The sequence below is a fragment of the Bombyx mori genome, chromosome 24 (assembly GCF_030269925.1).
Source record: "Bombyx mori chromosome 24, ASM3026992v2".
Lineage (NCBI taxonomy): Eukaryota > Metazoa > Arthropoda > Insecta > Lepidoptera > Bombycidae > Bombyx > Bombyx mori.
Genome location: NC_085130.1, coordinates 12357927 through 12502105, shown reverse-complemented (window position 1 = coordinate 12502105; position 144179 = coordinate 12357927). Strand labels below are relative to the sequence as shown.

At 39.0% G+C, this 144179-nt stretch overlaps 7 protein-coding genes and 3 long non-coding RNA genes across 25 annotated transcripts; 5 read left to right on the top strand and 5 right to left on the bottom strand.

Annotated features, from left to right (window-relative positions):
* The first annotated feature begins 2401 nt into the window (after positions 1 to 2401).
* On the top strand, positions 2402 to 26114 carry CLIP11 (clip domain serine protease 11). Its single transcript, NM_001043588.1, is given in 9 exon segments — positions 2402 to 2431; positions 9545 to 9734; positions 12431 to 12545; positions 16597 to 16702; positions 20988 to 21097; positions 22994 to 23223; positions 23364 to 23548; positions 24492 to 24656; positions 25909 to 26114. Coding segments are annotated over 8 exon segments (1263 nt in total). The 5' UTR covers positions 2402 to 2431; the 3' UTR covers positions 26071 to 26114.
* Positions 26115 to 31931: 5817 nt separating this feature from the next.
* LOC134201216 (uncharacterized) lies at positions 31932 to 32234 on the bottom strand. The gene is made up of 2 exons (XR_009976411.1): positions 32203 to 32234; positions 31932 to 32130 (listed from the first exon to the last, which is right to left on the bottom strand). It is a non-coding gene; the product is annotated as an uncharacterized LOC134201216 (long non-coding RNA).
* Positions 32235 to 33656: 1422 nt separating this feature from the next.
* On the top strand, positions 33657 to 44661 carry LOC101741630 (uncharacterized). 11 transcript variants are annotated; one of them, XM_021348898.3, is made up of 9 exons: positions 33657 to 33870; positions 36535 to 36739; positions 37416 to 37595; positions 38336 to 38401; positions 39620 to 39679; positions 40679 to 40720; positions 42331 to 42393; positions 43319 to 43394; positions 44405 to 44661. In XM_021348898.3, exons 1-9 carry the CDS (start codon positions 33863 to 33865, stop codon positions 44656 to 44658), a joined length of 954 nt encoding a protein of 317 aa, XP_021204573.1. In that variant the 5' UTR covers positions 33657 to 33862; the 3' UTR covers positions 44659 to 44661. The 11 variants fall into 11 exon arrangements, with proteins under 11 accessions (XP_021204573.1, XP_062531787.1, XP_021204571.1 ...); XM_062675803.1 differs by having other exon boundaries at positions 39620 to 39694; positions 40682 to 40720; XM_021348896.3 differs by having other exon boundaries at positions 39620 to 39694.
* Positions 44662 to 52081: 7420 nt separating this feature from the next.
* On the top strand, positions 52082 to 75114 carry LOC101741770 (phenoloxidase-activating factor 2). Its single transcript, XM_038020008.2, has 9 exons — positions 52082 to 52435; positions 61033 to 61243; positions 62556 to 62670; positions 63861 to 63942; positions 65674 to 65801; positions 68524 to 68753; positions 69956 to 70140; positions 73991 to 74155; positions 74898 to 75114. Exons 1-9 carry the CDS (start codon positions 52430 to 52432, stop codon positions 75063 to 75065), a joined length of 1290 nt encoding a protein of 429 aa, XP_037875936.1. The 5' UTR covers positions 52082 to 52429; the 3' UTR covers positions 75066 to 75114.
* LOC110385466 (uncharacterized) lies at positions 54562 to 57588 on the bottom strand. The gene is made up of 2 exons (XR_002430723.3): positions 57221 to 57588; positions 54562 to 54901 (listed from the first exon to the last, which is right to left on the bottom strand). It is a non-coding gene; the product is annotated as an uncharacterized LOC110385466 (long non-coding RNA).
* A 2437-nt stretch (positions 75115 to 77551) lies between the features above and the next one.
* Positions 77552 to 84795, bottom strand: LOC101741915 (V-type proton ATPase subunit S1). The gene is made up of 3 exons (XM_038019808.2): positions 82394 to 84795; positions 80230 to 80393; positions 77552 to 79272 (listed from the first exon to the last, which is right to left on the bottom strand). The coding sequence occupies exons 1-3, from the start codon at positions 83217 to 83219 to the stop codon at positions 79054 to 79056; spliced, it is 1209 nt and encodes a 402-aa protein (XP_037875736.2). The 5' UTR covers positions 83220 to 84795; the 3' UTR covers positions 77552 to 79053.
* A 903-nt stretch (positions 84796 to 85698) lies between these two features.
* On the top strand, positions 85699 to 86367 carry LOC105841853 (uncharacterized). The gene has a single exon (XM_012691526.3). It carries the CDS (start codon positions 85699 to 85701, stop codon positions 86365 to 86367), a length of 669 nt encoding a protein of 222 aa, XP_012546980.3.
* Positions 86368 to 97686: 11319 nt separating this feature from the next.
* LOC101742213 (heat shock 70 kDa protein cognate 5-like) lies at positions 97687 to 114407 on the bottom strand. Its single transcript, NM_001309586.1, is given in 14 exon segments — positions 97687 to 97842; positions 100142 to 100282; positions 100695 to 100882; positions 101878 to 102087; positions 103297 to 103537; positions 104486 to 104632; positions 106356 to 106511; positions 108069 to 108231; positions 108357 to 108447; positions 109409 to 109570; positions 111211 to 111448; positions 111894 to 111981; positions 113967 to 114022; positions 114235 to 114407. Coding segments are annotated over 14 exon segments (2073 nt in total). The 5' UTR covers positions 114337 to 114407; the 3' UTR covers positions 97687 to 97752.
* Positions 114408 to 116607: 2200 nt separating this feature from the next.
* LOC101745479 (ATP synthase subunit beta, mitochondrial) lies at positions 116608 to 137331 on the top strand. 6 transcript variants are annotated; one of them, XM_038020018.2, is made up of 14 exons: positions 116608 to 116733; positions 117324 to 117425; positions 117943 to 118126; positions 120038 to 120115; positions 123109 to 123291; positions 123840 to 123977; positions 125120 to 125217; positions 126223 to 126321; positions 127093 to 127251; positions 127926 to 128048; positions 128555 to 128767; positions 129381 to 129500; positions 130001 to 130072; positions 137177 to 137331. In XM_038020018.2, exons 2-14 carry the CDS (start codon positions 117333 to 117335, stop codon positions 137279 to 137281), a joined length of 1665 nt encoding a protein of 554 aa, XP_037875946.1. In that variant the 5' UTR covers positions 116608 to 116733; positions 117324 to 117332; the 3' UTR covers positions 137282 to 137331. The 6 variants fall into 6 exon arrangements, with proteins under 6 accessions (XP_037875946.1, XP_037875947.1, XP_037875944.1 ...); XM_038020019.2 differs by having other exon boundaries at positions 116631 to 116728; XM_038020016.2 differs by having other exon boundaries at positions 116705 to 116846.
* Positions 137332 to 142457: 5126 nt separating this feature from the next.
* LOC134201288 (uncharacterized) lies at positions 142458 to 143251 on the bottom strand. Its single transcript, XR_009976512.1, has 2 exons — positions 143008 to 143251; positions 142458 to 142919 (listed from the first exon to the last, which is right to left on the bottom strand). It is a non-coding gene; the product is annotated as an uncharacterized LOC134201288 (long non-coding RNA).
* Between the last annotated feature and the right edge of the window lie 928 nt (positions 143252 to 144179).

Here is a 144179-nt window from a genome sequence, read left to right as displayed (position 1 = left end):
CCACGTCCGGTCACTAGACAATCACACGTGTAACCAAGTACGCTCATCACTCTTAAGACAGCCCAAAACTCGTGACAAATACTCAGTGCCTATGTGTCTATGTATTGCACGGCAGGGTAAAACTTAGAAATAAAGTAACCATGAGCTCGATCTGAATTTACGAATCTAATGGATTCGGTTAACTTCCGTGCTGATGTGGTAGTTGCCTTTTTATTGTCACAACGCGTGGTGGAACTTTTTTACATCTATTCTCAAACGCGGGTACAATCGACACGGCGATGGAACAACACGACGTCCCGTTTGCATGATCACCGACCTGGACAGTCGGACTGTTGTCTAATTGACGTATTGATGGAGTGTGCCGACTAGTAACATTTTGAACCCTTCGAATGTAATTTCTACCCATCGAAACTGAGCATTCAGTCTCGAGCATGTTCTATCGCGTCAATAAAAATAGACCGTAAGGTCGGTTGTGATAAAGTCGTTGAGCTAGTTACTTGGTGATTTATTACATTTCATAAGAGGGTATCCGACAAAAAAAATCTACTTCGCACCAAGAATCGATATCATTAACGCTGGGGTCAAAATTAGAAATATAAAAATGGTTCGACCTTACTTTGGACAGTGCACTTAATGCCCCGATGATCCTGTCTGTAGCGTCGTACGCGCGGGACTCTGACGGCGGCGGTGATGTGATTCCCAACGCCACCACGGGTCCGGCGCCACCACCGTCCGCGGTCGAGGGACGTGCGTCTTCTATCTGCGACCCTAGCGGGCTCGACTCACGCGCAACGTTCACATTTGAGTTTTAAGCAATTAAACGCGCCAATATTATTCCTAATTGGTCTCGAACATTCGGCGAATGCGAGCGTCCTCCTACCCTGCTTCCAGTTACACGTATATCGGTCATTACGTTGTTAATTTAATGCAAATTTTAAAAATAAACTGTACGCCAGGATAACCCAAAAGCGGATAGGGCACAAGCCCTATCCCACTTCTGATTTTAGCAACGGCTTAATAGTTTAAATAAATAAAAAAAAATACAAAAGTGGGTAGGAACGATCGACACAGAATATTAAATCTAAGACAAGTGAACGCTGCGCGCGCTTCCAGCAAAAGTGATCCGAGGTGGCGTGATGTCCCCGCTGGTCGGTCAGTTGCCCCTCCAGATGACGAGTTGCCCCTCCAGATGACGTCACGAGTCCACGTGAGTGCTCGTCGTCAATGGCTCCGCCCATCGACTTTGACTTAAGAGGGAGTCGCCTCTAATAATAGATATAAAAATTAAGAGAAAAAAAAATTGCAAAAAAAATACTAACAACAGAAATTCAACAATTTACGACCACAGTCTCTAAATATGTAATACAGGATGTCGATCTTCCACATCGTCTAAGTCGTCGTGGCCTAAAGGATAAGACGTCCGGTTCATTCGTGTTGTGCGATGCACCGGTGTTCGAATCCCAGGCGGTTACTAATTTTTCTAATGAAATACGTACTTAACAAATGTTCACGATTGACTTCCACAGTGAAGGAATAACATCGTGTAATAAAAATCAAACCTGCAAAATTTGCGTAATTACTGGTGGTAGGACGTCTTGTGAGTCCGCGCGGGTAGAAAGACTTTTTGGCGGGAACGCGAGGAGTGAAGTTGTGTGATTGGTTTTATTTTGTCTATTTAGTGTTTCTTCAGGTTTAAATGTGTAATAATGGTTGTTTATTAACTGTTTAATATCTGTGAAAGTGCAAAAATGTGGGAAAATGAAACAAAGCCGCTGGACGCAACTTCTCGGGATCCTCCAAAAAGTCCACTGAAAAAATCTTAGTAAATGACCACCATTTTACTGAGATTATATTTCATCTCATATCATCTCATTTAATTTCATCCCAGTTGATTAACGTCTCAAATTAATCATTTTCATTTCATTTCACTCCATATTATCATTTTTCATAAAAATAAGAATATAAATTAAAATCAGACATGACTTAAAGGTCTTAGTTACTCTTTAAAAGTCATAAAATCACTTAAAAAAAAAGAAGGGTGGGGCTGCCGTTGTAACTAACTATACTGAGACCTTGGAACTTATATCTCAAGGTGGGCGGCGAATTTACTTTGTAGATGTCTATGGACTCCAGTAACCACTTAACACCAGGTGGGCTGTGAGCTCGTCGACGCATCTAAGCAATAAAAAAATAAATGTCATATCAAAAAATAATCGATCGACATAAACTCGTGGTGTTCAGAATAAGCGACATGACGCGTCAATATTGTGATAAATAAATACGAGTCGCGGTCAGTCTGTTTGTGATACCGTCTCGGGCCGGACCTGGCTGACCTTGTCGCGTACAAGGAAAATCTTAAAACCTGTTACTTCACGAAGAGCATTGCGAGTTAGATATTGTTAGTGTGATGTTCTGCGAATAATATCCAAAGGTAAGAAGAAGTGTAAATGTTTTCTTTAGATAATTACTTTTATTTAAAACGTATTTTTTTTACAATTTTAAAGCAACGTTATTCGTCTGTTTTAATTGCACGACGATTATTTTTTATATTTATTAATCGATTGTCACGGCAAATGGAGATGATTCGGTTGCGATTTTATGTTACTTAGCTAAATCTTAGCTAAAAACTTTTTGGAGTTTAAAAAAAAACGGACTAGAAACGTCTCGAAAATTTTGTTTACATTTCATTTTTGAAATTTCGAATTATCTTGTAGACAGCGTTGTCAAAACAAAAAGCTGATTAGTAATTATTATTAAATTTAATTGATTCATATGTAAAACTTTATCATTCAACTGACATTTCCGACTTAACTAGGCATAGATTTGCATTTTTCCTTCGTATTGCTCGTCACATCTTTGCCCATATCAAACTGAAATGACGTTTTGTGTCACCGTCAAACATAATTCCCGCGTATTTTGCGACGATGTTGTTAGTTTGGTACGTTGTTAGATAGGATGTATTCTCAACATTCCAGACATGTTTTGCTTTCTTTATCTGTGAAGTCTAGTGGACTATACTTGATTATAGGCGCGAACGAAAATCTAAACTAATTGTAAAATGTTGTACGTCTTTTGTTGCTAAATCAAACTGAAGATAATCAAAGGTCACGTCGGTAGATGAAAATCTGTGTTCTCTTATTGAACGAAAAAATCAAAAATAATTTTGAGAGAACAAATGTGATTTTCTTAATATTCTTCTTCTTAATGTTTTAACTTATAATTATTAATATATTTTAATAATTCGAGATGATCCCCTCATCTCTTTTTTATCATCGCACCTCCCGCCATCGGGGCAGAGTTCATCCATATTATCTGTAACCGCTGCGTTCATCGACAGTGCGTTTTTAAAGATATTTTTTGCCACGTACCATCCGGCTATGGAATGAGCTCCCCTCCACGGTGTTTCCCGAGCGCTATGACATGTCCTTCTTCAAACGAGGCTTGCGGAGAGTACTTAACGGTAGGCGGCGGCTTGGCTCTGCCCCTGGCATTGCTGACGCCCATGAGCGACGGTGACCACTTTCCATCAGGTGGGCCGTATGCTCGTCTGCCTACAAAGGCAATAAATAAAAAACTTCCACATTGTGACTATAGCTATACGATAGCGGCGTCAATGCCTTAGCACAGCCCACTGAGTTTCTCGTCGGATCTTCTCAGTGGGTCGCGTTTCCGATGCGGTGATAGATTCTGCGAAGCACTGCTCCTGCTAGGGCCAGTGTTAGCAACGCACCCGGTTTGAGCCTCGTGAGCTTACCTACACGTCAAGGAGAAGCTGATAAAGCCTCTCAAGGTTATCAGCATTGGTAGGAAAAAAAAAGCTTTGGCACTATTTCAACTGGGTTCATTATATTGAAAGTTAATGACGGCTTTATAATAATAATAGTTTTTTAACAGTTGTCGTGGTGGCCTAAGGGATAATACGTCCGGTGCATTCGTATGTAGCGATGCATCGGTGTTCGAATCCCGCTGGCAAGTGTCACCAATTTTTCTAATGAAATACGTACTTTACAAATGTTCACGAATGACTTCCACGATGAAGGAAGAACATCGTGTAATAAAAATCAAACCCGCGAAATTTTAATTTGCGTAATTACTGGTGGGCAGGACGTCTGGTAGGACGTCTTGTGAGTCCGCACGGGTAGATACCACTACCCCGCCTATTCCTGCCGTGAAGCAGTAAGTAATGCGTTTCGGTTTGAAGGGTGGGGCAGCCGTTGTAACTATACTGAGACCTTAGAACTTATATCTCAAGGTAGGTGGTGGCATTTACGTTGTAGATGTCTATGGGCTCCGGTAACCATTTAACACCAGGTGGGCCGTGAGCCCGTCCATTCATCTAAGCAACCAAAAAAAAAGTTATTTAAGTTAATAATTATAATAATCTTCACAATATAACAGACAAGGAAAACTGCATATTAATTTGATATTTAACAGAATCCTTCAATGTTAATTGATGTGGTTTTGAAGTCGTCGTGGCCTCAAACATAAGACGCTAGTTATATTTAGTATTGATGCGGCTGTGTCGATGTTCGAATCCCGTCGACGTCGCCCAAAGCACGTCATTACGGATCCTCCTGATCCATTAACGGTGCTTTTAGGCACCACAAGCACCGGCCACCGTCCTCGTCGAACCCGTCGCTTGCGAAGAAGGGCTCGACGAGCGAATTAACCCACAGACACAGTCCACTGATTTCCTCACCGGATCTTCTCAGTGGGTCGCGTTTCCGATCCGGCTAGGGTCAGTGTTAGCAACTCTCCTGTTTGAGCCCCGTGAGCTCACCTAGAAACGTTAGGGCGAAGCTGAAATAGCCTCTGAAAGCTATCAAAAAGTAGTTAACTACACATTGTTCTAATGGAATACGTACTAGAAACATGTTCACGGGCGACTTCCACGGTGAAGGAATAACATCGTGTAGTAATAAATAATAGTTTAAAAAAACTAACAAAATACGCTTTTATAGAAGATCCAACTAAAAAATAGAAAATAAATTTTAATAAATTTGAGTTACAAATAGTGTGAGAAAAAATGATTTTATTGTAAAAAAATCGTGGGGTGCGTGGTATCAGTAGTCATAAATATTTTATGAACATTTATGAGTAGAAGGATTATTTTGATAATATTCTGAAAAACACCCCATATTTTCTATTTTTTAGTTGGATTTTCTATAGAAGCGTATTTTGTTAGTTTTTTTAAACTATTATTTGTATTTCATTTTTTAGTTGAATTTAAAAAAAAAAAATTTTTTTTTCACATTTTATTATTGAATTGTCATCAGTCCTTAATAAGTATACCAAATTTCGAGTTAATCCGACGTTTTGAAGGGAGTCAAGATCATGTTCAAAGATTCCGTTACATACTAACATACATACGTCTGAAGCTAATAAAATCGTATTGAAAATCAGGACCCTGAAACTGCGATGCTTTAAGACAAATATTTTTTTGTATGGAAACTATCGACATCTTGTAGCGGATGCCTCTAAACTTATATGTTGTTAAAGTTAAGGCATTCAATTATTGCATAACTAAACACAGAAATTAAAAAAAAACAATCACACCAATCTTTATTGGTTATAGACAAATTGATTAAATTTATCGATTTGTGGTTTCTGAAAATTTACAAAATTCTTTATTAAAAATAAAATATTGGGTAGGTAATATGTTACTGCCATCTACAACAGAAATGAGAAAACAATCGAAGTGAAGACATCTAGTGGCCGACGCCCGTAAACATTTTTGTTGAATGCTTAAATTGCTTATCTATAACTAATTTTTATGTGTATTATCTATGATAAAAATATACACCAACGAAAATATAATTTGCGTAATTACTATATAATTGAGATATAGAATCAGTCTCAGGATGGGTGGCGGTATTGACAGTGTGATACCTATGGATTGCGATAACCACCTAAAAATATGACACTATATTGTTTGATGATGTGCAATTTTTTAATTTCTACTAAACGATTCCTCTGCACTCTTACACCCGACGTCCGTTCTCCGTCCGGGGTCAGAACCCGGTCAGAATAGGGGGGTTCCCGCGGTCAACACTACAACCAGACACGCGGCGCCGCCCCGAGGATGCTCGACCGACGGATCGTCGAGGCGACAGTCGGCGACCAACAACGTCGGTCTCCGCGGTACGGCGGCCCTAACAGGCCGCCCGGGGATGCCGCTGGTGTTCCGGGATACCCCGCTGGGTCAGAACCAGCCTCTACAACAACTTAGCCTAACTTACACTTACCTTAGGCCGCCTTTACACTCGTAAGTTGCTTCCGTAAGATTTGTGTAAGTAACTTACGGCTGTATTTATACATTACTGTACTGTATTGTATTTATATTTAACTTACAGTAAGCTTGGTAGGCAGCGGCTTGGCTCTGCCCCTGGCATTGCTGAAGTCCATGGGCGACGGTAACCACTCACCATCAGGTGGGCCGTATGCTCGTCTGCCTAAAAGGGCAATAAAAAAAAGAAGTAAATAATACTAACGTAATTTTTGTGAGTTTTTAATTACGTAAGTTATTATACGCCATTTATTTACATTATCAGCAATCGCAATTATATAGTTACTATTGTTGATCGAAGGCAATCGCAGTCCTTCATAATTTTTTAGCATTGAGCAGTAAGCCCGAGCGATATTTAATCCGCGACGACATTGAGTAAATACTTACCAATAGAGTTGTAGGGTTTAATAGTGTGTAGAGCGTGGACTGTAATTTGTACTGGTCGCTTCAATCTATCTACATATTATTATATAAAAATGAATTGCTGTTCGGTAGTCTCGCTAAAACTCGAGAACGGTCTCGCTAAAACTCCGAATCCGACGGACGGGGGACACTAAAAGGAAAAACAAAATTTTTATTTTCATTTAATTCCGAGCATTTTCATATTTATCTACCTTTTAAACCTTCTCTGGACTTCCATAAATAATTCAAGACCAAAATTAGCCAAATCGGTCCAACCGTTCTCGAGTTTTAGCGAGACTAACGAACAGCAATTCATTTTTATATTAAAGATTCGTTTTCACACGATTTTTGTAGTCTTTATTTTTATAGTTCTAAAGAATGGGATTTGATTCAAAAGCGTAGTTAAACTTTCTACTTTGGATGGTGACCAATTTTTTGTTTGTTTGGTCATTGCTGCGGCTAATTAATTCGTAAGCTCTCAACTTATCAATTTGATTCGATAAGTTGTGAGACGATTTTGTAAGCAAACGAATCACGTTTAGACATGTACTAATTTTCAAAATTACCCAAGTCGTAAGAAATTACGATGCTACTTAAAAAAGTTACAAAGAGTGCTTACATTTGCAAATTTATCGTAAGTTAATTACCTACGTAAGTTACTTACGTGAGTAAAACTTACAAGTGTAAGGGCGGCTTTAGACTATCTTGCAAGATAAGCGATGGCAGCGCACCGCCACATCTTAACCTAAAAATTTAAGATACTCGGTTTTTTTTACACATAATTTAATACTGTATCACACAAGCAAGATAAATAAAACTCGTCATGGAAATACTCATTAAAATTCAATGTAATCACTATGACAATTAGGTAGACTTTATATAAATCACTTCTTTCACGCTTTCAATAAAATTGTCATCGTGTCGTCTATGTCATGCATATACAGCCGTTTCGACTATGTCTACAATTTTTCAGAACACTCCCGATAGAACTAGAGTATTCAAATCAAAATGTTTTAGACTTGTAACTCGAGAACATTCTTGGGGCTATTCAACTTTGTATTTTTGTTTCGATATCTGTTTATGCTATCTGACGATAGATGGTGTTGCTCGTATCGGCGCACCGTATTAAATAAATAAATACACAATTTTATTATTTGACGTAAATTCTTAAGTTCGTTCATTATCAACAGAGGAGAATTGACCTTAGGCACTCACCATCGAAAACATGTCACAAATTATCTTAACTTTTTCTTGTTTTTTTTTATACTATTGATAATGGCTTAAGGAACTCACAGCCCATCTCGTGTTAAGTGGCTACTGGAGTCCATAGACGTGATTGTAGCCTCCGACATTGATTGATTTGTGTCTTTCATTTGTTATGACACGAGTTCATTTCTTCATCGTGGAACTCAATCATAAAGATTCGTTAAGCTTTTATTATATTTCATTACAAAAAATGGTACCCGCCTGCGGGATTCGAACCGTGACACAGTTGCGTCGCTCAGTTCTAGACACTAGTACAAACGGGCGTCTTATCGTTTTATCCTTTAGGCCACGACGACTTTGACCTACATACAATTTTATTACTTGTTGTCGACGTCGCCCAAAACGTCATTACGGATCCTCCCGATCCATTAACGGTGCTTTTAAGTACCACAAGCACCCTTATCGGACGTAGTGACATAATATAATATATCGTAGTTAGAGACTTGGAGATCGCATAGACCATTTTGTTACAGCATCAAACAACAATTAATTAATAATATATAAATATAAAATAGAAATAAGCACAAGCCCGCTGACTTTGATTTGCCGGGTCCTCTCTGGACTATTGAAGGCCCTTATGTGAACCGATGATGTTTATTTTGGCTTTCAATAATGTCCAACGACTTCCGAATCGATATTGAAGTTCTGGCTTTGAAGCCGGCTTCATAAGATCAATCTTTTAAGTCCGCGATGATGTACAGTTACACTTCAAGACTATTCGAATACTAGCTTGTGTTCAACTCAAGGAGATTAAAAAAAAAGTCCAACTACTGGATCATCATTTGAAATTGAATTTATTGCTTAGTGTGGTTTTCGCAAGTATACCTAACAAAATCAAATACAATATAGGCCCTGTGACCCTAGATCCTCGTGCCTAAGATATGTAAACCTCTTTCAGATAAATTTCGCGCGCAAATTAACGAAGAAAAAAAATTTAAACAAATGGAGGAGGAAGTTCGAAGTTGTTTGAATTGTTTTATTTTGTTAATCAAGTGTTTCTTCAGGTTTAATTTTGTGATAATATTATAGTATGCATATAAATTTTTAAACATCTATGAAAGTGCTAAAATATGTATAAGACCAAGAAACGAAACTGCTGTATGTAATTTTTCGGGTTCTTCCAAAGAGTCCACTGATAAACTCTCAGGAAATAACCACCACTTTACTGAGATTTTATCACGTCCCATCTGATTTCGTCGTGCGTCGCAAGAAGGCAATTAGCCATACTTAAAAAAAGTAATATAAAACATAAAAATTTAATGATGACGAAAAATAAAAATGACGCCATGTATTTTTAATTCGATTTTAATAACTTCAGACGTATGTATGTTTGTAACGGAATCTTTGAACATGATTTTGACTCCCTTCAAAACGTTTTATTTAAAAAACAGATATGAGTAGAAGGGTTATTTTGTTAATATCCTGAAAAGGAAAAGCACCCCACGCTTTTTACAATAAAATCTTTTTTTCTTACACTATTTTTAATTCAAATTTATTAAAAGTTATTTTCTATTTTTAAGTTGGATTTTCTATAAAAGCGTATTTTGTTAGCTTTTTTTTAAATTAATATTTATTCTCAATGGTGTTTAGATGTACAAGCTTCTACTCATCGGCTTTCTCGCGTCGGCGTGCGCGCAGAACATGGACACCGGGGATCTGGAGTCGATCATTAATCAGATCTTCACATCAGCGAAGCCCCCAACGCAACTGCAGCCGGTCACGCAGCCTAGTGTCGCTGACAGGGCTCCATCGACCCTGGTGCCTGGCGTCTCTACGAACGGTGAGAATATCTATGTGATTCAACATCACTATTGGTGGTAGGACCTCTTGTGAGTCCGCGCGGGTAGGTACCACCGCCCTGCCTATTTCTACCGTGAAGCAGTAATGCGTTTCGGTTCGAAAGGCGGGGCAGTCGTTGTAACTATACTGAGACCTTAGAACTTATATCTCAAGGTGGGTGGCGCAGTTACGTTGTGGATGTCTATGGGCTCCAGTAACCACTTAACACCAGGTGGGCTGTGAGCTCGTCCACCCATCTAAGCAATAAAAAATAAAAAACATAGTATAAAACGAAGTCGCTTTCTCTGTCCCTATATCCCTATGTATGCTTAAATCTTTAAAACTACGTAACGGATTTTGATGCGGTTTTTTTAATAGATAGAGTGAGTGGAGTGAGTGAAGAGGAAGGTTTATATGTATAATAACATCCATTGAATAGTGGAGAAATCAATAATAAATTACAGTTTCCGAAGCGAAGCGAGGGCGGGTCGCTTGTAATCAGTAAATACTATTTCCTACGAGTTAAAAAAAATATACAGAAACCCAGGGAAAAAATCATATCGTAAATATCCGTCTCAAGTCAATTATTGTAAATGTTTTTTTATTGATAAAGTACAATATAATCTACATATTAAATACGTGAGCCAAAAACTTTATACCTACCCCTTTTTACGGAAATTGCGCTAACGGAGGAGTATGAAATTTCCCACACTTATAGAGAATATAGAGAAGGAGTGCAGAATGTTAGTATTTTTTTTTAAATTATGCATTAATAATACATTAAATCAATAACAAAACACTACACACACTACCATGTATTTGACACACACACATCTTGGTTTGTTGTTAAATAAATTTTTGTTATTGCTTAGTCGGTGGTCATTCTGAGAATAGATTAATATTGTTGATCTTTAACATTATTTGTTTATAGTTGTAGCCTTGGCGACATCTGTGATTATAGAAGTTTGACAATAGAATCAGAATAATGTTCAAACTTATAATTTCAATTAATTATAGTCGAATTTCGACTACTGAAGGGATCACCAGTAATTAATTATAAAAACACATGTGGCACTCGGGGACTGCCGCGGTAAAGCTATTGCATAGCATTTTTTATTAACTTATGCAATTATAATTAGACAATAATAATTGAATATTAAAACAATATTAAAATAAGACCACGCTATATTTATAAACATTAACAAAAGCAAAATATTAACTGTCCCCTTTCACTCATAAGCTAGACCGCGCGAGAGAGAGGTGGGCAGACTTTTCATGATGCGCATGCAGTGCGACGTCACGCCGCGCGCTTATTCACAAACACTACACAAGCGCAACGTGTAAACGTGTTGAACGCGAGCTAGGTACATGGTAGGCGGAGTGGGGGTGTTACGTTTAATTTTCGTTACGGAATTTCTTGATTCGGTCGACGCGCTCAAAGCCCGCGATATAAGCTATGTAATAATAGCTTAAATGTGTCAAGAAGCACAACACCTCACGATTTTTTACGTGAAAATGTTTTGTTTATCTTCTTTCTTAGTCACTGATTTGTTTTAACTTTATATAAAAAAACCAGACAGACAATTTAAAAGCGTGTTGTTTTTTTGGATTTTCAAAGTACATTTTTTTGTCGCTAACTATTAAAATATCGTAGCCTCATTCTAAGATGAAAGTAATTTATTTAAACTCAAACCTCCTTATTAAAGTCGATCATAATTTCCAGAAAAGCCTTATGTTCAAACCAGCGATACAAACTCATCCGATTTTACATATTATTGCATAATTAAAACAACTGTTACGGCTTAATTCTTTTATTCTCATTAAATAGTTTCTGATTTTTCGAATGCTATACAGTTTTCGTGACGGTCACGGATGTCTGATAAGACGCGATATTAAGCTGTGAAAGTATTTTTAATTATATCTCGCAAAAACCGAATAAAGTATTTAATTATATTATTATAACGTTATTTTTACATAAATACATTAAAATCGCCATCCAGCCAACTTAAAATAAAGAGCTTCAGGACTGCGCGCAATGTAAAACAAATTCTGAAATCGGATGACGCGCGAGTTCAATAACCTCGTGTGACGCAGCAAAATGTGACTTACCCACTTACTATTAGATTTGTGTGCGATTTTGCCTACAATCAACAAGGAGGTTACAGCCCCCAAAACACAGCTCAATCATGAGCGTCATCTGTCTCTGTTTAAAGTCTTTTTTTTTATTGCTTAGATGAGTGGACGAGCTCACAGTCCACCTGGCGTTAAGTGGTTACTGAAGCCCATAGACATCCACAACGTAAATGCGCCACCCACCTTGAGAGATACGTTCTAAGGTCTCAAGTATAGTTACAACGGCTGCCCCACCCTTCAAACCGAAACGCATTACTGCTTCACGGCAGAAATAGGCAGGGTGGTGGTACCCACCCGCGCGGACTCACAAGAGGTCCTACCACCAGTAAAAACGTCGTGGCCTAAAAGGCCTATTTTTTTTATGGCCTTTAACAGGCATACGACCATAGGGCCCAAATTATGGTGATTGGCTACCGTCGCTCATGGACATCAGCGATGCCACAGCCAAGTCGCTGTCCACCGTTGAGTACTCCGCAAGCCTCGTTTGAAGTGGCGACCGTGCGTGCCTTGTTCCCGGTTAAACAGGTAAGACCTTTTTTTGAGTTACCTCCATTCTATTCACAGATGACCTTTCGTGCCAGACCTCCGACGGCCAAGAAGGGGAGTGCGTCAACTATTACTTGTGCAATGCGGCCAATAACACCATAATCACTGACGGAACCAACGTCATCGATATAAGGTACATTCGGTTTTTAATACGCTTTTATTAGCTTCAGACGTATGTACGTTTGTAACGGAATCTTTAAACATGATCTTGACTCCCTTCAAAACGTCGGATTAACTCGAAATTTGGTATACTTATTAAGAACCGATCAGATGGGAAGACGATCTTAGACGAACAGCTGGCCCAAACTGGATAGACGTAGCACAGGATAGAGACGCTTGGGCATCTTTGGAGGAGGCCTTTACCCAATCCGGGGTTCTTGTTAACTAAATTTTACTGTTTCATTACAAAACTCTTTTACATCCTAAATGCTAATACTACTACTACTGAGCTGGCGCTATGACCCCGAAGTGGGTCTTGGCCTCCGACAATAAACTTTGCCATTCATCCCGCGCTGCGCAACACCTTGCCAGTCCGACACTTGGAGCTCCCGTAAATTTCCTTCCACAGCGTCACACCAGCGGTACTTGGGCCTCCCTACGGGGCGGCGTCCCTCCGGTACACCCGTGTACACCCGTTTCACAGCCCGATCCTGCTCCATACGTACTACATGTCCGAGCCATCCGAGCCTCCGTGCCTTCATCTCCCCCAGAATATTTGGCTCACCAAAAAGCCTCTCCACATCTTTATTTTTTCGGACGTGCCAAGAACCGTCTTCTTTCCGAACTGGTCCTAGTATTTTTCTCAATACCTTTCGCTCCGTCACGAGAAGTTTTGCCTCTTCTTTCTGTGTGAGCGTCCATGCTTCGCACCCATACAATAGGATCCTATCCTATCCTATCCTAAATGCTAATACATACATTTATATTTATTATTTTTTTAAACTTTGTAAAAGCAAGAAATAAATGGCTTATTATTATTATTATTAAGAACCGATGACAATACAATAACTATTTTAAAAAAAATATTGAAAAAATCGAAATTCAACTAAAAAATGAAAATTAAAAATAGTGTAAGAAAAAAAATATTTTATTGTAAAAAAAAGCGTGGGGTGCCATGGTATCAGTAATTATATATATTTTATGAACAGATATGAGTAGAAGGGTTATTTTGATAATATCCTGAAAAGCACCTTACGCTTTTTTTACAGTAAAATCAATTTTCTTACAATACTTTTAATTCAAATTTATTAAAATTTATTTTCTATTTTTTTAGTTGGATTTCCTATAAAAGCGTATTTTGTTAGTTTTTTTAAACTATTATTTTTTGTTATCATTGTATTCCGATAAGCGAATTTATTTATCCCGAGCCTCAGCGCGTAACAATTGTCTAAACTATGCATCGGCCCACTGAGTTTCTCGCCGGATCTTCTCAACGGGTCGTGATTCCGATCCGGTGGTAGATCCGTTCGCGAAGCAGCTGCTCTTAAATAAAATAAATGATAAATAAATAAATAAATAAATATTTACTAACAATCACGCCACGTTAACTGGTCCCGTGGTAAGTTCGTAAAGAACTTGTGTTACAGGTACCAGATAACGGAAATAAATGTAAGATTTTTATTATACACATACATATATTTAATATACATCCATAACCCTGGAAAAGACATTTTTATATTTATCATACGAATATCCTCCCTTGGCGGGATTCGAACTCGCGACCCCCTTGTGTAGTGACCATGTCACTTACCACTACACCAGATTTTGAGTTGACCACTACGCCGTTTGAGTTTTAGGTCTTTTTTTTATTGCTTAGATTAGTGGACGAGCTCACAGCCCACCTGGTGCTAAGTGGTTATTGGAGACCATAAACATCTACAACGTAAATGCGCCACTCACCTTGAGATATAAGTTCTAAGGTCTCAAGTAATATACCCTACCCTTCAAACCGAAACGCATTACTGCTTCACGGCAGAAATAGGCAGGGTGGTGGTACCTAACCGCGCGGACCCAGTTGAGACCCTGCTCGCCCAACTATCCTGGTGAAACTGAACAGACTCCAGGTCACAAGTGACCTATAATTGCTACAATCTGCCTGGATCTTCCCAGTGGGTCGCGATTTAGATCCGATGATAGATTTAGCGAAGTGCTGCTCTTGCTAGGGCTAGTGTTAGCAAATTCTCTCATATTGATCCCGTGACCGCACCTACTCATTACTGAGGGTCGTGACTAGGGTTGCCACAATTTTTTAATCAAATAAACTACATTGGTTATTATGGTTACGAAAAAAACATACATAGTAATAAAATAAAGTACAACTTATATTTAATTATTATTACATATGTTGAAGTGCATATTTTTTTATTACAATTAATCAAATTAAACAAGAAATTGTGACAATTAATGACTGACATTATTAATATTTGGGCTTAAGTTGCGTTCAGAAATATTTGTTAAGAAAACGAGTGCTTAGGTTGTTATGTGGCGTTGGCGAATGGCGACATCGATTGACCTTTTTTTTTTCCTACTTTTTATGCTGATAGTCTTGAGAGGCTATTTCAGCTTCGCCCTAACGTTTGTAGGTGAGCTCACGGGGCTCAAACCTGACGACGATGCTAACACGAACCCTAGCAAGAGTCGTGCTTCGCAGAATCTACGCGAGAAACTCAGTGGGCTGTGTCTGAGAGTTAATTTACTCGTCGAGCCCTTCGTCGCAAGCGACGGGTTCGACGAGAACGGTGACCGGTAAGATTGAGCAATCGATCTATTTCGCTTAACGAGCAGAGAGAAACCAAATTATGTCTAATAATATATTTTCGTGTGCTTTATTGTTCACATCAAGTATAGAGTACAATTACCCGAAATAACGTACAATACTTTATTATAAAGTGCGGCTGGCAAACCTAATCGGGACTCCCTCGCTGCAAATTCTAAATGGCGAATTTACATTACGAAATTAGTGGCATGACATTAATTTCGTGACATTAGTTTTACCAACAGTTTCACGTGTAATTTAATACTTTCGTAATGCATGCATTAATTTCATGCATGCAAATTAGTTTCGTGCCCTGCGCGATTTTATGGTGAAATTAGTGTCATGCAACTAATTTCGTAGTGTAGACGCGACGTGAAACTAATGTCGCGAAAGGGCCTGCGCTGTGCGGACGCGTGTATTGTTAGTTCGGACGCGCTTCAAGCGTTGAAAATGGTAAACCAACGATGGAGTACAGAAAAAAATATAGATCTTATTAATGAATATCAGCGACAAGGGTGTCTCTGGGACCCGAAACACCTACAGTAAAAAATCAAAATGATCTTCACTCATTCAAAAATAGTTTTTATAACTCTCAGGATCTTCATCTGGTAACTCAGAGACTAACTTCATTGCACCTAAATGCCTTCTTGTTGACCATCCTCGAATCTAACAACTTTTTTTTTCTTGATAGTCTTTTTTTAAGTTTATAGGTATATAAGCATTTCTTTAGCTACATTGAATAAAGCAAAATATAGCTTTGATGCTGACGGCGCCATGGTTACTGCGATACTGTGGATTTCGCGACACTAATTTTTTAACGAAATTACTTTCGCATATATCGTAACTACTTTCGTGAAACTGAGCTCAACATGCATGACACTAATTTCGTAATGTAAACTCCGCATTAGGCTAGCGACGAGCAAATAAAGAGTTCGAAATGGAGATGATAGAGATAGAAACGATCTCCGTCTCATTTTCACCACCGTTCGGTTTTTCAGTTCATCAGTGATAATGTTTCCAAAGTCACCCACTGGAGTCAATTCCTATCTTGAGCGCTTTGAGATACCCTAAATCGAACGATGTAAACAGCTTGGAGTTGTTTCCACTCGTTGGTGATGACCACGGGCGATCGACCTGACGATGCCAACAATAAAAACGCCCTACCTAGGATTATACAGTTTCCACATCAGCTATTAACGACAGTATCATTTACGTAATCATTTACGTTGTAGATGTCTATGGGCTCCAGTAACTACTTAACACCAGGTGGGCCGTGAGCTCGTCCACCCATCTAAGCAATAAAAAAAAAGTCTCTTAAAACCAAATAGCCTTTTCCCCTCGACATAAACAAGAAATAATAACAGTGCCAAAGTCGGCACTGTTATTATACTGGACCAGACCTAACACCGTCTTTTAATTTCCACGACAGAGTCGGCAGTGGCCCGTGTTCATCGTACATCGACGTCTGCTGTCTGGCTCCCGACCAGAGACCGCCAACAGATCCCATCACGCCCAGGCCGGAGACCCTGCCAATGGTAAGAAGTACCGTATTCATTTCTGTTTCTAGTCTTAGATTTTAGCCTCTGGACGCCCTTTAAATTTTAGAATTAGGACGACCTTAGATTTTAGCCTAGGGACGTCCTTATATCTTAGCCTAGGGACGATCTTAGATTTTAGCCTAAGGACGCCCTTAGATTTTAGCCTAGGGACGACCTTAGATTTTAGCCTCGGAACGACTTTAGATTTTAGCCTATGAACGACCTTAAACTTTAGCTTAGGGACGATCTTAGATTTTAGCCTAGGGACGATCTTAGATTTTAGCCTAGGGACGACCTTAGATTTTAGCCTAGGGACGACCTTAGATTTTAGCCTCTGGATGACCTTAGATTTTAGCCTCTGGACGACCTTAGATTTTAGCTTCAGGACGACCTTAGGTTTTAATCTCTGGATGACCTTAGATTTTAGCCTCAGGATGCACTTAGATTTTAGCCTCTGGATGACCGCTACTTGTCGCTCGTGTCGCTTATGTTATGTCTATGGTCTGTAAGCTAAGTCTCATGACTTATTGACGAGAACGAGAGGATGTTAGTTGTATAAAATGTTTATGAAATTTCGTACAAATTCTGCTATTCAAATATTTCGATATGCCTAAAACAATATTTTGCTTTTAATATATCATCATCATCATCAGCCCACAGTCGTCCACTGCTGGACATATGCTTCTCCCAATCCACACCACTGAGTCCGCTCTTCAGCTCTCGTCATCTATACTAATATATAAATCTAGTGGTTTTTAAGGATGTTCCGTTAAAACTACTGAACCATGCATCCGATTGACTTTAAACTTGGTATCTTGGTTAATTTTAAATGCCCAGCGAAGCGGGCGAGTACGGCTAGTCATTAATAAATGTGTGCATATATAAAAAACAGCTTACGTAATAACGTTGACATTTGTGAAGGTGTCAACAATTATAATAATAATAATAATACGAAAACATATTTTTTTGACGGACACAGCGCTTAGTATAATTAATTGCGCAAAATCATGTTTGAACGATGATCTAATACACACAAAAACAGGTAAACCGCAGAGGCTTTAAGGTCAATATTTGATTGTGTGATGTTTCCTTAAGATTTCTATATTTTAGCTTGAATTAGACTTGACCAGTTATAATTGAAAAGATTTCTTGACGCAAAACAAAGGCGCAAAGTAATGTTGCGAATGTTTTATTGTTTCTGGACCGAGTGTCGCACCCCCTTTTTTGTTGCCCTTGTAGGCAGACGAGCATACGGCCCACCTGATGGTGAGTGGTTACCGTCGCCCATGGACTTCAGCAATGCCAGGGTCAGAGCCAAGCCGCTGTCTACCAAGGCCCTACGAGGCCCCCGCGCTTAGTGGACGCGCGGTCTATGTGGGACTGCACGATTCGCAGATGTTAAGACGGACCGCGGGCCCTAGGCATGGAATTTAGCGTCCTGCCCACTAAAAGACTCCCCTGCATTCTCGCCCAAAATTTCGATCCCCCCAAGGTCAGAACCCAGTTGTGGTAAGACGGCTACCGCGGTCAATACTCCGACCAGACAGCTCACCGCAAGGACGCCGGGCCGATAGAGCCCTCGAGGCCAATCGGAGGCTCTGCAAGGTCTGTCGTCTCGGTACGGTAGCCTGATAGGTCAGGGCGCGATGCGCCGCTAACCGGTTGCTCTTTTTCGCAATGATGACAGTGTGAGTTAGTCCTCGGCAACACGCTAGTGTCTTGGTAGCGCGCCGCGCGGCTTCTACCCTGTCAGGTCGCCCCATAATCTTCACCGAGAGGAAGCCGTCTCTTACAGGGACCGGGACATACGCTCGTACTGTCTTCTGCACCTGCGTCAGCTGGAAGGTGAGGCCACCCAGTCCGTAAGGACCAGGTGGATTGCTTTGACGATCCGTAAACCGTAGGACGGGTTAGCCAAACGGGGGGATGACGCTTCCAGCAGGTAATCCGCGGCGAGCACCTCGGCTCACAGGTCCCAGCCAAGCGCCCCGGCGAGCACGCACGTCGCCTCGAAGGAGACAGTGCGGTACCCACTGATCACTCAGCCCACGATAGCACATTCCGGACGTTGCATCAGACCGGAGCCCCATAAAGGGCCATTGACTGCTCCACCCCGCCGCCACTAGCCGAAGGCTCAACGTTTTGAAATTAGCGCGGAAGCTCCGACGTCTGTTGAGGTCGGAGATTTGGACGCTTCTGATCACGATGTGGGCGCTCGGCGGTGGTACTCGTCAAGACTCGTGATAGCAGGAGCCTGGAGACAGCAAGGCCTGTGTTATCTCGAGCGCCACCTTGAGCCCCAATCTTCGGATCTTCGACGAATGCTACGCCTGCGCAAACTAGACTCTTGGTAGTCCATTCCCAGGACCACGACGACTGTGTCGTTCGCGTAGCAAACGACACGCAGCGCTAGAAGAGGACCCGTAAGGCGCCACGCAGAAACCAGCCGTAGCCGATGTTCCACAGTAGTGGGCCGAGAACAGACCCCTGTGGAATACTAATTAATTATCTTTTTCTATCGTTTGTCACCACCTTATCCCTTTAGGTGAGGTCGGCACAGCTAATTTTTCTATTCCATTCTCTTCTATTAGCCGTCATCTCAACACTCACTCCTCTCTCTCTCATATCGTCATTCATGCACTCCATCCATGTCTTCTTCGGTTGACCTCTTCCCCCTCTAGCTTGCACTACCATTTCCATACAACACCTAGTGACATGCATCTCCTCTCTACGCATCACATGTCCATACCACGCTAACCGCCCGCTCTTTAATTTGTTATTACTATTTAATTATACCGAATTAAAAAAAATGATTTATATACGACATTTTAATTTATTTCTATATCCTGATCGCAATTGAACAGAAGCCACATCACACTAATGCATTTTTATCTATATTACTATTCCAATTAATATTTGTAATGATTTAATACATTTCATTGTTATTGTTATTAAGTATAAATATACATAATTATATAATATATTTGTGCTATTAATGAAGACGATGTGATATTGTTTGTCGCTTACATCGATTTAAACTTTGTTTTTTTCTATAGATAAATGATATGCGATTTTTGGTAATACACACGCTTTTATTAGTTTGGTATATATTTGAGTCGACTATTATCAAAGCCGGCAATGTGACTTTTGGACAATTATTGGTAAATCAGAAAAACGAATTATTGACTTTGTATTCCATTGGCAGTCACAAAACTCTTCTGAACGACATCTTAAATAAATAACAGGTTAAGTATCTTACCTTTATTTAATGCAGGTTTTGAACCGTATTCTTTGAAGGAGACGATTATATTCAAATCAATCTGTATTGACATATCAATAACATTTTTTTGTCCAAATGCACAGATTGCCACCTTTGATAATAGACGACTCATTTATTTTTGTACAAGCGACCCGCCCTCGCTTCGCTTTGGAATCTGTAATTTATTATTGATTTCTCCACTATTTAATGGGTGTTATTATACATATAAACCTTCCTCTTCAATCACTCTATCTATTACAAAAAAACCGAATCAAAATCCGTTGCGTAGTTTTAAAGATTTAAGCATACATAGGGATATAGGGACAGAGAAAGCGACTTTGTTTTATACTATATAGTGATGTAATAAAGGATTCTTTGAAGGTAATTTTGACCGACTTGAAGACGTCCTATTGACTTGACTTGAACTGTTAGCGATACAATAGTTTTGTAACTTCGCTCTAACATCCTCACACCGGTAACGAAAGGACGAAATAAATAAAAAGTTGAATTTAATCGTTACATAATTGTTTTTAAACTTTTTTATTTTATTTATTTTTTACTAGCTAACCCGGCAGACTTCATAGTGCCTCAATCGATAAATAAAAGACCTAAACTTTTGTATAAAAAAACTTAAAACAAACAAAAGGAATCCGTCCGACGCGACAGGGGACACATCAAATGAAAAACAAAATTGTTATTTTTGTTTAATTCCGATCATTTTCATATTTATCTACTTTTTAAACCTTCTCTAGACTTCCACAAATAATTCAAGACCAAAATTAGCCAAATTGGCCCAACCGTTCTCGAGTTTTAGCGAGACTAACGAACAGCAATTATATATAGATTTGTAATACTGAAGTGAATAGTTAGGCATTGCCGAAATGGTAACCTTTTCAAAGTTTCGTTAATATTCCTATTATTTTTTGCCATCCATCTTTGGAATAAATGTCATTAAATACATTCACGGTCCAGTAGTAGCGAGTTGAGGACGAGACGTCTACAGGGTTTCCAATTGTTCGACAGAACCAGGGCTGCGGCTGGCGGAACCCTGACGGCGTTGCCTTCCGGACCACGGGCGACGTGGACGGCGAGACCAAGTTCGGAGAGTTCCCCTGGATGGTCGCCATCCTCAAGTAAGTGACTATCAGTTGAATTTTCTTTAGTCCCCGTGCTGTGATGAATCTAAGTTGAGATTGTACCGGGATGTTTTAGATCCTACCACCAGTACTTTTTAGTTTTAAGATTTTTGAACTGATGTTACTAGTGGTAAGACCTGTTGTGAGTCCGCGCGGGTAGGTACCACCACCCCGCCTATTTCTGCCGTGAAGCAGTAATGCGTTTCGGTTTGAAGGGTGGGGCAGCCGTTGTAACTATACTTGAGACTTATATCTCAAGGTGGGTGGCGTATTTAGGTTGTAGATGTCTATGGGCCACCACTTAACATCAGGTGGGCTGTGAGCTCGTCCACCCATAACTCATGGGTTAAGCCGCTTCGTTACGTAACGCGTTACGGCGTCAGTCAGCCTGGCCTCCCTTTCTCTCTCACGCACACGGCAGCGGTACTGAGAATATAGCTCCTAACTATTAAAATGTCTTTTTCAATTTATGTTACAATTTGCCTTACATTATCATATTAATATACATAAAATTTAAGAAATAACCTAAGCTTTTCTCATGTAAAAAAATTACATACTAATGTAATTTTTAATTAATTTTAGTTGAACTATTTACTAAAATTTACTAATGTAAACTACTATTTACTAATGTAATCTTCTGTCGGGCATTCCGAGATGCACAAATTCTTTTTTTTTTCTTCTAATTAGTTGATCCTAATTTTATAAAGTCTATAGCTGGTACCTAGAGCTAAATCATAAAACACAAGATAAATTTTGAAGATAATCTTCTTCTAGATATTCTAGACTTCACCCGCTCAGGAAAAGATCTTCCCTTTTTCGCATTCCTCCCAAATAAATAATTCAATTAATCAATGAGTCACATAAGGATGTGAACTGAAGGATTTTTCCAGAAATCTGCGATAAATTATTAAGAATGTGTGTATTGACACCACACTGATAGTGTGAACCCCCACATGATCACAATCTAAAGAACTACTTTTACTACGGATTTGATTTTATCGCAAGTCACGTCGGAAGCATCGACCTCATGTCTCAAGGTGACAATTACTTTGAGGTCGGAATAACCCTTACCGTCAAAAGCGGCCGCGTCTGTAAAACAAAGTTCGCTTACTTATGATCACATGGGCTGTCTGCTCGTCTAAATAAAGTGAGACAATGCGTCTAAATTTTTTTCAAAGTACCAGGCTTACATTAACGTAAGGAGCTAGCTCTCTTTCAGAATTCGTTCTCCCTTTCAGGGCTGCCATACTAATGAATCTAATATTAATAATTGTAATATTCTATACTAAATTTAATATTGAAAACGGAGATGAACTAATTGAGGATATAACAACGTTAATGCCTACCTTGAGACATGAGACGGTCTCAAGGTTATTAGAATTCGGATGACTTTTCCTTCAGGCCTCTAGTCTGTCGTTTCAAAGGTTTTCTTATATGTATCACGTGTACACTAACTAGCGAAAAATATTGCACATAGACGTTTAAAAAGAGATAACTGGCTAACGTCGACTTCATATAGTGCCATCTCTTTCGCACGCTGCCCGCGTGACGTTTGTTAGTCGTTATTCAAGTGCGGTAGTGTGCGGACGGACTGTGTTTCGTGCGACAGAGATAACGCTATACAAAGCCGAGAATAGCCGATTGTCTCTTTCCAAAGATCGATCTGCAGCATTTTGTGACACTAACAGAATTTGAATATAATACGAAATGTAATGCCTATAACGGTTTGAAGGGTGGGGCAGCCGTTGTAACTATACTGAGACCTTAGAAGTTATATCTCAAGGTGTGTGGCGGGATTTACGTTGTAGATGTCTATGGGCTCCGGTAACCACTTAACACCAGGTGGGCTGTGAGCTCGTCCACGCATCTAAGCTATAAAAAAAATATTGCTAGGGTTGAACCAGTCGATGACAACGAGCCCGAAGGACAGAAGCTGAACGTTTACGTAGGGGGAGGCTCGCTGATCCATCCGAACGTGGTGCTCACGGCCGCTCACTACGTTGCCGCCGCCAAGGAACTGAAGATCAGAGCCGGCGAATGGGACACGCAGAACACGAAGGAGATATATCCGTATCAAGACAGGACAGTCAAGGAAATCGTGATACACAAGGACTTCAATAAGGGTGAGTTCTTGTGGCTTAGCTGGAACTAGCTGGGAGCGTAATAACTGACTTGGCTCTCCCTTTATCTATAGATCATTGGCTGAGTCCGCAACAACTGAGTGGAGTCATTACAGATTCGCTTATCGAAATGAACATTTCAGGGAACCTGTTCTACGACATAGCTCTGCTGTTCCTCGAGACTCCAGTGGATTCAGCCCCGAACGTGGGAGTGGCGTGTCTCCCACCGGCCAGGGAGCGCGCCCCCGCCGGCGTCAGGTGCTTCGCCACCGGCTGGGGGAAGGACAAGTTCGGGAAGGAAGGTAGATACCAGGTCATCATGAAGAAGGTAAGTTAGAGTTTCGCCTAAGAAGACATTTCGAACGAGGAGATATTCTTCATAGATGCTTGAAAGGGCTCTTTTTCTCCTACCTAAGCTAATGGTCTAAAGAGACCATATCAGCGTCAACGGGCTAGTAGGTGAGCTCACGGGGCTCTAACTTGACGATGTTGCTAACACGAACCCTACGCGACCCACTGAGAATATTCGGCGAGAAACTCAGTGGGCTGTGTCTGTGGGTTAATTTACTCACCGAGCCCTTCGTCGCAAGCGACGGGTTCGACAAGAATAATGACCGGTGAACAGGCTCACGACTCGCACGTTAAATGGTTACCTAGAGTCCATGGACATCGACAGCGTAAATATCTACCTAGAGACGTGAGTTCTAAGTTCTAGGCTCTACAGTACAACAGCTGCCCCACCTTATAAAACTATTATAGAAGGCATTATTACTTAGCGGCAGAAATTGATGGAGTGTCGGTTGGTTGGTTGGGCTCTTAAGATGTCACAAAAAAATTTACGCCCCACTTCATTTACGTAGAAAGTGAAGATATTTTTGAATTATAGAATGTTAAGGAGCTATTTAAACCCCTATTTTGAAACATTATTTATCGGTGCTCCACTTGTATTGGTATTACCGTGATATAGCTTATACCCTTCCTCAATAAATGGCTAATACTGAAAGAATTTTTCAAATCAAACCAGTAGTTGAGATTAGCGCGTTCAAACAAACAAACACTTCAGCTTTTTAATATTAAGTATAGATATCTTCCTTATAAATGATGGTAGTCAAGTACGTATTCCATTAGAACAATGCGCACCGGACGTCTTTATACATCAGGCCACGATTACGCTTCTTAGTAAATTACGAACTCTCTAACATCAGCCCTGATGCAGCTAATGCTCATTCGTGAGCCGTGAGCCCACGTGAGCCACGTCTGGTCGCTTCCAGGTGGACGTGCCGGTCGTGGACCGGAACACCTGCCAGAGCCAGTTGAGGAGGACGCGGCTGGGGCGGTTCTTCCAGTTGCACTCGACGTTCATGTGCGCGGGAGGGGAGCCCGACAAGGACACCTGCCGGGGGGACGGGGGGTCGCCCCTCGTGTGCCCCATAGACGTACGTTTGTTCAGTTCCTTACCGACCTTACCTTATCTTTCAGCATGATGATATTTTTTTATGTATAGGGATTTTATGACCTGGTAACTAGGACCTTTAGGTCAAGTCTTATTTTAATTTATATTCTTATTTTTATGAAAAATGATAATATGAAGTGAAATGAAATGATATGAGATGATATGGTATGCAATATAATCTCAGTATAATGGTGGTCATTTACTGCGATTTTTTCAGTGGACTTTTTGGAGGATCCTGAGAGGCTACGTCCAGCGGCTTTGTTTCATTTTCCCACATTTGTGCGCTTTCACAGATATTAATCAGTTAATAAACCACCGTTATTACACATTTAAACCTGAAGAAACACTAAATAGACAAAATAAAACAAATCACACAACTTCATTTCTCGCGTTCCCGCCAAAAAATCCTCAGCACGATGAACAGATGACATCTACAACATAAATGCCGCCACCCACCTTGAGTTATGAGTTCTAAGCTCTCAGTATAGCTACAACAGCTGCCCCAATTTTCAAACCGAAACGCGTTACTGCTTCACGGCAGAAATAGGCAGGGCGGTGGTACCTACCCGTGTGGACTCACAAGACGTCCTACCACCAGTAAGGAAAAGTCCCGGAAGCGAATTTATTCTAGACAAGCGATCCTCAAGCTTTTTTTTAACTCAGCGATGCACTAACGCACATAAAACTGTTGATAAGGCGTTTGTATAATCATTCCACATGTGCCCCGGATAAAACGAATATCCATCTCTTGACTGACTTATCAATGATCTCTGGACCATTTTGAATCGCTGTTCCTTTATGTGCGCTTTAGTTGAATTGTGATGTGACGTATGTCACATAAAAAAACAAACAACAATATCGCCCATTTGAGGTCCCTTTCACATTTTGACCTCATACCTGAAGGATTTTTATAGTGGTATCAAGAGACTAGGCGAGCTAAGAGCTATATCTGGCTAGAACTAAAGAAATCCCTCGGGATCGATCTGATTAATGGTTCTTAGCTTATTGAGTGTGGTCTCATCTGATTTGTTTTAATCAGGAGACTGTTGATGATATACTAGTTGTAGCCAAAGAGTATTTAGAGCTTAATAAGGTCACCAGCGCAGGTAAAGACGTTTCATTGACGGTCTACCCTGAAAGTTGAGGAGTTAGAGGAGAAAAAGTCCACGCGAGGATTTTTGAAAAGGAAACTGGTCTTATTTGAGGTTTTGTAAACCATATATTATTGTTTTTAGTATGAGAAGAATCGCTATGTCCAATACGGCATCGTAGCCTGGGGCATAGGCTGCGGAGAGGACGGCACTCCAGGAGTTTACGTGGACGTCTCGAACCTGAGGACCTGGATCGACGACAAGGTCGCCGGCAAGGGATACGATACTAGATCCTACGAGCCCTAGATCAAATAAAATTGTTTAATATGAAATAAATATTTTTAATGTAAGATTTCTTTCATTTGTACCCTTATTGCATTTTATGTTAAGAATGATGTTATGAAATTCAGTTGACAAGTGTTTAGGACGTTCATAGGAATCAGCAAGGTCAGGAGACAGTCGACTATCTTTTTTTTTTGTTCCTATCTAAGTTGATGATAGCCTTGAGAGGCTTAATCAGCGGAATCTTAACTAGTAGGTAAGCTCACGGGGCTCAAACCTGACGACGTTGCTAACACGAACCCTAGCAAGAGCCGTGGTTCGCAAAATCTACCACCGGATCGGAAACGCGACCCACTGAGAAGATCCGGCGAGAAACTCAGTGGGCTGTGTCTGAGGGTTAAACTCTACACCACGTTTGAAGTAGGATATGTTATAGCGTTCAGGATACGTCGTGTCTATATATCCCCGAGCTGGATTATGATGAGATGATCCGGGTAAATTTAGTGGGTTTAGATAGGAATAGTCTGGCTTCTTAGGTGGAGCATATCACCAGAGCTCTCGCTACAGAAGATACGGTGCAAAACAGACGGAATCTATGAACCTCTCCGTAAACCCAAAGATTCCAAACGATCTGTATTGTACTATCGCCAACTTTGATAACACTCATACGTATTTAAAGAACGCGCAATGTATTTCACCCCTAAGCGAAATACATTGGCGGTCCAATGAAACACATGAATTACTTCGGACCTTTACTGAAACATCGAAGGGAAATGCTTGAAATTTACAAATCTTTTTGAGTTTTTAACTTGCGGTCTGACGCCACGGAGCGAGTCTCTTGAGATCGTGAAAGATCGTCGTTTGCTGTTGACCGCGTTGCGGACGTACCATGTGTCTATTGAAGGATACGATCTGTCTACAACATCAGGATACGCCACGATATACAACGGCTCTTCGACCTTGGAAGCGTGACCGTCTGTAATCAACGGGTTAGATATACTCGTGTCTATAGTGAGCTCGGTGCCTTCTCTGGTTTCCAATTGACAAGTACTGTACTAATCTGTGGGTTTTGAGTTTTTTTTTACTACGGCAACACTGGACGCGGATTGACGCGGCATTCGTGGCTTAACATTTGTGACTTCTTCCAAAATGGAAAATCTCCCATGAAGCTGATGGCATTGCTTGGTAGACGGGCGGGCCAAATGTTGTTCTTCCAAACTTGCATATAGGCAAAGTTATCTTGAAAATATCTACCACGATCAGTTAAGCTAGCCTAATTTCTCAAGACTACTAGCAATACGTAGGTAGAAGAAAACAAATGTATAGATTTTTTATACCTACTATGATATCTTCTATGAAGTTCACATACATCAATACTAATTTTAAATGGCTAAATAAAACCTAATGATTTGACCATTTAATAATTGTTACATCGCGTGACGTCATACGTGGATGATTGCTAATCTTTGGGCATGTTCAATTATATTCTATTTTGAAACGATCTATCAGAAGTAGGTCGCCATTTGCTAGAATTTTGGCATCGAATGCATCATCATTCTGTTAGAGCTCATCACGTGTTAGCCCCGTATGACATCACAGATGTTGCATTCAGCTGTGTATTGTTACAGATTTCTGGATTATCCAAAATTCCAGAACATTGCTTCCTTATATCGAGTGACACCGGTTAATAATTTTCGTGGCAGTATTGTTTTACAGTACCCGGAGATAAATACTCAACTTCGATCTTTGCAAAAAGAAGATCAGCTGGTTACGGCTTCGTAGAGCGCTATCTCTGTCGCACATTACTTATGTATGACGTATGACGTTGTTCGGCCGTTGCTTAAGTATGTATCGTCAATAAGACGAGCGCTACATACTTATTTGTTTAGTTAAAGACCTTAATTTGTGTGCTGTGATTCGCCATTTAATATTTCACGAAAATCATGTTGAATAATATTTTAATTCAATTAAGGTTTCTAACTTCAGCTTGGGATTGTTTTCTTAAATGCATTGACTAAGAAACTAAACTTTGCTTACATTTACTCGTAAATTGCAACTTTGTTTAAAGTATACTCACCACAAAAGAGAACCAATGCAAACATAACTATGCCCAAAAGGTGCATTGTGTTATTTGAATAGGCAACACTCTAATCTATATAATTTCTTTTTAATACTACTAACCTACTAAGTAAACCTAACCTTCTAAAAACATCAGAAGTGTTTTGAAAGTAATAAAAAATGGCGCAATAAATATCCTATTATTAAATCGAATGGTTTTTAATTAAAATTTTATTAGGTGTGATTTCCTTTTTTACTGTTCCTAAACTTTGAGTGTAATTTGATAGGAACTTTAAGTACCGTAAAATGGGGCGATTAGGGACAAATTCCAACTTTATGAGCAATTTTAAGGTAGTTGTTGATGTATATAATGCTATATCAGGATCAAAATGATTGAGTCTTGGGGGCATCTTTGTTGTCTAATTTAAAATTATGTAACTAGCATTCCAGTTTAAGCAAAAAATGAAAAAATAGGTGTAATCCCTATTTACCCGAAAATTGCGGTTAATTGGGACGAAATGAGAAATTTGCTAGGGTTGGGACTACTTTTATTTTTATATATAGTTTTAATTTATTTATTTATTTAGTTGCACCAACAAAGTGATCATCAATAAAAAAAATTGAAAAACTGACAAAAGTACATGGCAGACATCACCTCAATTATAGGTGCAATCGACAGTGCATTAACAACAAATATATATATTTAAACATGTATAGTGGGCTTTCTTAGAAACGGTTTATGTTTCTCCGTTATTGGTAAGTACTTAGGGGCTGATATTTCTATCTGGGTTAAGAGATTAGGTGTGTCGGTTATTCCATGGATTAATCAGATGAATACCCCCACTCTGAACAAATATTAAATATTTTATTATGTATTACTTAGACATTTTTGTCCACCTTGAGATTTCATTGATCTTGTTACATGTCTCTGCAAAATCTACTTACTTATATTAAATTGCTTTTCTATTTCAACTAAAGACTTATTCCCAATTTCGCTTCGAATAAACCAGGTTTTACCAACAAATTTAAAAAAATTTGTTATAACTACATAGACAACCCTACAAACCTGTACCTATTTATACTTAGGTCGTTTCCATTTCACGTATTCTCATCCCAATTGACCCCTTTTTCGTTGTTATTTGTACCTAAGACATCCCTAATATCCCCAAAAACAACAGATTTGTACATGTATTTTTATTTAATCAAATACATTAAAACCAATAACAACTGAGACTTACCTTTTATATATATGCTGGTTCAAACACTAAATAACGTTTATAAATCATAGTCGTCTTCTATTATTATCAAATAAATAAAAGAGAGCAAAGTTTCTAGCACTAAAATAATTACCACCACAGGAAGTTAATTTGAAACGCGATTTTTTATAAGTTAGCAGCTATTATCATGCATATTCAGAGTTGTTTTATGAACTTTCAACATTCTACTATTAAACTACAAAAAATGGAGGATTTTGCAACGAATATAAAACTTATATTGAGCGTCGAAAGATTTTCCCGGTTTTTTCCCGATTCGCCTCTCAATCCCTAATCGCCCCGTTTTACCGGTATGTAAACGGTGCAATTGTTTTCCTTTGACACACTGTGACATTTCTCATTGACATTAAGTTCTCAGACGACGACCGCACATTCTTTTGCATCTCTGAACTCTTAATACTAACATTAATGTTTTTTTAAAATAATTATTCATGTAATATTTCAGGCTCCGGCCGCGTCATTATTATTATAATATTAATATTATTTCCTATTTCTGCCGCGCAGAAATTGGGCATCTTTGATTCCGGCTTCATAAGTCATGAGACAACACTATCGGGAATCCGTAGGCGCTTAACATTAGTTATTCTATGATTTCCTCTGCATCCAATAATAACTAGCATCCAATAACCAGCACGCTTCGGTATAACACACGTTTATACAGATCTAGTCTGCAGCTCGCTTGGTTTTTATTTATTTATTTATTTATTTGGTTAATGAACAGTTCAAGGATTCCATTATCTTAGAGGATTGACAGATCAACTCGACGCTATCATGTTACTGTATCATCAGCATAGACCTATGTCATCGGTCCTTGACACGTGCGGCGTGCGCAATGTTTCAAGTCAATCAATCGGACGTCTTGGAAATGAGGAAAATAACGTTAAAATATCCTATTACATAGATATTTATTATGTTTATATATAAATACAGGACGGACCGATAGATGTGGGTTTTTAATGAAATATTATTCTTTATCAATTGGACTTTTAAGCACGATCGCGAGGAGTGAAGTTGTGTGATTTATTTTATTTTGTCTGTTTAGTGTTTTTTCAGGTTTAAATGTCTAACGACGGTGGTTTATTGACTGTTTAATATCTGTGAAATGAAAGTGCACAAATTTGGAAAATGAAACAAAGCTGTTGGACGTAGCTCATCTCAGCAAATGATCACCATTTCATTACATTTCATTTCATTTTCATTTGTAGTTTTAAATCCGCTCACGTCATTAATGTTGTGAGCAATTTGTACGCCATTGCTACCGCGTAGGAACTAGTATTCCATTATTAATAATTTATTTATCGCGTCCACGTTAATGAAAAAGATAAAAATGTAGTGAAAACTAATTGTACCGTTCCATGCATCTACGACCCTTCCTATTTCTGCCGTGAAGCAGTAATGCGTTTCGGTTTGAAGGGCGGGGCAGCCGTTGTAAGCCGAGACTTTAGAACTCAGGGTGGGTGGCGGCATTTACGCTATCGATGTCTATCTTAGTAAAAAAAATACTTTTCACCTCAGCAGCTCAAACATGCCGCTTTTGCTTCGATTTTGCGATGCTTTGCCGATTTTGATTCGAGCGTGGGTCAAAGTAGCTTTTTAATTTTTCAATCTTCAGTGCCACGAATTGAAATTGTTCAGCCATAAATTTGAAACATTCGAATTTCACTGTGCTCTGTCCCTTTCACATGCATATAAAAAAGCGAGTGAAAAAAACAAACCCTTTCGAAATTCGATTTTGGAATTCGACCTCAAAGAAAACACGTTCGGAAACGCGTAATACCCTAAAATTTAAAGATATTTGTAATAAAGAAATTACGTTTTTTTTTTCTCATTCTCTCAAAAAATTCAACATTACGCTGCTAGAGATGCATCGATAAGATAGGTACATTGTTATTGATAGAATTTTTTATTTTAAACAAAACTATATTCAAAATTCTAATGCCAGCTTCCTATCGAGACCATGTGATTTCGTTGTTTGGGGAAATGTCGGGCTTTTACGAATAAAGCAGAAAAATATATATCAGTACAACTCCGAGATCCCATCGATGAATTACAGTCGTATCCTTGTGACATAATTGTAAATAGACAATATGATTTAACAAAAACTGACTTCAAATAGAAAAAAAAAGATATTCCAAAACAAATTAATATACCTACACAATAATCATCGAAATCGGTTGGCGTCATATTGAGTTATTGAGTTTTTTATTTATTTGTCGCGCACGTGCTTAATGCAAATGCAAGACTTAGGTAGGTATATGGTTTTCTCATGGATACCATTATCAGAACTGGACTAAATTGTAATGGGACCACACGGGAAGCATCAGCTTTTTAATAAAAAAAGAATCATCAAAATCGATTCACCCAGTCAAAAGTTATGCGGTAACAAACATAAAAAAATGAACACACAGTCGAATTGAGAAACTTCCCCTTTTCTGAAGTCGGTTAAAAATCAAGTTTCACGAAAAGAGCAATGTCCTTTCGATTGAGCCACGGCGGCCATTTGCCGATTTCATTACATACTTCTACAATGCAATAAAGATAACACAACACGCTCAAACAATAGGTTATTTTATTGTTGAATGAATTAATATTGCACTCTTTTCCTTCTTCTTTCTTTCGTTAAGGCGATTGGCTTTTCAAGATGTTTTTGTTGCCAGTGTAGTTTTAAAATGGCTGAGCCTTTGCTTGGCTGAGCCTTTGCTCGCCCACCTGTCCTGGCGAAACTGGAAAAGCCTCCGGGCCACAAGTAATCCTTCAATTAAAAAAAAGGTTTTAAAAATCGTCAATTACAAATGTATGTATTCCGCTGCAACTTAATACATACATTTGTAATTGACGATTTATTTGGAATTGTAATCATCATAGTATTGTTAGGTATTTATAAGTACATAGTGCAGGTTCCGGGGATGTCACATAAATATCACATAAATTATAATAAAGTCTGCTGTCGTGTAGGCTTAGTTGCTACGCATATCCGATGATGTTGATCGTATTCTATTAAATCTCGATAAAGATGTTTAAAACTAATCTAATTACTTCTGGAAATAGATAATAGTATCTCAGATATAATTAACTGAATTTATTTTAACTTAATAATTTTAAATAATTGTTCAATTGACTCGGTTGACTTCACTCGTCTAGTGACGTCGATCGCACCACCATTCCGTTGTGGTGGGGCGATCAGACAATATATATTCAAGCACACCGAGGTAGCATTCTCGACAGAGAGTTGAAAGTGTAAGCACGATCACTGTAAATTACTCTGTAAGTGCAAAGTGGAAATAAATACAAGCTGTTTGTGTAAAGTGACGCATTATTGAATTCCTGCTGACCTAAGCCCTTTAGTATGGTGGGAATTTATTGAAACTTCAGTAAGCTTTTTGAAAGAACCGAAGAAGTCACGTTCACTAAATTTGTTTCATTTTCACACACATGTGCTGTTTCACAAATTTTAAACAGTTAATAAGCCACTAATATTATTCATTTAATCTTAAAAAACTCTTAATTAAAATAAAACAATTCACACAAACTCGCTATTCGCTTTCCCGCCAATGGGCCCGGGGTATTGAAAACACAGTCGGGGGTCTGGCGCTCCGTTTACAACGGGATTTTTGAACGGAACTTGGCGCCAGATTCTACCGAATCTGTGGATTGAAACTTGAGACAGATTATATTTAATTTTAATCTGTGTTAATTCGTGAGTTGTCTATAGATGATAGAGCTTGTTGCCCGATCAGAATTCATCGGTAGGTAAAAAGTAATAAATTTGTAGTCACCGGCACAGGTACTTAGTAGCCCAGTGGTTGGTAGAGGTGATTAACCAGGCTTCTAATTTCATAAATCCGCTAAGTTGATCGACTGTTTGGGCCGAATTCACTCCAGTTCCACTCTTGAAATTGAACGAACTACTATTGTAAGAAACGTAGTTTTTTAGATAACATATGCATAATTTATGTGATAAAATGAAATTGGCAATAAATGTCTTTAAATCATCCAGAATGTTCTACTGATATTCACAATTAAAACTATGTTTACGAAGACAGTCGTCACTCGTCAGTGATCAAGAACTATCAAAGTATTTGAAATATTATAATGATAACAGGAACCTCGAGATTTACCTGTGATGGTAGGTTAATTAAATCTGCGATTCGCGAAACCCGAAAAAAAATCTACGTTGATATGCAGCCGTCTGACCGGTATGATGACATGTCGTCACATCTGTAGACAGCTTTACGCGTGTTCTGTGCGTGACGCGTATCGCCGTGGTTCGATTCTGTAAAATCCGCTTTCGCCTCGTTTGTGTGTTCGCCGCGTGACCGATATTACTCTCACTATTTAATGTGACTTACGCTTTCCCTGTTTTAATCTGTTAAAGAGTGATTCAATTATTGCAAACGTATTCACGCAGAGTTTACGAACGCGACTTCAGCCGTGAGCGTCGAATATTATTAAAATATTAGATTTTATGACTACATTGGGCCTGTATGATGATGTACTGATTTTTTGTTTTCCCATTTTAGTGATCGCCATTTAAATTACCTACAATTGATTTCATTAAAATTAGCAACTCCTTTTTTTAGGATAAATGAACATATTATACTTTTATATACTTATACTTTTACTTTACTTATTTTTATACTTTTTTTTTTATGCATTAAATTGTAATCATTTTAAATGAAAGACTTTTTAGGTATCTTTGTACTTATATCTTTTTTATTTCATTCCAGCCTAACCTCAACTTTGACACTTAAAGAATGTTGCTGTCTTAACGCACTAAAAATAAAAATATGCAATTTAGAAAACGTTTCTATTCAAGAAAATTTCATTGAACAATTTATTCTTATTTTTGATAGAGAAGCGTTCCTAAACTACACAATAAATTGATACATAAATTCAAATGTTTATCTATTAATAATCACTTAGGTTGTTTGATATATTTACCGTGTAATTTGAATTCAGTTTAATAGATATTATTAAAATCCCCAAACCTCCTGCAAATCTTAACATTATATCCAGCAGAATGTTTTTATTTTGTGTAAGTCTTGCAACCCATATTGATTACATCTGAGAATAATAATCACTAGATGATGACCGAGCTTTGCTCGGCTTTTTTTTTTGTAACTCCATCTTGTTGTGTCTTTAAAGCAGTAAAAATAGTATTATTAATCGCCAACAGATGTCGGGAAGAGTCATAAAGTTGATTATCGATAAAGTTGATTATTGAAAACACGAATAAAACAACATTTTCTGAAAATAAATCGTAGATAGATCGATTTATCGCCCCCTAAATCCTCTGTATACTAAATTTTATGAAAATCGTTGTAGCCGTTTCCGAGATTCAGATTATATATATACAAGAATTATTGCTCGTTTAAAGGTATTAGATATCAGAACGAATGGTTTCGTCTAGATTATGTGTGCGAGCATTTGTTTAACACAGATTTCAGATTTTATTTATTTAGATTTTATATTTCTTTGTTAAAAGAAGTACCTTCAACAAAGAAAGATGAATAGATAAAATTCTGTCAATAAAATCCTCGGAAATATTTCTCAGTACTCAGTAACATTCGCTCTGTTTCATTAAAACTTGTTAAGTATGAACTGTCAAATTTTCGGATTTCGATCCTTGAAACAAGATGATGTTTACAAACAATCGATGTTAATAATTAAAATTAATTTACCATTAACGAAAACCAATGCTCCAAAACTCAGAATTCAAGTCATCTCCAAGAGATCGAAGCAACGTTCATATACTCCAGAAATGATTTTAGTTTAATTCAACGTATTTTAAAGAAGCAGCCAGTCTGTCAAATACAATGTTTATTTAGTCTCTAATCAGGAGAAATGTAGTGAGTAAAAATAAATGTATTATTTATCATTTTAACCATTTAAAGTGGAATATGTGAATTCTTGACTTGACTTCTTAACAGTTACACAGGGTCTGACATTTCATATAAACTAGCAGACAGCCAAATGAAGTCATCTTTTTTAAAAACATTCTCACACGGTATTAAATACTTTCGAGATATGATTAAAAATATTTGACATTTCCCCAACAATGAATCTTCCACGAATTAATAAACCAATGATTTCTCTAATTTTTAAGAACTCCATTACTCCTGTGTTTCTGATGTATTATACACTATCTATCATAGGAGCTTACAGACATGCGTAATCCAACGTTCTCACTAAAATAAAATACAGGTGGCTCTTAATATGCTGTATAACTAGTAAAATATTTGCTGAACCTTCGGACACCTCATAAACAAGCTAGCATATTCAGGCAAAAGCTAAAATTAATAAGCTAATAAATAATAAGATAAAAAAATTGATATTGGTGCTAATAAAAATAAATTCCTAATTGATTTGACTAAATATTCCAAAATAGATACAGTATGAAAGCATTTTTATCCTTCGAAGCCTTTGATGCTCAAAAAAGTTTTATTCACATATTTTTCTCCTAATTAACTTTAGTTTTTATAAATTTTGCTACTTAAGTGAAATTATGTTCTTTATCTTATAATTTTTATTGCATTAAAATTCAAGAGTTCTTATGTTTTTTGTATAGAAGACATGAACTGTTGCACTGTTGGTATATATAATTGAGGGGACATTTAGCATGTGCTTTCTTGTGAATCTAGTATAGATATACCCTGAATCAGTTGTTGCTTTCTTGGTGTACCAAGATTACCATATTTAATTAAGTTGTAACTTAATTAAATATGTATAATAAAATAAAATAAAATTCTAGAACAACATATACTTACCTAAGAGTCTGTAATTTTGGTGGCTATGAGTCTAAAAGTATCCTTAAACATTGTTTAGTGTATAGTATTTAAAGATAATTAACAAAATCACCCTAAATTAAAAAAAATTAGAAGCTAGCTAGAAGCGAAGCATTTAACGTTAACATTATTATTTCTCACCCACAGAAAGATTCTCATCATTAATGCCCCTGCAACTGGTGTAGGGAGTCCAACACTCATATAAATATTAGCCTATCCATTAAGTACATGTATTTTCTACATGGATACCAAGTTTCAAGTCAATCGGATGCATGGTTCAGTAGTTATATCAGAACATACGTAAAAATCACTGTAGATTTATATATTAGTATAGAGTACAGATATTACTCAAGTTCGTTTTCTGCTTTCAGTCAAATGGAACGGAGTCGTTCGATGCATCCCTCACCGGATCAAGTGTACACTCTTTTAGAAGTCATGGAGATAAATCCGCTTTTAGCGAAGGGCCACGTTAAGTCGGTAATGGCCAGACAGACGGCCACCAGGCACTGGCATCATTTAGCTATCAAACTAAACAATATGGGTGGAGCCACGAAGACCGGGAAGCAGTGGGCAAAGGTTTCAAATCTATACTAATAATATTATAAAGCTGAAGAGTTTGTTTGTTTGAACGCGCTAATCTCAGGAACTACTGGGCCGATTTGAAAAATTCTTTCAATGTTAGATAGTTCATTTATTGAGGAAGGCTATAATAAATGTTTTAAAATCGGGGTTTTTTCCCCTTTGAGAGCTTCCGCTGCGTGCGTTGCAGAAACGGTTAAATTTCGCTAAAATAATGTATGACAGAATTGTTCCCCTTTAAAAGATCTAAAAAATGTCCACAATAGCATATGTCTATATGTTAAGGTTGGCTCACTATAACGATTTTATGCTAACCAAATTTGTTCTAAAATAAAGCATTATTTGTGAACTATTCCACGCGGACGAAGTCGCGGGAAAAAGCTAGTATATTTATAAATCTAAAAAACATTCGGTTCCAGATTTATTGTTTTAATTTCCGAAGATGGATTGTTCTGTACTAAAGTAAGGTAGGTATATAAGTATTAGAACGGAATTTCTTCTGTAAAGCAATAATGCATTCCGATTTGATATCCACTATTGAAACTCATTAAGAAACACTTCGTAATGGGACGTAAATATATAATAATATTAATGGCTATTCACAAAACAGAGCGAATGAGATCTTGCCAGAATAACTGAAATCAATGCTACAAATACCCTTTGCATTTTCAAGTATTGGTCTGACAAGAAAAGTGCGGTTAAGAAAAAGGCAATCGTACGTTTAACTGCAATAAAACAAGGATCTGACAGCGAACAAATACTGGAACTGTCCGATGTGGAAGAAAGAATCATAACTTTGATGGGCGGTGAGAAGTTTGTAGTACCAGAAACTCCCAAACACGCGGCAATCAACGTAAGAACGATTTCTATGCCCTTTTTTTTTATAATACGCTTTTATTAGCTTCAGACGTATGTATGTATGTTTGTAACGGAATCTTTGAACATGATTTTGACCCCCTTCAAAACGTCGGATTAACTCGAAATTTGGTATACTTATTAAGGACCGATGACAATTCAATACTAAAAATTACAAAATAAAAAAAATGAAAAAATTTAAATTCAACTAAAAAATTATAAAAATAAATAATAGTTTAAAAAAAACTAACAAAATACGCTTCTATAGAAAATCCAACAAAAAAATAGAAAATAATATTTTTTAATAAATTTGAATTAAAAATAGTGTCAGAAACAATGATTTTATGGTGGACTGGTAAGGGACTTATCGTATAATGGACTTATCTATTAGGAATAATTACCATTATATAAGTCGGGCCAATAAAGAAACGAATCGAAAATGGCGTCTATATACCTGCACTGATGGTAGGGTCAACAAATAAAAAGAACTGTGAAGGACTTTTCCTCGGTTGTGAGAAGCAATATTATTTACCGGTCAGAACATATATTTTTTTTGCATGCAGTACGCGCCGTGTAGACAGCAATAGTTTAGAGTGAGAGCGCATGATCGCCGCGGCCATTTTAGATTCGTTTCGTTATTGGCGCGGCTTATACCTATGTACGTACCAATAATTACCGTTAGGATTAACTTTGTTTGTAATGTCGTATTTCTGATCTCTATGTCTCATACGTTACAAGGACAGCTACAAGGACCCTCCTGGACGTGTCCCGGACGAGGACCGCGACACGCAACAAGCCAATGTGGTAATTATCAATTAACTACCTACACACACGTCATTACGGATCCTCCCGATCCACTAACAATGCTTTTAGGTACCTCAAGCACCGGTCATCGTTCTCGTCGAACCCGTCGCTTGCGACGAAGGGCTCGAAGAGTAAATTAACCCACAGACACAGTCCGCTGATTTCCTCGCTGGATCTTCTCAGTGGGTCGCGTTTCCGATCCGGTGGTAGATTCTGTGAAGCACTGCTCTTGCTAGGGTCAGTGTTAGCAACGCCCTGTGAATCTGGTATAATCCCTCGCGGTCACTAGAATCACTTACTGATTGCCGTGTCAATGTCAAAATTGAACATGTCGATTGGTTCTGATAGTACCATGATGCGTTTCTATCAAGCTGCTTGGTGTCGGATGTTAATATCTTTTTTATATAGCACGCTTCTTTTGCTTTTTCGCTACCTGTGTAGGCAGACGAGCATACGGCCCTACTGATGGGAAGTGATTACTGAAGGTCATGGACGTCAGCAATGCCAGGGGCAGAGCCAAGCTGCTGCCTATCGTTAAGTACTCTCCACAAGCCTCGTTTGAAGAAGGACATGTCATAGCGCTCGGGAAACACCATGGAGGGGAGCTCATTCCAAAGCCGGATGGTATGTGGTAGAAAATATCTCTGGAAACTCACTGTGGATGAACGCAGCTGCTCTGGGTTTTCTGAATCCGAAGGCAGACGGTGCGATGGTGAAAACGATACGGTTTATCTCGAATTATTCCTTTACTTTTATAGATAGGCCGATTGTTCACGATTGACTTCCACGGTGAAGGAATAAAATCGTGTAATAAAAATCAAACCCGCAAAATTATAATTTGTGTAATTACTGGTGGTAGGACCTCTTGTGAGTTCGCGCGGGTAGGCACCACCGCCCCGCCTATTTCTGCCGTGAAGCAGTAATGGGTTTCGGTTTGAAGGGCGGGGCAGCCGTTGTAACTATACTGAGACTTTAGAACTTATATCTAAAGGTGGGTGACGCATTTACGTCATAGATTTCTATGGGTCCAGTAACCACTTAGCACCAGGTGGGTTGTGAGCTCGTCTGCCCATATAAGCAATAAAAAAATAGATAGGCCGATAAACGGATCGTCTGATGTTAAGCGCTTATCGGAGCCCATAGTTGCCGCGATGTCCCTGTCTCCTAACCTAGAATCAATATTCAAACTGAAGCAATTGATATTGTTTTGTTTCGCAGGAAATAAATAACCACTCCTCGCGGATATCTGAGGATGGTGATTCAAGACAAACGACTATGGTATATCAACACCCTGTATGTTGGCTTCCGTTTGACTGTATAAACTTTTATTTTTACTTTTACTTTTATGGTGGTAGGACGTCTTGTGAGTGCGCACGGGTAGGTACCACCATCCCGCCTATTTCTGTCGTGAAGCAGTAATGCGTTTCGGTCTCAAGGGCGTGGCAGCCGTTCTGTTGCACAAGTGAGACCTTATAACTCATATCTCAAGGTGGGTGGCGGCATTTACGTTGAAGATGTCTATGGGCTTCGGTAACAACTGAACACCAGATGGGCCGTGAGCTCGTCCACCCATCTAAGCAATAAAAATAAAACTGCTAGCATATGGTTTTGGAACGAGGACTCAAAGGAGCCAAATGTTTGTCGACTTCCTCGACAAGGAGCTATTCATAATGAATTGTTTCTTCGAAAATGAAACCGAAAGGAAGTGGTGCCAAAAATAATAATATTGTTACACCGGTAAGAGCAACGCCATCTGTCGTCGAATAGCACAAAACGAATATCAAAAGAACTAGTAATATCGAGAACGTTTAAGCAGTGCAACGCCATCTATTATCAAATAGCCGAAACACACATCGAAACGACTGGTCTTACCAAGAATGTTCTAGGTAATTCTAGGGATGTCGTATCGACTGTAAAAGCGTTGCAGAGATGACACGAAGGCAGTTAGTAATCGCTTCTACTCGAGGAAGTGAATTGCGAATTGTAAAGTGTTCGTTAAGTGTTTGAAGTTTTTAATAAACTTTTAACTTGTATTTCGGTCTTATTTATCCCGAACTTCAGCGCGTAGCAATATTAACTTCATCATCACGGCTTAAAAGAGCATATTCAGAGATTTCGCGGTGATCAAAAAGCTAAATGCCATGATCATAGACTAGTACGAAGCGTTCACCACAGTCGTCTTATAACGAGCTTATAAAGATCTGATACTTATTTTTGAAACGTTTCAAAAAGACCCAAAGTGCAGCAATGTAATACTAAAATCACGTTTTATTTCAGGAGACAATAGACGACCAATCAAACAGAACTTCAAATGTGTCTGTAAGTGATTTTTTTTGTTAGTCGAATCTTACCCCACTCTTATGATCTTCTTCTTTTTCTCTATTCTATCACACTAGGTGGGGTCGGCACAGCGAATTTTTCTATTCCATTCTCCTCTATCAGTCGTCATCTCAACACTCACTCCTCTTTCTCTCATATCGTCATTCACACACTCCATCCATGTCTTCTTTGGTCGACCTCTTCCCCCTCTACCTTGCACTACCATTTCCATACATCTCCTAGTCACATGCATCTTCTCTCTACACATCACATGTCCTTACCACGCTAACCATCCGCTTTCCCCAATCCAATGCCATTATCGCTAAATAAAAAATAAAAAAAAAACTCTTAAGTCTTTGTAACGCTAGCCATCATAGGAAACAAGATATTCGGTAGATACCTGAACCTCTTAAACAAAGGTCTCGGAAAACCTTTTGTCTCGTGAGGGTAGTTAACAAAAAACAGTCGTGAGCGGTCGATTGCATTGATTATATTCATCATCAGCCTATATCTCTCCACTGCTGGATGTAGAAATCTCCCATAGTCCACCACAATGAGCGATCCTCTGCCTTCCCCATCCAAATTTTCCTAGCATATCGCCGCAAGTCATCGGTCCACCGGACAGGGGGACGCCCAACGATGAGCTTACCGAAACGTGGTCTCCAGTCCAGAACACTTCTGCTCCATCGACCATCGGTTCTGCGACACGTAACGAGGTGTAAGGGGTGACAATGGAATCACAGCTACTCAATAGCCATCCTCACCTGCCCGTGGAGCACATTGCTAGCTAACGGACGAGACCCTGGCGACCGAATGATGGCGGTATAACCATCCATAGTAAGCTGTCTCTAAATGAAAAACATCTGGATATGGGCAGCAGTATGCCAGAAAAGGACAGTACTGGCATAACCCTCCCAATGGACAATTGTTTTCTTTTTTTTTATATTATCAACGCTTAATTTATGAACTTGAGCTTACCGGTGGCGTCTCGTGAGGTCGCCCGGCTAGGAGCCACCGCTCAGGCTAGCTCCACAGTGGTATTTTCGTCGTCCACCGGTCGCGGTGGCGATATCTGTCTTGGGTCATGGGTCATGTTCTCCGTCACTGGTTTATGCAATAAAACTATAAAATTGACCGTTTTTTTGTATGCTAATATTGGGGGACGAGCTGACGGCACACCTGTGGGCCCACCGAGTGGTTATAGAAGCCCATAGACATCGACAATGCAAATTCCGCTCCACCCACCTTGAGATGTGAGTTCTAAAGTTTCAGTCCGCCCCGCCCTTCAAACCGAAACGCATTACTACTTCACGGTAGAAATAGACAGAGAATATATTCAGTTTTTTTCGCCCGCTATGAAAAGTTCGCTTTTAGTCCCTGGCACGAGGGACAAAAGTACCCGATTCTCTCCCGGTGAGTCTGCATACGCACCGAGGGAGGAAAGTAGAACATGCCCATCGGCGATTCGCGGACGTGAATGTCCTACTTTTCTACTCTACTCAGTGCCTAATATACTATTAACATACCAGGAGAGTCTTTGTCGCGACCCAGTGAGAATATCTGTCGTTACATTGTCGCGCAGAACGAAACAGTTAAAATTTCTATTACAGCTTTCGACTACGATTGCGGATCCCCTGGGGGACCCGCTGAGGCCGTCTTCGAATATGTCAGCCGTAAGTGAAAATATGGCAGAACAACCAGCCAGATGGTCAGGTCTGGTAAAGGGAGGGATTGGCGGTAGTCTGTACCATGCGGTCCGTGCCACCCATGACCGAACACTGGAGGATAGTTACATGTGGTCGCGATCCGGACTTTTTGGCGGGAACGCGAGGAGTGAAGTGTGTGATTTGTTTTATTTTGTCTATTTAGTGTTTCTTCAGGTTTAAATGTGTAATAACGGTGGTTTATTAACTGTTTAGTATCTGTGAAAGTGCACAAATGTGGGAAAATGAAACAAAGCCGCTGGACGTAACTTCTCGAGAACTTCCAAAAAGTCCTCTGAAAAAATCTTAGTAAATGACCACCATTTTACTGAGATTATATTTCATCCCATATCATCTCATTTAATTTCATCCCAGTTGATTAATGTCTCAAATTAATCATCTTCATTTCATTTCACTCCATAATATCATTTTTCATAACCATATGAATGTAAATTAAAATAAGACATGACTTAAAGGTCTCAGTTACCAGGTCATAAAATCCCTTAAAAAAAAATTGGTCGCAATCCTCGGCAGTGAAATAGGGCTTTACGACACAAACGAATATTAAATGGAGAGTCGCATTAAAAAAATTAAAAATAAATGATAGTTTAAAAAAACTAACAAAATACGCTTCTATAGAAAATCCAACAAAAAAATTTAAAATAAATTTTATTGTAAAAAAAAGCGTGGGGTGCATGGTATCAGTAGTTATAAATGTTTTATGAACAGATATAGTAGTAGAAGGACTATTTTGATAATATACTGAATTTTTTCTTACACTATTTATAATTCAAATTTATTAAAATTTATTTTCTATTTTTTGATTGTATTTTCTATAAAGGCGTATTTTGTTAGTTTTTTTAAATTATTCGTTTTTTTTCTTCTATATCTGCAGTCACACTTTAGCAGTACATTGCGCACGGACGAGTCGAAACCCGCATTGGATTCCGTTAGATCTGCTAGTCATATCAGTAAGTGTCTTACTTCTTTAATAGTGTTTTCTTCTAAGTAAATTAAGATTATTGTTAAGACTATAGACAAATAATATTAAAGACAAACAATATTCTATTCTCAATTTGACCACAGACTTTAAAAAATAACAAAAGTTTGACAATAAACAAAGAGTATAAATAAATATGTGTTATCTCAAATACATGGTAGTGTGTGTAATGTTTTTTTATTGATTTAATGTATTTTTTATGCATAATTTAAAAAGAAAATTAGTATTCTGCACTCCTTCTCTGTATTCTCTATAAGTGTGAGAAATTTCATACTCCTCCATCAGCGCAATTTTTGTAAAAAGGGGTACAAAGTTTTTGCTTTACGTATGAATTTATAGATAAACTAGCGGCCCGCTCCGGCTCCACTCGGGTCTTTAACAAAAAATTCATCCATACTTGAGGTTGTTTTATTTTTTTAAATAAAAGAACACTTATTGCGGCATAACTATAATAGTTACACATATGCTGTCGCGACACTTTTTGTAAATAATAATGTGTTCTACAAAGTCGTAGTACATTATTTTATTCTATCATCAACAGTTTTCGCGGGGCACGCGATGTAAAGAATATGTTAGGTAATTTTTTTACACCTTGGGTTACATTATTGGAGTTTTAGTAAGGATCCCTAATTTTTTTCAAAAAAGATTATAGCCTATGTCACTCGGGAATAGTGTAGCTTCCAAACAGTAAAAGAATTTTTCAAATCGGTTCAGTAGTTTCGGAGCCTATTCAATACAAACAAACAAAAACAAATCTTTCCTCTTTATAATATTAGTATAGAAGTATAGATGAAATACAGTAAAAGCTCGTTATTCGCGGCGAAAGATTTATTTATTTGCGGATCTAATCCGTACATACATATTGATAAAAAGGATTCCATTATGTACGTAACCTACCGGATATCCTTTGTAAACGCATCGTCAAATGAACTAATCAAAAAGTAAAATACACCTTATTGTAATATTAAAATTTGTATCCAGGAAATAGAAGACCTTTTTATCTCACGTCGGCTCCCACACGAAGTCGGAGAAGCTTCATCAGGAACCTGACCGAGGGTCTGCTCAGGGTGGAGGAGCAGCGTTTAGAGATGGAGAGGGAAAACGCGCAATGGAACCAAAAACGAGACCGCATGCTCATTGAAACGTTTTCGGGGGTGTGCGAGAGTTTAAACGCTAGCCTTAACTGTTTGAACAAACTGACATCGTTATTAACAGAATCAATAAAAAAAGAATGAAAACATGAATGTTTTATTAAATACATGTACTGGGTGTTAGAAGACCGCTTCCGAAAACTAAGACAGACGATAGCACCTTTGATGATGGGACGGAAAAAAATCTATCCTGATTTAAAAAAAAACATATTTTTAAAACGTTTTATTTACGCTTCATCACGTTGGTACAGCTAAATGAAACGAATAGTTTCATAAAAAATACATTACTTTACTAAAAAAACCAGCAATGAAACACAAAATCAAAATCAGCTGATGCTCGGGTCAACGACCGCCCGGGCGCGGCGCTGACTCCCGCGATCTCACAAATATTTATTTACAACACTTGTCTAAATAACTCCATCATCAAAGTTGTCATTAGTACTGTCGTCTGTCTTCGTTTTCGGAAGCGGTCTCCTAACACCTGGTGTGTAGAATGATACGGAATATTCTAAAAAATTGTTGAACAAATAATAAAAGACTTAATTGCGTTTTCTGTACAATATTAAGAAAACAACATTTGAAGATTTTATTTTCCTTTTTAAATTATTATTTTACACAGTATTACTGAATGAAGTAAAACTGAACTCCTCTTTTTTCTCAATGACAGAGGGCTCAGTCAATCAGAGTTTTTTTTTTAATACTAATATGTTTAAAAGTTTTACATAAAAATTACAATTTTTTTTTTCTTTACCTGCATAATAATATTTCCTAAATATTAGTTTATGATAAAATTTTAGGTGCTGTAAAATTCGATCAATTTCGATCCGTAATCTAAAATAGTACTTAGGGTGGATTCGACCAAACTTAAATTTAAACTCGAGTAACTATACGAGGAATAACCTATTCCATGATTTTAATCTCGAGTAAATTCATAGTCGTTTTTCCACGTATACTTGCGCTAGGAATAACAATACGCGAATAGCAGAGTGAATGGTGAACAAAAATAAAATCCGGCAAATAAATGTTGTTGTTCAACGGCATAGTGTAAGAGCATACAAATCGTCAACTCGATTTTGCCGTATTTTAGTGTGAAAAAGTAGCTGTTGTGTAAGATATCCAGCTGTCAAACGTATTATTTTTATTTCTTGTTTGTTTGAGGGAATTGTCAAGTTTTGTCGTGTGGTTTTATCTTTTTTCGTTTAAACGTTGCATTCAGACTATTAATAATCATTTAGTGCATTGCGTTGACTTGAAATTAAAACAGAATAAATATTTATGAAATGACAGAAATCAGATGTTGGACTGACAGACGCCATTACTTTATTCTAGGAATAGCTCCGTTATTCCGTGCGAAACGGCGGTATAGTAACAATTCCCGAATAGGCCCACTATTCTTAGAATTGTAGTTGGTAAAACGTAAAATTGATTTACTCTCGATTAACTGACGAGTTATTCTAAGAATAAGATTTACTCTTGTTTGGTAGAATCGACCCTTAGTAGTTTTATTTTTCTAGTTGGAAAGGCTATCATACCATACAACCTAATCTTTTATAATTTCTTATGTGGAAAATGATATTATGAAATGAAAACATACAGTGACAACAAGGCACCGTGGTTTGCAAGGGAGCTCCCCCTGTCAAGTAGCGGGCAAATCCTACATCAAACTCATCATCGTTATCATTAAATCATGAACCGTATCATATTGAATGTATTATTGTCACCACTGCTATGTCAGGCGGGGAGCTTAAGTTCTGGTAGAGGGGGTAACTCCGAGGTCCAAACCGAAATCCCAATGGTTATGTAGAAACAAACAGCACTAAATAGATAGGTTAAGTTCCTTTATCATCATTTTAAAGAAGTTTAAATGCGGCGCGACTTCTCACCGCGGACCCTGAATCCGCTGTCGTGATGGATGATGAATGAACGGTGCAGTAAAGATGATGAACGCGAAGGCATCTCCATTCTCGTGTTATGTTATCAGACGATCTCAGCGACAGGACGATTATCAATAAGACAAGTGTGTTTACATCAGAACTAATTTGGGTTCTTGTAAATTGAGGAACCGGTGGCCGAACTCAACATCATCGGTGAAACAAAAGTACGTCGACTTCACTGGCTCGTCCACATGCCAATGATGGTACAGGAACGTGCGTTAAAACCGGTGTACTTGAGATACCAAACGGCTGGTCTCGCAACCAAGCAAAGACCAGCTGGAGGAGGGCCTGTCGACACTCCAAGCGTGGGCTGCTCCCACATATACACTTACACACAGCTGGTAGACTGTTATTCCTCCCGATCCACTAGCGGTGCTTTTAGGTACCTCAAGCACCGGTGATCGTTCTCGTCGAACCCGCCGCTTACGACAAAGGGCTCGACGAGTAAATTAACCCACAGACACAGCCCACTGAGTTTCTCAGTGGGTCGCGTTTCCGATTCGGTGGTAGATTCTGCGAAGCACTGCTCTTGCCAGGGCTATTGTTAGCAAAAAAATACACTGTTACATACGCCACTCAATAACATTTAACTAATGGTCGCCCTGTGGTCGAAATTCTACCATAATTAATTTAAATTATAAGTTTGAACATTATTATGGTTCTGTTGCCACATTTCTATAATCATCATTTCTATTATAATCATTGTTCTACGATCACAGCTTTCGCCAAGACTACACTATAGACATATAATAGGGGTTAAATTATAAAATTGCCGTTCTATTGTAATAGGTACTTCAAACTGATATAGGATCTTCATGGTTTGAGATTTTTGAATAAAACTTTTTTTCAAATGGTACCTATGAGGTTCTTATTTTTAAATTATTCGATTATAGACTTTCAGTTGTTTTTTTTTATTCGGCTTAGACAAGAAAGATGTACCTATACCTACTTGTGAAATTCGAGTGATTTTTGAATACGAGTTCCGACGCGGAACTAACGCTGCAGAAACAGCTCGCAATATCAATGTTGCGTTTGGAGAGGGGACTGCTAATGAACGCACCGTGCGATTTGGGTTTAAACGCTTTCATGATGGAATTTTTGATTTGAAGAACAAACTACGTGGAAGACCGCCCGCCCACACATGTGAATAAATTGAAAAAGATGATGGAAGCCGATCCGAGCCAAACTACCCAGGAATTAGCCGCATGGTTTAACGTTATCTTACCAACGTAAGCAAAAAATGTAATGGCTGACCCCAGGTCAAACGCCGCAACAGTGTCCTAAAGGAAAGCTTACCAATAAAAAGGTAATTTAAGGTAAAAAGGTTTGATGGTCTCAGCATGGTGTTATTCACAATAGCTTTCTCCGATTTGGTCAAGCAATAACGGTAGATGTCTACTGTGCCGAACTGCGAACAATGTGAAAGCAAAACTTGCAGTGAAACAGCCCCGACTCATGAATCGATCTTCACCATTATTGCTCCATGATAACGCGAGACCTCATACAGCACGAGAAACCATTTTAACTCTACAGGAACTGTAATTAGAAACCATTCGTCACCCTCCGTATTCGCCAGACCTTGCTCCAACGCACTACCATTTTTTTCGTGATTTGGACAATTTTCTACGTGATAAAAAGTTATCTTCCCAGGCGGCGGTACAAAATGCTTTCACACAGTTTGTCGAATCTAGATCACCAGAGTTCTATCGCAAAGGCATAAATGACCTATTAGATGGCGCAATGTTGTTTAAATAAATATGTTACATGAAAAAAAAAAAAAGAATTTCAATTTTCCAGTACACATCGGCAATTTCATACTTTAACCCCTAATAACAACCGTGTCAAGACACACCTGGATTATAGTTATTAATTATCCTGCACGAATACTTGAGAAGCACAATGCTGCCCCTGCGCGACATGTAGAAGCATTTTATAGCCAGCACAGTTGAAAATTAACCGGACATCTATTTCGAACTTCGAAAATCTGTTGTCAATTTAAATTGTTAAAAGTAAAGACATTGACGGTAGTCAGAAAAAAGAAAAGTCTTCAGTATTACTCACCTGTTCCACAGCAAGCGTCTCCGGCAAGGAAAGAAGGCCAGTGAACAAGATCGAGGTGAGTACATACAAGTGCGCTTCCCTCTCTGACCTAGTGACGTCACGAGAGCGAGACAGTTGACAGGAAAAACGGGACAGGAAACAAAATTAGCCTCTTAATTGCCTATACTTCGAATAATGGTCAAGTGGTTTAATACAATTTAAATAAAATAAAAACCTTGTATTAACATCAAACGCCAAAAAATATTTGCGTAATTACACTGATGATCCGCGCGGGTAGGTACCACCACGCTTCCTATTACTGCCGTGAAGCCGTAATGTGTTTCGGCTTTTAGAGGGTGGGGCAGCCGTTGTAACTGTAAAGATGTAGACCTTGGAACTCATGTCTCGAGGCGGATGGCGGATTAAAGTTGTTGATGTCTATTGGCCCCGGTAACCACTTCACACCAGATGGGACGTGAGCTCGTCCACCCATCTAAGCAATAAAAAGAAACATCTTTTCTCTCACCCGATACCCGCATCGAACCCACAAATAGTGGCTATAAGCGCGTCAATATTGTCTACCGCCCCGACACATGCAAATTGAGGAGTTCCAATCGTCTCGCACTTCGGAACCCATTACTCAGTCGAGGAAGCGACTAATAAACTGTAGATCCGCTTACAAGAATCAAGGAAAACATAACGACATAATTCGCCCTTGCAAGATGATTTTAAACTCGACGCAAACCAAACTCGAAGATTACTCGAGACAGAGCGCTATGACATATCCTTCTTCAAATGAGGCTTGTGGAGAGTACTTAGTAGTAGACAGGGGCTTGGCTCTGCTCCTGGCATTGCTGAAGTCCATGGGCGACGTTAACCACTTACCATCAGGCCGTATGCTCGTCTGCCTACAAGGTCAATAAAAAAAAAGTCAAGCTGAGGAAGCTTTGAGGTGGCATCTTAGAATACCCGTATCATAGAAAATTTATAGTTAGCTTTAGTTCGTAGTATTAAGATTTTGAAGACCTCGCGAGCTTAGAAACTCGACCTCTGTATCGGAAAACGTGACACATCGACGACTCCGTAAACCAGTTATTATCCTTGTACGGTATTTCGTACGCAAAAAATGATATGTGCTCGGTAAGGGCGCGATCTATTGGTAGCTCGTTGGGAACGAAAACATTGGGATTTTGCGAAAGCCGTGGCTACGGCTACGCGACTGTCTGGGAAATACGCGGTATGTAAACTTAGAACTAGAATCCGGGCTTTTAATGATTAAGGATTAAGGAGGCATATGAGAAATTGTAGCCTAGACTATTTTAGAGTTGCAGCAATATAGCTATCGCATCTCTTCCCGTTGGTTTCGTAAAGCCACAAATCCAATGAGAATATACAGCACCATTCTGTGGCATTTGGAATGGCAAACGATGACTAACCTAGAAATAATGTGGAAAAACTGAAGTATTCGCCGCGAGACCAAGATTAGGTTGGTGCGTGCGTTGAAACCTGGTGCAAAAAGTGTCTCGATAACAATAAGATCGATGCCTTCAAAATGTGGTGCTGGAGAAGGACGCTACGCACACCATGAACTGCCATAAGGACCAATGAATCAATTCTCCAAGAACTCCACATCACAAGGCGGCTCTCCACCGTTTTCCAAGATCGAAAACTCAGCATTTTCGAACATATAATGCGGTCCAACGCATAGTCTGGAAAAACTTCTCATTCTTGGCCAAGTGGAAGGGAAACGAGTACAAAAGGGACAAAAAGACAACACCATAAGGAGGTCAGCTGAAGACAGCATCCAACAGGCGGTCCGTCTCGCAGCGGGTAGATCTTAATAGAAATATTTACATACGCGTGGTCGCGATCCTCAGCAATGAGGGAACGACAAAGAAGAAAAACAGCAGTAATGATAGGTAGCCTCATTGGTAACTGTTCACCATCGCCAAATTTGTAGGCAGCGGCTTGGACCTGCCCCCGGCATTGCTGAAGTCCAAGGGCGACGGTAACCACTCACCATCAGGTGGGCCGTATGCTCGTCTGCCTACAAGGGCAATAAAAAATAAAAATAAACGAATTTCGGCCGTGTTTTGTCGCCTAGTGTAGCATCACTCCATATTTTTCCGTGGGTGTCGTAAAAAGCCACCAGGGAATCGCTGAAGATTAGGTAGTAGCGTTCATCGAGTATTTTACTGGAGTAATGGTATTTCCAAATTCCAACAGGCATTTATTGGAAATAGGGCGTACTGTAAGGTGGGCGGGTTTCACTATACAGCCTATTTCGGCTACGAAGTAGTCATGCGCTCTGGTATGAAAAATTAGTACGTCAAATAGGTACTGTGCAGTTTTCGTGGTCACGGGTGACTCGTCAGTTGTTATATTTAAATCTTCAGCTTTAGCCACGAAGGTATTCTTAATTACGAACTACGTACTTTTAAGTAAAACAATACGGAATTAAAATATTTTCTTAGTCTGGGTCTTTCTTTACTCTTTTTCTTGGTATAGGTAGGTAAGGTACCATCACTGTATCACCATCACTATGTCTGCCGTGAAGCAGTTAAGTACGACTGGTACATCGACCCCACGTCTCGATATGGGTGATGGCCTTCGCGTCCTGAAGTCTGAGGCATCCCGTAACAAACTTAACACCAGTTGGGCCGTGATGTTCAGGATTTTCGATTCCAAATACGCCCATCGAGGTGATCAGATTTTCAACCAAACTAAATCTGGTTACTACACGTAAGTTGTCACACGTCATTACGGATCCTCCCGATCCACTAACGGTGCTTTTAGGTACCTCAAGCACCGGTCATCGTTCTCGTCGAACCCGTCACTTGCGACGAAGGGCTCGATAAGTAAATTACCCCACAAATACAGCCCACTGACCTTCTCGCCGGATCTTCTCAGTGGGTCGCGTTTCCGATCCGGTAAAAGATTCTGCGAAGCACGGGTCTTGCTAGGGTCCGTGTTAGCAACGTCGTCAGGTTTGAGCCCCGTGAGCTCGCCTACTAGTTAAGGTTACGCTGAAATAGCCTCTCAAGGCTATCAGCTTAGGTAGGAAAAAAAAGATTTATTCGCTAGACAGAAGGTTGTATTCGCATTCAGTGAGTGAGGTTACTCTGTTTCCGTAGGTACTCTAACCCAAGAACACACACATTTCTTTGTTTTAAATATGTTCAGTATGGGTAAGATACCGCTATCGAAGATTAGCTTAGATCGCTTCTAAATTTTTCTGATTCGCGATAAAGACTACCGTCTTGTGTTCCAAGGTTTGTAACGTTGATGTATATAAGCAAGAATCCAACTAAAGTAAGCCACGGGGTCATCTACCTATCATCTCTTTGTAACAAAAATAGAAAAAAATGCTAACATGAGTGGACAAGTAGTTAGTTACTGGAGCCCATGGACATCAACAACGTAAATACCGCCATCCATCTTGAAACCTGAATTCTAAGTCTCACTTTTAGAGCACCACGGCTGCCCGACCTGTCACACCGAAACGCATTACTGCTTTACGACAGAAATAGGCAGGGTGGTGGTACCTAGCCGTGCGGACTCACAAGACGTCCTACCACCAGTAAAAAGTAATAAAAATATCCCAAAAAAATTTATTACATGTATGTCCGTATCTTTATATCGAGAATCACTTATAGCATTAAACTGTAAAGAAACCAGAATAGTCTCATAAAAACAGCGTAACAAGATGGACGCTAAAACTTTGTAATCAATTGAACAACTATATAGCTTAAATTATTAAAGAAACCAATATTTTTATTGAAATATTAGCGAATTTAATTTAAAATTAATTTCTAAGAAATCTTTAATTGTGTACATAAATATAAATTAATTGACAGTGTTGTTATGACTGAATAAGTGTTATGAAGGTATGTTTTGTTTATCTCATTGTATGAATTAATTATAAGTTATAAACTAATAACAAGTTTTGGTTAGTGACTAAAGCCTTGATAAATCACAATTCACAATATTTTTATTGATTTTATTCCGATGTTATGGAATTAAACTGGTTATATGTAGTGACGTCACGCCACAATAGAGCTGCAAAAAATGTTGTTTTTAAACGCCATTAAGAAATCCGTGCTTGATTATGTGTAAACGGAACTTTATATCTTTATTCTTACCGATTAACAAAGTATATTGTTCGTTGAATTTTTGTTCCCTACCTATTCGCTAAAGGCATGTTCTAGCTACGCGCGGACGGGGCGTTGATCTCCTTTCTTTTTTTTAAATTTACTTTTGTATATTTGCAAATTCAAGTGTTTTGTCTAAGGTGATCCCGTCGCTCGCTTTTGTTGACTCATCTATTTGTTGTGCATCGATATTCAGCCCACTGAGTTTCTCGCCGGATCTTCTCAGTCGCTCGCGATTCCGATCCGGTGGTAGATTCTGCGGAGCACTGCTCTTACTACTAAATTCTCTCAGATTGAGCCCGTGAGCGTAGCTGAAATAACCTCTTGAGCTACCAGTGAATAGGTAGGGAAAAAAGAGCATTGTGAAGTACACATATTATAACACCAGTCTTACCAAACAGCTGCTGTTTGACTAAGAAAATTATATGTATTAAGAAAACGGGCACTAGCATTAGCATTATTTGTACTTAATATATTATAGTGTCGAATATTTCGTGTCTGTTATCCGAAACATCTCCGTACAGCATCCAGAGTACAGTACACGACAATAACCGCTCTTATTAAGTCTTTACTTATGAAATTGCCGTTTGGTATACAAAAAGTTGAGGCTATTGATATGCATCGATGGTATATAACGATTTATCTCTGACAGCGCGATAGTGATCTCTATATGCCCTTCTTGAAGAAGTCAGGTAGGGAAACAACAACTCTTCAAAGGCTTTTTGGTATTGCCTATCGGATATTGAATTTTTTCCTGTCAAGTAGTCGTTCAAACCTTGGAAAAATTAGGAGTCTGGCGTCACAAGGTCTGGTGAGTACAGTGGATGGTCATACGCGAGCTTCTCCGCCATTGTGTTTAGTTTTTCATAGTACACAACCGCAGTAATGCTGTTGCTATTCGGTAAGAAGCTGTGATAAATTAAACCGGCACTAGACCACCAAATAGTCCATGATTTTTTAGGAGTTCGGGAAATTTTCGTTTCGGGCATTGTCTAAGCGCTGAACCAGGGTCTAACCAACACGATGACCGCTTAGAAATGTCAAACATAATCATTTTTCATCGCAAGTGACAATGCGATACAAAATTCCTTCGTTTCTATGTCTGTTGAGCAACGCAAGACGTATCTTAAAGGGTTCGTCGCGCTGGCGACTACACGTCATTTCGGATCCTCTCGATCCACTAACGGTGCTTTTAGGTACCTCAAGCACCGGTGATCGCTCGCGACGAAGGGCTCGGCGAATAAATTAACCCACAGACACAGCCCACTGAGTTTCTCGCCGTATCTTCAGTTAGATTCTGCGAAGCACTTCTCTTGCTAGGGTTCGTGTTAGCAACATCGTCCGGTTTGAGCCCCGCGAGCTCACCTACTAGTTAAGGTTACGCTGATATGGTCTCTTAGGCCTCTTATGGTCTCTTATTGCTGATATGGTTACCATCAGCTTAGGTAGGAAAAATAAAAAAACGCTGGGAATCGTTCAGTTCATGCGGCACCAACAAGTTTGCTTACCTTGCCAATTTGACGCAAATCGATCAATATTGTTTTGATGCTAACGTTGAAAGTTGCTGCTAGCTCAGTGGTAGAATGAGTATCGTCAGCTTCCACTATCGCCTTTAATTCCTCGTTGTTGACTTTAGTTATCGTGCGACCGCGGGGCTTATTTTTTACATGAAAAATGTTAATGTCGGAAGCTTTCAAACAGATAGCAAGTCGTGTATTCGTTTGTAGTATTCACTCTGCGACATTAATGCTGTGAGCCGTTTGTGCGACATTGGTTCCACATAAGGGCTCGTGTTCAATAATGACCTCACATTTTTATCATCTGCGTATTAACGTAAAAGATAAATATAATGAAAACAAAACTTTAATAAAATAAAAATTAGAAGTATTATATAATTGTAATTGATCGAAATCTTGAGGTATCTCTGATTTTAGTCGAATATTAATTTCAAATTTGTAAGCATGCAAAATTTAAATACAACAAACTACAATTCCATTCATCATCATCATCATCATCAGCCTGTATCTCTCCACGCTGGATATAGGCCTCTCCCATAGTCCGCCACAATCAGCGATCCTCCACCTCCCGCATCCAATCTTCTCCAGCACATCACCGCAAATCATCGGTCCACCGGGCAGCGGGACACCCAACGATGCACTTACCAGTACATGGTCTCCAGTCCAGAACCTAAATCTTCTATTGCTAAAAAAAAAACAGTGTTGCAATCACGAATGCTCAACGTGCTTAATTTACCGACTTCCTTAACGGCTTGAGCGCTACTTGAACTCAAGCCCAACCTAGTCAGAAAACATGTCAATTATGTATATCTTACAATCCCGCGATCTAAGTCATACAAAACTAGAGGTCAACAAATGAAGGCTGTGTATTCACGATTTAACGTTTCAATGTATTTTAATGCAATTTACTGGTGGTAGGACCTCTTGTGAGTCCGCGCGGGTAGGTACCACTACCCTGCCTATTTCTGCTGTGAAGCAGTAATGCGTTTCGGTTTGAAGGGTGGGGCAGCCGTTGTAATTATACTGAAACCTTAGAACTCATATCTCAAGGTGGGTGGCGGCATTTGCGTTGTAGTTGTCTATGGGCTCCAGTAACCACTTAACACCAGATGGGCTGTGAGCTCGTCCACTCATCTAAGCAATAAATAAAAAAACTATTATGATAGTCACGCCGCATATTATTACGTAACTTGTCTCTGGTAGCCTAAAGGGCTATCCCAACTACACGGTGACGAGTGGGTGAGTCTACGGGAGAGAGTTGGCTAACACTAGCTCAAGCAAGGGAAGAGCTTTGCTGAATCTACCACTAGATCATGACATAAAATGTGTCACAAGCCAACGCTTGGGCGGATTGTACTTCTCTATCGCTTGTTCCGCGCTCTCGCTTGCACGCTCAGCCTCAGGCGGAACGTGACACTATTTCGTGCGTCCTTTTTTTTATAATTCTACCTATGCTGATACCCTTGAGAGGCTATTTCAGCTTCACCCTAACGTGTGTAGGTGAGCTCACGGGGCTCAAGTCGGAGTGTTGCTAACACTGACCCTAGCAAGAGCAGTGCTTCGCAGAATCTACCACCGGATCGGAAACGCGACCCACTGAGAAGGTCCGGCGAGAAACTCAGTGGGTCTATGGGTTAATTCGCTCGTCGAGCCCTTCGTCGCAAGCGACGGGTTTGACGAGGACAGTGACCGGTGCTTGTGGTGCCTAAAATCACCGTCAATGGATCGGGAGGATCCGTAATGACGTGCTATGGGCAACGTCGACTGTTTACCATTCAGTCTATAGGACCTGGTATCGTGCGTGCAGCCGGTGTTCATCGATTTATAAGACGCTATCACGTCAAAAAAAAGCGTCTTTTAATAAATGATTGCTTAAGAATAAATATGTTATTGTGTAAAACCAGTTTGCGTAATACATTTTCCTGTTCACCGTTTCCTGGTTCTAACATCATCATTTTGTATTGAAACTGCGTTAATATTCGTGGTTTTATGGTTGTGTTCATTTAAGACTCGTTTTATCGAAAAGATTTATAGAATTATTGCTTCTTAAATTTTTTGAAGTATGGTAATTCTGGCGATGCCGCCATTGTTGTTAGTGTCGAATGTTTAAACATCTTCAATTATTATATCGAGGGGTAAAAAGCTATTTGCTTTAAGTGATATTTTGGCAACTCTACAGGAGAGCCAATTAAAGTTTAAAGTTTGGAACAAATATCTAAACAAAAAAAACTTCCTCAGCTATTTGAATGGTCTAAACATAATTGAAATTCAATTAAAAACATCGATCTAATGATGCTAATATCAAATAAAACGGGAGGTTAATTACAAAGATAAATATCAATATAAATATAAAATAATCTTTCACTCCTCGGTATATGTAAATAAATAATTAGTTACATTAAAAATGATATGAAACTAAATAATATGAATTTGATTTATTAGGGGCTGTTTCAAATTTAAATTAAATGAATTGAAACTAGTTGGATGAAATCCATCGTTTGGAACCTCTGGGTCTGCGGAGGGACTTCGGTTCCCTCTGTATTTTGTACCGTATGTTCCATGGGGAATACTCTGAGGAATTGTTGATCTCCTTTTTATCATCGCACCTCCCGCCATCGGACAGTGCGTTTCCAGAGGTATTTTTTGCCGCGTACCTTCGGCTATGGAATGAGCTCCCCTCCACGGTGTTTCATGAGCGCGATGACATGTCCTTCTTCAAAAGAGGCTTGTGGAGAGTATTAAGCGGTAGGCAGCGGCTTGGCTCTGCCCCTGGCATTGCTGAAGTCCATGGGCGACGGTAACCACTCACCATCATGTGGGCCGTATGCTCGTCTGCCTACAAGGGCAATAAAAAAAAGGGATAGTATCAATAAAATGGTGGTCATTTACTGACACTTTTTCAGTTGACGTTTTTGTAGAACCCGATAAGCCACGTCCTGTGGCTTTATTTCATTCACTCACACTTACCTAAGCACTCACACACAGAGGTCAAAAAAAAACTTACAGGTTTTAACCTAAAGTAGTGGTAAATTAACAAAAAAAACAATTCACACAACTTCGCTCCTCGCGTTCTTTCCAAAATGTCTAGAGCTGCATAGTTTTTTCGTTTTGCTTATGTCATCTTATGACGAATGTTTTTTTTTTAAGAATTCATTATTGTTTTTTTTTATTGCACCAAGTAGTTTTGTATCGTCGGCCAGACTTGGCTGTATTCGAGTAATCGGTTGCTTATTATTAGTGCGGTAAGAGCCCAGATAATTTATTGGGAAACTTTGAATTAATATATTCTCATTCTCGAGATTCAAAGACGAGATGAATAACAGATTTTTCGTTAGTTTTTGCTTTAATCTTGTGACGTTGTGGGAGGTTTAAACGACGAAAAGAAATCTTCCACAGAGCGGGTGATATTTGCTCGGTAGACCGACAGTCCGAATGTTGGTTTTTTTTCCCCTACCTAAGCTGATAGCCTTGAGAGGCTATATCAGCGTCGCCTCAACTAGTAGGTGAGCTCACGGGGCTCAAACCTGATGACGTTGCTAACACGAACCCTAGCAAGAGCTGTGCTTCGCAGAATCTACCACCGGATCGAAAACGCGACCCACTGAGAAGATCCGGCGAGAAACTCAGTGGGCTGTGTCTGTGGGTTAATTTACTCGTCGAGCCCTTCGTCGCAAGCGACGGCTTCGACGAGAACGATGTCCAGTATCCAAATGTTGTTCGGAACTTGTATTTAAGCAAGTTTATCTTGAAAATGTCGTAAGTGAGATTCAGGCATCTGTCAAATATTTTGCGATGTATGATGGCTACCCGCCACAACGTGTTAAGTAAGTTTCTCGCCGGATCTTCTCAGTGGGTCGCGATTCCGATCCGGTGGTAGATTCAGCCAAGCACTGCTCTTGCTAGGGCTAGTTTTAGCAAGTCCTCGCCGGTGGAGCTCCATAAGCTCATCTTTCCGTACACGCGTAGCTGGAATAGCCCCTTAATGGAGACAAAAGGGTTATTTTACAAGTACCCCGTGTGCTGTAAGGAAGGTAGTCGGTGTTGAAAGAAATATTCAGTCTTAATAATGCCTATACAATATCAAAGCTGGTGCAAAAACTAGACCAAGGTGGTAACAACCCTCAGTAATGAGGAAGCGACGAAGGAGAAGAAGACAATATCATATTTGAATTTTAATTAAAATTCGCTATCTTATATTGTGGATTACACGTGGTGCTTCTTGCACCAGTTCAGAGAGTGTGAACTGTGAGACCCACGATAAGACGTGTTATCGTTTTAATTCTAATTCAATATAAATCCAATATTTCAATTCATTAGTCGCCTACTTCAAATCTGACACGTAATCTATATATTAATACGTGAAGCAAAAACTTTGTACCCCTATTTACGAAAATTGCGCGGACGCAGGAGTATGAAATTTCTCACACTTATAGAGAACATAGAGAAGAAGTGCAAAATGCTAATACATATTTGTTTAAAATTATGCATAAAAATACATTAAATCAATAAAGAAAACATTACTCACACTACCATGTATTTGACACGCACACATGCATATAAATATACTCTTTGTGTATTGTCAATTGTGAAACTTTTATTGTTTAAAGTCTATGGTCAATTTGAGAATAGATTAATATTTTTTGTCTTTAATATTATTTGTCTATAGTGTAATTTTATCTGTATTAATAATAGAAGTATAATAGTGTTTGACAATAGAACCTTAATAATGTTTAAGCTTTTAATTTCAATTAACTATAGTCGAATTTCGACTACTGCGGGGATCACTAGTTTATATAATGATCTGTAATGCACGAAAACAGATATCGAAACAACTCGTACTAACTACCAGGAACGCTCGAGAAGTTTTATACCATTACGAGCAACGCCATCTGTTGTCAAATAGAGAAAACTGAAATCGAAACGAACAGTAGTACTACCGGGAATGTTCTGGAAGTTGTAGATGTCATGTGTCGACATGAAGGCATAATTAAAATCAGTAATCAATTCCACCCAAAGCGAATGAAGCGTTTTGCGATAATTGAAATCCACCTTAATAACATACTTCGGTGAAAATTTCGATTTATCCCGAGCCCCAGCGCGTAACAATATAAAATATCTTTGCATTTTTTCAGACAGGTTGACATTTTTCTAAGTACATACCTACTTGACACATGTACACGAGCGACTTTCGCGGTGAAGGAATAATATCGCGTAATAAAATCGAACCCGCAAAATAAAATAAAATTGCGTAATTACTGGTGGTAGGGCGTGTTGTGAGCTCGCACAGGTAGAGACCACCGTCGCACTAAGACATATCAGTTATGTTAAGCTGATGCTGTCAGATCATTTCAGACAGCATCAGCTTAGCCTAACTTTTCTTTATAATTTACCTGCAAAAACCTTAGGGTTATCTGTGTGAGGCAATTAATGATTTTTTTATTATTGTTACAACAAATGATATAATATAATAAATAGGGACGTCGCATATTATTGTTGATTCGTAAACTCGTCCGTTCCTAATTAAACGATGCAAATATTATTATTTTTATTAAAAAATATTTGGCTCCAACGCCTTAGGCATTGATTTTGCTAATGTCACAGTAGGTATACACAGAAATGACAGGTGCTTAGACAAAAAAAAACGTGTGGCACTCGGGGACTGCTGCAGTAAAGCTATTGCATTTTTTATCAACTTATGCAATTATAATTAGACAATAATAATTTAATATTAAAACAATATTAAAATAAGACCACGCTATATTTATAAACTAATATAAACATTAACTGTCCCCTTCACACTCATAAGCTAGACCGCGCGAGAGAGAGATGGGCAGACTTTTCATGATGCGCATGCAGTGCGACGTGACGCCGCCCGCTTATTCACAAACACTACACAAGCGCAACGTGTGAATGTGTTAAACGCGTGCTACATGGTAGGCGGAGTGGCAGGTGTTAGGTTTTAATTTCGTTGCGGAATTTCTTGATTCGGTCGCCGCGCTCAAAGCCTGCGGTAAAAGCTATGCAATAGCTTAAAAATATCTAAATAAAAATAAGTTTGATCAGTTTTTCCTTACGCGAATTTGTGATTTTGAGAACAGCGCAAACAAATTTTTTAGACTAACTACTTTAAAGATAAATATTATTAGAAGATACAAATTTACATAAAATATTTACATGTTAGAATATACTAAAGTTAATAAAAAATTAATATTAATAGGCCGGGGGATGTCTTTTTTTTTATTGCCTTTGCAGGCTGACGGGCATACGGCCCACCTGATGGTGAGTGGTTACCGTCGCCCATGGACTTCAGCAATGCCAGGGGCAGAGCCAAGCCGCTGCCTACCGCTTAATACTCTCCACAAGCCTCGTTTGAAGAAGGACATGTCATAGCTCACATGTCTCTCGGTGGATTCATGTTGCGGTGTGTATTAGGCAACTCATGCCGTATCTAAAACATTAAATGTCACCGTTAAAACTCTTTTTTTATGTTTAAAAAATTACTGGTGGCCCTTAGGCCTTTCCAGTTTCACCAGGACAGGTGGGCGAGCAAAGGCTCAGTCAGGAGGGGTGGGATTTGCTAACAGCTGCCCGAGCGTCTCCGGAGGAGACCTAACAACTCAAGAGCAAATGCTTCGCGAATGAATGTACTACCGGATCGGAATCGCGACCCGCTGAGAAGACCCGGCGAGAAACTCAGCGGGCTGATGTATGGGTTAGGTTGCACGTCGACCTGTTTGTCGAGTTCGACGAGTACGGTTACCGATAAAACTCATCATTTGATCAAACAAACGCGTGTAAAACTGAGTTGTTTTTCAGATGAATTTCGTAATCGTTCTACTGGCTGCCGCGATTGCCGCGACTGCCGCACAGGAGCAGCCGAGCGAGGCCTTGAACAATACTATACTGAGCATCTTCAATTCCGCGCCCTCAACCCTGCAGCCAACGGAAGGAACCAGCTCGCCCGCTTCAACGATTGACCTCTCTGTATTCTTCACTACCGCTCCCACCACGACTGCGGCATCGACAGGTCGGTAATATCGTCGGTATTTAATCGAGAACTAGCTGACCCGGCAGACTGGTGGTGGGACCTCTTGTGAGTCCGCGCGGGTGGGTACCACCACCCTGCCTATTTCTGCCATGAAGCAATAATGCGTTTCGGTTTGAAGGGCGGGGCAGCCGTTGTAATTATACTGAGACCTTAGAACTGATATCTCAAGGTGGGTGGCGCATTTACGTCGTAGATGTCTATGGGCTCCAGTAACCACTTAACACCAGGTGGGCTGTGAGCTGGTCTACCCATCTAAGCAATAAATAAATAAAAAAGATGTCTATGGGCTCCAGTAACCACTTAACATCAGGTGGGCTGTGAGCTCGTCCGCCCATCTAAGCAATAAAAAAAATACAAAAAAACTTCGTAGTGCCTCAATCGATATATAAAAAACCTGTCCTACCTAAACTTTTGTATAAAATAAACTTAAAATAAACAAAATGAATCCGTCCGATGGGGGACACATCAAAGGAGAAACAAAATTGTTATTTTTATTTAATTTCGAGCATTTTCATATTTATTTACCTTTTAAACCTTCTCTGGACTTTCCCAAATACTTCAAAACCAAAATTAGCCAAATATGGCCAGCCGTTCTCGAGTCTTAGCGAGACTAACGAACAGCAATTCATTTTTATATATATATATATAGATAAAAGACAGATATAGATATAGATAGCTGAGTCTCGCGATGTTACTCACGGTTATTGTCGTACCGCGGGTGACGCCACGGGGCGAAGCTAATCTAAAAAGAGTAGCCTAAGTTACTCCTTATATCATCAGCTACCTATCAGTGAAAGTCTCGTCCAAATCGTCCCAGCCGTTCTAGAGATTAGCCGAAACAAACAGACAGACAGACAAAAATTGTCAAAAATGTTATTTTGGTGTATGTGTTACGGCAAAAGTAGATATTGCGGCAAATGTGCACATTTACCGGAAATATCTACTTTATACAATAACAACTACATTGAAAAAAAAATGCGAGGTTAATCCGCAAAAATAATTTTAGTCGTGTCTACTGCAACATATTCTAATAGATTTTTCGTATGTACTAATATTATACGACAGTGTGTATACAAAAATAATTGCGCTGAACTGGTCAGGTGAAAGACCTTACTGAAACCCCACTTAACGAGCGCGTACGCCAAGCCTCAGCTCGCAAACTATGGAAAGCATCTGTCGAGGCCTTAATAAGCGAATTCCACATGACCACGACTGCTCTGCCAAGAGCAACCGACTATGATGATGATGATGATGATATCCAAAAATAAATGTTTTGTGTTTTTACTTGCAGAGCCAGTGGAATGTACAACATTTTACGGACAGAAAGGAGTATGCGTCAGTTTCTTTCTGTGCACCTCGAAAAATAACACGTTCGACCTCGGAATTAACTCGTTGACGGACAATAGGTAAGTACAATTTTGATTTAGGGCATAGGATAGGAATAGGAAACCTATAAATCTTGGAAACTAAGAAGCTTAATAAACTAAACGGTGCTTAATAGACAATATAATAATACCCCTTATATGAAAGTAATAAAAATTATAATCCACTACATTTTATTTATTAAAAATTACAAGAAAGAAAAACAAAACTGCTGATCTCGCCTTAAAACCAAAATATGACATTTTTGTACAACAATATGATTTTCTTGAATTTTAATACTTTGCATTGCCTCCTCGTGCTTCCATTACTGCGTTTACGCGGCTTAGCATACTGTACACCAAGTTTCTTATACGGTTTTGGTAAATATTCTCCCATTCCTCTGTGAGAGCAATTGTGAGCTCACGAAGCGTGATTGGGGGAGAGTTTCGTTGTTTTACACCCCTAGTTGCATCACCCTAGCTTGTCCCATGCATGCTCGATAGGATTGATATCCGGGCTGCGTGCTGGCCACTCTATACGAGTAATGTTCGTTTCTTGTAAGTAGTCATTCACAATGAAACCTGTATGAGGTCGGGTATTATCGTGCATAAAAATAGCATGGGGATGCTATTTTTATGCACGATAATACCCGACCTCATACGTTCGGCCATTTATGGTCAATTTGGGTGAGGACCCAAATTGACCATAAATGGCCGAACGCGTTCATTAGGAATTCCTTCCGCATATCTTACGCTACTTAAAGAGCCGTTTTCTATGAACACCAGTTCTGTGCGATTCTCAGATGTAATTCCGACCCACACAAGTACAGACCCAGCACCTTAGGCTACTTTTTTTCTATGCATTCTTGCTTGAATCTTTCCACTGGTCTTCTATACTAAATTTATAGGCATAATGATGCGGGAAAAAAGGCCCAAAAAACGATGAAATTATCAGTTTTTTTTAATAATGCAAAAGATTTAAGCTATTGCTGGTATTAATATAAACTACTTATCATTCACGAATGCTGGCAGGCTTAAAAATTCAAACATAAATGCGGAAACGTTCAGAAATATGTTAGAAAAAAAAAAGGTGTTGTTAAAATACACCGTTTTGCTCTACAAAGAGATAAACGATAAAACAATCTTTATACAATTAGGATTTCGTGTCTTGAGATGATTTCCACAGGATACCTCACAGTCCGAGGATGTTACATCATACCCTTAACGTTCAACAGAATTTGCGCAACTTACACGGACGTGTGCTGCGTGTTTCCGGACCAAGCCAACGGGACTGCTGTAGTACCTGAGCCGGGAGCGGTAAGAACTAACATTGTCACTTTGTAGCAAGAAGCACAGCGATCTCTTACGATTCGCAGGGGGCTGTGCTTTCAATCGAATTGGGGTTTCAATGCGTCTTGAACAGACACGAATTTCAAACTTTTACATAAGCAAATACTTATTATTTCTAAAAGCCAAATTTCAAGTATAGTGTTATTATGTAGCTACAGTCCGTGAGCTCGTTTGACTAGAAAGTTGGAAATTTTTCGGAAAAAATAATCAGAATTGACACCCTCAAAAATGGCGCTAAATTAATCTGTTATTTAAAAATAATCAGAATTGGCACCCTCAAAAATGGCGCTAAATTAATCTGTTATTTAAAAAAAATCAGATATGACATTCTCAAAAATGGCGCTAAGTTAATCTGTAATAAAATAAAAACATAAATGACATTCTCAAAAATGGCGTTAAATTAATCTGTAATAAAATGAAAACGTGTGACATTCGGACTTTTTGGCGGGAACGCGAGGAGTGAAGTTGTGTGTTTTGTTTTATTTTGTCTATTTAGTGTTTCTTCAGGTTTAAATGTGTAATAGCGGTGGTTTATTAACTGTTTAATATCTGTGAAAGTGCACAAATGTTGGAAAACGAAACAAAGCCGCTGGACGTAACTTCTCGAGATCCTCCAAAAAGTCCACTGAAAAAATATTAGTAAATGACCACTATTTTACTGAGATTATATTTCATCCCATATCATCTGATTTAATTTCATTCCAGTTGATTAATGTCTCAAATTAATCATCTTCATTTCATTTCACTCCATAATATCATTTTTCATAAAAATATGAATATAAATTAAAATAAGACATGACTTAAAGGTCTTAGTTACTAGGTCATAAAATCCCTTAAAAAAAAAAGTGACATTCTTAAAAATGACACTAAATAAATAGAATCTGTATTAAAATTGAATAAAATAAAAACATAAATGACATTCTCAAAATGGCGCTAAATTAATCAGTAATAAAATAAAAACATAAATTACTTTCTCAAAATTGGTGCTAAATTAATCTGTAATAAAATAAAAACATAAATGACACTCTCAAGTATGGGCCTAAAACCATAGATTATACAACACTGAAGTATGAAACCTAAAACGTTGCCAGGTCATAAATTCCCTTAAAAAAAAAAACAGAATGACACACAAAAAAAGCGGTAAATTAATCTGTTAAAAAAATTAAGACTTAGTTTAAAAAAAGTAATTAGAAACGAAGTTCTCAAAAACAGTGCTAAATTAATGTCAATTTTTTATATCAGAAATGACGCTCAGAAATTTTGCGAAATTATCCTGTAATAAAATAAAAACAGTATAGTCCCCGGAGTATTCGTCATATACAGTATATTCCAACAAATATCAAAGTCACGTTAAACAGGACCATTGGAACCCGATAATAATAGAAATCGGGCACTATGAAACAATTAGAATGATGACCAATCGTAAATAGTTATTCAAATACGTGTTGACTAGACCTTTTTTGTATTATGAGCGGCTTCAAAATGAATGGCTTCAATGATTGCACGCTTTATTGTAATGTCGTGAACAAAAGAATTCGTAATGCAGATGCTGTCAATCCATGGCTTTAGAATTTATAGATATGCAGAGATCGGCATACCGCGGGCCGTAAATTTTTAAGTTATATTTTACTATGTAGCACCGATAGAACTAGAATGTTCTAGAACACTCGATACATCTGTAACATTTATTGGTGGCAGCAACAAGAGCCTCCAGGGCAGGGCTGCGGCTGGCGGAACCCTGACGGAATCGCTCTGGAGACAGCGTACCAAAGCGAGGAAGGCTTCAGCAAGTTCGGTGAAATACCCTGGATGGTTGTCATTTTGCGGTAAGCGATTTTTTTTGGAGTAGAATTGTCAAACAGTAATCCCCTTTATAACACGGTAGATTGGACCGCGTTATAGGAAACGCTTTATAGGCTCTATACTCACATAACGAGCTTGGTTGATCCCATATAACGTGTTATGCACAACAAAAATATAAGTATATTATTATATACGAATATTATACAACATAACCAAGGTTGTTACAATTCAAAAACTAGGAACACAAATTTAATAAATTAATTTTATTTTATTTTATTAAGCTATTTAATTGCATAGCTTTTATCCCGGGCTTTGAGCGCGGTGACCGAATCAAGAAATTCCGTAACGAAAATTAAACGTAACACTCCGCCTACCATGTAGCTTGCGTTCAACACATTCACACGTTGCGCTTGTGTAGTGTTTGTGAATAAGCGCGCGGCGTGACGTCGCACTGCATGCGCATCATGAAAAGTCTGCCCATCTCTTTTTCGCGCGGTCTAGCTTATGAGTGCGAAGGGGACAGTTAATGTTTTGCTTTTGTTAATGTTTACAAATATAGTGTAGTCTTATTTTATTATTTTTTTAATATTAAATTATTATTGTTTGATTATAATTACATAAGTTGACAAAAAATGCTATGTAATTGCTTTACCGCGGCAGTCGCCGAGTGCCACACGTGTTTTTTTTTCTATAACAACAGAACTGACACAATGTGCAAAGGTAGGTACGCGAAATAAATTATGAACTGTATAATTCATTATGAATTTCGCGGTATGTCGTCGTGGCCTAAAGGATAAGACGTGTCCGGTGCATTCGTATGTAGCGATGCACTGGTGTACGAATCCCGCAGGCGGGTACCAATTTTCCTAATGAAATACTTACCAACTGTTCTCGATTGACTTCCACGGTGAAGGAATAACATCGTGTAATAAAAATTAAACCCACAAAATTATAATTTGCGTAATTACTGGTGGTGAGCTTCTTGTGAGTCCGCGCGGGTAGATACCATCGCCCTGCCTATTTCTGCCGTGAAGTAGTAATGCGTTTCGGTTTGAAGGGCGGGGCAGCCGTTGTAACTATACTGAGACCTTAGAACTTATATTTCAAGATAGGTAGCGCATTTACGTTCTAGGTGTCTATGGGCTCCATTAACCACCAGCAGGTGGGCTGTGAGTCCGTCGGCTGGGCGTCCTTGGGGTGAGCCGCGCCGTCTAGTTGCAGTGTTGACCGCGGTAGCCCCCCTACCTCATCCGGGTTCTGACCTCGGAGGGGATCGGACGTCGGGTGTAAGAGTGCAGGGGAGTCGTTTAATGGGTGGGTCCCAAAATCCTTGGGCCCGCGGTCTGCTCCACCCCTTATGTAGAGATAATAAACACCCAAACAAAAAGCAAACGAATTTGACATCACAAGTTTGTCCGATGTGGGAATCGAACCCGCGACCCTGGGCGCAACAGTCAGCTTCGCTAACTACTGCACCACCAAGTCAGTTGCCTACTTAAACACATTATTTCTTGTTTTGCTTTTATCTGACAGTTGTTTGTAACTGACTCCTTTTTTTTGTTTTTTTTTTTTTTTTTTTTTTGGTCAGGAGGAAATCGCCGGACTTCCGCCCTCCACTGGGGACGGCGGGCGGAGCATGTCGGAGTCGAACCGACTAAAACCTCCTGTCGCTCAACAACCAACGTCCAAACCTCACATGAGACAGAACTCATGAAAAGGCAAAGGGGGGAAAGTGAAGTGTTTAGTGCGGAGCACATCTCTCCCATCACCCTCCCCCTCGGGACGCCGGACTGGCGGTCGTCGGCGCCACGACCACCAGCCCTCTCGGTCGGCAGGCTATCCGGAGCCCGCCTAGATGGCGCCGGTTAGAGTGAGCTATCCTACGGAATACCCCGCTGGGTCAGAACCAGCGTGGGTCGAGGATAGCCGGCCTTCCATCACCCGGATGCTCTTGCGTAAAACGCGTGCAGAGCAGCTTGCACGACGTCTTCTTAGGTCCCCCTCGCCGGTCCCCAGACCGACATATGAGGGGGACCCGAAACACTTAGAGGGCCAGGGCTTGGGCGAAATCCGCCTCCCTGGCCCCCGCTCGACGGCGGCGGGCTTGCGCGTCTCTAACGCGCCCCGCCGCCTCCTTCTGCGAGATGGTGCACTCGCAGAAGTCGAGCATCGCCTTCCACGACTCGTCGTCGCCGAGCATCGATGCCACAACACTCGGCAACGACAAGTCGTTTCCTATTTTTGCGACGAGGACACGGCGCCACCCCTCCCATGCGGGGCAGGCGACGAGCGTATGCTCTGCCGTGTCCAAGTCGCAATCACAATGGTGGCACTCTGCCTCCTTTAGACGCTATTTTGACTCACTATAAGCGGCCAGATTCCATTCAAACTTTGTAGATTTATCGAGGAACGATGACAATACACTATAATTTAATAAGATTATTTCATTATTCAATTTGCAAAATAAGATTTTTGCCAATTTATATAATTTTTGTCTATAGTCGATAAGGCAGGAATTGATGTTAAAGTACTTAATAGTTTTAAAAATACGCTTTTATAGAAAATTTAACTAAAAACATGAAAAATAAATAATATAAAGCGAATTGTATATAAAGCGTGCTTTTTTTGTTTTTTTTAAACTATTATTTATTTAGTTTCTCTGATGATTTAACTTGTTTTTGTTTGTAAGGACTACGGTTGATCTGACGTGTTGGTCTCCCTTGAAACAAGCAAATGTGTTTTTAGAACTGAGCTCCGATTCCCTGACGACCCCGAAAGTCAGAAGTTGTACGTATACATCGGCGGGGGATCGCTCATCCACCCGAGCGTGGTGCTGACCGCGGGCCACATGTTGAACGAGTCCGTGCCCCTCACCGCCAGGGTCGGGGACTGGGACGCGAGGAACATCGACGAGGTGTTCACCCACCAGGACAGAAACGTCAAGAGCTTCATCATACACGAACAGTTTAACAGAAGTGCGTTGTATGACTTTTTTACTTAATTTTGTCTTATTAGGCAGACGACCATACGGCCTACCTGATGGTGACCGTTACCGTTGCCCATGGACTTCAGCAAGGCCATGGGTATAGCCAAGCCGCTGCCTACCGTTTAATACTCTTTACCAACCTCGTTTGAAGAAGGTTGTGTCCTATATATATATATAATATACATAAATACCAAACTAATAAAAGCGTGTATACTCGTACTACCAAAAATCACATATCATATGGCTACAGAAAAACAAAGCTTAAATCGATTTAGGCGACAAAAAATTATGACATCGTAATAATGCCTACCGTTAAGTACTCTCCACAAGCCTCGTTTGAAGAAGGACATGTCATAGCGCTCGGGAAACACCGTGGAGGGGAGCTCATTCCATAGCCGGATGGTACGTGGCAAAAAATATCTCTGGAAACGCACTGTAGAAGACCGCAGTGGCTCCAGGTAGTATGGATGAACTCTACTCCGCTGGCGGGCGGTGCGATGGTAAAAACTAGATGATGGTAGCATCTCGAACAATTCCTCCATAACTTAACCTACTACTGCAGGTCTAGAGCCCTACGACACCTTGAGCCATCGAAGTCTCAAAGGTCGATGGAAATAAATTAGTGGTACCTACCGACACGGAAACCTCTGCCCATGTTCCAACCATAAGCATAAATAAACTAATATTAGTCATTTAATTCTGTTTCTTCTACCCGTCCTGTACCTATTATGTAATATTACTATAAATTATGATATGTAACGGAATCTTTGAACGACATTTTGACCGACTTCAAGACGCGAGGTTTTATTGTATTGACTTGAACTTTTGCACAGGCGTCAAGGACCGATGACAATATCATCACCTATCTAATCTTAGATCGAAGTATCTAATTTATCAACAAAAACCAATTGGCCAGTTACAGGTTGTAGGACCTCTTTTACTCGTGGCAGAACCTCTTGTCCGCGCGGGTAGGTACCACCGCCCCGCCTATTTCTGCCGTGAAGCAGTAATGCGTTTCGGTTTGAAAACTGGAGTAGCCGTTGTAACTATACTGAGATCTTAGAACTTATATCTCAAGGTGGGTGGCGCATTTACGTTGTAGATGTCTATGGGCTCCAGTAACCACTTTACACCAGCAAGCAAAAAAACAAACAAAAAAAAGCTTACTATAGCCACTAATAATCGTTTTAGGGAAATTTTTATACGACGCCGCTCTACTTTTCCTTGAGTCGCCCGTTGATCTGACTCCCAACGTGGGCGTCGCCTGCTTGCCGCCGCCCATGGACTCTCCCGCTGCCAAGACCAAGTGCCTCGCCACCGGCTGGGGCAAGGACAAGTTCGGGAAGGAAGGGAGACACCGGGGCATCATGAAAAAGGTCGGTCCCCTAATTCTCTCAGAATGGTCTCCGTGTACAGAAGGATCTATGGTCTACGAATCTTAACATTTTGGCGGGAACGCCAAGAGTGAAGTTGTGTGTGATGTTTTATTTAGTCTATTTAGTGTTTCTTCACTTTTAAATGTGTAATAACGGTGGTTTATTAACTGTTTAGTATATGTGAGAGTGCACGAATGTGGGAAAATGAAACAAAGTCGCTAAACGTAACTTCTCGGGAACTCTTAAAAAGTCCACTGAAAAAATCTTAGTAAATGACCACCATTTTACTAAGATTATATTTCATCCCATATCATCTCATTTCATTTAATTTCATCCTAGTTGATTAATGTCTCAAATTAATCAACTTCATCCATTTAATTTCATTTCACTCCATATTATTATTTTTCATAAAAATAAGAATATAAATTAAAATAAGACATGACGTAAAGGTCTTAGTAACCAGGTCATAAATTACCTTAAAAAAAATAATTTCATTTTAACTTTTTGGCGGGAACGTGAGGAATAAAGTTGTTTGTGATGTTTTATTTTGTCTATTTAGTGTTTCTTCAGGTTTAAATGTGTAATAACGGTGGTTTATTAACTGTTTAGTATCTGTGAAAGTGCACAATTCTGAGAAAATCAAACAGAGGCGCTGAAAGTAACTTCACGGTATCCTCCCAAAAAATCCACTGAAAAAGTCTCAGTAAATGGCTGGCCATTTTACTGAGATTATAATATATTTCGTCCCATATCACCTCATCTCATTTAATTTCATGATAATTGATTAAGTTTCCTTCGTTTTATTATTATTCATAAACTGTAAATAATTAAAACGACGAATTATAGAAATCTTATTACTTGACACTGGCTAATGCACAAACCGTGCCGGAGCCAAAAACTAAAGCTTCTTCTTTACTAAACTACAATTAACACTAATAGTAGGTATAGAGTAGCGGTGTGTTATAACATGCCCCTCTCTCCTGTGGTTGTCGTAAGGCAGTTGATAATTCGCCAGGAAAATGACCTTTATTGGTATATTAAGGTACCACCACTTTGCCTATGTCTGTCGTGAAGCTATCCTCCTATCCAAGCTTAATCATCGTTGGAGGTGCTCCCGTGAGCTCCTTCACCAGTATACGCTATTGGGGCTCCGGTTCGCAAAAACAGAACATAGCTAAAATAAGAACATTTTGTTGTATGCCTGATCGACACTTAAGATCGTTTCCTGGGATACAGCTTGAGATATCAAGTTGAAACAGGTGGCTACTTAATAGGAGTGGGTGATATAAATCGTATATAGATTCAATATCTATATATCGCAGTAATATCGTTGAATCCGATATCGCCCCGCACGAAATCTATATATCGATATCAGCCGATACACGATATTGCTCGATGTGATGCGCATCGCCATATCGTACCGATTCGTGAATCGAAATCTATATTTCGATATCAGCCGATACACGATATTGCTCGATGTAATGCGCATCGGCATATCGTACCGATTCGTGAATCGAAATCTATATTTCGATATCAGCCGATACACGATATTGCTCGATGTAATGCGCATCGGCATATCGTACCGATTCGTTAATATCAGCAATATTCGTTTGGTTCGTATCGAATCGGCCAGAGTGAGTGAGCGCACGATAGAGATATCATGTGATGAATGAAACAGAAACAGGCATTATCCATACAATTGTAAACCTTATATTTAAGTCCATATGTCTGTAGATTATTCTTAGCGTATCAGCAGGATACAATTAAGGAAAGAAGTTTCAACTTTCGACCCTAACTTGAATGCAGTATAGCCTATTTGCATCGTTGAATTTAATTTCACGCGCTTTGACCTTGAACTAAAATTTTTGGACAAGTGTTTATAAATACTTAAAAGTTTTTTGTGTTTGATTTTTAAAGTACACATTTTTCTATTTTTAGTTGAATCCAAATAATTGAGTTTATTTCTTGTGTTTGTATTAAACTTTTGAAATCTACACTCTTTTGGTATATTTTGTAATTTTAAATTAAGACACAAAATACTAAAAACTGAAAATAATGTAGCCAGTCCTAAGCCTGGTAAAAGCATGAAGGAAAGTTTTTTTGATATTTTTATTTTCATGTTCTTTTTATTACTTTAAGATCATATTATAAATTGATATCAGAAAACCAACCGTATAACGTTGACTTAAATCTATATCTACTACGATATTATATCAGCGTATCGTTTCAAATCTCAAATATCATGAATCGAGAAAATCTACTAGCATCCATCAATATATAGATTCAGAAAATATATAGATTCAATATCCGATATTAATCCTCGATATATAGATACGATTCGATACGCGGCAAAACCGATATTACCCACTCCTACTACTTAAGTATTGATACGCGCTGACGGGTCGGTCTAAATAAGAACTTTTCAACGATATGAAAATGAAAACTCAATCTAATTCATAGAACATTTAATTTGGACTTTAATTATGGCAATTCGGCCCTTTCGCTTCGAGTAGAAAGTAGTCTGTAGTGGAGTTTTTTATTTATTGCTTAGATAGGTGGACGAGCTCACAGCCCACCTGGTGTTAAGTGGTTACTGGAGCCCATAGACATCTACAACGTAAATGCGCCACCCACATTGAGATATAAGTTCTAAGGTTTCAGTATAGTTACAACGGCTGCCCCGCCCTTCAAACCGAAACCCACAGACACAGCCCACTGAGTTTCTCGCCGGATCTTCTCAGTGGGTCGCGTTTCCGATCCGGTGGTAGATTCTGCGAACCACGGCTCTTGCTAGGGTTCGTGTTAGCAACGTCGTCAGGTTTGAGCCCCGTGAACTCACCTATTAGTTAAGGTTACGCTGAAATAGCCTCTCAGGGCTCTCAACTTAGGTAGGAAAAATAATAAAAAATCAAACCGAAACGCATTAGTGCTTCACGGCAGAAATAGGCAGGGTGGTGGTAGCTACCCGTGCAGACTCACAAGAGGTCCTACCACCAGTAAAAAAGCTTGCATAATGAATATGGGCTTCCACAGAGGCGGATTATCCGTAAGGCAAACTAGGCACGTGCCTAGGGGCGTGTAGTTACAAGGGGCGCGCGAGCAGAGAATTTTTAAATAAATTAAGAATTAACATATCGACGATTAAGAACTAAATGCTGATCTATAATCTAAATCTATAATAGATTATTCCTATTTGGCTTATTTCCCAGAGCAGAGAAGAATCATGAATTTCGATTTTCGTTCTGTCATCCCTCTTGATTTCTTCACAGTTATAACGACATTTTCATTCGCGCATTAGCGTAAGTACAAGGGTCCTGGTCTACTAAAGTCTAGGGTTTGATGATACCACGTCATCGTAATTGCATAAACAACTAGTTAAAATTTATAGTATTACTAGCGACCCGCCCTCGCTTCGCTTCGCTTCGGAAACATTACATTTTATAATTGATAGGCGAGTCCCGTCATGTTGCGCGCGCTACGACAATAACTGTGGGTGACTCCGTGGGGCAAAACTAGTCTAAAAAAAAGTAGCCTACGTTATTCCTTATATCATCAGCTACCTATTAGTGAAAGTCTCATCAAAATCGTTCCAGCCGTTTCAGAGATTATCCGGAACAAACAGACAGACAGACAACCAGACAGACAAAAATTGTAAAAAATGTTGTTTTGGTGTATGTAGCGTATATATATTCATATGGATGTAGTAAAAAGCAGTTATTTCAATATTACAAACAGACACTCTAATTTTATTTATATGTGTAGATGATGACCATTTATGGCCGGTACAGGGGCGCCAATAAAGTGATTGCCTAGGGCGCTCTGGATCCTTAATCCGCCACTGGGCTTCCAGATCGAGGTGCCGGTTGTCGAGAACCAGGTTTGCCAGCGCGAGCTCCGCAAGACGCGGCTCGGGAGGCTGTTCCAGCTCCACGAGTCGTTCATGTGCGCGGGGGGGCAGCGCGGCCGCGACCCCTGCACCGGGGACGGGGGGTCGCCGCTCGTGTGCCCCATACCGGTAAGCGTATTACTCATTCGAACCAAAACGTAGGGTGAGGGCAGGTAAGCCGTAAGACCGGGGATTCCTCTGGCAGGACGATAATAACAAAAAAAATTATAGTTTAAATAAACAAAAAAAATACGCCCTTTATAGAAAATCCAGCTAAAAATAGAACTAAAACTTTAATAAATTTGAATTAAAAATAGTGTAAGAAAAAATGATTTTATTGTAAAAAAAGCGTGGAGTGCTTTTCAGGATATTATCAAAATAACCCTTGTACTCATATCTGTTTATAAAATATTTATAACTACATACTGATACCAAGCACTCCACGCTTTTCTTACAATAAAATCATTTTTTCTTACACTATTTTTAATTCAAATTTATTAAAATTTTAGTTCTATTTTTAGCTGGATTTTCTATAAAAGCGTATTTTTTTTGTTTTTTTAAACTATTATTTATTTTCCATTTTTTAATTGAATTTCAATTTTTTTATTTTTTTTTTAAATATTGAATTGTCATCGGTCCTTAATAAGTAAACCAAATTTTGAGTTAATCCGACGTTTTGAAGGGGGTCAAAATCATGTTCAAAGATTCCGTTACATACTAACATACGTACGTCTGAAGCTAATAAAATTTTATTATAAATCCAGAAAACCACAATACTACTCACCGCAAAAGAAGCTTCACTTCTTACACTCACGCACCAAGTTGCAGACGCCATTTTATTTTGTTTTGTATCTTTTTTTGTCTCGATTAGAACCAAACGAACCGGTACTGGCAGTCCGGGATCGTGTCCTGGGGCATCGGCTGCGGGGAGCAGGGCACCCCGGGCGTGTACGTGGACGTCAGCAAGATCCGCGCGTGGATCGACGAGAAGGTCGCCGAAAACGGATTCGACACGAAAGCTTACCAACCTAAGATTTGAATTACGCAGCGTTCGTTTTCAATTAATAAATAAATAATTTAAAAAAAAAGGTTTTATATTTTGTGTATTATTTTCTGACTACCTTCACGTGAATTCCGATACCTCGACACTCGTAGCTTGAGGTCAATGGAACATTGAAAGCATTGACATACCGTCGAAATTGTATAACAAGTACCCGCCTTGAAAGCGTCGCGTCGTGGCTTATAAGATAAGACGTCCGATGCATTCGTGTTTAGCGATGCACCGGTGTTCGAATCCCGCAGGCGGGTACCAATTTTTCTAATGAAATACGTACTTTGCGAATGTTCACGATTGACTTCGACGGTGAAGGAATAACATCGTATAATAAAAATCGCACCAGCAAAATTATGTAATGCCTATAATTTTACTGGTGGTAGGACCTCTTGTGAGTCAGCGCGGGTAGGTACCACCACCCTGCCTATTTCTGCCGTGAAACAGTAATGCGTTTCTGTTTGAAGGGTGGGGCAGCCGTTGTAACTATACTTGAGACTTTAGAACTTATATCTCAAGGTGGGTGGCGCATTTACGTTGTACATGTCTATGGGCTCCAGTAACCACTTAACACCAGGTGGGCTGTGAGCTCGTCCACCCATATAAGCAATATTCAATGATATTTAAAACCGGAATGAATGGCTACAGGGGAATCAAACAGGACAGTGGTTCCTGTCCAGGTGGGTATAGGGTATAGTATAGGGATATACTGCCATCTTAAGGGAAAAATACGTATCTGACAATTTTGTTTTTTTATATTGAGTTACCTGCATATTTGAAATCAGTTAAAAGAGATACATCAATTCCGGTTTTATATTTGGTTTTAATTGAACGCACCTCTATAAAATATTAGTTTTAAATGAGACGCTCTGCTATTTTGTTTAATATTTACGAAGTAGGAAAACATGTCTAGCGTAATAATAAGTTGAAAAGACGCATTTAAGTCGTTTGTAAGAGAATGCAAGGCTTCTAGGATGCTTTCAAAAGAAATGTAGGTGTGATCGAAGGTGAGTAGTCATTCCCGATCCTGCGGAAAGAATGGAAAGCAGTCGACGTCGCCCCAAACACGTCATTTCGGATCCTCCCGATCCACTAACGGTGCTTTTTTTTAATTTTATTGCCCTTGTAGGCAGACGAGCATACGGCCCACCTGATGGTGTGTGGTTACCGTCGCCCATGGACTCCAGCAATTCCACCTGTTTCGGTCTCTTGAGAATTCTTTAGGCATTGTCAGGTTAACATCAATATAATATATAAAATATTTATTTACTGTTTGCAAGGACGTGCCATTGTTGCCCGCGTGTACCACTTTCTTCAAGAAGAGTATAATTTTATTAATACTAGTGGTCCCGCAATAGTCAAAATCGACTTTAATGCATTGAAGTTATAAGTTTAAACATTATTATGGATCTATTGTCAAAGACTATTAAATTTCTATAATCACAAATTTCGCCAAGACTACACTTTACACAAATAATATTAAAAATAAACAATATTAAACTATTCTAATTTGACCATAGACTTTAAGCAATAACAAAAGTTTGACAATAAACAAAGAATACCTATATAATTATATGTATGTGTGTCAAACATATCGTAGTGTCTGTAATGTGTTTTTGATTGATTTATTGTATTATTAATGCATAATTTAAATAAAACATTAGCATTCTGCACTCCTTCTCTATATTCTCTAGTGTGGTAAATTTCATACTTCTCCGTCCGCGCAATTTTCGTAAAAAGGAGTACAAAGTTTTTGTTTCAAGTATTAATATATAGGTAGATTACATTTCTTTAATGTGTTTACTTTAATTTTCTACCTGTAATTAATTATTATTACTAATGTAAATTACTAGTTATCTAAAAAATTAAAAGTAAATTAAAAAATACTTAAAATATAAAGATGGGTGAAATCAATAACTTGAATTAATGAATTTTTGTTTGCTAACCGTACGCGCTCTCAGGCCTGCATTGACGCGTATACAGACTGGTCACTCACCCAACTAAGGGCGGCGCGCAGTCGTACATTGTAACAACAACATGTCTCCGTGCATCTCCATTCACCACTCAACATTACTCGTTTGTACAAATAAATAAAACAAATCTAATATTTTGTTTATTTTTAATTTTTACATATTTTTGATTTTTAGATTTTTATAAGATTTTTATTCAATTATAAAAAAAAGAACACAATATTCCTAACCTAAAAGTACATGTTATTATCCGCAACATGCTTCGTCAGATTACAGAAATAAAGTTATCAGCAACATGCTTCGTCAAAAAGTACAATACTTACTTTCAGCTGCAAGCGTCGTCATAAGTAACATATAGGTCCACGCTAACAGCAATGCGCGCGTAGGCATCGGCTAGTCAAACAAGCCACTCTGGATCGCACCCGGCCCGAAAGTACCCATTACGCTAGCATTTGGAATCTGAATTTGAATTTGGAATCTGTCTTTCTCTAATAAAACAAAACATTCGGTCACACAACATTTTAATACTTCATCAAAATATCTCAACAAAACTTTAACATAATATGTTTTCAAAAGCGCTATTTACACGGATCGGTGTTGTGCTTACAAACTAAGGGCTCGTTCGTACGAACGGATTTGACGCTGCGTTCTGACGCTCGAAATAGAATACTGGAAATCAATGTACGTACACACATTTTTAACGTCGGATTTTTTTCATGGGAAAACTTCGTGCAAACAAAGCCGTGGAGGGACATATAAATAAATTAACAAAATCTTGTTACGAACAATCATGGTTTTATTCTACAATCTATTTATTTATTCGAAAATACAACACGAATTGGCACCATAATGGAGGGGCTTTTATTACTTAGTTACACATTGTTTTTATTTTTTTATTTTTTGTATTTCTTTTTCTATTATAATTTTAAACACTATATATATACTCAAAAGCTCGGAATATCAAACGTCGTCGTTATTGTGCTTATTTTAAGGCAGAACTTGTATAATTAAAAGCTTGAAACTTATTTATAAAGCGTACCACAAGAGCCTTTTCGAACGCGGCCATCATTTAAGTTTTTTTATCCACTCCTAAATTGGGCAAACGGTTAAAAGACATTCGCTTCTCGTGATCACTTTCCATTCTACTGCTAACAGCCAGTTATTTGGCTGTTGAATCACTAACGACCATAAGTCACGATGAGTGAAAATAGTTAGTCGCTCAAAATCCAAGAGACCATTTCTAGAAGAATCGTGATAAAATTCGCCCAAGTCTTTAGTAATTTATGCTTCAATATTTTACGACAGTGAGGTACAAGCGATTTAGTAACTTAGCTTTAAAAACGCCGCTTTTCTAACGCTCATCGTGAGTAAGGCCTTATAGGTTTATGTTTAGGCACATTTTTGCTTACATTCTAGTAAATATATTTCTTTTCGCATATTAAGTATATTAATATAAATATAAGCATTCATTATTGACCCATTTTTTTTGGGAATGTTTTTTTTAAATCTACATTAGGGTTCATTATTATATTGTCTATTGCTTATGTTGAGGCACCATTAGTAGGAATTCTCGCTAAATTTATATATATATATATTTTACTTATTTAAAAATACGTTAACATTATCTTTAGTTTTATTTATTTTTGTTAATTATTATCCTTTCAAATAAATATTCGTGGTTTTTTTATAGTTTTTTGAGCTCGTTGTAGACTCTTCTCGAGAGCACCAGAAATAGACAGACGTTTCATATTTACTATTATATACGCGAACATTAGGTTTCCGAAAACAAAAAAATACTTGATAAAAATAACAAGAAAAAGATGTATACCAGTTAAAAAAAAAAGAGCGAAAGCGTACACGAAAGCAAAACCCGATATCGAAAATAAACTACAGATTAAAAAAAAAACAAATGTACATCTAGATTTTATCTGTACCGCGAGCATTATACAGATTATACCAAAAAAAAACCTAACATCGCGTATAAATGTATTTCAATATTTTTTTAATTACTCTCCTGCGTTTATGGTAATGGTTTTGCCTTTCGGGTCATCGAACCTATCCATGGTTTTAATGTCCATCATGGTCATGATGCCATAGAAGGTTATGGACAGCAATATGAACACAACGAACAGACCGGACCAGATGGGGGCAGAGAAGAATCCGACGCAGTTAAAGGAATCCCCAAACGGAGTCGAAGCGTTTGTTGGACCAAAGAACGGCTGCACCTGGAAATCAGACAATTTTTATTTATTTTATTGCTTGGATAGTTGCTTCACGGCAGAAATAGGCGGGGTGGTGGTACCTACCCGCGCGGACTCACAAGAGGTCCTACCACCAGTAATTACGCAAATTATAATTTTGCGGGTTTCATTTTGATTACACGATGTTATTCCTTCACCGTGGAAGTCAATCGTGAACATTTGTTGAGTACGTAGAAAAATTGGTACCTGCCTGAGATTCGAACACCGGTGCATCGCTCAACACGAACGCACCGGACGTCTTATCCGTTAGGCCACGACGACTTCAAAATTCTATCTAATGAAATTAAATCCACGCCTTCCTTGATCAAGAAATGTCATGGAGAAAAAACTTAAAAAAAACCTCAAAATTAAACGAATTATCCTTTAAAAGCCACCATGACTTCCACGGTGAAGGAATAATATCGTGTAATAAAAATCAAACCCGCAAAGTTATAATTTGCGTAATTACTGGTGGTAGGACCTCTTGTGAGTCCGCACAAGTAGGTACCACCCCGCCTATTTCTGTCGTGAAGCAGTAATGCGTTTCGGTTTGAAGGGTGGGGCAGCCGTTGTACTGTAAAAACTGAGACCTAAGAACTCATGTCTCGAGGTGAGTGGCGGCATTTGCGTCATAGGTCTCTGTGGGCTCCAGTAACCACTTAACATCAAGTGGGCCGTGAGTTCATCTAAAAATCTAAACAATAAAAAACAAAAAACACTATTTCGTTCCTCGCGTTCCCCTGGTCCTTCAAACAGCTTGGATTTTTTTTTTGTTTATTTTTGGGTTTTTTTTATTGCCCTTGTAGGCAGACGAACATACGGCCCACCTGATGGTGGGTGGTTACCGTCGCCCATGGACTTCAGCAATGTCAGGGGCAGAGCCAAGCCGCCGCCTACCGCAAAAAGATCAGATCTGAGGTAGCCAAGAGAAATCTATCTTACCTTTATATCGATAAACGACACCTTGTACTCTTGTGTCTCGTTGATACTCTTGAAGCTGACAGACTGTTTGCAACGATAAGAAAAGTCGAGCAGGGCATTCAAGTCGTCAGTGGCATAGAGGATCTCGTCAACAGCCGGATTGGTCTGGACAAAGTGCACGGTGTCTGAAAAATATGATAATTATTGTCGGTATCAAAAATACTTGTAAACTACAGATTTGGAAAATGGGATACTGTAAAACAGATTTTTCTTTTTATTTGTGTAGTCTCTTATTGGCGTTTTTTTTGTTATATTTTAAGCAGCTTTCTAATTCTTTAAGGCAAATTAAACAAAGATAAATTGTAATAATAGTTCACAATCAGCCCAACTCATGTTAAGAGATACAAGATATTATTATGATCTGAGAATCCTATTAAAATAAGTCTTTAAAGTAGGTCATATTATTATGTAAGGGTAAGCCCTTATTAAAGTATTTTCAATTGATGACATATGACATTATTGACGGTCCACCTGATATTAAATTACCAGAGCATCACAAAGTCAAACCGCCTCCCACTCTGAGACAAGATATTGACATCTCAATCATATTGCATATCAATGTCCCATGGCTCAAATAGGAACACAAGACTGCTTCATGACAGAAAATATACAGGAAGGTGATTGTTAATTACTCATGCAAGCTCACAAGACGTCCTACCAACAGATACCAATTGTCAATAAATTGTATTGCCCGAAACACTTGATTTACTGATTAAAAGAGTACTGAGCAATTACGATTAAATTGAAAGCCAATCCTCTGTAGATCTTAATTATACAATTTTCTGTAGATCTCTGTAATTCTCTGTTTTAGAATTATATGATTATATCCTAAAGATTAGTAAAATTGAGAACAGAAAGCGTATCTCCTAAATAACACAAAATTCAAATTCAATTGCAGTTACATTATTTCAGTTATCTGTGTTAATGAAAATTGTTAGTTATTCAAAAGTCTCAAATAATATAATGTCAATATGCAATGAAAGACTAAACCGTAAAACTGGTTTTAAGTAAAATCAAATTTTTGATATCATCATCATCAGCCTTTATCTGCCCACTGCTGGACATAGGCCTTTCCCAATGCCTTCCACAGAATGCGGTCCTTCGCCTTCCGCATCCAACGATTTCCCGCCGTGCGCACTAAGTCGTCAATCCACCTGGTTGGAGGACGCCCCACGCTCCACCAATCCATGGCCTCCATTGTTGATATTATGTTTTTTAGTTATAGCCATCACAAACCATGAGCATCATAAGCACATTATATCCATGATTCTACAAAAAGTACAAAACTTACTAAGTTAGCATTTTGAATCATTTTAACATGCTTATATTAGGTTCATACATTCCTTAGTTTGTGTGTATGTAATGGAAACTTTGAATATGTTTTTGACCCCTTTCAAAACATTAGATTGGATATCATGACCAAATCAATACTATCCTTACTAGAATAATTAGGATTTTGAATTTTTGTTGGCACTAGCTCCCATTTTTAACAGCTCTTACACAATATTAACGATGTCTAATTCATACAAGCGTGGGTTGCTCTTTAAGATATTATCAAAATGATAATCCTTCTTCTCATATATGTGAATAAAATATTTTTTTTGTTTTTTTTTTGGTTGGATTTTCCATAAAGGTGTGTTTTTTAGTTATTTAATTGAATGATAATTTGGTTGTAAAGCTGCTTTGTAATAAGATTTACTTGATCTTCTGTATAATATTATATGAATTTGATTTGAGAACATACATGGTAATAGTCTAAATGGATATTTCAAATAGTGATTGTGTCAAACTAGTTCTGACAACATATAGCTCCAGCTTCTGACTTCCAATTACAAAAAAACCCTAGATTTCAAACTTTACTTTTCAAGGTCAGTAGCAGTGTTCAATTCGTGACATTTATCAGGTCACATAGCCACTTAAATCTAGATAAATAAAAGTTGATTTGTGTATGTATGTTCTCCATAGACTAAAATAGCTTGGCTTTTGATAAAATTTTCAGAAAATCTTTAGATTACCTTAGCAGGTGATCTTGTGAATTTTGGTAATTATTGGATCAATTCCATATCAAAGATCAGCCAGCAGAGCCAAGTTTAGCTAGTATATTGTATAGTTTAAAAACCCTTACCAAAGAACCAATATCCTGCGGCCCTGTGGAAGTTAAGAGTCAGGCTTCCCTGATCAAAGTTTAAAGTGCCGTTCAAGACTCCAGTTGTTGTATTGTATTCAGATGAGCCGCCTGCATAGTTTGTGAATGTCACGCTGGCATTGCTGTGGTCTAATGTAACGCCGGTTAAGTACAAACGCAGACCGTCTAATGAGTAATCAGGTCCGTTGGTTACAGAAGAGTTGGCTTGACGACGAACCCTTGAGTGGGTGTCCGGAATGGTCCATGATGGGTTTCGGGCAGTGTATACAGCTATTACATCACCTTTCTTCTCCAGCTTAGATATCTGGTCCTCCATAAAGTTGCTATGGCGCCGGAGGAGGTCGTAACGTGACTCGCCTTCCATAGCATCCTTCAAGGCGATGAACATAAACCTGTTATTTTTATCTTCAATGGCTGCAGAGAGTCCGTTTTGGGTGAGTTTTATATGAACAGCTCCTTTGGCGACCTCCTCGAGTACTCTTGAGGCATCTTCGACGGAAGGCAAGTACAGAGCGTCACTTAAATTATCATACAGGTACGGAATCGAAATATCACCTTCGTTATTTTTACGTGAAAAATCTTCGACCGATAAGGTTTCTTCAAGGAATACTATCACGTAGGGGTCGTCTTTCAGCTCATTATTCAAAATTTCGCTGAACCCTTGAGCGGACACCGTGCTCAATGGGTTCGATTTCAGGGAGTTTCCAGAGCTACTGGATAAGTCGCCCCATAAGAACACTGGCACCGTCGACGCACTGGCCACGCTTAGAACTAGCAACGGGAACAGTAAACGGCAAAACGCCATCTTTGTACTACACTAGTGGACGTTAGTGGACTAAAATATTAGGTTTTAGTCCGAAAACTTGTGAAAACTGTCATAAAAATATCGAAAAATGGGCGATGACGAGTGACCATCGGTCATGTGAAAAGTGATCATATGATTACGATTGACGCTTTAGTCTATGATTTAATGCTGCCAGCGTATATGGTGCGTTTTGCCAAAATAGTACTATGAAATGGAATTTGGGAAATTAATAATCTTAATCGGAATTCACATGTTAAAATTTATAGGACTTCATATATTTAACTATTACTTATGACTTTTTAAGCTGCACCAAAATCCTGGACGAATTTCCACTAATACAAATTATCGAATAAATAATAACTTTTAAGAGTCTTACATTCTAAAGTCATTCATTTAATATCACATGGTGGTAGTAAGGAAAAATACAAATGATAATTTTTAAATTTTGGTTTCATCTTCTCCTTCTAAAGGGTTTTTAAATGTTGATATTTTTTTCTAATGGAAATTTTAAGAAATTCAAAGTGGGACGAAGAGCGTAGACAAGAAGAACTGCGCTAATTTTTCTGGCGGGCGGTAAAATATAGACACACAATTTAAATCGAAAGCAACTAACCAATCGGAATCTTCAATGCGTTTTGATGACAAAAACTTCACAATATTTGATAGATTTATTTATTTTTACATTATTGCGAGTACGATACCTACATATAATTCGACATATTATTTTATAATGCCATGACATGTGTCGTATGTACCGATGAAAGACATGAAAATTTAAAAAGAAAAAAAGCGACAGTTTTATGCCTTCGTGGAGGTTTTAATAGAAAATAAATAGGAGGAATCACAAAAATACATACTCTAAGCTCAAGCTGTGTCGAAACAGAGAATAAGAGAAAATACGCGCTCCAGGTTTTCGTTACAGTACGAGTACCATTTGTAGTACCATAGTTTTTTTAGTAAAGAGATCAATAGTAAAGAGATCTATGAGATAGCAAAAGTGCAAAGATAACAACGGAGCATACTTTAATGAAATATATTTTACATAAAAAAAAATTACATTGTATTCCTCCCGTACAAAACGCCGATTTCATATGTAAGGACCTAATATTTAATTTTGTAACTGTTACGAAAATTTGTATATGATATTTATGTAATAAATTAATAACAATAATTGAAAATTTCCGAACGAACATAATTTTTTACATTTAATTGCCGCTTTAACGCGACAGTAGCGTCATCTAGCAACTACAGTTGTTTTATTGATGATTATTTAGATTGTTTTTTTTTATCATCGTTTAGCAGCTTTTATTGATAAGTTACTTAATGAAGAGCACAAACGTTAAATTTTTACAATATTCTGTATATCCCATAGACCTCTCCTACTTCAGTGGTATATCCGTTTATTATCTATAACTTAACGGTAAGCTTACAAAATGTATGTGCTACAGCTTAACTGGAAATTTTATGACCAGTTTCGGTAACGGATTGTCAACAAGTTGAAATGATATTTGATGTTAACTTACGTTGAACATGGTTATCAGGGTAAATGTGTATTGTCTATGACAATTTTTTTTCCTACCTAAGCTGATAGCCTTGAGAGGCTATATCAGGTTCCGCTTAACTAGTAGGTGAGCTCACGGGGTTCAAACCTGACGTTGTTGCTAACACGAACCCCAGCAAGAGCCGTGCTTCGCAGAATCTACCACCGGATCGGACTCGCGACCCACTGAGAAGATCCGGCTAGAAACTCAGTGGACTGTGTCTGAGGGTTAATTTACTCGTCGAGCCCTTTGTCGCAAGCGACGGGTTCGACGAGAACGATGACCGGTGCTTGAGGTACCTAAATATTAGAGTTGATAGTATAGAAACTCCTAATGAAAAGAAAACATATACATAGAAAGAAGTGACAAGAGGTATCAAAAGAATAATTGAATAAGAAAATGTCTGTCACTTCGTGAAAAAAATAAAATAAAATAACATAACTGTGATTTCGATATAAAATTCTAAAACATCGACGTAACTAATACTAATTTATAAAAGTGTGTTAGTATATTATTTCGTAACTGCCTGCACTCTGCGATTTAAAGCTCGGATTCTGCTACCAAGAATTTTAAATTATATCAGGTTACGGACCCGCACTACGAAAATGGAAGGTATCATAGGAAAAAATTGGGACACTTGGAAATACAAAGCCTTATGCTTACTACGCACCGTACCGTCGGCCCTAGAAGTAGTTGAAGGATCGTTCCAGGAGCCTACTTGTCCACCTACCGGATGCGGCAATGCTGAATTGGCGGCTTATCAACAACAAAAAGATAAGTTTGATAAAACTGATGCCAGCGCTATCCTAATACTTACCACCAATATGCAAGAAGACACACTTCGAAAAGTGATGCGGTTCACTAAAGTACGTGATGTCTGGTTAGAGCTCCACAGGCTGTTCGACGGAACAAATGAGGACTAAACCTACAACCTGTGTATGAGTTTCTTCAGCTTTAAGAGGGATCAAGCAGACGACATAGCTACCCACATGTCAAAATTAAAGAACATCTGGACTGAACTGAATCAAGAACTCAAGAAGGACAATAACCAAGAGCTACCCGAACTGCTACTTGTTTGTAAAATACTGGACACGCTTGACGATTTATACTTCAGCTTCAGAAGTAGTTGGCTCCTCCTGCCCAAATCCAACCGTACTGTAGAAAGCCTAACTAGTCATCTCTGCGCATTTGAAAGGGCACTGCAAGGTAACAATGTACCTTCGCATCATTCGGAAGCCCTGGTTTCGAATACGGAGAAGAAGAAGGACAAGAAGCTTAAATGCAACTACTGCCTAGGTTTTGGCCACAGAGTACGCAACTGTCAAAAATGGATCCGTGACGGTAAACCTCCTAAGTGCCAAAATCCGACCCAGACAGCAACGCCTTCTACTTCAAAGACCGCTAATTTGCTACTCATGTCTTTAGAAGACAACGAAATCTTCACAGTTTCACGGGACAACGAGAACTGTTACATAGATAATGGTGCAACAAGCCACGTCACCAACAGAGCTGACATTTTCCAAGCCTACGAACATTTCAATGAGAACTACACTGTTACAACGGCCGCTGGTAATGAAGTCCGTGCCAAAGGCAAAGGAACAGTGTAGACAGAGCTGTAGCTCAGAGGATATGTTAACGGGAAACAAATCGACATCAGCTTGCAAGACGTCTGGTACGTTCCGGCCATAAGCAAGAACCTCTTCTCCGTACTCGCACTTCACGATCGAGTCCCGAATAGCACATTTTCATCAAGGACAACTGAATGCAACGTTATTGTCAACGGGAAGGTATGCTTAATTGGGAAGAGACAAAAACAAGGTGGCTTATATCGACTGGAAGTAAAATTCGTACTGCCAGAAAAACCACCCGAAGTCTTTGCAACCACAGCAACGATGCAACTATACTACGAGAGACTCGCTCACCAAAATAAAAGACACGTAAGAGCGACGATCTAACAGGATCTAGGTCTAAACCTGCCGGTGGATAAAGAAACCTGTGAAGGCTACATCTTTGGAAAGGCGCATCGACTTAAATACCGACGTTTGCGGACCGTTTCAATCTAGCTTCTCAAACTATAAGTACTACGTTTTGCTTAAAGACGACTTTACTGGCTATCGTATGGTGTACTTCATACGCAAGAAGTCCGAGGTCAAAGACAAGTTTTGATGATCGCTCAAACTAAAACAGTCGGACACACCATAAAATGCCTTCTAAGTGACAACGGCGGTGAATTTGACAACGCATCCATGAAAAATGTTTTAGACACTCATGGAATAGCACAGCGACTCATCACCCCGTATACACCTGAACAAAACGGAGTAAGCGAAAGGGAGAACAGAACCCTAGTTGAGACAGCAAGATCAATGATGTACGCTCATGAGCCATTACCGCAAGTGCTATGGGCAGAGTTCATTAATACTGCCGCATACATACTAAACAGAACAGGTCCCACAAGTTCAGATAAATCTCCGCATGAACTTTGGTATGAAAAGAAACCTATTATTAAACATCTCCGAATAATAGGCTCAATCGCATACGTCCATATTCCAAAGCAGAAGCGTAGAAAATTCGACAAAAAGGCGATAAAAGGTCGACTTATCGGGTACGACGAAGATTGCTACCGTATCTGGGTCACAGACGGAAAACAGTCGACGCTCGTCCGCTCTCGTGATGTAATTTTCGATGAGAAACCTCTTCCCATCTGTAATAGTGAAATTCCTAAAACAGAAGTTGAGAAACAGAAGTTGTATACCCGATTACCATAACGCCAAATACGAACTTAGAAAGAAAAGTTGCAATTCCAGAACAAACACACGTTCACGAGGGAGATACAACTACCGAAACTATCTCCAACGCCATGATCATGTTCTCCAGGGAGAAGAATCCGATCAAGTCCTCTACGAAGACCGTGACTATGAAGGCTATAGCAATTAATTAAAACGTAAATTAAATACTTGAAAACATTGTGTTGACTTGTATATGAGAAAATATAATTCAGAATGACACCGCACATCAAAAGTAAAAGGAACATATTACAAATTCAAATATAGTGCATCATAGACAATTATACGTGGACAGCATCACGACCTTCCAACACCTTCTCCTGATGTTCACTCATGTTGCCGAGACACGTTTCTATACATGCATTAATCTTGCACAGTGTCTTTCAAATTTTACTTTTGACAATGGTTTTGTCATTACGTCAGCTAACTGAATTTCTGTGGGACAGTAGCTAATATTTATTAATCCATGCACGAAGTGTTCATGTATAAAATGGTACCGCACGTCTATGTGCTTCGACCTTTTGTTGAAGGATCCAGACTTCACAAGTTGAATCGAATTTTGGTTATCAACATGCAGATTTATTTTTATGTCCAAATCGATTATTTCCTGTAATAGAGATTTGAGATACAATGCCTCTTTGCAACAGTCTGCTGCGGCTATGTACTCGGCTTCAGTCGACGATAGCGCTACTATAGGCTGCCTCTTGGATGCCCATGATATTGGTCCATCGGCTATCATTAGCACGCAACCAGAAGTGCTTCTTCGCGTCAATGGGTCTCCAGCATAATCCGAGTCGCTGTAAGCATCGATGCTCTCAATTGGTTTGCTTCGTTTGAACAAAATGCCTTTATGTTTGGTTCCCACTAAATATTTGAATATTTTCTTGACTTTTGTAACGTCTTCTCTAGTGGGGTTTTCGACCTTCCTGCTAACTAGATTGACCGCTTGTGCGATATCTGGTCTGGTTCTGGTAGACAGGTACAGTAAACTTCCCACTGCTTCCCAATAGGGATATTCCTTCTCCTGGGCAGTTTCCTGTATCGATTTTGAATCGCTACTTGCGGGTGTGTCACAAGGTTTGGCATTTTTCATGTTGTATTTTTCCAGTACGTCATTTATGTAGGATCTCTGAGTAAGAATTATTCCTTCTTTTGAGTTTTTTATTTCCATACCCAGATAAGTACTTGGATTTTCATTCTTTTTCATTTGGAATTTGGTTTCAAGTTTCTTCAAAATAACTTCGATCTTTTTCTTATCTTTTCCTATGACAAGTCCATCATCAACGAATAGTCCGATTATTATTGACTTATCTTCGTTTATGAAAACGCATCGATCTGTTTTGATTGTCTTGAATCCCAAATCAAACATCGCTTGGGTAAAAGTTTTGTTCCATGTAAATGGAGCTTGTTTTAATCCGTACAAAGATTTTTTTAATCGCCAAACTACTTCACTAGTATTGCAGTTAGTCTCATAGCCAACAGGCAATTTCATATAAACTTCATCTGATAACTCTCCGTATAATTCAGATTGTATCGCCTTCTCCCAATTTCGTCTGTCGATGCCAGTCACAGCTTCTTTGTATGTTAATAAAGAGCAGTCATAGTCGTCATTATTTTCTGACGTAAACATGGTCACGCAGCGACTTAACTCATAATCTTTGGTCCATGCTGGTGGTCTCACGTCCCTTTGTGGTCTTCCACTTGAGGGAGATGGTTCATCAACATGATCTTGACTAGAGCTGGAATAAAGGGGGTTAGATTCCTGAAGAGGTAAGTTCTCATTAATGTTGTTTCTTTTTTCTGGAATTTCAATTGGTCTGTTTCAGGTTCTGGAGTAAGACCTTCGGGTTTCTCAGCAGGAGTACCGCTATAATGCATCTTTTCGACTACTTTTACATCTCTGCTGATAACAACATCATTCCTTTCGGGTATATACCTAGTCGGGTCATAAGTTCTGTCACATGTTTAATGTAAAATAATTGAAACAAGTTTATTCATTATGTAACCATTCATATACCAAAATGAACTTAACAAAACATAGATTCTTATGACACTAAAGTTTATTCAAAATGACCTCCGTGATTTTGAATATAGGCCTTCAATCTGCGCGGCCAGTCGTCTATCGCAGCACGAACGAGGTCCATGTCAATATCGGCGGCTGCCTTAATCAAGGATGTCTTGAGTGACTCTAAATTGGGATGAGGCTTTAAGCACGCCTTTTCCTCCAAGTGCTGCCATATCTTGTAATCTAACGGATTCAAATCTGGACTGGAGGAGGGCCAGTCTTCGTGCCGGATGAAGTCGATTTCACGCGCCGCCAGCCAGTCTTGTGTGCTCTTCGCTCTATGAGCTGGCGCCGAATCTTGTTGGAATACCCAGTGCCTTCTATTGAACATGGTATGAGAAACAGGTTCCACAAGGTTCGTCAGGACTGTATTTTGATACACAACTGCATTCGTTTTTACACCTTTCTCACAAAAATGTACCTCTGTTAAGCCCCAATAAGAAACTCCCAACCATACCATGAGCGAGGATGGAAAATGACCTCATTGGACACGCGGAATACGGTTGCTCGCTTCTTCACTACTGTGTGCGTACACCTTATCATTTTGTTTGTTGTAGCTCTCTTCTACGGTAAAAAAATTTTCATCCGAAAAAAGAATTTCCCGATATTTTTTTCCCGCGTACCGCTTCAACAAAGCGCGGCATCTCTTCAATCTCAGGTCCATTAGACGAGCATTCAAACGATGTCCTGTTTTTCTTCGATATGCCCGAAGCCCTAAGTCTTCATTTAACACCCTTTTCACCGTGGTTCTGCTTAACCCCATCTGAAGGGCCAACAGTTTCTGCTTATGTTTGGGATTTCTTTGAATTCGCGCCTTCACAGCTTTTATCACTGCTGGAGTCCTTAACAGACCGAGGGCGACCACTTCTTGACCTGTCATCTACACTAGAGTCTTTATTGTATCGTTTGGTGGTACGATAAACGAATCTTTTGGTTATATTCAAATTTTTCAGTATGTTAAAAATTTGAATTGGCGCGTAACCGCAATGATGCAACGCAATAACTGCAACACGGTCTTCTTTAAGCGTCCACTCCATATTTAAAAATGAGTAAAATTCTAAAAGTATACATTTTTATTTTCATGAACAATTCGAAATTCGAATTCAATAAACTTTTTTGTGGCCAGCATTCTAAAAGAGAAGTTTTTACTGTGTGACAATACTTATGACCTAACTAGTTATATTCTAAAACCTTTAGTATATTCTGCATATCCCAAGAATACTCCTTCTGTGGCTTTGGCTGTGAATTTTCCTCTTCGGTTTTTTGTTCATCATAAACGCTCTATTTCCGAATACGTGTAGGTGATTTCCTGATGGTGTTCGTTGTACCCATTTCTCATATGGGAAATTGCCTGTGAGAGCTCTTGCTGGGCTTCTATTTATCAAATAGTTTGCAGTGTTTACTGCTTCTGCCCAAAATTAAGCCAGGAATATTGGCATCTAGCATTAGACATCTGGCTTTATCCATCAGCGACCGATTTTTTCTTTCACTCATGCCATTTTGCTGTGGGGTATATGGTGCAGATAATCTTCGGCTTATACCGTTATCTTTGAGGAATTTGTCAAACGCTTTAGACCTGTATTCGCCTCCATTATCAGATTGTAGATTTTGAATTTTCTTCTTAAGAAACAGTTCAACACTACACGAAACTTTTCCTTGCCTCTCAACTGTGCAGTCTCTGATGATCCTTCAAAAAAAGTGATGCGTGTGCTGCGATATCTTTTTCTTTCAAATGTATCTTTGTAGTCAGCTTAGGGTTTTTATCTTTAGCAGCCGTTTCGTACTGATCAAAATTATTGCGTGCGGTATTGACATAACTGATCAGAGATTCGTAAAGGACAATGCCCAAAGGTGGGCCAACTTTATGTCAAAACTATATGTACTTGAAAAACTATGCCTTATTTTTTCACGTTGTTTAGTTTATGTATCAACATTTCTTTCACCCTGGCATTGTTTTACAAAAAAATAAATTACTTATTTGATAACATCCCAAAACTGAGTGCCATAGTTTTTAAATTCGCCAATAGGCAAAGGGCTTAGCCCATAAAGCCTTGTAGTAAACCTTTAAGCTGCCAAACGAAAGAGCTGTCTGTGACTTGAACAACAAATTAAAAAAAAATAGCAAATGGTTATAATTCACACTTTTTAGTTTATTTTTGTTCAATTCAATATTTATATATTGTAATAATAATTATTACTTAAAACCATGAATTATTTCATAATTTTAGATATTATTGATTCCATTAGTAAAAATCTCAATGGCCTACTATTATTCTATTCTTATTATATATGATCAGAGAGTTTTGGCAGCAACCCGAGTGAAGCGTCACTTGAAGTTTATTTTAATGTTTTTTTATTGTGATGTATAATATACAAATTGGGTGTTGTTTTGTGTATTAAACGTCAATAATCGTTACGTCGTCACGATTATTGAGGCATTGGAATAAAACTGTGGCTAACATAGCAGTGACTGTTTTTTTTTTTTCAAGATAAAAGGTCTGCGGAAATTCACGCTCACTCAATGTGCTATTCATCGAGTTGACGTCAAAACTCCTAAAAAGCAATAAAAAGAGACACCCCAGATTATTATTGAAAAACAAAAATATAACTACGACAGACTAGGCTGTATAGGCTACGCTCTTTGCCTGCTTATTGGTGAATTTAAAAACAACAACAACAATATCGTTGCCGGCTTCCGGATTTTCATTTAATTTTATTATTATTATGAGGATATAATAATAATAAATGTACGTAAGGGCTTATTTCTAGCAACATTAACCACAATTAACTTATTTAATACTGTAAATAATGATGAGAGCGATTATTGATTTCGAAGAAAACAATTAACAACTTAATTTTAGCTGCAGAAAAAAACAGATTTTTCTTAAACCTGGGTGAGAATATAAAAATCGTTTTCTTAATATGAAACGATATTGCTTTGTCTATCAAATTAAGTTAAAACCATCATGACCTGACAACTTATTTTAGGGGCCCAAACGCCCTAAGAAAATGGGCATTGTCCTTTACGTCCACGGTCATAGTGCTATTCTGTAAACTTAGGCTTGCTTTATTCATAACTCTCAAAAGATCATTCCATATTTCCGTTAGAAGAGCAGTCTCAAATTTTCCCATTTTTTTTTACTAGGCTTTGGGCTTCCTTTCTGGTGTCTCCTGGTTGATTGATGTCACTTGCAATTGAAGACAATGCTTCAGAAATATTTAAATTACCATTTTGCAAAGCATTAATAGCTATGGCGCGTGCAGACCATCTAGTTTCTGAAAAATACTTCAGGACTCTATTTGCGCCTAAATGCTCTGTCAAAAGTTTCCATCGTTTTGTCGAAGCCGAGAAAAAATTGAACAATTTTTGTACAAATTGAAAGAATGTTCCTGCTTCAGTAACACACTCAGCAGCCTGAACACCCACTAAATTTAGCAAATGTGCCGCACATGGAAAGTAAATCGCAAATTCGCAAACTTCTTTTATTCTTGACTTCAGTGTTCACACCAGAGTACTTTCCAGACATATTTGATGCATTGTTGTAGCTCTGCCCGCGACAATCTTTTAAAGGAATATCAAGGCTTTCAAAAAAGTTTAAAGTGGTATCTGCTCTATATTGCGCATTATGTTCATCCATAGGTAAAATTTTCTCAATAGGCTGTCCGTCTTTTACGCACCTACCTATCTAACTATGACAGTCAGTTGATCAACGTGGGACAGATCTGGCGTAGAATCTACGCTAATAGAGTACTTTGCTGATTTAAGTTCTTTGACAATGGTTTTCAAAATTTGCTGTCCCATTAAATTAATAAATTCATTACAAATATTTGCCGATAAATATGATGATCCTTTTCCACGATTTCCGCAGTTTTGTATGATAACAGCAAGAAAAGGATCAAATTCACTAATCAGTTCTAAGCATACCAAAAGATTCCCATTATTTTGCGATCCTAATGTCTCATTAACACCACGAAAAGCAGGACCTCTTGAAGCCAAAGATTTCACTACTGCAACAATCCTCCTAAGCACATTCTTCCAATAGTTAATTTCTGCATTATATTGGGACAGCAACTCAGTATCAATTCGTCCAGTCGTTTTCATTCTTGCAACATAATTTATCATAAGTTCCCTGTGCTGTAAACTGTTCTCATGCTCTATAAATAAGTTATTTATATGCTTCCAATCTTTACATCCATTAGGAGAACTTAAATTATATTCAGTACCAGTAGTAGTATTAATATAGACGGTAGCAATAAGGTACGGATTTCTTTGCTGGTGAATAAAGGAGCCATTTTCTTTCTAAAGACTCACCATTCGTCAATTTACGAATAAAAATATTTTTAGTCAAGTATCTAGTTTTCGTTATACATTTGAATCTGGAAAACTTGTAGAAGTTTCGGAGAAGTTCGACCGGTCGGCCTTTTCGAATTCAAATATCACGGACTTCTTCCGGTAAAATGTCGTCACAGTAAGTACCAGGGTCAGGAGACACAGATACACTCTCTAAGCTCGCAGTTATTAATTCACAGAAGCTTGAAGTTGATGGACAGAAGCTGGAAATTAAAGTTCAGCATCTAATGTGTACCTATATGTCATTTTCGTCACACGTAACTTTTTTTCCTGGTGACATTCAGAGTTACTTGTTGTGTCTTGCGGTGATGAGGATGAATAATCCCTCGGCTTATTTGTTTCTTCAACAGTAAAAGACGAAGTGAGCTTTGGAAGTTTTTCCATTATTTCTTTTTGAGCTATAATTTTTTCCTTTTTTGTGAACCACTTAAATATGTTCTTTTCGACATAATGAAATAGTTTAAACGAAAAAATCAAAATTTCTGTTTATCTTATTTAATTTTAAATATCAAATGAAGCAAAATAACGCCACTCATTCCTATCAGATTGAAAGTTCAATACATCATTCACCGATTCCCCCAACCATAAACAATATCGACATTTATGTTAGGCCTTGCTTAGAGGTAGTATATGCCTTGTAAATACCTTCTGTTAAGATTACTGATTTGTGAAAAAAGGTGTTATGTGCCCGACAAAAATGTTTTGAGAATAAATGTGTGAGAGAAATTGTCGGTCCTTCGGGGCCCCGTGTGCCCTTTTTTTTTATTGCTTGGATGGGTGGACGAGCTCTCAGCCCACCTGGCGTTAAGCGGTTACTGGAGCCCATATTTATTGTTTGCGTAGAAATAGAAACACAATCATAATTTTAATTTTCATCTGTGCTTGAACTAGGTGGTAAAACCTCGCCGCACGCTACCGTCACTCTAGCGCGCTGGCACCAGGAGGACGGGACGGCGCGTCGGCGGCTGCGGACTGCGATGCGGTCCGCATTTTCGTCGTCGCTGTCGTCGCCGAACATACTGTTGAAGAGCAACCCGGTCGGCGGTGTATCGCGTTCCGACCCGGCAGGCTGGTTCTGGCCCAGCGGGGTATCCTGGAACACCAGCGGCACCGCCCGGGCGGCCTGGTAGGGCCACCGTACCGCGGAGACTGACGTCGTTGGTCGTCGACTATCGCCTCGACGACCCGTCAGTCGGGCGTCCTCGGGGTGGCGCCGCGTGTCTGGTTGTAGTGTTGACCGCGGGAACCCCCCTACTCTGAACGGGTTCTGACCCCGGACGGAGATCGGACGTCGGGTGTAAGAGTGCAGGGGAGTCGTTTAGTGGGTGGGCCCTAAAATCCTTGGGCCCGCGATCTGCTCTCAACACCTGCAGATCGTTGAGTCTCACATACCCCGCGCGCCCCCTAGGCGCGGGGACCTCGTAGGAGGTTCGGCCCCCGGCCCGGAAAAAAAAAAAAAAAAAAAAAAGGTGGTAAAACCTGTAACTCAGCGGCAGTCAATCAGCCTCAAGTATTCGCAACCTTACCAAAGCCCTTGGGATGTTTCTTTTTTATTTATTTACTGCTCGTAACCACGCGGGGTTATGCTAGCTTCACCGACCATGTAGGCGGGCTCCCGGGGCTTAGCCGGGGAGACTGCTAACACTTACCCATCGCCGAATCTACCACCGCGAAATCGCTACACATCGAGTTCGAACGCAATAAAACAATTATATAAATTAAAAACAATTTTTATTTCAATATAACATTAGAACATAACTGATGACACGACACCGGAATGGACACAAGATACGGCACGTTCTCGTGGACTACACTACGCACGTAGCAAAATGATCTACTCATTAACGACACGAAATTTATTTCTCAAAATCAAAACCGCAGATAGTCAAATTGGCAAACAAACAAAAATAAACTTTAACACTAGTGCATTAGTTTATTTTCTTACTAAACGAATCCGAATGTCGAGCTCAGGGCATCAATAAGCAGATTCGCAAAAACTCCTATAGTTCATTAGTCAAATATAAGTTGGTTAAATAAATGTGACAATTTTCAACAAAATACTCACATATGCTGTGTATATATTCATTAAAAGTCAAAGATATACCCAAGTGAATATTTGAATGCACTAAATACAAACATCGTAACTATAATTTTGCATTTGTACATTTTTCATTCTTCAGTTTAAAATATATTTTTGCCAACAATTGGGTAGTTGTACAATTTACATTTTTTAAATTAATTTAACTTTTGAAATTTATAAATATGGCGTCGATTTTTTATGAGATAAAAAAAACTATTGCACTTTTTTTAAATTGTAACATAACATGTTTACAACAATCGCTAGCGTACATTTTTAGTGTTTTTACAACGCGCTGGGGTTCGACATCTTAAGGACACGAGAACCTCAAATGCTTCATGGACGAGAATTGAAATTTCAAGAGTTTCTAATTCGAACCGACAGTGGTACAGACACATCCATGTATTGAAAAGTGTAATGAAAAAAAATAAATGCCACATTACAAGATGCGCCGTTGATGTCGATGTACCCTACAATTTTTTTAATACATAACATACGTGTAGTTATTGTTGTTTTCACGTAACTCGAATTTTTTTCCGCATTTTCTCATCAGACTCCAAATGCTTCAGAGATATTGAAACAGAAATCGTTCATAACTACGGCAACTACATCTATGTATTTGTGAAGTTAAAGCTATAATTTATACAGAACGTCTTGCAACGACCGAATCACTAACAAATAATCGAATCTGCCATTTTGTTTTTTAATTATCAAAAATAAATGAACAGGTCATGCAGGTAAACGTATGATGATGGAATTATTAATTAAACTGTGACAAAATAATTCGTTTATAGTGCAGATGTTTTTTTATGAAATCCTAAAACCCAATTTTAGTCCAACTAATATCTAAGCAAATTTGACACTGAACAATAATAAATTATCATTTTGTTAACATTAACAACATTGCTACTAGAATTTTTAGAATACTTTCGAGATTTCATATTCACTTCGTACCGCTTGTGATTTCGTATGGTTTATAATTAGATAAGATTTATTTAACAAATATTCACATTCTCACCAAAGACCAAAGACACAATGGAGACAAAACTATAATTAATAATATTGTATAGTCATATTCCTAGTTGTAAAACTGCTGTTTCCGTAGATCCAAGCGACACGGACAAGCAGTCACATACAATACATAACGACACACAGTACTGTTATGACTTTTTTATATTATTATATTTACATACGAATGGAACATACTGAGGGGTGAAAGGCTATTTGGTTTAAGCGACAATTATCTTTGTAATTAAAGGTCCGTTTTATTTGGTATTAGCATCGGGTGTTATTGCTCGGTAGACCGACGGTCCGCATGTTGTGGTTCGTAGCTTGTATATACTCAAACTTATCTTGAAAATGTCTTAAGCGAGATTCAAGCATCCGTCGAATATCTTGTATGATGGCTAACGCCTCAATATCAACAATTCAATGTTTTTAATTGAACTTCAATTAAGTTTACACCGTTCAAACAGTTGGAAGTTTTTTGTTGTGATATTTTTTTCAAAGTTTAAACTATGATAGCCTTTCACCCCTCTATATATTTTAACGGTCAAGTTCAATGTCTGCATAAAATATTTACTCTCCATTTTCTTTTGATAATTAAAAAACAATGCTGCAGGCGCGTCCCGCTTCGATACCCATTCAAACCAACAAGTAGATCATGAAGCCTAGACTAAACATTTGGTTTTCACTCAATCCCGTAGAGAAATCCATCTAATTCTTCTCCTCCTTCTTCTCTTGGCTCTGCGTCTGATCCGTCTGCTGCTGTTGCTGTTGTTGGCTTCCTTCGCGTTCAGCTGCCATCTTTGAAACAAAAAAAAATAAATGAAAAAAGGTAAAATTAATGAAACAACTAAATTGTAATGTGTGGCCGGGTGAACATCACTATATAGTATAAAACAAAGTCGCTTTCTCTGTCCCTATATCCCTATGTATGCTTAAATCTTTAAAACTACGCAACGGATTTTGATGTGTTTTTTTTAATAGATAAGAGTGATTAAAGAGGAAGGTTTATATGTATAATAACATCCATTGAATAGTGGAGAAATCAATAATAAATTAGTTTCCGAAGCGAAGCGAGGGCGGGTCGCTAGTTTACTATAAATTAAATAGTGCGAATCTGGTTACATGATTGATACGGTAAATTATTGTAATATGTTTATTTTTCTTAAACTAAATTAAGTGTGCAAATTCGTTTATTCGCCTTCTGCATTTATGCAGACCCAGTAAAAGGTGTCGAACTCAATGTAGAATGTCGATTTTCTACATTTTCATAAATATACCTATTATCACTTAGCCCAGTAAAACGCGATTTTAGTTTTTTTTCCCTGAACCAGTACTTACTACCCTGCCCGTCGCTCCGTTTTGGTGACATCCTGTATAATTATATAAGTGCCGGACTAGAACCGGGATGAATGACGGTATTTATTGTCAGAGGTCAAGACCCACTCACTTCAGGGTCATAGCGCCAGCGCAGTAGTAATAGTAATAATTATAGTAGTAGTAGGAGAAATATTATTATTATTATTATTAGTAGTAGTAGTAGTAGTAGTAATAGTAGTAGTAATAGTAGTAGTAATAGTAGTGGTAGTAATAGTAATAGTAGTAGTAATAAGATTAGTAGTACTAATAGTAGTAGTATTAGTGGAGATGGCGGTGGTGGTACTGTTGCTAGTAGTAATAGTAGTTTCAAATTATGAATACGGAAATATCTTTTCACAAAGTTACCTATCAAAAGGTGACGCCGCTTAAAATATTTAATTCATTTGAGAAAGTTTTATCATGTAATGTTTTATAATGTAATCCATAAAACAAAAATATAAATAATTGAAAAATTAGTCGGTGCCGCGCGCACGTACGCAACCTCGTCTCAGGCAGGCGTTAAGATGTTATACTTTGTTACATTTAGTGTTCATAATGTTTGTATATCAAATTAAATCTAATAAAACAAAGCTGCTAGCTGATAAAGATTCTAGGTATCAAAGGGTAGAGAAATGAGAGCGTTGAGACGTAACGTCGCTCGTCAGACGACGTCGGTTGCCGGGCGTATACGTTTTCTAATTTATTGCGCACACGTCATAAAGCCTTTGTTTTTTTTATGTTATTTTTGATTAAACAAAAAATATATATGTTAATTATTATTACGTTGGTTGATTGGTAGTGTACCACTACTAGCATTACGAGGAAGGATAGAAGGGTATAGCTGTAGGAACCACAAATCGTCCGTCTCGCCACGGGGACAGAGCCGGATGATAACTAGGCTCCACACGATGTAGCGCACGAGCTTGACCACCCGAGACACTCGTTCTGGGATGGCTCAAATGTGCGCACTCTACTGCCGCCCTCCGCTCCCTCACCCCACCCCCCTCTCAACTGGTCGTAATGTCTTTAAATGTAAACTTTACAGTTTACATCTTTATGTAAACTTTAAACTTTACATCCTTATGTAAGCTTTGTGTTCAATGGTTGCTCTCAAACTTAAGGTAAACTTGGGAGGAAACAAACGACTCCATGCAGGTCCAGTGTGTGTGTGACCTCTAGTATTTTACCTCATCACTTGATCACCATTAACATACTCTGTGTATTTAGATTGATACAACGCAGCTTTAAAATCGAATGTGACGTCATTTGAGTTAAGCAATCGCCGAGTGACCACAGATTACACACTGGTGAACAGAACTCATGTCTCAAGGTGGGTGGCGGCATTTACGTTGTAGATGTCGATGGGCTTCCGTAACCACTTAAGACAAGGTGGGCAGTAAGCTTGTTCACCCACCCATCTAAACAATAAAAAAAGGCCTCGAGAATGTTCTCAACAAGAAGAGTCTAAAGCATTCTCGAATGTTCTGGAATACTCTACACATAATCAAAACGACTGTAAAATCGTGACAGATGACATAGAGCCAGTTCTATTCGAAGCAAAGTGACACTCTGATCACTTCTAGAAGCGAGGAAGTGTCATAGGGAAGTCTACCAAGGTTGGGTGAATAGTATTTATTTATTCTGAACCCCAACACGTAACACCATGGTTACATACCTCACACCAACTAGGAATCGTCGGGATCCACAATAAAAATGAAAAGTTTAAATAAAAGCCCGCTACCTTCTTGTAAGCCTGTTCAAACAGTTTAAGGCTGGCCTGCTGCAGCTGTCCGGTGGCTGTTCTAAGTTCTTCCGGCTCAATGGTGTCCTTTTTAGCGAGCAGCTCACGGAGTTTGTTCATCTCCTCGCGTAGTTTGTCACACTGCAACATAAATGGCATTTCAAAATTCAAATACATATCAATACATTATTCCCCTTGTCAGAACAATATTTTCCTGGCGTGAACAGAGGCCAATATTATTATTTATTGTCATTATTATTAGGGAGTCCAACACTCATATAAATATTAGCCTATCCATTAAGTACATGTCATTGTATTTTCTACATGGATACCAAGTTTCAAGTCAATCGGATGCATGGTTCAGTAGTTATAACGGATCATACGTAAAAACTACTGTAGATTCATTTATATATTAGTATAGATTTATCTAATACTAGCTTTAGGAACAGTAGTTTCTGAGATTAGCACGTTCAAACAAACAAACTCTTCAGCTTTATAATATTATAGTATAGATATAGGCTGGAGGTCGTCAAGACTCCGCAGCGCTACCGACCTCGTCCTGCGGCAGCTGCGCCTTGTACTCGTCCATCTTGGTGTCGGTGTCGTGCAGCACGGCCTCGGCCTGGTTGGCCACCTCCACCCGCTCGCGCCGCGTCTTGTCGGCGGCGGCGAACTGCTCGGCGGCCTTCACCATGTTCTCGATCTCGTCCTTCGACAGCCCTCCCGACGACTGGATCACGACTGTGCAACGAGAACCGAGGATCAGCTGGGGCGTAAGGTCGACGACCCGAGTGGTACTAGTGGCGGTGACGTCATCAACCATTACATGAGTTACTGTCCATAGTATAGACATCATAACGCCGATGCCTCCCCCACTACGAGGCACGCAACTGAATTCTCTATTGATTTGTGTAGCAGTACTCTAATGATGGTAAATTCAGATGTACCCCCCAAAACACCCTACAATCAGCAATTGCGCACATTTACAAATTAGCTGTTTTAAACATTATCAAACAATATTTTTCCATTGGTGTAAAAGTTATTCGTGAACAATTTTCAAGTACGTAATTAATTAGAACTGATCCTTTAAGTCACGACAACTTTTAAATATATTTATTAGTCACTCCCACCACCTGATTTGTTTTTTTTTTATTGCTTACATGCGCAGCAGTCAGTCACTTGGGTTTTATATGCAAATCTATAACGCAGACGTCGTTCACCGACCTTGAGACATGAATTCTAAGTCACAGTTTTATAGCACAGTGGGTGCCCAAGTCGAAACACATAACTGCGTGGCAGATATAGGCAGGTCGGTACGCGCGGGCTCACAAGAAGGCCTACCTACGAGTGGACTCATGTTACAACTTTTTATGATTGAAAGATTACTGGTGGCCCGGAGGCCTTTCCAGTTTCATTAGGACAGGTGGGCGAGCAAAGGCTAAGCCGGGAGGGGTAGGATTTGCTAACAGCTACCCGAGCGCCTCCGAACGAGACCTTACAACACGAGAGCTGCTGCTTCGCGAATGAATCTACTATCGGATCGGAATCGCAAACTACTGAGAAGATCCGGCGAGAAACTCAGCGGGCTGATGCATGGGTGATGTACGTCGACCTCTTTGCTGAGTTCGACGAGTACGGTTACCGGGGTCCCTAAGCCTGCTCCTAGTGTTAGAGCTGAAGACGTCTAATGCATAGATTATTGGATCTGATGGATCCGTAAGGATGTGGTTACTAACTCTGCTGCTCCTTGCCGGTGCCCTTGTCCCGCGCGGACACGTGCACGATGCCGTTGGCGTCGATGTCGAAGGCGACCTCTATCTGCGGCACGCCGCGCGGCGCGGGCGGGATGCCCACCAGCGAGAACTGCCCCAGCAGCTTGTTGTCCGACGCCATCTCGCGCTCGCCCTGGTGGACCTTGATCTCCACTTGCGTCTGCCCGTCGGCCGCTGGGGACGAGGCGTCACGTTCAGATTGGCATATTTACTTTAAGAAACTAAGCAATTATCCAATACTAGCTGACCCGGCAGACTTCGTAGTGCGACAATCGATAAACAAAAGACTTAAACTTTTGTATAAAATAAACATAAAAAAAAGGATCCGTCCTACGGACACACATCAAAGGGAAAACAAAATTGTCATTTTTATTTAATTCCAAGTTTTTTCATATTTTCTCTACCTTTTAAGCTTTGTCTGGACTTCCACAAATAATTCAAGACCAAAATTAGCCAAATTGGTGCAGCCATTCTCGAGTTTTAGCGAGATTAACGAACAGCAATTCATTTTTATATATCGACGCCTGAAAGGCAAACAAACGTGACTAAGCGACAATAACTGCTTTGTACATAAATAATAGGCAATAACAATATTCGATGTGCAAAAAAAAAATTTCTAGATCTATTAAAATCATTTCAATCCTACAGCTAGATTCGTTAAAATAGATTTTTTTTCAGGTATTACAAGTTTAAATTAGTCTACTGTAAAGTTCACGCATTGTCGCTTAGTCACGTTTGCCTTTCAAGTGTTGATATATTTTATAGATTATTGATCTCATATCCTTTTGTTGCATTACCCCTTGATGTCAAGCGCCTAAATACCAACACCTACATAAAGAAGATGAGATCAAAGGCTCAATTGTATTATACTACTACTTAACTCTTTAAAACAGAACAAACAACAGTCCCCTACCCCCACTGTTACACTATACTGGTGGCCGTGTACCCTGTTACAGCAGGTTGTAGAGATGTACGAATAACGATCATCCTTATGCGCAAAAACGCTTCGGTTCGCGCGATACTCGACTCACTGTGGCATCGTCATATACAACTTGTCAATTGCAACAAGCTGCTAGATAAATTTCGATGCAAATAAAATAATATATAATATAGTCACGCGACTCGCCCTTAAGGAATTTTGTTTTTCATAACTTAGTTTAATAGCAGTCCATCAGACGAAATCTCACAGTAATATATCGAAAAGCAATTAAACTGGAACAAATAATCATTGTGATTTGTTTTTGTGATTATATACCACCTCAAACTTCATATGCTACTAAATGTATATTTGAAATATTTTAATGAAAAACATGGCTTTTTTAAACACTGAATTAGTTTTCTGTTCAATCGAGAATGTTGCTATTGAATCAAATGAGCCTTTACCGGTAGAGAACACTTGGCTCTTCTTAGTGGGTATGGTGGTGTTCCTTGTGATCAGCTTGGTGAAGACGCCTCCGAGGGTTTCGATGCCCAGTGACAGTGGAGTCACGTCGAGGAGAAGGATGTCAGTGACGTCACCCGCTAGGACTCCGCCCTGGACAGCGGCTCCCACCGCCACGGCCTCGTCGGGGTTCACGGCTCGAGACGGAGCCCTGCCGAATATTTCCTGTACTGTTTGTTGGACCTGGAAATTTATAAAAATGATGTTCGACATTACTATACTGTACTATATTTTGGTTCACCCCATAAGATAGATTTTAATATACAGATCTATACAATACGAATCTCGAAGCAGAGCAAGTGCAATCTGTTAATTTTGAGTATATGTTTGTGGAAAACAGCAATGCAGTCACAAGCATATCACTGCCTGCCTTAAATGTGTGCTAGTTTATAACCCGAAAGCACCAGACTAGTCCAAGCGGGGAATATAACTGCATGATGTTCTGGCACCAGCCTCCACGGGGCAGTCGAGCCAAACATTGAACGTTCAACGTCAACTTGTGCTGTTTGATGCCTTTTCATATACTCCAGTGCTTCTCAATCTTTTTGCATTCCCATACTCTTACTAACCATTTTCATTTTTATCAGTTACCCTTCCCCTGGTAATCTCATAGACTCATGACAATGAGTCTTTCTCTTAACAGACACTGGAGGTATACAAATAAATGTACCATTTACAAACTCAATGTTTGCAATTTAACACCTTATTTTAAACTAAATATTGCAGACATGACATTATAATTATGTTTAATTATAAGTTTATATAATATTATAACATTAAGTATTATAGTATTCAGTACTTCTGCAATTATCAACATATTTTTTACCTACCCCCATGCGTGTGCATGCTACAGGTTTGTAATCGCTGATATAATACAATAAATGTAATTAATAGAATGGTGATAGCGAACCAAGTTCTACACACCACATAATTATTTAAATTGTAATTTATAATATAAAGCAATATTTTAATAAAACTTTTTATTTTCTTGTAAGCTTACTTTAAAACGTTGCAGGCCAGATTAAAAGCACCTTTTAGTAAAAACGGGCCAGGGCAGATACCTTGTAATTGACATCACTTACAGTAAGGCCTTTGCTTTTGATGTCAGTCTAAATGTACAAAATTATTTACCTTAGGCATTCTCGTCATTCCACCAACGAGCAGAACTTCACCGATGTCCGATCGCTGCACTTCGGCATCCTGAAGGGCCTTCTGGCACGGTGCCACCGTCCGCCTGATTAGATCCCCAACTAGAGATTCTAGTTTCGAGCGTGTCATCTGTTGGTATGCAATTATTTTCAGAACTACATATAATGTTTGTTAGCTATAGAAATTAAGTTGAGTCTGTATGATTAAGAATGCCTTGGTATTAGAAAATTCTAGCTAATGATCCGCGTGTGTAATGTGACATTCAATATACATGATGCATTTCACTTGATTCTAAAAAACGAAGAAAAGTTAATTAAGGCGTTAGTAATTATTAACATGATAAAAAAAACCAATAAGCTTTTTTCTCATAGTGATGGTTGAGTGAGTTTACAGCCAGTGTTGAGTGTCACCAGAGCCCTTAGAAATCAGGGTGAATGTCACAACTACCTTGAGACATGAGGTCGAATTCTCAGTTGTATTGCGTAAGTATACTCCGCGCGCGAGCTCCGAGGATTCGGGGGCTGAGGAGGCGGGCGGGCGTGTACCGCGCCCGACCCTCGCTTCATACCCCGCTCTCTCCCAGTACTAGTGTTGACCTTAACGTGAGAGCACGCTTACTGACTCGTTTTTAATTTCGCGATAGCAGTGTTAATTACGTGTGTTTTCTAATATAAATAGTCTTACACTTATAAGTCTTTTTGTTTGCACAAATAGCTATTTAATTTGATGAAAAAGGAATGGCGAGCACTAGCATAATAAACATGTCTAAGCATTAGAGGAATATTACTGGCAAAAGGATTGCTTAATGGAGGACGTTGTCGAATCATTTATTATTGAAGTATGTGAGGAGAGTGACATCAAGAGGAGTACATCAAATTCTTCAACTACTGATTAATCTGATTGCGATAGTAATTAATAAGATTTCACGTTAATTTTGTTTAATAAAAATCAGTTCATTAAATGAAATTCATACGTGATCAATTGTTTTTTTTTCAAGTACATAACACCCTCATAAAACTATTTTATAATTTACACTCGCACAGAGGCTTAAGATGTGTTAGTATCGATAGCGCAATATCGACTAATTACAACACTAGCTCATTACGTCAACATTCGTTAAAAATCCTCGGAGCTGGCGCGCAGACAATACTGTACCACACTTTAAGCCAAAATTCCTGACTGTTTCGCTGTAGACAATCATAGCATGTAAATTCCCATAAATACAAGGAATTGTAGTTCGTGGCCAGATTTTTTCTACTTACTCCAAATAAAAATTACACAACTTATTTTATAAAAAAATTAAAATGTCACAGAACAGTTTAACCCACTCTTTAAATTAACAATAGCGAGTATTTGCTGATTCTGTATTCAATATAAGCACTGAGGCTTTCTGCAGGACACTATGTTTTACATGTCGCAGAATAGGTATATAGTGCTACAGATACCATTTAAGTATTAAGCTGTCATATGAACTGCTGAAATTAGACTGATAAAATATCTCCCGTGTTATTGCTTCTAGATGCACTTATGAGACAAAAACCACACTCAAGACTTCAAATGGTGACTACGAATATTTTTTAAAGCTTAAATGGGTGGAAGAGCTCTCGGCCCACCTAGTGTTAAGTAGTTACTGGAGCCCACAGACAACGATTAAATTTATGATACAACCTGCAGACAGACATAAGTTGTAAGATCTCAGTTTTAACAGTACAACGGCTGCGCCATGATTGATGTACATTAAAACAAGCATTTAAAATTTATTTACATTTGTCGTATCTAGCCATTAATGTCAAAATAAAATAAAAATAACTTACAACTTTAATTATTTAAGTATAATAAAGTTGATATTAACCTTCAAGTTCATGTGTTTGGGTCCCGATGCATCCATAGTCAGGTAAGGCAAGTTGATGTCAGTCTGCACCGACCCTGATAATTCAATTTTGGCTTTTTCAGCAGCTTCCTTCAGCCTTTGCATAGCCATAGCGTCTTTACGGATGTCAATGCCTTGCTGTTGACAAAAGAACAGATATTTTAATGAAATGGTAAGCTGTAACTTTGTAGGCACTGAGCCAGGTCAACGTCAAACCATTTTATTATGATGATCTCAAGTCTCTCTTTTTGTGACGCTCCTCTTGATATTAAGGAGTAAAAGTTGAAAACTTAATATTTGCCAACGGCTAGCCCAATCATCAAGCCTGGGAAGTTAAGATCTGTTGTAATTGTAGTAATAAGACAAAATAATCTCACTTACAAAATAATTTAGAAATTTTGCATGTTTGATATTTATACACTATAACTGTAGAAATCATTCAAGAACGTGTCACTGTCAAGTATGTATTTATTTAAAAATATTGATAGAGGGCTGCGAGATTCGAATATGGGCACAGTTGGGTTGCTCAACCCTGCTGCACTACTGCCTTTATTTTTTTGAAAGAAAAAGCAAAGAACTGTTCTACTTAATTCTTGTCTCAATAATTTTAAGTCTTTTAAATGAAATAAATGTATCGAGGTATCTAGGAAAGCCTAAGGCATGAGTGCCCGGGCTAGCTGGTGACCTCGAGTCGCTCTAGCATCACTGCAAAAGTGCACTCGATACTCAACCAAGACACTGATCGGCGATGCACAAATACATTACACTAAAAGTTCGTACGAAAATGTTTCAATTGTAAAAAGTGAGAAAAGAAATTTGTACAAGAACAATAGGTGTACAGTGATACAACTGTATGTTTTATTGATGCGCTTACATGCATCGTCCTGTATATGTATGTAATGGCTTCAAGACTTCAGATTAATTTAAAAATTTATCAAATGACTGATGACAATACAATTTTATTATTTTGGTCTCATAGCCCAACTAGGATTACTAGAATTATTATGTATGACCTTTTCTATACGAGAGCTCTTTTAAAATTAAACTATATCAATTACTGCAATACTGCAAGTCAACCAAATTGTGAAAAAGATCTTATCATCATACAGGCTGTCCTTACAGCTGTGTGTGTGCATATTTCCATTTCTTTTGTGTTCAGTCATATATTTTGAAGTACTTATCATGTCACCTGTTGAATATCTACCACTGGTGCCAAAGAAAGCCATTCCTCAGCTGACCCGATTAAACAAATTGGTGTTGTGAGGATGTCAAGGCATCTCTTTCTTGAAGAACAGTAGTGTGCTTATCAGCAAGCACACAGACTAATTTAGCAGATTCTTACAACATTGCAACAACCATAAAAGGTAAGGTTCATTTTAGGTTTTTGTTATAGCTTCAAGTTGTTAATTTTATAGACAATTCATTTGAATGTAATTCCTTTTTTACAAGGTAATATATACCTAGGCAGTGGTGGTGCACCACATCTAGTATGGGCATACACACATATTTATGTGCTGGTGAGAAATCTGTACCATACATTTCTCAGTGTATGATCCTCCATTCACTGTATAATTTTTGAAGTTGCAAGTAAAGCCTTGAGTTGTATGCCATATACCCTGACAATTTTTAAGATAGTTGATAAATGCTTGTAGTTTTGTTTAAATGAAAATGCCCAGTCAACACAAATATACTCACATCACGTTTAAACTCATCCACTAGGAAATTCACAATAACATTGTCAAAGTCTTCACCTCCCAGCAGAGTGTCTCCATTGGTAGACTTCACTTCGAACACTCCCTTCTGGATCTCCAGCACCGAGATATCGAAGGTTCCACCTCCGAGGTCATACACCGCTATTCTGTGCAACACATACAAAGAAGTAAATATGTATAGTATACATTTTTATAATAATGACCTATGACTGATTTCTTAAACTAGGTTAATATTTCCTATATTATAACATGCTTTTAAAGAAATACTTACATTTTGTCGTCGGTCTTGTCCATACCGTAAGCGAGGGCAGCAGCAGTCGGCTCATTGATAACTCGTAGCACATTTAAACCAGAGATTTGACCTGAATAACACATTGTTCAAAAATCCAGTTAAAACATGCAGTACTCAATTAACAATAATAGTATTTTAAAACTTAGGCTTAAATTCTCCACACAAAAAACCCTCATAGGAAGATATGTTGATAACGGTTGGATGAAAAAGTTCACAGGCTGTCCATTTTTAAATGGTTAAGGAGAATGTTGAAGAGTTCAAACTATGCATACTATGTATAAAATCTGTCAAACATGTATTTTTTTATTGTCCTTGTAGGCGGACGAGCATACGGCCTACCTGATGGTGAGTGGTTACCATCGCCCATGGACTTCAGCAATGCCAGGGGCAGCGCCAAGCCACTGTCTGCTGTTAAGTACTCTCCACAAGCCTCATTTAAAAAAGGACATGTCAAAGCGCTCGGAAAACACCATGGAGGGGATCTCATTCCAAATCCGGATGGTATGTGGTAAAAAATAACTCTGGAAACGCACTGCAGATGAACGCAGTGGTTCCAGGTAGGATGAATGAACTCTTCTCCAGTGGCGGGTGGTGCGATGTCTAAAGGTGGGTGGCGGCATTAACGTGGTTGTTATCCATGGGCTCCAGTGACCACTTAGCACCACATGGGTCACAAGCTCATCCTCATATTAACAATAACAAGTGTGAGTAATTTCCAGGTTCCATTCTTTTAAGCTTTTAAAATCTAAAGGAAACTCCTTTATCCTTGCTGAGCTGTGTAAATAAGACTACTTCTTATCAGTATGTATGTCTACAAGTGATATATGAAGATATTTATTACTCTCTATAAAGTAAACTATTTTATTAATTGAGATTTCTTGGAAATACTCCTGTCCAACTCATGTAAAAAATACACATTGACATTTAATACATACATATTTTTCATAGTGTACTTGGTGGTTTTTTTTTTGTCTCCACAAACAAAAAGTGACTGTGTTTACTGGGACTCACAACACGGACTCAAAACAAACCTGCATCTTTTGTGGCCTGACGCTGGGAATCATTGAAGTAAGCTGGCACTGTTATGACTGCATTTTTCACACTTGTGTTCAAGTATGCTTCAGCAGTTTCCTTCATCTTTATTAACACAAATGCACCAATCTGGCTCGGAGAGTATACTTTGCCATCAGTACCTACAATTATTGAAATAATAGATATAGGTAACTGTTTTCAACATGTAATCAACATTTGCAAGAACCTTAAAAATAAGTACTATAATAATTAGCAATCTCGAGAGGCTCATCGTGACTGGTAAGGTAGATGGGAAAAGACCTCTGGGGTGCAGCCCAATACGTTAGTCCGACCAGATCCGCACCGCTCTTGATTCCACGTTTCACAACGCCCTCCACACCGCCAGAGACAAGAACGGACGAAGTAAGATCGTGCGTGCGAAGGTGATCCAAAAGGGTGGTCACGACCCTCAGTAATAAGGAATACGACGCAAGATGGAGGAATTAGAAAACCATATAATGTATGTTACATGAGGAGAAAACCTTTAATTATTCAGAAAATACATGTCAATTCTCAATTAAATGCTATTTTATAATTGTTATCTCATGTTTTGTCCATTACTAATAACTTTCCGAAAGAAATGAGATATTGATCACAATTTTATAGGTTTTATTTAATTTTATCTGTACACCATCTTTTTTTTAAATGAAAGTTGGCCATGTGCTTTTCAAGATCAGCTATTTACCAATTGAAAGAGTAGTTTGGGGGATTTGCAGTTTTATTTCTTTGTTTTCTAGATGCATTTCAAAGTTCATATCTATTTGACAAACTAATGATACTTTTTACATTACAAATACACTTAAATTTTTATTTATGGCAGTCTTATATTCCCTAAACTTTTTTAAAATTAAGTAGCAATTTAAAAAATTATCTGCTTTATTATTTAATGCAGTCAATGATTGTTTTTTTATTGGCAAATAAAAAAATAAACAGAAGACAATATTATGTGCATATTCTAAGAAATGTTTTATAGTTTGACATCTAATTGTAACATTAACCTAAATATTTACAAACTTTGTGAATTGTTTATTTGAATGGTAATACTTTGTTTATGTATTAATAAATGTATCGAGGTATCTAGGAAAGCCTAAGGCATGTGTGCCCCGGCTAGCTGGTGACCTCGAGTCGCTCTAGCATCGCTGCAAAAGTGTACTCGATACTCAACCAAGACACTGATCGGCGATGCACAAATACAAAATGTAAAAAAGCAAATTTCTGTAACAATTTTTTGGTTTTTAAATTCTAATTATTATGACGACATGGGTAAGAAACCTATCTACATACACTTGTTACTACATACACTACTATAAAGAAACATCACCAGAATAGCCATGTCAGTCATACAAGCTCAGTCATGTAACAACAAATAGTAATTACATTTCCACTTTAATTGAAATACATATATAAGGCAGTCGACTTGTAACAGTGGAATAGTGGGCATTTGACTATCAGCATTTTGTATTAACCACTACTTACTGTGATCAAATATATACAAATTTTTTATTATTCTGCAACTGAACTCAAACCCAATGGCACTATATTCATTCTCTAGTCTTCTTTTTTGCAGAAGTATTAACCCTTTGCACTTGAGAGTAGATGATATAAATCTGTTGGGTGAAAGAGTTACCTCTCGAGTACAAAGGATTAACTACCTTATTAGGAGGTGACTGGGGAAAATTTGTATATTAATCATTTAGAGAGCTATCTTCAAAATCGTATTCGGTCAATTAGTTTACTTAGACTGTGTTTAAAAGCTACGCACCTTGCACCCAGGCGTCGCCATTCGAAGCCCTGACTACTTTGTATGACAAATTCTTCATGTCCTTTTGCACTTCGGGATCGTCGAATCGACGTCCGATCAATCTCTTCGTCGCGTAAAACGTGTTACCGCTATTCGTGACCGCTTGCCGTTTGGCGGGCATTCCGACCAGACGCTCGCCCTCTTTCGAGAAGGCCACATGGGAGGGAGTCGTCCGAGAGCCTTCACTGTTTTCCACCACCTATAATTTTAACATGGTTTCATAAGTATATTAAATTAATTGGTAATGCAGGTGTTTTTGTGATTTTGTGACAAACAATAAAGAATTTTAGTTTTAATTTAAGTTTTATGATATTGCTGCAGTGGACAGTGGGCTCAAGACAAAATTACTAAATTGTCGAAGATATCGCTTTTTTTTTAATAAGGGACAAATGTCATTAGGCAAGTGTGTTAAAGTTTGAAATTCAGTCTTTGGATAAACAGACCAAGTTAAGGACAATTTTCTCTTCTGTTCATCAACGAAGTTCTTTTTTAAAAAACAGTTTATTAGTTTATTCAAAACTTCAAAAGGCAATGCGTCAAACGAATTTAATTGTTGAGGCATCAGTAATTATGATCGACTTTCGATCCTTCGACTTTCACTAGTTACAATTTGATGTTAAATTTGAAACATGTAGGTAGTTTACCTTGGGTGTCTTGCCCTCCATGACGGCAACGCACGAGTTTGTCGTGCCCAGATCGATTCCAATGACGGCTCCACGAACACCCTCAGACCTGCACAAGGTTTTCAGATTGCTTTAGAGCAGCCTTTCCCAAAGTGCGCGATAACGCCCCCTTGTGGCCTTTGTAGACCTAAAGTGGGGCGGTAAGAGACCCAGAAAAAAAAATGGGGGCGTTTTGTAGAGGCTTGGGAGGCGATTTGTAATTTCATCTGTGAGGACTCTTAGACACCGACTGAGCTCTCGCTATAGTGGTTTTGAAGTAGGTGAAAAAAATGGGGACGCTAAAAATGTATTCTCAGAGTGGGCATTAGACAAAATAAGTTTGGGAACCCCTGCTTCAGAGCGATAGACAATCTCACTGACTTACAAATAAAAAAAGTACAACAGCTACCCCACCTATTAAAACTTGATTGCATGACTGTCTTGCAAAAATAGGGGGCGGCAGGCACATCAAAGCTAATCAGAAAAAAACTCTCAAACATAGACCCGTCTGCCCCTAATGTGAATATAAATAAAGTATAGCATGTCAATGGCTGTAATAGCAGTTTTTTTCATATTCCTCCATCCAAATTAAAATACAAATCTCACTCATACCTTTTTTAACACATTCAACATTATTTCCCAGGAAGTAATTTTATTTAACTTTAATGATTAATCTTGACCAAACATATACAGTTTCTTCAACATCATTCCAAAGAGCAGACAATGAAATAGGTTTGTAAATACTACCATATTTTCTCTTAACAACCATATTCACATAAGTCTTATAGCCTAAATTTAATATCTCATATGAAGATTATTATTGAATCCTAAAATGAAGCAATGGACATTAAATAGATTGTAAAACACTCAACATCTTAACTTATCTAAATGCGTGTTATCTATGTTCATTTCTTAACACTGTAAACCTAGTTTGCTTTAGGATACATAACACTATTTAAAGCAAAATGTAATTTTTGTAAAAACTAAGATATTTTGAAATTACTCTATGGTTTATCATTGTATGCACATCAGGAATCTATGAAAAGCTAAATTATTATGTAATAGAAAGAAGATCAATCCTCATAGTTTCTATATCAAATAAAACATGTTTATTTCTTATTAGTCTAATTGTATTTTTAATTTAACTGTAAATTTAAAATATTTTCAGATTACTAAAAACTGACGATTTTTTTCAAAACCTCTATGCTTGGGATCAGATTATTTAATAGTAAATTGGTGTATATCAAGTTTGTATACTAAAAAAAGTATATCACAGGTCATAATCAACTAAGTGTTCTAAATTCTTAAACAGTAAAATAATCTCTTCTAGAAACCTTGTTGGCAGAACTTTTTTCATATAAAGTATGAACTGGAAATAAGGAAGCGCTCCAGGAGCCGAATTCAAATATGATGGTGTAAAAGTATTTATGAAGACAACATAAGAAACTCTACAGAGATATATTGCATTGGGGTTGGACAGAAGTACATGGAGACAATTCATATTGGGTCACAATCTTCATTACAGTTTGTTTTGGGTTATTAGACATTAAATTGGGTTGTATTTGACATGTGCTCAAAGAAAGTAATGAAAAATGAGGTTTTTATAACAAAACACAACTTTATGTGGTTGAATTGAAAAGTAACCATGACTAATACATTTCGCGATAAACATGGTTACATTTTACATACTCAATTTTTGCGATTGTTTTATGATAAGTTCTAAAAGGAGGTAGTTGTGCAATAGTGGAAATTTATTTTGTTTGTTCTTGTATTGCCGAAAGATCTAATATTTGATTTGCTAGCAATTCATCTACAATAATTACCTAATGAAAATGTGATAAGTACATAGTTCTACTTTAACATCTAGAATTATAACCTAAGACCTAACCATAAAAATCGACTCAATATGAGCTACAAAAGACGAGAGACCTGGAAATATTATTAACTATGATGTTCGAGAATTAATTAGTAGTTTACGAGTCTCAAAGGTCGATATTAAAGCAATAAGGTTATGATGCAATGTTGAGTAAATACAAAAAAAGGCGGAACACTTACTTGTTTCTAAATTGTACGCCATGTCGCTGGTAAATAGGAACTGTGGGTGTTGCGTTCTGGAAAATGCGAGAAAATCAATCATTCAAGCAAGACAGATTGTCAGATTTTCCGATCCCATGTGACCCCACGCAGCGATCGTATTTTAACAGAATATTAAGAAAATAGAACTTGTAATAACGTTCAAAGGCATTCAAAGATATATTTCAACAATTATAACTAGTTTGAAGTCCAACTATCATTCGTTTTAATTAATTAAATGGTTACTTACGCTTTTCAAAATTGACGAAAAATTTCTCTGCGTATACAGGTCTGAACTTAATCCGGTGCACTCTAAAGCCTTTCGGCCGAATGCCCGCGTCGCGTTCAACATTTTTATCACGTATTAAAATACTATATTATTTTATTTTCAGGCTTTTAATCACATTTAACAGGACATGTGGGTGACGCAACTTCACGAAGAACGATTCTAAATTTTTTTGGGTTGCTTTGAAGTTTCTTGCCAGATGAAAAAATTAAAAAACCGGCTGGAATGTTCTCGTTTTTATACTTTGTCACAGTTAGCATGATCATTTTGACAACTCGTATGTATATTTACATGAAGTTTCACATATTTTCTCATTTATTGTTAGACTGCATTTAATTACAGGTACTCTCACTTAATGAAGTACCATGGATAATAAAAATCACACACTATAAATATGGGTTTTGAATTTAAAAAATAAAACAAATAAAATTGTAGTTTAACTGTAGTTTAAAACTGTATTATTTTTTAAAAAAAATTAAGGTTATTTGGGATCATCTATCGCGTAATTACTAAACTTGTAGAAAAAGAACTATTACTTTTTTAGCTAATGAATGATTTAATTATTTTTTAACTACATAATGGCACTTTGATTATTGCCAGTCGTGTGGCATTGTATTATTTTTTGTATGAACAATGTTACAATGCAATGTTAGTACTTAGGGCAATATATATTTTTGTTTATATAAAATATATTAATTTCCTTTCAGCGTCATATTGGCTACCCACGTGGAATGTGTGGGATGCTCCAAAAATAAAGGACTGAATAGCCATCATACAGCTCAAGATATTAGACAAATGCCTTACAAATCGCTTACAGCATTTTCAAGATAAGCTTGCATACAAAATAATTACCGAACAACAACATTCGGACCGTCGACCTAACAAGCAATATCACCCGCCCAGGGGAAGATCTCTCCTTTGTCGTATACCTCCAAAAGGACAATCCTTTTTGCACAGTTCCCGTTGGATACCGCATTGCATCACTCCTGCTTGAATATTTCCATTAAGGATTACCCTGCTATGTGTCATCACTCATCATGCTGCATCATTTCAAAACTCGCGGTATGAATACTAACTAGGCTGACTGATAAAATAAATATACGAATGAGTCGTAATCGTTTTTATTGAAGAGCTTTCCTGCATAAATTAGTAAATTATTAATTTAATAGCAATATTTGTTTCGCATTATGTTCTGACCTTTCGGCTTACGTAACCAGGCAACTAGCAATATCCATCGATATCGATAACCAGTAAAATATATGTATACGTAGAAAGAAGCAGTGAGAACATTACAGAAGAGCCACGTTCCTCAACAATTATGTAACGACTAAGAAGAAAAGTAATCGATTGCAAGCTCCGTGTGAAAAATATCGATGATCGAATAAGTTCATTGACGAATATACACCAGCACATCCTCACTCGGAGCTGTCAAAATTATCATCCTAAATTTGACATCGTGCAGTCTGTTTTCGTTTCCATAGACCAGAATAGAAACCTCTTCAAATATTTGACGGCTACGTTCAATGATAGGCCTATGTTAAAAATCTTAGTACAGCTTCCAATCATATCGATTAAACTGTTTTTTCAGCCAATCATCGTTCAGGCGTTAATATTAACAATGCGCCTAAACCTATAATTTACAGATGGCGTTAGGGGCATGGCATATTAAAGTAGTTTTAAGGTTTTTATTTATGTGTATATATTTGTATTTATATATGTCTATAATTTCGTATACCAGTAAATCTAGTGCTGCTATTCAATCTATCATATTTTAAGTTATGAACAAAACAGCTATATACAACGTATATAATAAAGTATTTATAGTAGTATGTATTTATATGTGTTGGTACCCAATGACGCGTGCATACAAGATGTCTTCCCAGCAATAATTACTAGTTGTCGTCGCAGTACGCTGGTGAATACTCAGAGAACCAGCTACCCGCACTCGGGTGAATAAGATGTAAACAGATTATTGGTTTTCGCTTTGTTTTGACGTCACAACTTGAATGTCACCTTGAGGCTGCTACTTTAACTCCTGCCACTTTGTACTTCCAGTATTATTGTATCACGGCTGCGCCCTTTGAGGCAGAAACATGGCATTGCATCATAGCCGACACCGGCATGCCTTTGCTGACCCACCAAACCTCGTGTAACTGGAATAGCCCCTTGAGCGAGTAGGTATGAAAAAAAGGCATCGATCGATACTCCTAAATCATTAAGCGTGAACTTCTTCCACTCAGTTTTCACAGTTAAACCTATTTTCTTCTGCTTTTAATTATTTTGCTACGTCTACAGTAATTCCGAAAATTACATTACATACTCTTTGCTTGCCAGAAAAATATAAAACCTTTGATGAAAAACAAAGGTGACTATTGACATATATTCGACATTTCCGTTTGCTCTAATACTTAATTGTATTAGATTTTTGCAAATTGAAACAAGCGTATTGGTATTATCCGTAAGGTTGTTTTTGTTTTGTATTATATATCATTGTATTCAGTGTTTTTCGAAGTCTATAAACGCCATTACATAAATTAAAAAGTGGTGGCTTATGGATTAGAACGGAGTTACTATAAGTATATCTTTTTTGTGTTTGTAATAAGTATGTAATGATTAAATAACAAATAAACAGTCCCGTAAGAGACCCGTAAAGTGTGAATAAATGCGAATAAAGTTGGTAATTGCAGTGAAATTTCTGGTAATATTAATTAGATTTTTTTTTATTGCTTAGATGGGAGGACGAGCTCACAGTTTACCTGGTGTTAAGTGGTTACTGGAACCCATAGACTTCTACAACGTAAAAGCGCCATCCACCTTGAGATATAAGTTCTAAGGTCTCAAGTATAGTTACAATGGCTGCCTCACTCTTCAAACCGAAACGCATTATTGCTTCACGGCAGAAATAGGCAGGGTGGTGGTACTTTCCCGCGCGGACTCACAAGAGGTCCTACCACGGGGCGGGATTCAAACACCGATGCATCGCTCAATACGAATGCACCGGACGTCTTATCCTTTAGGCCATGACGACACTTTACATTTAGTTTTATTGACAGATATCTGCCATGTTAGCAAGACGGGTTCCAAGGAAATCGATCATCGATGCAATAAAAAAGCTTCAAGGTCTTCGTAGTGACGTCGGGACCGCTCTGGCAGCTGTTAGTGAGCTTTTCGTTACCCCCGAGGCCGCGACGAGGTCACGGTCCGCTTAACATGAAAAGGAGATGTCACCTGAATATTTGTTCCACATTAAACCTATGCAGATCCCGAGTCCTTTGGGTCATTCGCCATTGAACCAATGAGGCGTGAGGCTTGAAGTCGAAGTTTACAGTGCGTTTCCAGAGATATTTTTGCCACGTACCATCCGGCTCTGGAATCAATGCTCCTCCGCGATGTTCCCTGAGCGTTATGACATGTTCTTCTTTAAACGAGGCTTGTGTAAAGCACTCCGGCGGCTTGGCTATACCCCTGACATTGCTCACGTTTATAAGCGACGGTAACCGAACCACTACTAGGTGGGTTGTATCCTCATCTGCCTATAAGGGCGATAGAAAATCATACGTCTGCTTCACCCCAGGGAAGGTGATTATGGTACCAGGTTCAGCAGGAAGGCTTTAACATGTCCCTCGTATAGAAAATAAAAACATACCGTGCATGTATATTTTTCTTAAGCAGTTTTCAATGACATCGTCGCAAGGGAAAGACGCGAAATGCCCCGGCGAAGCGGGTAAAAAGTCCCCTTGCGGCGCTCCAGCGAAGGCTGGTGGTGGCACGGCGAAAGCGGCTCCATCTCCCGCGACAGGTAGCGGAGCACCACCGAAATCGGCCACGGCCGGAGCCAAAGGCAGAATTATAGCCGGTAATACTCTATATAATAATCTAAGTCTGCAGTAACAAAGTAGTGGTGTTTGATAATTAGACAATAGCATAGTTGCCAAAAATTTAAATGCATTAATGAAATATTTAAAAAAAAATTACAATTAAAAATCATTCACAAAATTTACGTCAAGACTATATTAATGTTGCGGTCCACGACCGCGAATCTTAGCCCCAGGGCTCCAAACGAAAAAGGCATTAGTGGTTGGCGCCAAAATTGAAATGACGTTTAACCTAAAAATTCCATTCGACTACTGTATACCTATATAAATATATAAAAAATATTTAAAATATATATAATTATAAATTCAAAATATTGATGAATTGATGATACTATCCGTAATGTGTGAATTATAATGTTAATGTTTTCTCTGATACGTTGGAAAAAATGGTTGATACCTAAATAGAAAAATTCAATTGACTATTATTTTCACCCGTAACTCTTAGTGATTTAATTCAAGGGGTGATGGTTTTCACAGCCCCTAAGCCTGACAATATATATCCTGTGTGAGGTCGAAGTCTCGATTTTATTGTGTGTCACAGCTGCTTCGCGGCAAAAATGGGGTTTGGGTGGTACCTACGTCTGTGGATCACAACAGGTCTCAGTGTCAATAAATCTGATCGCAATATGCTATAATAACTCTGAGAACTCGACACCCACGGAAGGAGCAGAAAAAGAGGGGAGGGGAAGCTTTACTATTTTTAAATATTTATTTCCCTGTGTAGGCATTTTAGTACATTTTACTCGACTCGATAACTCGAATTTCAAGAATCATCTATACATATAAATAAAATTGTAGTGTCTGTTTGTAATATTGAAATAGCTTCTTTTTACTACATGCATATCAATATATATACGGTACATACACCAAAATAAATTTTTTTTCAATTTTTGTCTGTCTGTCTGTTTGTTCCGGCTAATCTCTGGAACGGCTGGACCAATTTTGACGGGACTTTCACTGATAGGTAGCTGATGATATAAGGAGTAACTTAGGCTACTTTTTTTGACTAGCTTCACCCCGCGGCTACACCCGCGGTACGACAATAACCGCGGGTAACATTGCGGGACTCAGCTATCCTTCGATCAACAATAGTAACGATCGTGTTGATCGAAGCAGCTATCAATAATAAATGTTTCCGAAGCGAAGCGAGGGTGGGTCGCTAGTAAACTATAAATCGAAGTCAGTCAAACCTAATGACGTCTTATTTGGAATCCAACGAACTTGAACAAGTAACTGATTCCAATAAATATGACCTCCCATAAAACTTAATAATCGTAACTAAATAATAAAACTAATAAAACTAAATAATCGTAACTAAAACCTTCAATCGTAATAAACTTAATTAATAAACATTATTATTGTTATTATGACTCCTTCAAAAGTATACTCGAAAATCGCTCCTTAATATAACGAAATTTATCCATCAAATACTTATATCTCGAACTGCTTGATAAGTCGTAGACGCAATGAGTCATTTTTTGCATTGCCTTTGACATTCGAGATGCTACTGCATGAAGTACAGCCTTTATTGGTTTCTCATACCCGATGCTGCGGACCGAATGGTAAACAGTCGACGTCGCCCTAAACACATCATTACGGATCCTCCCGATCCATTAACGGTGCTTTTAGGTACCTCAAGTATCAGTCATCGATGAGTAAATTAACCCACAGACACAACCCACTGAGTTTCTCGCAGGAATTTCTTAATGAGCCGCGTTTACGATCCGGTGGTATTTAGATTCTACGAAGCACTGCTCTTGCTAGGGCTAGTGTTAGCAACGTCATCAGGTTAGAGCCCCGTGAGCTCACCTACACGTTCTGTGAATCTAGTATAGCCCCTCGAGTTTACTAGAATAGGTAAGGAAAAAAATAAAAATTGGTGTCTATTGCAGTGATTGGAGCGGTGGTTGACGTACAGTACGATGCACACCTGCCTCCCATATTAAACGCACTGGAAGTGCCTGGACGCAGTAAGGAAGACTTTTATTCTAACTTTTTTTAATGCAGTAATGCGTTTCGGTTTGAAGGGTGGGGCAGCCGTTGTAACTATACTGAGCCCTTAAAACTTATATCTCAGGTGGGTGGCGCATTTACGTTGTAGATGTTTATGAGCTAAAGTTACCACTTAGCACCACGTGGGCTGTGAGCTCGTCCACCCTAAGCAATAAAAAAAAGCACTTGTGGCACTCAGGGACTGCCGCGGTAAAGCTATTGCATAGCATTTTTTATCAACTTATGCAATTATAATTAGACAATAATAATTTAATATTAAAACAATATTAAAATAAGACCACGCTATATTTATAAACATTAACAAAAGCAAAACATTAACTGTCCCCTTCACACTCATAAGCTAGACCGCGCGAGAGAGAAATGGGCAAAACTTTCATAATGCGCATGCAGTGCGACGTCACGCCGCGCGCTTATTCACAAACACTACACAAGCGCAACGTGTGAACGTGTTGAAGGCGAGCTACATGGTAGGCGGAGTGGGGGTGTTAGGTTTTATTTTCGTTACGGAATTTCTTGATTCGGTAGCGATAAAAGCTATGCAATAGCTTAAACTCGCAAGTTGTTTAAAATTTGACGTTAATGGTATTACGGTGTGGACGACAAGGACATGCTCCTGTGAAGTGTTTTAACCGCCCTCAAACAAAGGATGTTTAAAAACTGATGTTTCTAATGTGGTCCCTCTTACCAAGATCCGACCAATTGTTTTAGAATTGTTCTTAATAATGCATACTTATTTATTTTACATTGATGATAATTTTATATCATTTTGTTGAAGTCGACTCTTTTATGTTTACGTCCGAACCATATCATCCCTATTTCTTGGCTTTGATTTTACGTACATTTTATTTTATTCTGTGAATCATGTGACCATTACGTTAAAACCGTTTAAAAATTGTTGTCTTTGTTAAACTGAAAAAATAAAGGAAAGGGAATAAAATTGCATGACGTGACACGATCGAATCCAATAGAACGGATTATTTAATAACTCAAGCTAATAGTTCAAGTTACTGACGACCGTATTTAGATTCGGAAATAACTCTTTAATTTAATACAAAATTTAAAAAAAACGACTGTACGCGCACATCTTTCGCGCGCTGTCTATTTCAACACAGCTTAAATTCAGTTAGAGTATGTATCATATTATAATCTTAATTATTCTAAGATTATAATACTCTTTTGACGGCACCTTTGTGGGAAACTAATCGAACCTCGACGAAGTTTTAAATCGAATTTAAATTTAAATAAAAAAAAAGCTTAGAGCGTCGTCTTTTTTTCTTTTCTTAAATTTTTAGCGTCGCATTCGGTATGTACTAAATTTATTGTTAATTATTTTATATTTATTGTTTATTTAACGCAATATTAAGTGTATCTATGGACATAAAGCGCTTCGGATTTAATTTTAATATAAGAACAACTAAGTAATATGCGTAACGTCTACGTCATACATAACACTGCGACTGATTCATTAATGTAATAAGTGCTGCAATAATCAAAATGCCTTCAACGTAACCTTCGTTGGAGTACCAGTTGGAGACCACGGGTGAGTCTTAAGTTTTTATTTTGATTAAAAAAAACGAGCCCATCATGACGTGTCATTTTTTTCTGCGCCGCCATTATACATATAAACACAATTTCATCTCTTCTACGCTTCGAAATCTAACTTAATATTTGCACAATACGCTCCCTGATGGGGCTTTGGCCGAAAAATCTGAATACCCTTTAGATATAATTCCTTTATTACAACAATTTCACATAGTTCTTCGCTTTAGGTACTTAGAATAAATCAATTGCCTTATCCGATGCACATCCGGAGAACGTCCTGCTTCTATCTTCAAATTATTGTTTTCTTCTATATTCTGTCTTGTTTATTCAAAGTATTATGTTTGTAACTGCGCTCAATCCGTAATGGCCGTCATTGTGTGCGGTCGCCCCGCGCTTTTGGACAGCGGAAGTGAATAAAAGTTAGTGATGGTCATGAAACTAGTAAGTAGGTTAAATACCTAGTCATGAATTATTTTAAAAGTTAGCAGTCTTAATAAATACTTTAATAATAATATTTACCTATTTGATGGGCCTGAGGATTGATTCTAAATCAATGAATTTAAATCATACTTATAATAGAGGCGCGCAGCGGCGCCGTCCCGGCTGCGCTCGGGTACTTCATAGATAATACACGCACATAAAACCTTCTATTTGCGTCAGGTTACTAAAAAAAGGACATTATAAAGAAAAGTTTTAGTAGTATAATATTATTTAAATCAACTCTTAATATTATTATTTTTTTATTTTTGCAAAAAGGTTACTTTGTTGGAGTTTTAGTAAGGATTACTAGGATTACTAGGGATACTAGGATAGATTAACTAGGATTAAAAAATAATAATAATATAGCCGGGTGACATTCGGGGATAGTGTATCTTCCCAACAGTGAAAGAATTTTTTAAATCGGTTCGGTGGTTTCGGAGCCTATTCAATGCAAACAAACAAATTTTTCCTCTTTATATTATTAGGTATAGATATAGATAATATTTTAGATCGTGTATTTAAATTGCGTTAATAAATATTATGTTCCTAACAATCTACACGTCCCAGCACCGACTTGAAAATTATAAAATGAGAACCAACATCATCAATGCAGTCGAAGTCAATCAAATACGCGCTGTTGAGGTTAAACTCAGCAACAACTGGTCGGATCTTGATAAATGGAATCACACGAGCGACCACCAGGTTTTGAATGAAAGAAACATCAGAATCGGTTCACGTCAGAAAAGTTTTGAGGTAACAAAAATTTTGAATCGAAATGAGAGCCCAAGAGAGAGAGAGAAAGAGAGAGAGAGAGAATTCTCTTTTTAAGTAATTAAAAAAAAATTGTTTGAATGGTCGGATCGTATGTAGTAATAATATTATTGAATTAGTTAGTCGTGATAAAAGAGAGCTCGGAATTTTCATCCAGCGCCGAAGCTCATCCTGGAGGTGGCACAGCATTTGGGCGAGAATACGTGCCGCACTATAGCCATGGACGGCACCGAGGGTCTGGTGAGGGGGCAGCCGGTAGTGGACACGGGAGCTCCGATCACGATACCAGTGGGGGAGCCAACTCTTGGACGAATCATCAACGTCATAGGAGAGCCTATAGGTCAGAAAGTCGGGTAGATGAAGAAAATTAACTAACAGTTTTTTTTGCTTGAAATAACTAGAACGTGCCTACGTATTATGAAACGTGTTAAGTAGAATTTTGGTATTAGAAGAAGGGGCATAAAACTGAGTGAACGCCTTTTCCCACTCTTTTTTGTCCTACCTAAGCTTGAGAGGCTATTTCAGTGTAACTTTAACTAGTAGGTGAGCTCACGGACTCAAACCGGAGTGATGCTAACACTGACCCTAGCAAGAGCAGTACTTCGCAGAATCTACCACCGATTCGGGAATGCGACCCACTGAGAAGATCCGGCGAGAAACTCAGTGGGCGTCCCACTCTAAGACTCCCTTGAAGAATGCCTTTCTTCCTTTATTCCTTTTTATGCATTATCCACGTCTGAAACTGTTTTGCGTCTCTTTCAAATCGAAACACGATTTCTTCGCCGCGATTCTGCCGCGTAGTACTCGTGCATTCAGGACAAGCTCTCTGAGGCTCCGACCTGAAGGCTCATCTAACGGTGCTAAATAAAGACAAGGACTTGTCTATAGACGAGCGCGGACCGATACAGACGGACAAGTTCGCTCCGATACACGCTGACGCTCCGCCCTTCGTCGAGATGTCAGTCGAACAGGAGATCCTCGTGACGGGCATCAAGGTCGTGGATCTCCTGGCTCCGTACGTCAAAGGTTTGTAAGGGGAAGTCTCCGTAGCACTAGCGAGCTGCAGACACAATTAAAACTACTTTTACGGTTTAATTTCGTGTTTTACTTTACAGTTATTTTGTTAAAATAATTTCCGAGTTTCGAATACTTGGTTTTCGTGTTAGTTGTTCGTCGACACTCAAATATTATGCTCATTGACATTATAATAAAATCATCATGATTATTATTATAATGAAGATAAAAACGTGAGATTAAACCTTAAGAGTAATTTTAATTAATTGTCAAATAAATATCAGGTCAATGAAACTCGAGAGGGGGGTAGGTTAATAGGGTATGGTATCAACTGGTTCAGTGTAGAAGAATTTTAAGATTGTTACAACCTCAAAAAAGCGTGCCCCCCGATTAAAATTACTCTTAAGGTTTAATCTCTCGTTTTTTAATTCGTCGTCATTAAATCGTTGCCAACGTATGTTTCGCTTCGTGGTCGCGGACGATTGAGCGAGATTAAACCGTAAAAAAGAATTATTGTAAAGGAAAACTGTAAAATTTACAAATTGTCTGTTATTATCGTAGGGGTGGGTAGTATTGCAACTGATTATGTACAATCAATACTGGACCTTATCGCTTAGCTACATCAAGAATATGTACAAAAAATATTTGTATTCCACTGCGCGGGCATTTGGGCGTTAATAATAGGTAGTGTGCAAAGAGAATTAAATTGAATTGAACGAATTACAGAAGAAATCACAGTCGTCTGTAGGCGACATATTGGATTTTTGTCCATTAGGTTGGAATGGACAAATCGTCTTTTCGCATTAAAAGTGTACAATTTCCAAATATATTCGAAATTGAGTTAATATGCGGAACCATTTGGTATCACCAGTATTTTTCTCATAAATACTGTCAAAAGAGCGTAGTTTAGTTTTTTTTTAGTTTACCTATATTTCTATTAACAAAATTTATTAATTTTGAATAAAAAAAATCTTTCTTTAAAAGACAAATAATTTAACTGGTAAAACTAAAAAATAAATGTTGCAAAGATCATTAATATTAAAAATATCATATGTTGAAACCTTTAAAACACTCTCCTGTAAAATTTAGTAAGTTTTGAGATTATACAGATTTAATGCAAGAAGACGAAATATTTACTTTGTGTATTTTGGAAGGTGGTAAAATTGGTCTTTTCGGTGGCGCCGGTGTCGGGAAGACTGTCCTCATCATGGAGCTGATCAACAACGTGGCCAAAGCCCATGGTGGCTTCTCTGTGAGTCTAATGTTACTTTCTATGTTACCGGAAAGGAGTGTATGGAGTGTGTGAGTGTTTGGAGTGAAAGGATGTTACCGGAAGACGCGCGGAATATTATGTTAATGACTCGACGGCGCAGTAGTAGACTCGATTCTCACTTCGAGTAGGTATACGTTGTTGTTGACGAACTTGTTTGTTTGTTGTCAATCTGGGCCTAGTTAATCTAATTTAATATCTATGTATAAATATATATATATATTTTAGCTGTTAGCCGCGGCTTCGTCCGGTAAGGACTAGGAAAAATATTGGTGTAGTTAGTCTCCCACGGAACAAAGTTATTTGTTTCGGGATAAAAGGTATCGTAAGTTACAAAGCTATCAGTTTAAAAAAATCCTGACAATCCCTTACTTCGTTTCGACGTGAAATTGGGACAAACAAGATAGCTGTTAGCTTGAAAAAATCGATCAAAAACGATCTAGGGAAAAAATTGACTGAATGTGTATAATATAATAAGGTATGTAAAAAAATGTATTTATGTATTTATAAGGCGGAGATGAAAAATCAGTAAGTGAAATAAAGAGTGTTGTGATTTTTGTTTAAAATCTGGTACCCAAATTACAATAAAATATACTTATTGTTTATTGATAAAGTAAACTTTAAATGATTATTTGTTTATTATTACAGCAGCACGTATGTAAGAGTTTTATTAAAAATAATTATAAACACGAAAGTCGTAATCAAACAAAGTTCATCTAATAACTGAAGCACAAAATGGTAGTTCTGTTGTCTATTTCAAATAGCATTCGGTACATCACGGCAGTAGTCAAAAATTAGAAGTGAAACTTTATTTAAGGGTGTGATTTATGTTTTTCTAATAGTATTTATCAATGTAATGGTGTTACTGATATTAGAAACACTAGCAAAAGGCCACTTGAAGATGTGCATCATGCCTTCGCTTACAGTTTATGAAAGCAACGGTTCCATTGCGCGCTCTGCAATAACCATTGCGCTTTTTTATATTAGGTGTTTGCTGGTGTCGGTGAGCGGACCCGCGAAGGCAACGACTTGTATCACGAAATGAAAGTGGGGGGCGTTATCACGGACGACTATAAAACATCGAAGGTGAGAGAAAGTCCGCTGAGTTTCTCGCCGAATCCTCTCGGTGGGTCGCTAAGTGGCTGCCCTCGAGCATTTAGGTCTGAATTGGAGGCACTCCGGCAGCTGTTAACAAGCCTCCCCCACCTCTCAGCTGGGCCCGAGCTGGCCCACTTGTCCCGGCGAAACTCGAAAAGCTTCTTAGCAAACAGTAATCCTTCCATCTTAAAACAAATGCATCTAGTAACTCTCGATCACACCAAGTCATCACTGTACCCTTCAGGACGTAATTTATTAACACATTGGCGGTCATGACAGACAGCATGAGACAGCACACTATTTCATATCTAGAATATTTTTGTTTGTTTGCTTGGTTGGGTGGTAGTCTAAGAGGCTATTCCAGCTACACTCAGACTGGACATGCGTCAAGTGCATATTTCACTGGAACAATGTGTAACCTGACTACGGGATTCGAACACCGGGATAATCGTGTCGCTTGATACAAATGCACCAGGCGTCTTATCCTTTTGGCTTCAAACTGTCTGGGATTCTTGAAAGCTATTTACCACCTTAAAACAAGTTTTAATATTTGCGTACACCACGCGGGCTTTATAAAACATGGCTGAACGCAACTTCACTACATATGACGTCATTCGGGGTTAAAGTAAACGAGGTAACAATAAATAAATCTGTAATACACAACGATTGGCCACGGCATATTTAAGAACATCTCTGGAATACAACTTGTTAATGCCGCGAGGACGAATATACTGCTTTAATTATGCGTAACGGTTCTAGGTGTCCCTGGTATACGGCCAGATGAATGAGCCCCCTGGGGCGCGTGCCCGGGTGGCCTTGACCGGGTTGACCTTGGCTGAGCATTTCCGAGACAAGGAGGGCCAGGACGTATTGTTGTTTATTGACAACATCTTCAGATTTACGCAAGCCGGTTCCGAGGTACGTACGTGTGATAAAAATGTTGACGCGCTTTTTGTTGGCTCGTCTTGTATCTATAAATCTGTGTAACACCGAATCTTTGAACGGCCGATAAACCATTTGTGGAACGTGTCAAGAGCTTATGATCTTCATGTTCTTCTTACTGGTGATAGGACCTCTTGTGAGTCCGCGCAGGTGGATACCACAACCCTACCTATTTCTACCGTGAAGCAGTAATAATGAGTTTCGGCTTGAAGGGTGGCGCATTTACGTTGTGGATGTCTGTGGGCTTCAGTAACCACTTAATACCAGGTGAGCTGTTAGCTCGTCCACTCATCTAAGCATTAAAAAAAAAGTCTGCATCCTCATCTTTTTTGAAGGTCGTGTCTAAATTGATGACTGTTCTCTCTTCACCCGTTGCACAATTCCTCTCCACCAAAAGCTTCACGTATAAAGATGCTCGTAAGTGATGCTATCAGTTTTGACCAGCGGCTAAGTCATTGACTACATGGTCTTTTCCCGTCGACATGGCCTACCACTGTCAGCTTTACGTCAATACAACTTAAATTTTAAGTTAATCATGAGCGTTGAAACGTAAGTCCGAAATTTCATCGATTTTCATGACAATAGAGTTCAAGAGACGAGAATGAAGATTGAGCGCCCAAAAAACTGGGCCAATAATTGTAATTAATTAGGTATCAGCGTTGCTGGGCCGGATCCCATCGGCGGTCGGATATCAGCCCACGCTGGCCACGGACATGGGCACCATGCAGGAGAGGATTACGACCACCAAGGCCGGCTCCATTACAAGCGTACAGGTGATCTGTGTATTGATTTAGTGGGGAGGGGGAGCCTTGTGAGTCCGCACGCGAAGGTTCAGCCGTCCTGTTTCGGACGCGAAGCAGTTATAAGGTTTGAAACATGGGGTAGTCGTTGTACTGTAAAACTAAGACTTCGAAGTCATGTCTCAAGGTCAGCGGTGACATTTATGTAGTTGATGTCTATGTGCTCCGGTTAGCCCTTACCACTAGCAAAAGGCTCGTTCAGGATCTACAAAAAAAAAAAACGCTAGAAGAATAGTTTTCTGCCGACTAGATGAAAAGCCTTCGAAATACTGTCATGGCTGTCTTAATTAATAATGTCATGTTAACTGCCTTTTTGCAGCCGCTTCGCTAGCCAGTGTGGGCGATAGAGTTCTTGAGTCGGAATATGGATATTTTGATGAGCTACGCCTCTCTTCGCTAAGTCAACCTATCTGCTATCTCCATTCTTCACCCTAGATTATCTCTTTTGCAAATGTATCCCAATTGTAATGATTTATTAGGCCGTATACGTCCCGGCGGACGACCTCACGGATCCGGCTCCGGCCACGACCTTCGCTCACTTGGACGCGACCACGGTCCTCTCGCGCGCCATCGCGGAGCTGGGTGTGTATCCGGCGGTGGACCCCCTGGATTCGACCTCGAGAGTAATGGACCCTAACATCATCGGGGCCGAGCATTACGGAGTCGCTAGGGGCGTGCAGAAAATACTGCAGGTTGCCTTGCTTTTTATTGTTCATCATAACACTAGATTAACTAACTAAATTTTAGTGTAGAATTGGGATCGTGGCGCATAAAATGAAAACTATTCCACTGGTGCAGTTTTATTGTTCTCTTCCCAAATTTTCTCTATTATTGGAATTAAAAATTAACTGACGCCTATCTTGCGCCTTGCCCATTCAATGCTCGTTATTCAATTTAATTTCATTCCACATCATTTTACATAATTTATTATCATTACATATCATTTTACATCATTTCTCATTTCATTTCATTAAATTTAATTGGCTTCGCCATCATGCTTTTTTTCCTTTTTCATTGCTTTTCCCTTTTCTTATCGGTTTCTCTAGCTCACGCCTTAACGCTTGTTCGCAAGTTACGAGCCTTTTTTTTTAAATCTATATCATTATAAATACAGGGAAACATTTGTACTTTTATGCGTTCTCCTTCCTCCGATCGTGGTGAAGCTCAGTGCCGCCGTCGCTGTCCCTTGAGGGTAGGGGTCGCGCACCCTGCCGTACCGTCCAAATACGGCAGTGGTTACGCGATTATTTATACAGAGCAGAGCGTCGCCGGATTTTGTATTTCTAACAAGTGGTCTCTGGACAGGATTACAAATCGCTGCAAGACATCATCGCTATCCTCGGCATGGACGAGCTCTCCGAAGACGACAAGCTCACGGTAGCCAGAGCCAGGAAGATACAGAGGTTTCTCTCGCAGCCATTCCAGGTGAGCTGTAGTCTATGCAGTATTAGACGCGGCCGGCTGGATGCTTGCACTGCTGACGTTTGAGTTCAGCCGAGTCTCTGCAATAGTAAGAATGACTCAAGTCCCTGGCTAATTAGACGTGTCTATAAGATTAACATACTTTATTGTATTATACGATGCTGTTACTTAATCGAGCAAGGTATCTGTAAACGCGTGCCAAGTACGTACTTTGGATCATCACATTTGGAAAGAGATGATAATCGGCTAATCTCGGCTTTATATAACGTTATCTCTCACACGAAACAATAAAATTCCGTCCTGACACTGCCGCACTTGAATAGCGACTGACAAATATCATATGGGCGGCCGGTGTGCAGGAGAGATAGCACTCTATGAAGTCGACATTAGCCAGTTCTCTTTCTAACAGTGGCCTTGTGTGCATGCACCGGGTGTCTTCTTCTAGCCCATGAGGCCGTGATCACTTTTTGAACGGCCATAATGGTATCTTTGTGACGATGCAGGTAGCTGAGGTGTTCACCGGTCACGCCGGCAAACTGGTGAAACTGGAGGAAACCATCAAAGGCTTCCAAAAGGTATGATGTTTCTGTGAACTTCGGGCGTAGTTTAAGGCCGCCCGCTTCGGTACCACAATACTGCACGTGTCGGCCGCGAATAGCAGTGAAGCGTTCCTATTTGAAGAACGAGAGAGATGTTTGACAATGCAGTTGAGGGTTTCGTGGGTTACTCTATAATGTGGGGGCGGGGGTAAGTTATCTTGGGCTGTCTACAGTCACCGGTGTCGTTAAGCATTGTAGTCCAATGTGTAAGACGTCCGGTGCACTCGTATTGATCGACACGACTGTTAGTCTAGTCAACAAGTTCAAAAACGTGTTAAATAGACATAAAGCTCCTAAAAATATGTACGATAGCTCATTGGATGCGGAATGATGTCTACAAAAATGTTTTTTAAGGGCTTATTAGCACATAAAAAATTGCGATTGTTATAAACAAAATAAGATTTAAAAAAAAAGGAATTTGGTTTTTCCTTAATTATTTCTAAAATAATGATATTTAAGGAATTTTGAAAAAAGATCCTGAAAGAGGAGGAAATTTCCAATAAAAAAGTCCCAACTTCCGGAATTCTATCTCTATTATTTATAAAAAAAAATTAACGCTGAAAATAGCGCTCCGCGAGGTCGTTACGCCATAGGCGCGCCGTCTAAAAAGCCGGTATATCACCTAAAATATTTTTTTTATAGTATTAAATAACAATTTAAAAATTTGAATAAATTATGGTGTAATCTAAACATTTGAACGAAAAAAACCTCGGTGAAAAAAAATTTTTATATCGATTTTTCAAAAATTTACACCATTGTTAATTAACTAACTTTTTTCCAATCTCTGTTTTTATAAATTACGGTATAAAAGTTACAATAATTCATTTATAAATTTTTCCCTTCGTGGAGCTCTTATCATTTAAGTACTTAATAAAGTTAAGCAAAAAAATTTTTTTAATCTTTATTATTTTGATAATTATAATTTTTTTTAATTAACAAAAAATTAAATTTCTAGAAAATGTTATGAAAAATAGTTTTTTTTCGTAATATCTTAATATTGCTGTTTTTGCATCTACCATAGGTATTAATTAACATTCAAAAAAAAAAAATTACGCTGTTTGTTAAGAAATTGTTTATAAATAAATAGACTATTTTGGGATTTAAAAAAAAAAAAAATTACCGTCTTATTGTATAGGTGAAATAAAGATTTTTAAAAAAAAAAAATTTCTTAAATAAATGTTTTAATTGTTTAAAATCGTTTTTTTCATATTTCAATTGTTTAAATAATTAGTTAAGAAATTATTTTTTCTTAAAAATCATCATTGACTCTTTTCAGCGGATTAACAAAGAAATACATTTTTTTATAAATAATTTCATTGTTTATTAACTTAACAATTTGTTATAAAAAATTAATATTAATCGTTATATTTTTTTTCGAAGACTACAATAAATTACAAAAACAACCATACATAACAAAACATAGAAAAAAAAAAATTTGTATTTTTTACAGCATTTTTAGATATTATATGATAATGAAATTACAGCCGTAACATAATTTGTCAAGCTATAAATTGTTATAACTTTTAAACTATAAGAGGTACGGTAAAGGAAACTCAGGTCATTTTTATAAAGGATTTATTTATCTTTAAAATAAATTCAAAATCGATCCTGTAACTATTGTTTATCAGTTGTTATAAGCATTTGATAAATAAATGAAAATCTTAAATTTTTATAAACAAATTGTTAAGTTAATAAACAATGAAATTATTTATAAAAAAATGTATTTCTTTGTTAATCCGCTGAAAAGAGTCAATGATGATTTTTAAGAAAAAATAATTTCTTAACTAATTATTTAAACAATTGAAATATGAAAAAAACGATTTTAAACAATTAAAACATTTATTTAAGAAATATTTTTTTTAAAAAAATCTTTATTTCACCTATACAATAAGGCGGTAATTTTTTTTTTTTTAAATCCCAAAATATTCTATTTATTTATAAACAATTTCTTAACAAACAGCGTAAAATTTTTTTTTTAAATGTTAATTAATACCTATGGTAGATGCAAAAACAGCAATATTAAGATATTACGAAAAAAAACTATTTTTCATAACATTTTTTAGAAATTTAATTTTTTGTATATAAAAAAAATTCTAATTATCAAAATAATAAAGATTAAAAAAAATTTTTTTTGCTTAACTTTATTAAGTACTTAAATGATAAGAGCTCCACGAAGGGAAAAATTTATAGATGAATTATTGTAACTTTTATACCGTAATTTATAAAAACAGAGATTGGAAAAAAGTTAGTTAATTAACAATGGTGTAAATTTTTGAAAAATCGATATAAAATTTTTTTTTCACCGAGGTTTTTTTCGTTCAAGTGTTTAGATTACACCATAATTTATTCAAATTTTTTAATTGTTATTTAATACTATAAAAAAAAAAATATTTTAGGTGATATACCGTCAGAAGAGCCAAGGGTCAACACATGGAGGGTCTCCTGGAGACGCTGGATGAGGATCCGTGGGGGCGGCCCTATCATATGGTGCGCAATAAAATGCGCCCATGGGCCCCCCCGATCACGGAGCGTCTCCAGCCTCAGCAGCTGCGGGACATCGTCTCGGCGCTGTTCCCGCAGGAGCGGGAGGGATTTGTCGCTCCCGCTATGGACTCGCCGCCGGAATACGACGGCGAAGTCCCTGCCGAGGTGCCCCATATAACGGGGGCGGAGCTCCGTGTGGCCGTGCGCAAAATGTGCGCGAAGGACACTGCACCCGGCCCGGATGGCGTCCATGGCCGGGTTTGGGCCTTGGCTCTTGGTGCCCTGGGGGACCGACTCTTGAGGCTTTACAACTCCTGCCTCGAGTCGGGACGGTTTCCTTCATCGTGGAGGACGGGCAGACTCGTGCTGTTGAGAAAGGAGGGGCGCCCGGCGGATACTGCTGCCGGGTACCGTCCCATCGTGTTGCTGGATGAGGTGGGCAAGCTGCTGGAACGCATTCTGGCAGCCCGCATCATCCAGCATCTGGTCAGGGTGGGACCCGATCTGTCGGCGGAGCAATATGGCTTCCGAGAGGGCCGCTCAACGGTAGACGCGATCCTTCGCCTGCGGGCCCTCTCGGATGAGGCCGTTTCCGGGGGTGGGGTGGCTTTGGCGGTGTCACTCGATATCGCCAATGCGTTCAACACCCTGCCCTGGTCCGTGATAGGGGGGGCGCTGGAACGACACGGAGTGCCCCCCTACCTACGCCGGCTGGTGGGTTCCTACTTGGAGGACAGATCGATCACGTGTACCGGACACGGTGGGATCGTGCACCGGTTCCCGGTCGTGCGCGGTGTTCCACAGGGGTCGGTGCTCGGCCCTCTTTTGTGGAATATCGGGTATGACTGGGTGCTGAGGGGTGCCCTCCTCCCGGGCCTGATCGTAATCTGTTACGCAGACGACACGTTGGTCGTGGCCCGGGGGGGGAGTTTTGCTGAGTCTGCCCGTCTTGCTACGGCTGGGGTGGCGCATGTCGTCGGCAAAATCAGGAGATTGGGCCTCGACGTGGCGCTCAGTAAATCCGAGGCCATGTGGTTCCACAGGCCCCGGAGAGTGCCACCTGTCGATGCCCATATCGTGGTTGGAGGCGTCCGTATCGGGGTCGGGGTGCAGTTGAAGTACCTCGGCCTCATTCTAGACAGTCGTTGGACCTTCCGTGCTCACTTTCAGAATCTGGTCCCTCGTTTGTTGGGGGTGGCCGGCGCGTTAAGCCGGCTCCTTCCCAATGTTGGGGGGCCTGACCAGGTGACGCGCCGTCTCTATATAGGGGTGGTGCGATCAATGGCCCTATACGGGGCGCCCGTGTGGGGCCAGTCCCTGGCCGTGGGGGTAGCGAAGCTGCTGTAACGGCCGCAACGCACCATCGCGGTCAGGGTCATCCGTGGTTATCGCACCATCTCTTTCGAGGCGGCGTGTGTACTGGCTGGGACGCCGCCTTGGGTCCTGGAGGCGGAGGCGCTCGCTGCTGACTATCAGTGACGGGCTGACCTTCGTGTACGGGGCGTGGCGCGTCCCAGCCCCAGTGTGGTCAGAGCGCGGAGGGCCCAATCTCGGCGGTCCGTACTGGAGTCATGGTCTAGACGGCTGGCCGATCCTTCGGCTGGTCGTAGGACCGTCGCGGCGATTCGCCCGGTTCTTGTGAACTGGGTGAATCGTGACAGAGGACGCCTCACTTTCCGGCTCACGCAGGTGCTCACTGGGCATGGTTGCTTCGGTGAGTTCCTGCACCGGATCGGAGCCGAGCCGACGGCAGAGTGCCACCATTGTGGTTGCGACTTGGACACGGCGGAGCACACGCTCGTCGCCTGCCCCGCATGGGAGGGGTGGCGCCGTGTCCTCGTCGCAAAAATAGGAAACGACTTGTCGTTGCCGAGTGTTGTGGCATCGATGCTCGGCGACGACGAGTCGTGGAAGGCGATGCTCGACTTCTGCGAGTGCACCATCTCGCAGAAGGAGGCGGCGGGGCGCGTGAGAGACGCACAGGCCCGCCGCCGTCGAGCGGGGGCCAGGGAGGCGGATATCGCCCAAGCCCTGGCCCTCTAAGTGTTTCGGGTCCCCTCACATGTCGGCCTGGGGACCGGCGAAGGGGGCCTAAGAAGACGACGTGCAAGCTGCTCTGCACGCGTTTTATGCATGAGCATCCGGGTGATGGAAGGCCGGCTATCCTCAACCCACGCTGGTTCTGACCCAGCGGGGTATTCCGTAGGATAGACCATTCTAACCGGCGCCATCTAGGCGGGCTTCGGATAGCCTGCCGACCGAGAGGGCTGGTGGTCGTGGCGCCGACGACCGCCAGTCCGGCGTCCCGAGGGGGAGGGTGATGGGAGAGATGTGCTCCGCACTAAACGCTTCACTTTCCCCCCTTTGCCTTTTCATGAGTTTTGTCTCATGCGAGGTTTGGACGTTGGTTGTTGAGAGACAGGAGGTTTTAGTCGGTTCGACTCCGACATGCCCCGCCCTCCATCCCCAGTGAAGGGCGGAAGTCCGGCGATTTCCTCATGACAAAAAAAAAAAAAAAAGGTGATATACCGGCTTTTTAGACGGCGCGCCTATGGCGTAACGACCTCGCGGAGCGCTATTTTCAGCGTTAATTTTTTTTTATAAATAATAGAGATAGAATTCCGGAAGTTGGGACTTTTTTATTGGAAATTTCCTCCTCTTTCAGGATCTTTTTTCAAAATTCCTTAAATATCATTATTTTAGAAATAATTAAGGAAAAACCAAATTCCTTTTTTTTTAAATCTTATTTTGTTTATAACAATCGCAATTTTTTATGTGCTAATAAGCCCTTAAAAAACATTTTTGTAGACATCATTCCGCATCCAATGAGCTATCGTACATATTTTTAGGAGCTTTATGTCTATTTAACACGTTTTTGAACTTGTTGACTAGACTATGTGTCGGTGTTCGAGTCCCGCCGGCGGGTGCACATTGCTGAAATAATAATCTTATCTTAAATAGTATAAAATTTAATCTTAAATAGTAATCTTTATTCTCTCCTTAGAGTATCCGAAGAATAATTAGAATGTACATAATTTGCGTAACAATCGTACTCTAGGTGTGACACCACGAGAGCCGGCATTCATCTGTGTGAGCAATTAAATACTAAAAGAAGGGGATTTTTGTCAAAATCAAAAAGCTTCATAAGTAGGAGTAGCTGTCGAATGGTGCCGACTTTACCATGGATTTGAAATGTAGTTTACCATTGAGAGGAATCGGCTAGAAACTCGGAGCCTACTCTCTTTTAGACACAGGATGCTTTATTGTACATCGAGACAAAAAGTACAAGGAGCGATTTTAATGCCTCGGGCTATCATTTGTTGGACAAGAATCGTCTAATAAAGATAGAAAGAAAGAATAACAATCATTAATGACCATTACACAAATATTAATGGTGTGGTGGATAGTGTGGTCCTTCATTGCTGAGTCGCTCGTTGTCCATCGTTTGTTGTCACTGAAATAATTGTCGGCATGCACTCCTCGTGGGTGTACAGAACGATTTGACGAATAATCAAAACAAAATCAACTAGCACCGGTTGGATGGAAACGGATTACAGCGGGAGCGCGGCGCCCGTACTGTCTTCATTCCGTAAGTTGGGTTAAATAGTCAGGTGACACTGTTACATTCCCGGGTAAACTCGACTGCCTACTGAATGTCTCGCCGGATCTTCTCAATTGGTCGGGATTCTGACCGGGTGGTAGATTCTCGAATTCTCGAAGCTCTGCGCTTGCTGGAGTCAGTGTTAGCAAATTCTATCAGGTTGAGCCCGTGAGATCAACTACCCGTTCGCACGTAGCTGGAATAGCCCCTTGGCTACCAGCGAATATGTAAGAAAAAAATATCGCATAGTGATGCCAGCCTACATTTTCAAACACACCCAATTCCTTCAGTTCGGGCTTTACGTTCTGGACAAATGTATTGTAATACTAAAAAATCACACTTGAAATAGAAAATCGTACTAACAATTTTTTTTGGCTGCACTGCTGATACTTGATACTGGTCAGGATGTTAGAGCGAAGTTATAAAGTTATTATATCGTCTGGATGTCGAGTTTGCTGCTCTGCTGCGGTCTGGTATTACCGTCCCAGAGAACGAGGTTACAGGCCCAGCACGATTTTTCTCTCCACACTATTGCTGAGGCCGGTAGGTCGAGAATGACGTCACGACCCAGGATCCGCCTGGAAAACGGCCCCCACGAGCATCTCCACAATATTTCTCTGCTGCATAACAGACCACGCGATGGAAAGGTATTGCTACTGGAGTTCCTTTATCCCCCGATTATTGTTTGGACACATATTCTTAACGGTTGTGTGAGTGGCCGGAGAGAAGCTATGACGCGCCCCCTGGGGACTGAGCTACATCAGCTCCTCCACAACCCATACTTTGAAAGGCAAGACTCCCTTCTGACAGCACCGCTTCGTGCCCGGGAGTGGTAGTCAAGCCCCCCATCCCCTTAGGGGGGGAGCCCTCCTACTCCTTTACTTTTTACATGAACATGTTTCGAACGAGAAGAAACGTGTCTGCGTCGGGTAACGATCTGTTCGTATGGTCGTTGTGACAGATCACAGATTCGAACTAACCTTTTTGTCTTTTAGATTTTAGGCGGCGAGTTGGATCACATTCCGGAGGCTGCCTTCTACATGGTGGGCACCATAGAGGACGTGATCGCCAAGGCACAGGAACTCGCCAAAAGCGTGTAGAGTCGAACTGTTTTATAAGTTATTTTTTTTTCAATAAAAACGTTGGATTTGGTTTTGTTTCATTTGTAGGTTCTGCTAAGAGCACTACAACTAGTAGGTACTTACTTTCCCTACCTGCGGTGCACTCCTGTACAGTTGAAAAAATATCGCTTAAACCAAATGGCCTTTCGTCCCACAATTTAAAGTGCATTCAAGATTATTACCTAGGTACTCAATAATATTATCAATAGGACTAAGTATATATTAAGAATGGACAAACTTAAACGTGGCGATTGCGTTCACACGGCATTGTCCTGCACGTTTTCTTTGTATTCTTTATTTTAACGTACAATCACCCTGGTGTTCATACGGTACGTTTTTATTCGTGTAAAAACGAACGTGTGAACGAGACAGCTATAATATGCGCCACTCCAACGTCAAGTTCATAGATTATACACTTAATTTAAGTTCATTCGATTTGCTTGACAAGTCCGTTGAGTACTGTATTCTCACAAATAGGTAGGTAGGTACCTATAAGGGCCGAGTCACACCGGAATGGCAGAGTCGCAGCGAGCACTTTGTGTGAATTAATTTTAAGCTATAACTATATAGGTAGGTGCCTTAAAAAATCAGTACCTATCGCTTGCAAAACTTAAAAAGGTCACGTCATAGCCGCCGCCCGCCCGCGGTGAAATGAGCAGCCGCGAGACACGTGCGTCTTGTCGGTGGTTCTGCCAGCGGCGAAACAAGGCCGCCCGCGGCACCGCGGTCATAATAATATATAATCAATTCCATCACGTTCACTGCAAACTGTTATATATTCCTACCGAACCCTAAACTGCTGATACCCTCGAACCGCTGACTAGACGGCAAGGGCGGATCCAGCTTTGGTGCCAGGAGGGGGTCACATAGTCATGGTCAAGTCAAGAACTTAGGTATAATTTAATTTTGATACCTAACAATAGATGCAAGTAAAAAGTAGGTATATTATTAATGTACGTAAGTACTGTACTTAAAAATATTTATTCTTCATTTGTTCGCGCGACAGCGCGACGTTCGTAAATGTTCGGCTCAACTCGGGTGCCGTCGCCCGTACGCACCCCGCACCTCTCATGACAGTGCGGTACATGACGGCACGCGGAGATACGCTCGTTCGATATTGAGTAAATTGTGCGCGCGCGCCCTTCGTTATATACTAAGTAAAAGGTATAGTGTGAACCGGTGAAAAGGTGTATGTGCCACCCATCGCAGAGAAACGCCACTACGACCGTGATAGTGCCAGCATCAGCCTCCAAGTAAGTCCCGTTTTCCTACCTACCCTTTCGTGTCCGCTCATTCTCCGCAGAGTTCATTTGCTCCCTTTCAGCTCATCAGCTCACGTTTAAGGTGACGCTCACCTGCGTCACCATTATTGTACACTTGAAAAACTTAACACATAATAACTTGTACCTACATATACAAGTACATATTGTCATCTTCTCTTGAAGACATCTAGAGAAGCACTATCACGCCCGGAATGAGGCAGCTTATTTATATTCCATAACCGTGGTGAATGGTTTGTCATAACAGCTAAAGGTATTTCGAGGGGTATGACGCAAAAGTCCGCAAAAGTGGTACGACAAGGGTTTTCAACAAACAAAATAGAAACAGACAAAATACATATTTAAATAACAAAATAAATTTTTCTTTTACGGCTTCTCCCGAAACGCGTTATTACGTCATTTACGTCAATGGGTACGTTTTTATGACAAAACCGATCTACACGGGAGCCCTCTTCTTCGACGTCGCAAAAGCGTTCGACAAAGTCTGGCACAACGGTTTGATTTTCAAACTTTTCAATATGGGTGTACCGGACAGTCTCGTGCTCATCATACGGGACTTCTTGTCTAACCGCTCTTTTCGATATCGAGTAGAGGGAACCCGCTCCTCCCCGCGACCACTCACGGCTGGAGTCCCGCAAGGCTCCGTTCTTTCGCCGCTCCTATTTAGTTTATTTGTCAATGATATTCCCCGATCGCCGCCGACCCAGCTACCCTTATTCGCTGACGAAACAACCGTTTACTACTCAAGTAGAAACAAGTCCCTAATCGCGAGTAAGCTCCAGAGTGCAGCGTTAACCCTCGGACAGTGGTTCCGAAAATGGCGCATAGACATCAACCCAGCGAAACGCACAGCAGTGTTATTTCAAAGGGGAAACTCACCGCTTATTTCCTCCCGCGTTAGGAGGAGAAATATCACACCCCCGATCACCCTCTTCGGTCAACCTATACCCTGGGTCAGGAAGGTCAAGTACCTGGGAGTCACCCTGGATGCATCCATGACATTCCGCCCGCATATAAAAACAGTCTGTGACCGTGCCGCATTTATTCTCGGCAGACTCTATCCAATGATCTGTAAGCGGAGTAAAATGTCCCTTCGGAACAAGGTGACACTTTACAAAACTTGCATAAGGTCCGTCATGACTTACGCGAGTGTGGTGTTCGCTCACGCGGCCCGTAAACACATAGATAGACACCCTCCAATCCCTACAATCCCGCTTTTGCAAGTTAGCCGTCGGGGCTCCATGGTTCGTGAGGAACGTCGACCTACACGACGACCTGGGCCTCGAATTGATCTGCAAACACATGAAGTCAGTGTCGGAACGTTACTTCGATAGGGCGTCATGAATATCGCCTTATCGTTGCCACCGCTGATTACTCCCCGAATCCTGATCACGCAGGAGCAAGTCACCGTCGTCGCCCTAGACACGTCCTTACGGATCCATCAGATTCAATAACTCTTGCATTAGATTAGATTAGACCTTCAGCTCTAACACTAGGAGCAGGCTGAGGAACCCCGGTAACCGTACTCGTCGAACTCGACAAAGAGGTCGACGTGCAACCTAAACCATGCATCAGCCCGCTGAGTTTCTCGCCGGATCTTCTCAGTGGGTCGCGATTCCGATCCGGTAGTAGATTCATTCGCGAAGCAATTGCTCTTGAGTTGTTAGGTCTCCTTCGGAGGCGCTCGGGCAGTTGTTAGCAAATTCCAGCCCTCCTGACTGAGCCTTTGCTCGCCCACCTGTCTTGGTGAAGCTGGAAAGGCCTCCGGGCCATCAGTATCTTTCAAGCATAAAAAAAAAAAAAAAACCTTTTTATTAACGTGGAGAAGTGCCAGTCCGGTTAGGTGATCTTCAACCATTGAAGATCTTAGCCACGATTTAAGTCTGCGCAACGTAGAGAAAGACCTAGACGTTACGTAGTCGACAAGCGCGCGCGAGTGTGGCGCGGTAAAATTCAAATTTTCGATGCGTTCGTTCCCTAAAATTTGCCATCATACAAAGTTATTAGGTATATTATATTAAATTAATTAAGGAGCAATATAAGGAGCAACAATATATTGTATCCTAAAATCATTATGTTCAATATGTGGTCCACCTAGGGGCCAGCTCAGGGGGGGGTCATGACCCCCATGACCCCCCCCCCCTGGATCCGCCCTTGCTAGACGGTCCGAGGCAGAGACTTAATAGGAGACCGTAAAACGGTCAGTAGTCCATAGATTATACACTTGCAGTAGTCAGTGAACCACGGAATAGATAAATAAAGTTGGAATGGTAATGTAGGCGGGGCAAGCGTGCCACAGTTATGTTTGTACAAACATAACTCGACCGATTTTTTCATTCACCGCGTTTAGTGCGCTTCGGACTACTTGGGCGAACAGATCTCCGCTTTATAGTGCCGTGTTGTGCAATTATAACTTGTAAAACAAAAAATCAGACCTCAAGTATAGAGCGAGGAGGTATATCTTTCGATCGGTAAGTCGAAATTACCATTTAATTACAATATTATTTGTCTAAAACATAAAAATATACTGAGCATTATGAAATTCCAAACATTAACAATATTATTGCAGCAAGTTATAAATAGCATACATTGCGCGATGTGTACTCGCCCAATGAACGCAATGACCAAGTCAGCTTCCAATGTACTACATGCATTGCGTTCTCTACACTTCAGTCTTTGAAATTTCGGCGTTTGCTCTGATTGGCCGTAGTGCAGTTGTCGATAGTGAGGTGATCATGTGGTGAAATAAAATCATTGACAGAATTCTCGACTATATTTATATTTGACATGGATATTTTTTGCATTATTTTATATTTAATTAATGATACCTAGTATATTCTTAGTGAGACGTATTTTGAGTAAAATAAATATGTATTATTATTATTGAATTATTGTCATTGAATTGATGTGAAGGTATAATATAAAGGGACATGTAGACCTCTCATTTACGGGCATTTACTATATTGTCTTAGACGTATTAAAATCTAAGTAAAATGCTATTTGACTTATGCAGTTAATTAAAAATTTTAGGTTTCCTAAAGAACCTAACGCCAGCGAACAATGGATTGACCTGACAGGTAGAGGAAACTTGAGACAAAGACGAGTACTATTTACTACTACTACTCTAAACATTTTACTGAAAATGATTTTACCATAAAAAAATCAGAATACACTTAATTTTGAAAAATTCATTCGCAATTAATAGCAAGCGCCAACTGCTTAACAAATACGTTTTATTCCAGGGACAGTGACTATTTGTAATTAATAAAAGTAAAATAGTTTTTTTTTCAATATTTATTCCATGTTTCATTTTCTCCATTCATTCATCAGATAATTTATCGACAAAGATTATCGATTTTATCAAGCACTAGCGTGTATGAACATTTTTATTGCCTTTTTGCGTGTGTGAGTGTGTATGTCTACGGGTGTTTTGTGCTAGTTTGCGAACGAATATCTGTCCTGAGATTTATGTGTGGGTGTTTTTGTTGTGTGCGAAATACTTGTAATCACAGTGTGTGTATGTGTAGAAATTAAAATAGTGGGGATGAAGCGGCGACACTGGTTCTAATACAAAATTAGAGCAAAGGCCTTTCCAACCTTATTTAACTATTCCGTGCAGTGAACTGTGTTAGAGTACGGGTGCGGCTGCCGGGATTACCTACTCTGAGAGTTATAATCCATATTGTTTAAAATCCAATAAATAGTTGTATCCTAAGAGCTTCCTTTTTTAAAACGACCTCAGAGAGAATTCCCTTAACAAATTGGTGGCAGCGGTGGGATGCGAAAATCGCCAGTTTGCGCATCCTAAAAACATAAAACTAAAACTTTTATTAACGGATCCTCAGGTTGGCGGCGACAATTGAGACACTTTAACATCCACACGAAATAATATATTTTCTTTAGCACACATTACGGTGGGTAGAATACGAATGCAACAGAGATATGCTAACCGTCGGTATTTATACAATCATCTTGACCTATTTTAATACAAACTGAGTAAGTAGGTAATATTAAACATTGTTCATCTTAATTATTCTGCTGATTATTTACGTTACATAATAAATAACATTATGGCTTATTGCGCCGGAAGCTGTCAAGCGGAAGGCGCCAATAAAATATTATACGTATAAAGAAATATGAATGAACTATTTACTTGATTATGAAATTACTAATTATATTATAAGAATAATAAGTTCTATATATTTCCTAAGTTCGTAAATAATTTATTATGCGAGGCCGGAAGTGTTGCTCGATAACATTCGGCCATCCTGTGTATGCCGTGTCCCACGGCGATCAGCGCTGCTATTGGCGCCTGGTTTGTCGCTGGTGTATGGCACCTGAAATTGACATGTTTAAGCAGTAATTATATCTTGTATTATCTAATTCATACACACACCTTTTATTTATCATAGATCACACACACACCCTTTATTTATCATAGATCACACGTACATAACACAGCTTTTATTTGTTGTACATAACACAGCTTTTATTTGTTGTACATCACGCCGCTTTTATTTGTTGTACATCACGCCGCTTTTATTTGTTGTACATCACGCCGCTTTTATTTGTTGTACATCACGCCGCTTTTATTTGTTGTACATCACCCAGCTTTTATTTGTTGTATATAACACAGCTTTTATTTGTTGTATATAACACAGCTTTTATTTGTTGTATATAACACAGCTTTTATTTGTTGTATATAACACAGCTTTTATCTTTTGTACATCACACAGCTTTTATTTGTTGTACATCACACAGCTTTTATTTGTTGTATATAACACAGCTTTTATTTGTTGTATATAACACAGCTTTTATTTGTTGTATATAACACAGCTTTTATTTGTTGTATATAACACAGCTTTTATTTGTTGTATATAACACCGCTTTTATTTTTTGTATATAACACCGCTTTTATTTTTTGTACATCACACAGCTTTTATTTGTTGAATATCACACAGCTTTTATTTGTTGAATATCACACAGCTTTTATTGTTAACTTATGCAGCCTCTATCCTGAAATAGTTTGATTTTGTTTTATCAGATACTTGCAATTCTGAGTTCGTAGATTGGTCAGGTATCAAAACATTCATACTACTTTGTAGACTCATTTTTATTAGTAATAATTTCCACGCGTGCTTATTAATCAATTATGTTTCCATTCAATGATTTTGTCTCAGATATTAATTATTTTTAAATCTTTCGACCTTACAAGTCCACTCAAAATTACATAGGACATGCAGCCCAGCTCAAAATATACAGAATTCATAAGAAATGTTTCATTAGTGTTAATATTGAGATAAACTTGTACCAAAGCAGCACTTTACTGTGATATTATACAGCTGTGTCCTAAATACATTGGACAAGTCCGTCTGTAATTTTATTTCACTAAGAGTACTATTAAAAGTGTCACTACTATCCACGAATTTAACAGAATTTTGTGATATTGATATTAGGTTGATTTATCATTGATTCTCCGATTATTAAATCTATATCAGCGATGTCGTAATTCGTTATTTCCACAAAGCCACAATAATGTTGCCTATATGAACATTCACAGGGGATGTTCCTAAAGAGGTCGACGAGTATGCGCCTCC

Bases quoted from the DNA above. Each gene is read 5' to 3' on its own strand.
- LOC101741630 (XM_021348896.3), top strand. The intron at 36,740-37,415 runs GTTTCAAATCTA...TGCATTTTCAAG, and splicing joins CCGGGAAGCAGTGGGCAAAG to TATTGGTCTGACAAGAAAAG. The intron at 37,596-38,335 runs GTAAGAACGATT...ATACGTTACAAG, and splicing joins CCAAACACGCGGCAATCAAC to GACAGCTACAAGGACCCTCC.
- LOC101741770 (XM_038020008.2), top strand. The intron at 68,754-69,955 runs GTGCGTTGTATG...TAATCGTTTTAG, and splicing joins ACACGAACAGTTTAACAGAA to GGAAATTTTTATACGACGCC. The intron at 70,141-73,990 runs GTCGGTCCCCTA...CTGGGCTTCCAG, and splicing joins ACCGGGGCATCATGAAAAAG to ATCGAGGTGCCGGTTGTCGA.
- LOC101741915 (XM_038019808.2), bottom strand. From the start codon at position 83,219: ATGGCGTTTTGCCGTTTACTGTTCCCGTTGCTAGTTCTAAGCGTGGCC. The intron at 80,394-82,393 runs GTAAGGGTTTTT...CATATTTTTCAG, and splicing joins CGCAGGATATTGGTTCTTTG to ACACCGTGCACTTTGTCCAG. The intron at 79,273-80,229 runs GTAAGATAGATT...TCTGATTTCCAG, and splicing joins TGTCGTTTATCGATATAAAG to GTGCAGCCGTTCTTTGGTCC.
- LOC105841853 (XM_012691526.3), top strand. From the start codon at position 85,699: ATGAGTTTCTTCAGCTTTAAGAGGGATCAAGCAGACGACATAGCTACC.
- LOC101745479 (XM_038020014.2), top strand. From the start codon at position 116,933: ATGCGAATAAAGTTGGTAATTGCAGTGAAATTTCTG. The intron at 123,292-123,839 runs GTCAGAAAGTCG...ACTTGTCTATAG, and splicing joins CGTCATAGGAGAGCCTATAG to ACGAGCGCGGACCGATACAG. The intron at 126,322-127,092 runs GTGAGAGAAAGT...TAACGGTTCTAG, and splicing joins ACGACTATAAAACATCGAAG to GTGTCCCTGGTATACGGCCA.